Consider the following 144,179-nt stretch of genomic DNA (forward strand, 5'->3'; position numbering starts at 1 on the left):
TGCGACTACTAAAGTCACATAAGCCACATGCTGAAATGCTGGTTTCCGAAATCTCCTGGGCACCAGGCGGTAGGCAGACAGTGACACCCTGGTGAACGCCGAGATGCGTAGCTGGGTTAGGGTGTTGTCACATGTGGGTCACTTTTTAACATCGAACCAATCTGCCTAGGACGTGTCTTTATAGTAAGGATGACAGAAACAATATAATGAAGAAAAAATAGTGTCTAACACACAATTCCGACCAGCATATTCACAACAGTCATAAAAGTATTATTTGGTAAAGTGATATCACTTACTGGAAACTATATATGATATCATGTGCTGTACTTACAATGCAGTAAGTAGTAGTAATAGGTATTCAACCTTATGGCAGGTCTTGTCATGGGTTACGCCTCTTCCACTTTTGTCTGTCCATAGCGAGTCTTTTCATTTCTGAATATTTGTCTCCTTGGATATTGTCCAGCATTTTATATCTTCCTTTTCCTCTTCCCATTCCTCCCTCCACCATTCCTTCTATTCCTTACTTCAATAAACAGTCCCTCCTCAAACAATGTCCAATCCAGTTCCGTTTTCTCATTCTAATGACTTTCAGCATGTTTCTTTCTTCTCCAACTCTTCTTAATACTTCTTTATTCCTTGCCCGGCCTTCCCACTTCACTTTTTCCATTCTTCCCCATATCCACATCTCTAGTGCCTCCAATATTCTTTCATCTTCCTTCCTCAATGTCCAGGTCTCCGAACCATACTGTGCGATGCTCCAGTGGTAACACTTAGCAAGTCTTTTTCCGCGGACCTTTTTGTTGTAAGCAGAACAGAAAAATATTAGTTGCCTCCAGCAAACATCAAGTTAATACCATGTAATCCCGTCTTTATGGTGGGGAAGACACGTCTGATGATGTAATAAAAGAAGATACTGGAGTCGATATAGAAAAGATAGGAGAGCCATCATTGGAATAAGAATTTATAACAGGTTTGGAAGGCTTAAGATCAAATAATGGAAAACATTCCATCACGATTTCTAAAATCATTGAGGTGAAATGGCAACTAGACGACTATTCACGTTGCTGTGTAGAATGTACGTCTGGCGATATACTATCCGACTTCCTGAAAAACAGCATCCACAAGAGCTGACAAGTGTGTCCAAGTTTCTGACAAGAATAGTATACAGAAGCATGGGAAAGAAAATTGAAGATCTATCAGATCACGATCAGCTTGGTTTTAGGAAAGGTAAAAAGCACCAGAGAGGCAGTTCTCGTGTTGTAGTTGATAACTGGAGCAAGACTAAAGAAAAATCAAGACACATTCGTAGGATCTGTCGACCTGGAAAATGCGTTCGACAATGTAAAATGGTACAAGATGTTCGATAATCTAAGAAAAATAGGGATAAGCTATAGGGAAGACGGGTAATTTACAGCAGGTGCAAGAGCCAAGAGGGAAGGAGTGGAAGATTAAGTACGTAGCGCTCGGATTAAAAAGCGTGTAAGAGAGGGGTGTAGTCTTTCGTTCCTGCTGCTTAAATAATGATGAAAATAAAAGAAAGGTTCAAGAGTGGAATTAAAATTCAAGGTCAAAGAATATCAATGACACGATTCACTGATGACATTGCGACCCTGAGCAAAAGTGAACGGAATAAACAGTCTAATGAGTACAGATTATGCACTGAGAGTAAATCGAAGAAAGGCGAAAGTGACAAAAAGCAGATTACAGAGTACCTGACGGCTCAACACAAAATTTTTGTCTCAAGTACAGATAGTGTTGAGGATCAGTGGACAAAGTTCAAAACCATCGTACAATATGCGTTAGATGAGTATGTGTCAAGCAAGATCGTAAGAGATGGAAAAGAGCCACCGTGGTAGAACAGCCGAGTTAGAAAACTGCTGCGGAAGCAAAGGGAACTTCACAGCAAACATAAACATAGCCAAAGCCTTGCAGACAAACAAAAATTACGCGAAGCGAAATGTAGTGTGAGGAGGGCTATGCGAGAGGCTTTCAATGAATTCGAAAGTAAAGTTCTATGTACTGACTTGGCAGAAAATCCTAAGAAATTTTGGTCCTATGTCAAAGCGGTAGGTGGATCAAAACAAAATGTCCAGACACTCTGTGACCAAAATGGTACTGAAACAGAGGATGACAGACTAAAGGCCGAAATACTAAGTGTCTTCTTCCAAAGATGTTTCACAGAGGAAGACTGCACTGTGCTTCCTTCTCTAGATTGTCGCACAGTTGACAAAATGGTAGATATCGAAATAGACGACAGAGGGATAGAGAAACAATTAAAATCGCTCAAAAGAGGAACGGCCGCTGGTCCTGATGGGATACCAGTTCGCTTTTACACAGAGTACGCGAAGGAACTTGCCCCCCTTCTTGCACCGGTGTACCGTAGGTTTCTAGAAGAGCGAAGCGTTCCAAAGGATTGGAAAAGGGCACAGGTCATCCCCGTTTTCAAGAAGGTACGTCGAACAGATGTGCAGAACTATAGACCTATATCTCTAACGTCGATCAGTTGTAGAATTTTGGAACACGTATTATGTTCGAGTATAATGTCTTTTCTGGAGACTAGAAATCTACTCTGTAGGAATCAGCATGGGTTTCGAAAAAGACGGTCGTGTGAAACCCAGCTCGCGCTATTCGTCCACGAGACTCAGAGGGCCTTAGACACGGGTTCACAGGTAGATGCCGTGTTTCTTGACTTCCGCAAGGCGTTTGACACAGTTCCCCACAGTCGTTTAATGAACAAAGTAAGAGCATACGGACTATCAGATCAATTGTGTGATTGGATTGAGGAGTTCCTAGATAACAAAACGCAGCATGTCATTCTCAATGGAAAGAAGTCTTCCGAAGTAAGAGTGATTTCAGGTGTGCCGCAGGGGAGTGTCATAGGAACGTTGCTATTCATAATATACATAAATGACCTGGTGGATGACATCGGAAGTTCACTGAGGCTTTTTGCAGATGATGCTGTGGTGTATCGAGAGGTTGCAACAATGGAAAATTGTACTGAAATGCAGGAGAATCTGTAGCGAATTGACGCATGGTGCACGGAATGGCAATTGAATCTCAATGTAGACAAGTGTAATGTGATGCGAATACATAGAAAGATAGGTCCCTTATCATTTAGCTACATAATAGCAGGTCAGCAACTGGAAGCAGTTAACTCCATAAATTATCTGGGAGTACGCATTAGGAGTTATTTAAAATGGAATGATCATATAAAGTTGATCGTCGGTAAAGCAGATGCCAGACTGAGATTCATTGGAAGAATCCTAAGGAAATGCAATCCGACAACAAAGGAAGTAGATTACATACGCTTGTTCGCCCACTGCTTGAATACTGCTCAGCAGTGTGGGATCCGTACCAGATAGGGTTGATAGAAGAGATAGAGAAGATCCAACGGAGAGCAGCGCGCTTCGTTACAGGATCATTTAGTAATCGCGAAAGCGTTACGGAGATGATAGATAAACTCCAGTGGAAGACTCTGCAGGAGAGACGCTCAGTAGCTCGGTACGGGCTTTTGTTAAAGTTCCGAGAACATACCTTCACCGAAGAGTCAAGCAGTATATTGCTCCCTCCTACGTATATCTCGCGAAGAGGATAAAATCAGAGAGATTAGAGCCCACACAGAAGCATACCGATAATCCTTCTTTCCACGTACAATACGAGACTGGAATAGAAGGGAGAACCGACAGAGGTACTCAGGGTACCCTCCGCCACACACCGTCAGGTGGCTTGCGGAGTATGGCTGTAGATGTAGATGTAGAATAAGAAGTAGCAGAAATGAGAAGAGCGAGACACTTATCAGAATTGCTGATCACGAAGTAGGTGAAGATAAGAAATTCTGCTACCCAGGCAGTAAAATCATCCATGACGGACGGAGCAAGGTGGGCAGACTAGCACTGGAAAAAAGGGCATTCCTGGCCAAGAGAAGTCTACTAGTATCAAACAAAGATCTTAATCTGATAAGAAATTTCTGAGATTGTACGTCTGGGACACAGCATTGTATTTTAATGAAACATGGAATGCTGGAAAATCGCAACAGAATAGAATCTAAGCATTTGAGATGTGGTGCTACAGAAGAATGTTGAAAAACAGGTGGATTGATAAGGTATGCAATGAGGAAGTTCTGCGCTGGATCTGCAAGGAAAGGAATATATGGAAAACACTGACAAGAAGAAGGGACAGGATGGTAAGACATACGCTACGATATCACGGAATAATTTCCACAGTACTAGAGCTGTAGAGGGTAAAAACTGTAGACAACGATTCGTATACATCAGCAAATAATTGAGGATGTAGGTTGCAAATGGTACTCTGAAACAAAGAGATTGACAGGTCGCATCACACCAGTCAGATGGCTGACGACTCTAAAAAGGAAAAAAAAGACTCACTTTGGCGACGAAGAGACTCCACAAATCCGGCAGCCAAACTTGCATTTCTAGAATCGATACTGGAGTGTTTACAAGAGCAACCATAGGCGGTAATGGAAAATCTACTTCGGAATTCGTGTAAACATACCAACACAGTTCCACCATCGCACTCTTTGGTGCAAACATGCAATAAACAGTTCGAATGAAATCAGTCAGCGAAACACGTTTTAAATGCATGTAAAACAATCACTCCTCGCAGCATAACGCTAATGACTCTTTATTCAACTTAACTGCTGAAATTAAACGGCAGCAGGATGTGGCTAATGTACAGCAGTTTCCTCGGGCAGCCCTTGGTGCGTTGTGAGGAAATCTGCTGTCGCTTTTCGCTTTTGTGTGCCCCTCAGGCTGAGGGCAGCGTAGCGTCGCGACCCCAGATTTTCGCCAACGTCATGCGTGTGGCTGCTTGCTTCAGAAGCCACTGTCGGTGAAGAACTTTGTTCGACTGGCCTTTTGCTTTGAGAGAACCCCTTCTACGCCATTTTATTAACAACGAATATGCAAACTAAAGGAAAATATTCACTCGTAGTCCGACGTCTAGAATCAAAAAAGAAATTTCGCACAAAGATCCCTTATTATGGAAGGCATGCTCAAGTGGCTCTAAGCGCTATGGGACTTAACATCTGAGGTCATCAGTCCCCTAGACTTAGAACAACTTAAACCTGTCTAACTTATGGTCATCACATACATCCATGCCCGACGCAGTACTCGAACCTGCGACCGTAGCAACAGAGCGGTTCCGGACTTAAGCGCCTAGAACCGCTCGGTCACAACGACCGGCTTCAAATCGCTCCGTAAGCATACTGCAAGATATTTATTGGATGTAACTGCTCCCAGTGGTTGTTCTGCAGTCGTGTGATCATCCAATAAAGGCCCTTTGTGTGTATTCTCGATACGTTACATTTGTTCACGTCGAGGCTAGCTGCCATTCCCTGCACCAAGCGTCGATCGTCTGCAGATCTTCCTGCATTTCGCTACAATTTTCTTGCGTAGCGACTTCTCTGTATACAACAGAGTCATTCGCAAAACTCTCATGCAACCTCCGATGTTGTCTACTAGGCAGAGGAGGGTACGTAAGGGGGGGGGGGGGGCGCCCCCTGCGGGGCTCCCCGCATTGCCAGCCACGCCGTCGCTACACGCTTTTCGTTGGTTCTTTCCGTCAGTCGACTAGGCTGAATCGAGTTATCGAGTAGTTGTTCTTTCCTAAGTAGCACGCGCGTCCGCGTCGTCGTATTTTGTACATTTCTGTGTGACACATAGATAGCTCACACATACCTAAGAGAAAAGGCGCGGCCATTCTAGTGATCTCGATACGTTATTCTGTCTGGCATTTGTTCGAGAAAAGTGGAGAATATCTTATTGTTTTCTTGTACCTTCGATACGTAGCGTTATAAATATGGACTATTCTCCGAATAGGAAGGCTAGTTTACACTCAGAAGCACAAATATTAAGACTGAAGAACGAATAAGTAAAACGTCCTAGTTGTAGCAATTGCAAGTGTGAAGATTAGTCTAGAGAGTGATCATTTGATTGTGAAGTATTAATAGTAGTAATTCATAGTAACAATATTGTTACTAATAACGTAACAATGGTTTCCCACACCTAACGAGTTAGATATAGGAAACTACACTCCTGGAAATGGAAAAAAGAACACATTGACACCGGTGTGTCAGACCCACCATACTTGCTCCGGACACTGCGAGAGGGCTGTACAAGCAATGATCACACGCACGGCACAGCGGACACACCAGGAACCGCTGTGTTGGCCGTCGAATGGCGCTAGCTGCGCAGCATTTGTACACCGCCGCCGTCAGTGTCAGCCAGTTTGCCATGGCATACGGAGCTCCATCGCAGTCTTTAACACTGCTAGCATGCCGCGACAGCGTGGACGTGAACCGTATGTGCAGTTGACGGACTTTGAGCGAGGGCGTATAGTGGGCATGCGGGAGGCCGGGTGGACGTACCGCCGAATTGCTCAACACGTGGGGCGTGAAGTCTCCACAGTACATCGATGTTGTCGCCAGTGGTCGGCGGAAGGTGCACGTGCCCGTCGACCTGGGACCGGACCGCAGCGACGCACGGATGCACGCCAAGACCGTAGGATCCTACGCAGTGCCGTAGGGGACCGCACCGCCACTTCCCAGCAAATTAGGGACACTGTTGCTCCTGGGGTATCGGCGAGGACCATTCGCAACCGTCTCCATGAAGCTGGGCTACGGTCCCGCACACCGTTAGGCCGTCTTCCGCTCACGCCCCAACATCGTGCAGCCCGCCTCCAGTGGTGTCGCGACAGACGTGAATGGAGGGACGAATGGAGACGTGTCGTCTTCAGCGATGAGAGTCGCTTCTGCCTTGGTGCCAATGATGGTCGTATGCGTGTTTGGCGCCGTGCAGGTGAGCGCCACAATCAGGACTGCATACGACCGAGGCACACAGGGCCAACACCCGGCATCATGGTGTGGGGAGCGATCTCCTACACTGGCCGTACACCTCTGGTGACCGTCGAGGGGACACTGAATAGTGCACGGTACATCCAAACCGTCATCGAACCCATCGTTCTACCATTCCTAGACCGGCAAGGGAACTTGCTGTTCCAACAGGACAATGCACGTCCGCATGTATCCCGTGCCACCCAACGTGCTCTAGAAGGTGTAAGTCAACTACCCTGGCCAGCAAGATCTCCGGATCTGTCCCCCATTGAGCATGTTTGGGAATGGATGAAGCGTTGTCTCACGCGGTCTGCACGTCCAGCACGAACGCTGGTCCAACTTAGGCGCCAGGTGGAAATAGCATGGCAAGCCGTTCCACAGGACTACATCCAGCATCTCTACGATCGTCTCCATGGGAGAATAGCAGCCTGCATTGCTGCGAAAGGTGGATATACACTGTACTAGTGCCGACATTGTGCATGCTCTGTTGCCTGTGTCTATGTGCCTGTGGTTCTGTCAGTGTGATCATGTGATGTATCTGACCCCAGGAATGTGTCAATAAAGTTTCCCCTTCCTGGGACAATTAATTCATGGTGTTCTTATTTCAATTTCCAGGAGTGTATTTTGCTGATATCTCCGGTAATAGCGACTTTCGAAAAGATTCCTAAAAACGCATTGTCACTATAAAGGCCTTCTATTGAATGCACTAGAAAGGAACAGAATCGACAATAAAAGTTCCACAAACATAAATTATCGGATGACGTCATCACTAAAATTCGCCCTTATATTATACGTCGTAAGGTACATATTGGCTTGTCGCTTTCACAGCTGGTATTTGTTTACACTCCATAAAAGTCTGGAACCGAACGTTTTGGCAGCGAATGTTCTCGAAACAACCGAGCCACATATATAAGGGAAGCAGAATCGCTGCCAGGTAGTCAGTTTGAAAGCTATAATCGTCGTGATAACTTGGAAGTGATAAAAAGTGAGCAACTGCGATTATTGGTTATTACCAGGGATGTCAGTCGGTGATGTGCTTAGTGATATCAGAAATACGCGGAGTGTGACCGTGTGTGTTTTTGTGCTAAGTGTACTAGTGTTGCATTTTTCAGTGCGAATGAAGTGTTTATTCGAGAATAATTGGCACCTAATTTACCTACGTCGTAGCAATATAACAAAATGCATCGTTATGTAATAAGAAAAAGCAAAGTAGAAACATCTGAAGATCCCGGGCCGAGCGGTTCTAGGAGCTACAGTCTGGAATCGCGCGACCGCTACGGTCGCAGGTTCGAATCCTGCCTCGGGCATGGATGTGTGTGATGTCCTTAGGTTAGTCAGCTTTAAGTAGTTCTAAGTTCTAGGGGACTGATGACCTCCGAAGTTAAGTCCCATAGTGCTCAGAGCCATTTGAACCATTTGAAGATCCCGGTCACTACTCAGCCGCAGAAACACCACTAGATGTAGAGGCAGAGCCCGGCACTTTGTCGAAACTTCCACAGCAAAGTTCATCGACTGATTCCTTTAATCCCACGGATATTGGCAATTATTTGGATGTATCAGCGTCAGGAAATATTAGTTATCATATGAAACACAAGCTTCTCACAGCTCCAAGGACACCTGATCGAGGTTATATCTTTTGTACCTCCGCCGCGCGGGGTAGTTGCGCGATCTAAGGCGTCATGTCACGGTCCGTGCGGCTATCCCCGTCGGAGGTTCGAGTCCTCCCTCGGGAGGAGTTAGATTAAGTAGTTTGCCGGCTTAGAGACTGATGACCTATGCAACCTAGTCCCATAAGACCTTACCACAAATTTCCATTTTGTTCCTACTTCGGAGCGTAGCAAGAAGGGACGGGTTGAAAACAGACAAGTGCGCGATAATCACTTTGAACAGTATCCACAGCTGGTGTTCTCACATGTTAAAAAGGGACTTCTTTGCATTAACTGTTCAATTTTTATGAATAATAAAATGGTTGGACGGAAGAAATCCATTATCGCGAAGAAACTTGTGACTGAACCACTAACAAAGTTTGCCAAACTTACTGGTAAAGATGGTGACCTTGAGACCCACTCTAAGCTCAAGTACCATGTTGAAGCGTCAACAGATGGAAAATTATTTTTGGCGACACGAGACAACCGCGAACTTGGGGTAATAAACCAGTTGTCAAGACAGAGGACGGAAACGTTAGGGAAAACAGAGACCATCTTGTGCTTATAATAACAACATCATTTCTATGCGGCGGCTTAGAGATGATAGGAGTCTATTAGAAAACGAAAGTGATCGTGAAAGTATAGCAAGTAATGAGGGAAACTTTAGAGCTCTTCTAATTTAGAATTGACGCTGGAGACTTACAACTAAAACATCACCTTGAGACCACTAAAGCGAACGCCCTTACATAAGTAAAACAACGTGTAACGAACTTATTTCATGCTGTGAAACAGTGATGTTATCGAAAATAATGAAGGAAATCAAAGATTCTCGTTATTACAGCCTAATCTTCGATAACTACGGATACAGCGCTCATCGCCCAACTGAGTTTTAGCTGCAACATGTGTTGATGGTGACGGCAAGTTACACGAAAGATTGACTCGAAATGGTTATGTTCCGCTACATGAAGACCATTTGCAGTCATTCAGGGACTTCACGTACCCAGGCAACGATGAAATTTTTATGGATGACAATGTGCCATGTCACCTCGCGACAACTGTTCGACATTCGTTTGAAGAAAATTGTGTGCAGTTCGATCGAACGGTTTGGCCACACAGATCGCCCGACATGAATCCCATCGACCATTTATGGGACATAATATAGAAGTCAGTCCGTGCACTAAATCGAGCACTGGCAACACTTTCGCATTTCCTGATAGCTATAGAGGCACGTTTAGATTAGATTAGATTAGTTTTTCGTTCCATAGATCCGTGCTGAGGAGATCCTCGTGGATGTGGAACATGTCAATTTTTTTTTTTAAAGCTGAAATAACAATACTAATAGTATGAATATATACAATACGTCATTTGTTTCTATTAAAAAATTCGTCAATGGAGTAGAAGGAGTTGGCCATTAGTAAGTCCTTCAGACTCCTTTTAAACTGATCTTTATTTGTTACTAAATTTTTTATGTTTGCTGGCAAATTATTGAAGATGAGTGTTCCTGAGTAGTGGAACCCTTTTTGAACTAAAGTAAGTGCTTTTAAGTCCTTGTGCAGATCATTTTTGTTCCTGGTGCTGTATGTATGAACTGAGCTGTTTGTTGGAAAAATAGATATATTATTTAGTACAAATTTCATTAAGGAGTAAATTTACTGAGAGGCAGTAGGTAGTATACCCAGTTCTTTGAAGAGGTTTCTACATGACGTCCGTGGATTTTCTCCACAAATAATGCGTATTACCCGCTTTTGGACTCTGAAAATTTTTGTTTGACTCGAAGAGTTGGCCCAAAATATTATACCATATGACATTATGGAATGAAAGTAGGCAAAGTATGCAAGCTTTTTCATTTTTATGTCGCCTATGTCAGCTAACACTCGAATTGCAAGTACAGATTTGTTAAGGCGTTTCTGCAGTTCTGTGGTGTGTTCCTCCCAACTGAATTTATTATCAAGTTGTAATCCCAGGAATTTATGACTGTCAACCTATTCTATCTGCTCTTCTTCATACTTTATGCAGATGCTGGGGGGAAACCTCTTACAGGTTCTGAACTTCATATAGGGAGTCTTTTCGAAGTTTATTGTCAGTAAAAGTCGCGTTGCCTTACTATGCCGGGCAAAAGGAGGTCTGACAAGATATTAGGAGCTGTCCCATGACTTTTGTCGTCTCAGTGTGTGTCGAACGAGGAAGCTGCGTCGTAAGTCCGCAGGGAATACTGCAGCGTTTAAATGGCGACCCATTATTATACCAATCCTACCAAAGTAAGGTGGTTACTATTAAATATAACCTAGAGAGGTGGGGACTAATGACATGTTTCTAAAAGTAGGTTAGGATTCTGCTTTCCGGATATCATTGTGAGATTACTTTAAACTAACCTTAAGAACAATTTCACAACATACCTGCCAAAGGTTTGCAGCAGAGAACAAACACCGATTTTCAATACAACCGACGCTGTATCTACACTACGTGAAAGAAAGGTTCCAACTGCTCAAAAATGGTTCAAATGTCTCTGAGCACTATGGGACTTAACTTCTGAGGTCATCAATCCCCTAGAACTTAGAACTACTTAAACCTAACTAACCTAAGGACATCACACACATCCATGCCCGAGGCAGGATTCGAACCTGCGACCGTAGCGTTCGCGCGGTTCCAGACTGTAGCGCCTAGAACCGCTCGGCCACCTCGGCCGGTTTTTTCGTCTCAGTGTGTATCGAACGAGGAAGCTGCATGGAAGTCCGCAGGGAGGTTCGAGTCCTCCCTCGGGCATGTGTGTGTGTGTTTGTCCTTAGGATAATTTGAGTTAAGTGATGTGTAAGCTTAGGGACTGAAGACCTTAGTAGTTAAGTCCCATAAGGTTTCACACACATTTGAACATTTAAAAAAAATGTCCGCGGGGAAAACTGCAGCGTTTAAATGCCAGCCCATTATAATAACAATCCCATGTGAGTAAGGTGGTTATTATTCTGCTTTCTGGATATCATTGTGAGATTACTTTAACCTTAGGAACAATTTCACAACATACCTGCCAAATGTTTGCAGCCCAGAACAAACATCAAGTTTCAATACAACCGACTCTGTATCCACACTACGTGAAAGAAAGGTTCCAACTGCTCATTGCTCTCTTCCCCCAACATGGAACACCGTTTAATGATGATGACGTGGTATTCAGGAATGGGCCTGCAAAATCGAGATGCACTCGTTCCCAAGACTTGGTGGCCGCTGGCCAAGGCAAAAAAACTTGACGTGGGGTTGCCTGCTGTTCTGCAGCTATGTTGCATTGACAGACCCGGCTGTCTATTTCTCGATCAGCGCCCAGCCAATACGTGTGGCTCCGTGCGAGCAGCTTGGTCCTGGCAGCACCTCACTGTTCCTGATGCATCAATTGTACAATCCATTGTCTTAACGCTGGTGAAATCACAACATGCAGCACAGTGTGGTTTGTGGTAAAAGAGTATCACACTGTCAAACACAGGCGAACACTGCTGCAGCCCACAGTAATGCTGAAGACGAGTAGATTGTTCCCTGGCCAATTACTCCAGTCACTCCACCAAGATGAAGGTGCGAACTTGATTTGGGAATTGTGTCTTCCTCTGTGGCACCAGTGATGTGAGCTTCCATAATGGGAAAATTGTCCATGGCTTGATGAGCCTCATCATCCAGATAAAAGTAAAAACGTTCCTCATGATTGAACTTGTATGGCCCCAGGGGTAGGAAGGCAAGAGCGATTGGTACTTGTGGGCTAGAGTGTGCTTCTGAAATGGATTTTATAGGTACGCCCAGTGCTGGAGCCAATGAGCAGTACAATCTGGGACTTGAGCTGTTGAGCTGAACAAAATGGCTCAAATGGTTCAAATGGCTCAGAGCACTGTGGGACTTAACATCTGAGGTCATCAGTCCCCTAGAACTTAGAACTACTTAAACCTAACTAACCTAAGGACATCACACACATTCATGCCAGAGGCAGGGTTCGAACTTGCGTAACAGTCGCGTGGTTCCAGACTGAAGCGCCTAGAACCGCTCATCTACCGCGGCCGGCTGTTTGAGTTGAACAATGAGATCAGTGGTTTATCGTCCATTACCAGACACAAGTGTTCATACGATAGTTTGTGGGGTGCGGGGGAGGGAGGAGTGGCTAGACCTACAGGTACGGAGTGTTTTTAATATTTTGGAAGACGAATCGCGACTTGTAAGTAGTCACAAAAGAAGTTGCAGTTCCCACCCTGTTAAAAATCTGTGTAATATCGACTTTTAAACCATTTTCTGGAAAGAAAGACACCTAACTACACTATATTTTTTCCTTTCCCTGAAATCTTAGGCGGGGGGTACGATGCTCTCTTGTCCCTGGGCATAGGCGCCCTTGCTACCATGTGGAACCTTGTGCCATAAAGAAAGAAAAGCAATTTCTTCAAAGCGAGTATAATTGCCTTTGCTCTTTTCTCAATTTGAGAGTATTTCACTTGTGCAGAGGTGAGGGGCTTTGAAGCACAAGCAGTGTGGTGCTCTGACCCATCAGCCTCTCTGTGAGCGAGGATGGCTTCCACTCCGTGGTCTGATGCGACGATCACAACCACCATCCGCTTTCTGGGTTGGAATATTGCTAAACAAGATGCTGAAGTTACACACTTAGCTCCCTGAATGCCGATTCACAGGTGGCTGATCATGCGAAGACCACTCCCATCTAATGTAAGTGATGTAACGGATGAGCTGTTCTAGATGCCACCAGACTACATTTTCCATATGATTTAGTTTTTCCCAGAAAGTCATGAAGCTTCTTGAGATTCGCAGGCCGAGGCATGGATGCAATTATTCTGATGTGTTTCTGCACTGATGACATACCTTTGCGAGAAAGGTGTACATGCACTGAGATTACACATTATTCCTGCCTCCTGCAAAAAGAAAATAAAAAAAAGGACTTCAGGCTCGCTAGACGCTGCTCCGTGGAACTTACCGTGATGACGATGTCATCCAAACAGTTAACGTGAAGAAGCTTTCTCAGGAACGTCTGAAAGATTACTGGGGCCCTGAAGATCCCAAAAGCCCACCACTTACAGTTATATACATTGTATGGTGTGTTTATCACTATTATATTCTATGAACATACAGATATGTCTAATGGGATCTTGATATAGATTTCAGCAAAATATGAGCTTTGAAATTCTTCGTTTTTCCCAGACCAGGAGAATATACGTTGGGATATTTGGTACACAGCATATCCAGTTGTTGATAAAGAACATTCGCAGAGACCAGATGCACTGTGTAATTGCTGGAAAAACCAAAAGACGTAAATATGTCCCGACCGAACAGATTCTCAGTATCAGCACTGTTTACTGCTAAGAAAGTTATGTCCCTGGTTGCACTTTTATAAATGGCTTCCATGGTAAATTGACCTTTCAACAGAATATGTTACTTGTACCTGATGAACCGTCAAACTGATGCAGTTAGTCCATGTACCCTAATTGTAAATACGAGACTTAAATCTTTGTTTAAAATATTATTTATTGTGCAGAAGTGGTACAAAGCTGTACCACTTTTCAACATAATCTCCCCCACGCTCAGTGCAAGTCCTCCAGCGCTTACAAAGTGCATAAATTCCTTTAGAAAATTTTGGTTGTCCGCACAACCACTCATGCACCACGTGGCGTATCTCTTCATCAGAACGGAACTTCTTTCCTCCCATTGCGTCTTTGAGTAGTCCAAACATATGGAAATCACTTGGGGCAATGTCTGGTGAGTACGGTGGATGAGGAAGACACTCAAAATGCAAGTCTGTGATTGTTGCAACTGTTACACGGGCAGTGTGGGGCCTTGCATTGTCATGTTGCAAAAGAACACCTACTGACAGCATGCCACGTCGCTTTGGTTTGATTGCAGGCCGCAGATGATTTTTTAAGAGATCTGTGTATGATGCATTGGTGACAGTGGTCCCTCTAGGCATGTAATGCTCCAAAATGACGCCTTTTTCGTCCCAAAGGAGAGTCAGCATAACCTTCCCTGCTGATGGTTCTGTTCGAAACTTCTTTGGTTTTGATGATGCGGAATGGCGCCATTCCTTGCTCGCTCTCTTCGTTTCCGGTTGGTGGAAGTGAACCCAGGTTTCGTCCCAAGTAACGATTATTGCAAGAAAGCCATCACCTTCTCGTTCAAAGCGCCGAAGAAGTTCTTCACAAGCATCAACACGTCGTTCTATTTCAAGAGTCAGCTGCCGTGGCACCCATTTTGCAGACACTTTGTGAAACTGTAGCACATCATGCACGATGTGGTGTATAACTAATCTGTAAACATGCTGCAATGTCATTCAGTGTCACTCGGCGATTTTCCTTCACTATGGCTTCAACTGCTGCAATGTTCTGTGGAGTCACAACTCGTTGTGCCTGACCTGGACGAGGAGCATCTTCCACTGAAGTCATATCATTTGCGAACTTCCTACTCCATTCGTAGACTTGCTGCTGTGACCAACATGCATCATCGTACTGAACATTCATCCTTCGATGAATTTCAATAGGTTTCACACCTTCACTACGCAAAAACCGAATAACAAAACACTGTTCTTCCCTGGTGCAAGTCGCAAGTGGGGCGGCCATATTTATAAAGATACTGCGACGGTATGTGTTCACCTGAACTATGGTGCCACCTACAAGCCATTCTGCACGCTGTTTGCAGTACGCTTACCAACTTACAGGATAACGGCGCGAAATTTCGATTTGTTATTACAAATTTAAGGTTTTCATTTGACTCACCCTCGTATGTTTGGAAATTGATGAGACGGTTGGCATCACCCATATCGACTTGTTAGTTGACTGTCTTGCCTACCACCTGAATTATACGATCAGTTTATCAGAGGAACCTCCCTAAGTGGATGGGGTGGAACACATTACATTAACGTCTTGAGACTGGAATGGCCACCTGACATCAAGTGCAAGGTGACCCTGTCATGCACATTTATTGCAGTCTGCCCACTTAAACAGACAGTCATCTAGAGCATGCTTCTGAAAACAGTCCGGGCAGGAAGGGTAAGGGTTTTGCAACCTGAGGCGCCATGAGAACTGCTGTTTACATGCAGAAAACTGCGATAATATTACCACTGATTGCTGGATCTTCCAGGTGTTCGGGTTCACTACTTATTACAGCAGTGTCCCCCAAGGAGCTTAAATGGTGGCCTGCCGCTTAAGTGGCTACATAGGACTATGCTAAATGCAATACCTCAGCTAATGATGGGTCATCGAACAGTAAATCATTTAACTGAAAATCTTTATAGGGTGCTGCGCAGATGATCGAATTTCAGATCATGCCTTCTGCGTAAGATTCTTTTATGGTAGGTGTAAAAGTTTGCACTGGCGACTTAGCCCCTGCAGTTCAGCCACCCAACCTCGATAGCAATGACCCAGTTGCTTGCGACATAGATAAACTCGAGACGAGCAGAGATCACATGACCATGTTGTTGATAGTGAGCACTTAACAAAGAACAAATTTTGTTGAAAGTCAGTTTATCAGATTCCAGGAGGGTCAACTTGCACAATAACTGATAAATTTGTGGTGGAACCACAGCAAGAAAAGGGATTTAACAGTATCATTGGCTTTTCTGTTACAAGCCATAAAGTTCTGTCACAGCCATTTTATGTATGAGTCACAGTCTTCCCATTTTTTGTCGAAAAGGGGGACCGCAAAGGACTGACTGTTAGCTACTGCAGTACTCTGACCAGGAGGTCCCTTCATACGCATTCGATTTTCCAATTATTGAGCCAGCAGCTGTTGCATAATAGCAGCAAGAGATGGTTTGGTCGACCATGATGAGTAGAAAGAAGGAAAAACTGATGGCATTTCAGCATACAAAGTCCACGTGATTCACTGAAAAGTTCACTGTCCTAAAGTACCAGCCAAGTGTCGAAATTCGCAAGCGGGTTTTCACAGTTCAAGTAATAGAACACAAGTTCAGTCCGCAGTCACCAGTTGTGTTGTAGCACTCAACACAAACACCCATTTTAATGTGTTTATTTCGTACAACACATAACAGCACATCATGCAATAACATGAAACTGCCTGGAGGCGATTCAAAGTCAGCAGAACAGCATCCACAGCTTGAGCGTCACACGATAATTAACAATTGATTGAGACTGGGAGGCTCGCGTCGGCCTAGATATAGGCAAGCGCAGATGTCACTGGTGTTGGCAGCGCTTGCTTTGAGCCGCAAAAGCAGCCTGTGTTGTAGACGCACACTGGGAGCCAATGGTAGAGCTTCTAGAGTCGACCCCACGTCCGCAGCGAGCGAGCCTTAGCTCAGTGCGTCGAGTATTATAATAATAATAATAATAATAATAATAATAATAATAATAATGTCGTGTGGCAAGGGCCTCCCGCGGGTAACGTCTGTGGTTTGAAATGTATTGCTGACAAAAGCAATCTACTTACATGACAATGTTTTTCGAATGACGTGAACTCTTCCTCTCACAAAGCACACTTGACTAGCTTCCTCATTCCTGTCACGTGCATCATTCTCAGCTGATGATAATACACTGACCATTGTGTTGTGCCACGTATCAATTGTTTACTTTTCTCAAAAACAACTATTTTATTCACGAATCACACATTGTCTGTTTGGCAAGCCGTAGGTGAGTAACCAGCATCTGGCATGTGCGTATCATTCCAACAAAAGGGTATGCTCGTCACGATTTTAATACTGCTCAGATGAAGAAAATGAATAAATTCCATTGGTAAGTTTCCATTCCAATCGTTCAGTGTTAAAAATGGCTTACTGGGATTCAACCAAAATTCCAACAGAATTGGTGATTTATTTTTGTGTAAATTGTTAAACTTTTCTCATTCGAAAAAGCATCGTCATTTAAGAGTAACGGCCACATTTTTCTTTTTGACAGGTTTAATTATACTTATTTTGCCAAAACACAGTATAATTTGCAGAAACTCATTTTTTGTGCAACTATTGTGACAGTATTCTGAAACACAGTGTCTCATTAAACTAGTAACTGGCGACCAGAGAGCTCCATAGCTGACGAAAAACGTCATTGTGTCCGTTTGCGGTAACCTAAGAGAAGAAATTTCATGTTTACTTTCATACTAGGAATCTCTTGTTCCACTAGCTGTCGATAACTCTTAAAGTATTACATTCACAGGAATGAAAAACTTGAAACTAAAAGTACAACTTCTAATATAGTGCCATTGATAAGAAAATTCAGTATTTACGAACCGGCAAAAAATTCTCCTCCTTGTGTGCCATCATTCGCCAAAATCTCGTTTCGAAGTCTGGAGCGGTTTAGGAGATATGAGGGTTGTGAATATTTCATTCCCACGGGCGTCAGATCGGGAGTGAGCGCGCTACATAGGATCCATTTTCTCGACATCAGAGATAGATAGATACCTCTTCCCAAGTCTAAAGAAAAATTCAACATATTAGCTAAATTTCATCCACAACAACATATGGTGTAATACGCACTAAACGCAAAACCGTAGCGTCCCCAATTTTTCATTGCAAACTTTTCGAATTTTGCGTAGCGTCTTAGTAAAATATGTATATCGCAATAAGTACGACAATTAGCGAGATGATAGGCACTACACCACGAAGATGACATAACGCTACAAGCAAGGCAAAAATCAAATATTGTAACTGAATAGTTTCCGTAAGATTCTTTGAGAAAGATTACAGAGTGCGCGCGCTTCGTTTATGTCAGCGCAGAGCGTCGCCAACAGGCGCGTGCAAAGTCTGTGTACGCATCTCAATATGCGTTGAACCAGCGCGACATGTGGGGAATGTGCGCGTCGCGCTGTACTCCAGCGCACGTAACGACGCGTACACATACCTCGCACGCACCGATTGGCGACGCTCTGACGCGCTTGGTGCGTATTACACCAAATGTTGCTGCATATGAAATTTAGCTAACATATTGAATTTTTGTTTGGGCTTGTCTCTTTCTGCCTCCAATCTCGAGAAAATGGATCCTATGTAGCGCGCTCACTTCCGATCTCGCGACCGCGAGAATTAAATATTCAAAACATCTCCCATATTTCTTAAACTGCTCGAGACATCGAAACGAGATTTTGGCGAATGATAGCATACAAGGAGGAGAGTATTTCGCCAGTTCGTAAACACACGGAACTTTCTTATTGTGTCTGAGGGCCCAGCGAGATCTAGGTTCTCAGCGGACGCGACAATCTCTACCTCATCCTCAAACACAGAGCTTTTTATGTTTCTCTCACTGCTCCTTGGGTTTGTCCGGTTAGGAGGGCTTCACTGATTCAGTCTCAGGGACTGAGAAGGACCGTGAAGCCCTACAACCAGCTACATGTGGTTGCTTCAGCCACTGGCGGGCGTCAGTTTTGCCACTGGTAGGAACCTGAGTGGGGAGTGACCCAAGGGATCCCTTCCTGGTGAGAGGAGCCAAAGAAGACTTACGCTTCTCCGCTTCTCCAGCTGAGAAGTGGGGACTGACATCCTCGATGGTTGGTGTGGGGGGTGGAGAGTGTTGCTCCTCAAGTAGGTTGTGCAGGAGCAACAGGGGGGTAAGTGCCCCCCCCCCCCCCACACCATCAAGGGGGCAGGTGCAGTCTGGCGGCTCTGAGAGCCAACTGTACATTCTGCAACGAAGATGGTAGAACTGTTGTCGTAGCGGCGGCATAGGTTGATGTCATATGCACAGGATGCGCCTCTCATATTTTCTCTTAGCCTCAGTGTACATTAGTTGGTCTAGGGTCTTGATTTCCATTTTTTTCTTTCTTTCTGGACAATCTTGCAGTCTGGAGAGCAAGGCGAATGGTGCTCTCTGCAGTTGACACAGATGAAGGGTGGCCCTGATGCCACCCACTCTGACCAGGGGCCCTCCCCATGTGCGCCATCCAGCTGCAGCAAAGGCCTCCTGGCAGGATAGCCATTGTTGGGAGTCTTGATGCGCCAGGGTGACGGGCATCTACTCCTTGGCATACGTGGGGAGTAGCAGCAGAGCGATCCCTGTGTGGTCAGGGGGCTACAACCAACAGGGTGCATGGCGGCCAACCACAACGGACTGGTTATTGTGCTGGTTATCAGGCGCAAACGAGTCAAGAAGTCCATTATCATCTACAGTGCAGAAAGTGATAATGCATAAAGGATGGAGAAAAATGCACCCAGGAGGATGACCTCGCCTAACAGCTCTAGATTGAAAAATGGAGGTCAAACCATACAAGGGAGCATCACATAAATGCTGAAGCTTGTGACACTCCTTTTAGTCGCCTCTTACGACAGACATGAATACCTCAGGCCTATTCTAACTCCCAGACCAGCAGGGGGAGTTCAAGGATTGAGTCCTCTGACCAGCACACAATATTAGTCAGCCAGGAAGTTTAAAATCAGGGTGCAGGGTGAAAATTCGTTCTAGTTTTTTGCATCTTGTTGCAAGTACTTCACGAATTTTCAGTTCCTCCAAGTTTTTGTCAAACTTGTAGAAGTTATGTGTGTGTGTTCAGAATTGGTGAGAAAATACTGCTGTCGAAAAGGAGTACGGCAGAAAGCCAGATGGGCCGAAACAAATGTACATCTGGAACCCCTAAGCAAACATAATTGGCACGACCAGTAAAAGGAGTGTGAAATGAGTTTACTAATGAATACTGTTCACCAGAAAGGAAGGTAGAATGGTAGTACAGACATACTAACATTTTTGCTGTTTTTTAAAGCTTCTGGCAACATAAATGCACTACACTTGTAATAAAAGTAATAAATACTGCTTGCAAAAATCATAGAGTACTTAGGCAGTCTTTTGGTGGGATAGCTCATCGCATTTTTGTTTCCTATTATCGAATATTTGATTATACAACAGACAAGAGATGTTCGAAATTTGCATACTACATCCTCAGAATGTTTCCCATCTAAGTGAAAGTCAGTGTTTCTTGGTAACATCAATATGTATTCATATAATATTTCTTTCTGTCTCTTTATTTTGTGTTTCATTGCGGTTTTCATTCATTAATAACAATAATGCAGCAACAGTATGTCTGCAACAAGTACCTGAAGCAAGTTTCTGAAATTAACTTGTCCAGCATGTAAGGTGTCAGGCAAATCCAACACCTTCCATGAAAACCCTGACATGATAAGCAAATCCAGTAGTATCTCACATAGGAAAGGGCGCCGAAATTTGTAAAGTTTTTAAGAAGGTGTAAAACAATGTAGGTACTAGACATATGTTAGATGATTATAAGTAAAACTTTTTGTAAGAACCATTGTAAAAACTCCAGCAAGGACGAGATGCAATGACCCACAAGTTGCAACGCGAGAAGTACCAAGAAAGGAAAGGACGTAATTAGCAAGACACGATTCCTACAAGGCACAAGCGTCGAGAGAAGGGAAAGGACAGCGAGACCAACAGAAGGCCAAAGTGGGCAGTAAATGAATCTGCTGCCAAGCTGAACCACAGGGTGGCGGAACCCTGCTGGGACAGAACACGGAACCACACAGTGGCGGAACCCTGCAGAGACACGACAGGACACCGAACGCCAGAAGGGTCTCCGAACGCCCCGACCCAGCGGAGCAAGCAAAAAACGGCCTGACGAGAAGACCGCGTGGGCAAGCCACCACTGGCAAAAAAAAAAATATATGTGTAAAAGTCACACTACTGCTATTAAACAGCACGCTGATGTACGAAACTGAAGAAAACTTCCACAAAGTAAAAATACATGCCCAAACAATTTATCAAACTGTTACTAAGAGGAGGGCTTCAAAGCGACCCGTTATCAATAAATATTTCCATATCCTGCCCAGAGAAGAACCAAGAAGCAAGTAAGAAGCAGAGAAAAAGCAGAAAGAACAGAAGTTGAAGATTCGCAAGATTGAGACCAAGAAAGAAGATAGATGAAGAATAGACGACATACCTTCCCAAATCCCTATCCTATTGTAAACTAGTCGTCTGCGAAGTATTACAACGAAAAACGACCGCTTTCAGAGACACATAACAATGACTTTCACGCATACAAAGCCAGTAAACCATGAGATTCTGCACTCACAGCTCCATTCCATTATGGGACCTCCACAACAGCAACACACACTTGCAAAGCTAACAAGGAACGACGAACGAAGCTGTACACCAAATACTTGCCCATATCCATCTCGATCAAGTCCATCACCTTTGTGCAAAAAAACATTTACCAACCTCATGCTTAAACATTCATAGGATTGTGTGAATGTGTGAAATCAAATTATATGATGTAGGAATAGTGCAAAAGAAACATGTGAAAAACTAAATAAGTTAAGCGCACCAGACAGCTAATAAACTACAAAATAACAGTCACTGACTATGGACTTCAGTAAAAAATAGACTATCGATAAAAATAAGTCATTAGTTCTGAAATGGACAGTATATAAAGAACAAAAGTAAGGCATAATAAACGCTGAAACTATATGCCACTTATTTTCTCCTCATAAAAATAAAAGAATAACTATATTTTACTTATTTAAACAAAGAATAAAAAATTATCTTGTTGGATGTTTTTCCTTTTTTAACATTTATACCAATAGTTAGGATAATATCTCAATACTTGTGTATGTATATTTCTTTGTCAAAGCAATTCTTGGAAATAATTCTTATTTGTTAGTGTAACAATGTTGAAATGAGTGTCTAGAAACAAAAATATTTTACTTGTACATGATATTTAGAAAATGTGTTAGGAATAGATTTTACTTAATTACTACATTTATCAAAACAATATTTCTAAGGAAATCGATGTGAAAGACTCCTCACGCAGTTGGTTTTTATCATCCTGTATTAAAACATTTCCTTTTATCAATAGTGCAATTTATAAACAATGTTTTGTGAGTAGAATAAAATTTCCAATGGTAAACTTAACTACTTTTTTGACGTTATTTTACCAGCTAACTAAAAATAGGAAAGCCTTGAACCCCTTCCACTAAATTTAGTTAGTATTAAAATTCTTTTACAGGGAGCTGACGCTGAAACCATTAAGCATTTGGTTATATCATCGCTAATCTCACTTAACTCTTCTGAACTCTACATGTCATGTGTGGTCTGGCATCTCCTTACCAGCAACAGGTCCCAGGTTCAAACTAGTCAATTCCCCAAAAAAAACTCGCTCAGAGCGTCGTTGCGCGAAAGTGGTAGGGAGATACGATATAGAACAGACAGACACCACGCAGAATGTTAGACGCGACTTAAAGAAATAAATCTTCGTAAGTTTTGTTCTAATGAAAACATCATAGCAAGAGCTTGCTAGTGGACACAAGTCTTTCAATGTGTACATTAATACTTCGCGTCTGTGGGACGATAGACTGGCAGCGCTCAGAGAAAATGAATATCTGTCAACTTGTGCCGATTTTCTCCGCTTCCAGCAGCACTAGCGCAATCGTCAACTATTCGTGACCAAGCGGTAGGTCGCGGTCAACCTGTGATACATCAATACGAGATCGAGCTAGAACCCGTCCATCTGAATTTTTAAGATATTGTAAACATAGTGCGAAAACAGGTGTCATCACTAGTTTTAGTTAAACTATGCAATGGCTGTTGGAAAGGAGCCAAATATGCAAATACTTACACAAGACACAAATGCATACAACATGGTCTCTACTCATTAGTGTGTACCTCATTACCGCGTTTTCCTAGATAACACACTGGTTTTTGGAAGTCCCAGCCACAATTGCACTAAACGCATGTTAAAACAGACCCATTTGAGGGTTCTCCCTTCCTATTAGCATGTTCCAATTGGGTGGTATCGGGAGTTTGAGTTTACATATTGCCATTTGAAGATAGTGGGTAGAGGTGTGGACGGTAGAAGATGAAGAAATCGGAACATTTCCAAAATATTATTCTTTTTGCGTTCAATAGAGGGGTGACAGTAGCGATTTTGATCGAGATAAAGTCACGCCGCAGTGCTCTTCTTCGGCAAGCCAGTGTAGAAGTGTGCACAGAATCAGCTGAGTCAAAAATCTCAGCAATACGCACGTTTATTTTATATAAAAGCCAAGTTAGTTATTTTCCTTTGTGTGAGACCGCGTGTACAATATCGTGTGCATATTTGAAGTTCTCGATCACAATTTCACAGTTCACGTCGTTTCTGCGTAATCTTTCACTGGTTGTATCAATACTTGTTTGTATTGTGATATATTGTGAAATTTCGAACATAAAATTCGTACTATTATTGGTAATTGTACACTTAAACTTAATTGTGCTCTTTTAAAATTTTTGAGACCAGTAGGCGTATCCTCCATCAAAACAATCGTTCTCTAATTTCATTGTACAATTATGCAAGAAATGGGTTGTCTAGAGAATTTTCGAACGCTTACAAAACCATCGGTACTGCTGTTTTGGATATGCAATTTATTTCATACCAAATCAGCGTTTTTGGTTCACATTCCTACCAAAGAATACATCACCCCTGAACTCAATTGTATTGTTGTTGTGGTCTTCAGTCCTGAGACTGGTTTGATGCAGCTCTCCATGCTACTCTATCCTGTGCAAGCTTCTTCATCTCCCAGTACCTACTGCAACCTACATCCTTCTGAATCTGCTTAGTGTATTCATCTCTTGGTCTCCCTCTACGATTTTTACCCTCCACGCTGCCCTCCAATGCAAAATTGGTGATCCCTTGATGCCTCAGAACATGTCCTACCAACCGATCCCTTCTTCTGGTCAAGTTGTGCCACAAACTTCTCTTCTCCCCAATCCTATTCAATACTTCCTCATTACTTATATGATCTACCCATTTAATCTTCAGACTTCTTCTGTAGCACCACATTTCGAAAGCTTCTATTCTCTTCTTGTCCAAACTATTTATCGTCCATGTTTCACTTCCATACATGGCTACACTCCATACAAATACTTTCAGAAACGACTTCCTGACACTTAAATCTATGCTCGATGTTAACAAATTTCTCTTCTTCAGAAACGCTTTCCTTGCCATTGCCAGTCTACATTTTATATCCTCTCTACTTCGACCATCATCAGTTATTTTGCTCCCCAAATAGCAAAACTCCTTTACTACTTTAAGTGTCTCATTTCCTAATCTAATTCCCTCAGCATCACTCGACTTAATTCGACTACATTCCATTATCCTCATTTTGCTTTTGTTGATGTTCATTTTATACCCTACTTTCAATACACTGTCCATTCCGTTCAACTGCTCTTCCAAGTCCTTTGCTGGCTCTGACAGAATTACGATGTCATCGGCAACCTCAAAGTTTTTATTTCTTCTCCATGAATTTTAATACCTACTCCAAATTTTTCTTTTGTTTCCTTTACTGCTTGCTCAATATACAGATCGAATAACATCGGGGAGAGGCTACAACCCTGTCTCACTCCCTTCCCAACCACTGCTTCCCTTTCATGTCCCTCGACTCTTATAACTGCCATCTGGTTTCTGTACAAATTGTAAATAGCCTTTCGCTATCTGTATTTTACCCCTGCCACCTTTAGAATTTGAAAGAGAGTATTCCAGTCAACGATGTCAAAAGCTTTCTCTAAGTCTACAAATGCAAAAACGTAGGTTTGCCCTTCCTTAATCTAGCTTCAAAGATAAGTCGTAGGGTTAGTATCGCCTCATGTGTTCCAACATTTACATGGAATCCAAACTGATCTTCCCCGAGGTCGGCTTCTACTAGTTTTTCCATTTGTCTGTAAAGAATTCGCATTAGTATTTTGCAGCTGTGACTTATTAAACTGATAGTTTGCTAATTTTCACATCTGTCAACACCTGCTTTTCTTTGGGATTGGTACTATTATATTCCTCTTGAAGTCCGAGGGAATTTCGCCCGTCTCATACATCTTGTTCACCAGATGGTAGAGTCTTGTCAGGACTGGCTCTCCCAAGGCTGTCAGTAGTTCCAATGGAATGTTGTCTACTCCGGGGCCTTGTTTCGACTTAAGTCTTTCAGTGCTCTATCAAACTCTTCACGCAGTATCGTATCTCCCATTTCATCTTCACCTACATCCTCTTCCATTTCCATAATAGTGTCCTCAAGTACATCGCCCTTTTATAGACCCTCTATATACTCCTTCCACCTTTCTGCTTTCCCGTATTTGCTTACAACTGGGTTTCCATCTGAGCTCTTGATGTTCATACAAGTGATTCTCTTATCTCCAAAGGTCTCTTTAATTTTCCTGTAGGCAGTATTTATCTTACCCCTAGTGAGATAAGCCTCTACATCCTTACATTTGTCCTCTAGCCATCCCTGCTTAGCCATTTTGCACTTCCTGTCGATCTCATTTTTGAGACGTTTGTATTCCTTTTTGCCTGCTTCATTTACTGCATTTTTATATTTTCTCCTTTCATCAATTAAATTCAATATTTCTTCTGTTACCCACGGATTTCTACTAGCCCTCGTCTTTTTACCTACTTGATCCTCTGCTGCCTTCACTACTTCATCCCTCAAAGCTACCCATTCTTCTTCTACTGTGTTTCTCTCCCCCATTCCTGTCAATTGTTCCCTTATGCTCTTCCTGAAACACTGTACAACCTCTGGTTCTTTCAGTTTATCCAGGTCCCATCTCCTTAAATTCCCACCTTTTTGCAGTTTCCTCAGTTTTAATCTACAGGGCATAACCAATAGATTGTGGTCAGAGTCCACATCTGCTCCTGGAAATGTTTTACAATTTAAAACCTGGTTCCTAAATCTCTGTCTTACCATTATATAATCTATCTGATATCTTCTAGTATCTCCAGGATTCTTCCATGTATACAACCTTCTTTCATGATTTTTGAATCAAGTGTTAGCTATGATTAAGTTATGCTCTGTGCAAAACTCTACCAGGCAGCTTCCTCTTTCATTTCTTAGCCCCAATCCATATTCACCTATTACGTTTCCTTCTCTTCCTTTTCCTACTCTAGAATTCCAATCACGCATGACTATTAAATTTTCGTCTCCCTTCACTACCTGAATAATTTTTTTTATCTCATCATACATTTCATCAATTTCATCATCATCTGCAGAGCTAGTTGGCATGTAAACTTGTACTACTGTAGTAGGCGTGGGCTTCGTGTCTATCTTGGCCACAATAATGCATTCACTAAGCTGTTTGTAGTAGCTTACCCGCGCACTCCTATTTTTTATTCATTATTAAAGCTACTCCTGCATTACCCCTATTTGATTTTGTATTTATCACCCTGTATTCACCTGACCAAAAGTCTTGTTCCTCCTGCCATCAAACTTCACTAATTCCCACTGTAACTAACTTTAACCTATCCATTTCCATTTTTAAATTTTCTAACCTACCTGCCCGATTAAGGGATCTGACATTCCACGCGCCGATCCGTAGAACGCCAGTTTTCTTTCTCCTGATAACAGCATCCTCTGGAGTAGTCCCCGCCTGGAGAGTCGAATGGGGGACTATTTTTCCTCCGGAATAATTTACTCAAGAGGACGCCATCATCATTTAACGATACAGTAAAGATGCATGCCCTCGGGAAAAATTACAGCCGTAGTTTCCCCTTGCTTTCAGCCGTTAGCAGTACCATCACAAAGGCCATTTTGGTTAGTGTTACAAGGCCAGATCAGTCAATCATCCAGACTGTTGCCCCTGCAACTACTGAAAAGGCTGCTGCCCCTCTACAGGAACCACACGTTTGTCTGACCTCTCAACAGAAACCCCTTCCGTTGTGGTTGCACCTACGGTACGGCCATCTGTATCATTGAGGCCTGCAAGCCTCCCCACCAATGGCAGGTCCATGGTTCATGGGGGTGGGGGGGTGGGGGGTGTTACACTTAGTTTTCCCTTAAAGAAGAATGCCCCTTTGTATTATCAGCATTTATTGTAAATTAACTCTGTTTTCGAGTTTGTTAACAACTATAATTACCTTCAAAACGTTTTAGGAAATGAGTAGTTTTTACCAGTCTTTTTTTTTGGCCTTAATAGAAATCTTGTTTTGTGCATTTACTTCAATTCTTATAGAGAATAAGCAACTTGTTAGCTCAACAGATTAAAAGATAAACAGCCAGATTTATTTAAAGTTATTTGTTCACTGCCTTTTAATACACTGCACAAGCCAAAATGCAGCCCCACTGTGAATGCTGTTCCCAAACACATGATGAGTTGGTTGATATTTGTAAGCAAGGAACTCGCCCTGACTACTGTCAAATGATTGGCAGCCACTGCGAACTAGTGTGCTGGAAGAGCCCCCGATAGTCATGTACCTGTGATACCTGTACCAGAGGTACCTAAGGTATTGTCCTCTCCCATGGATCCTGTCTCCTCTGCAAAAAAGTACAGGATCTGTCATTGCTCATCCACTTTATTGTACAGGGTGGATGGACACCAGTGTGAACTTATGGTGTTGAGGTGATCCCTCTAACCAACAAGTCTGAGGTGCTGTATTTCACTGACTGTTTTGTCCAGTGCCAGGAGGTAGCGAATGCAAATGGTTACGGGTCTATTAATCATCAACAGTGCAAATGTATGGCAAATGATGGTACCCCTTAGGGAAATGGCAGCAAGGGACAGGAAAGGACACCAGGTACACTCAGTGTGTATGCCTGGGGCATCATTCAACATAAAGAAGCAATTCCAACAGCCACTGAGGGTACACGACGCAACCAACTACAGATTGTAGCAAACAGAACAAATGATGCCTGTTGACTGGGCTCCGAGATCATCCTGGGGTCATTCCACAGTCTGGCAGAGAAGTTTAAAAAGACCAGCCTTGCAGATAGAGTTCCAAAAAAGCTCACTATTTGCAGCATTGTCCCCAGAACTGACCGTGGCCCTTTGGTTCTGAGTAGGGTGGAAGGACAACTAGAGACTTCGAAGATTCTGTGACAAGCTGGGCTGGGACTTCCTCGACTTGCGCCGCAGGGTTGAGAACTGTAGGGACCCCTAAAACTGGTCAAGTGTGCACTACACATCAGAGGCTGCCGCTCAGGTAGCCAACTGTGTGTGGGTTGCACACAAGGGTTTTTTAGGTTTTGTGACTCTCCACACAAACCAGATAATGATAGCTGTACAAATGCCAGAAGTATCAGTGTGAGATTGAAAGAAATGTCTCCACAGGTGACAGTATTAAAATCCTAATGGTAAACTGTCAAAGCATTCACAACAATGTGCGAGAGTCTGAAGCACTCATGACAAGCAGCCAGTCTCACAAAATACTGGGTACTGAAAGCCGGTTGGAACCCGAAATTGATAGCACAGAGATTTTTGGGGAAAATTTAAGTGTGTATTGAAAGGATAAGCAAAGGCGAAATGGAGGTTGTGTCACAGTAGATGAGAAACTCAAATCCACCAAGATAGAAATTGAAGTTGCATTTGAGATTGCTTGAGCAAAACTCGGTCTAGTGGTGGGCATAAAATAATTGGATACTTGTATCACCCACCAGCCTCATCTCCTGATGTCATCAAAAACTTTAGAGAAGACCTCCGTTCACTATGTATGTAAATTCTCCAATCATACTGCAATCATTGGTGAAGACTTTAATCATCCAACAGTTTATTGGGAAAATTACAGTTTTGTTAGTAGTGGGCATGATAAGGCATCCTGTGAAGCACTACTAAATGCCTTCTCTGCAAACTACCTAGAACACATAGTTAGGAATCCCACTCGTGTTGGAAACATATTGGATCTAATGGCAACAAACAGACCTGCCTCTCTGAGGATGTCCAGATTGACAAAGAACAACTAACTCAAGCAGAAACATATGCATGTTCAGTAAACGAGATAAAAAATCAATAGTGTCATTTCTCTATGAGGAACTTGCAACTTTCAGCACATGGCAGGAGCATGTAGAGGAACTATGGCTCAAGTTAAAAAGAATAGTTGACCATGCACTGGATAGATGTATACCCAGCAGTACAGTTCATAATTAGAGGGAACCAACATAGTATACAGTCACTGTAAAGAAACTTCTAAAGAAACAGAGATTACTGCATAACAGATGCATAACAAAGCATAGGGATACAGAGAGATGTTGAATGAAAAGCATTTGGATGTCAAGAGAGCAATGCGTGATACCTTCAATGACCACCACAGCAGAATATTGTCAAATGATCTTTCACAGAACCCAAAGAAATTCTGATTGCATGTAAAGGCTGTTGGTGGCACCAAAGTTAGTGTCCAATCCCTAGTAAATGGGACAGGAACTGAAATTGATGGTAGCATAGCAAAACCTGAAATGCTTAACTCTGTTTTCAAATGTTCCTTTACAAAGGAAAATCCAATAGAGTTGCCCAAATTTAATCCTCATAACCTTGAGCAGACGAATGAAATAAGTATTAGTGTCAGTGGTGTTGAGAAACAGCTGAAATCATTGAAACTGAACAAACCTCCAGACCCCCTTGAAAATCCTGTCAGATTCTATACTGAATTTGCAGCTGATTTAGCCCCTCTTCTAATGATAATCTATCGTACATCCCTCAGACAAAAAACTGTGGCCAGTTCTTTGAAAAAGACACTAGTCACACCCGCCCACAAGAAGGGTAGTAGAAATGATAAATGAAACTACTGTCCAATATCCTTGACTTTGATTTGTTGTACAACCTTAGAACATATGCACAGCTCAAACATAATAGGGCATCTCGAACAGAATGACCTCCTCAGTGACAACCAGCATGGATTCAAAAAACATAGATCATGTGAAACCCAACTCGCACTTTTCTCACAACATATTGAAAGCTTTTGATCAAGGCAAGCAGGTAGATGCTGTATTCCTTGACTTCCATAAAGGATTTGACTCAGTAAACACCTACACTTATTGTCAAAAGTACGATCATCAAGTGAAATTTGTGACTGGCCTGAGAATTTTTGTTAGGGAAGGAGCAGCATGTTATCCTGGATGGTAAGTCATAATCAGATGTAGAAGTAACCACACCTGTACCCCAGAGAAGTGTGTTGGGACCCTTGCTGTTCGTGTTGTGTATTAATGACCTTGAATACAACAATAGAAGAATCAGGCTTCTTGCAGGTGATGCAGTAATCTAAAATGAAATACTAAATGAAAGAGGCTGCGTAAATATTTAGTCAGAACTTGATAAGATTTCAAAGTGGTGCAGAGATTGGCAACTTGCTTTATGCAGATATGTAAAATTTTGCACTTCACAAAATGAAATGACATAGTATCCAATGATTATAACATCAATGAGTCACTGTTGGAATCGGCCAACTTGGACAAATACCTGAGTGTGACATTTTGTAGGGATATGAAGTGGAATGATGACATAATTTCAGTTGCGGATAAAGCAGGTGGTAGACTTCAGTTTACTGGTAGAATGCTGGGGACATGCAATCAATCTATGAGAGAGGTTGCTTAAAAATAGCTCATGCGACCAATTCTAGAATATTGCCCAAGTGTGTGGGACCCATACCATATAGGACGAACAGGAGATATTGGAAGGTGTACAGAAGGGCAGCACAAATGGTCACATGTTTGTTTAATCCATGGGAGTGAGGCACAGAAATACTGAAGGAAATGAACTGGAATACTCTTGAAGATAGACATAAACTATCCAAGAAAGTCTATTAACAAAGTTTCAAGAACCGGCTTTAAATAATTACTTTAAGAATATACTACAGCCCCCTATGTATTGCTCTCATAGGAATCATGAGTGTAAGATTAGAATAATTACTGCATGCACAGAGGCATTCAAACAATTATTCATTCCACATGTGAATGGGACAGGAAGAGAGCCTAATAACTGGTACAATGGGATATAGCCTCTCTGCCATGCATCTCACAGTGGTTTGAAGAATACAGATATAGATGTAGGAACAATTGCATTATGTATGGGGATAATGCCATTGGACTGAGCATGGCAAGAAAATGGTTTTTGCATTTTAATCAGGATTGTCTTAACATTCGTGACCCTCCACGTTCAGAAAGACCTTTGATATTTCATGAAGATTGATTAAACACATTAATCCACAATAAACCACATCAGTGTAGTCAAGAACTGCCAAATGAGATGAACTGTAATCGTTCCACCATCATGCGACATTTTCATGAAGTGGGAAAGGTTCAAAAATCAAATATTTGGGTACTGCACGCTCTAAGCCAAAAATCACAAAAATCAGTGGATGGCCGTATGTGCATTTCTGCTTGCTCCTCATCAATTGGCTCATGAACAACACCGACCCTTCCTATCCTGTATCACTACTGGTGGCAATAAATGGTGTCTTTATGCTAACTAAAGAAAAGAAAGAAATGGTTAAGCCCAAACAAAGCAACAACTTCCCGTACAAAGACCTGTGCACATCGACGAAAGATAATGTTATGCACCTGTTGGAATAACTGTGGTGCGGTGTACTACGAACTGCTTTCCCGAGGTGTAACCATCACTGCTGGCAATTATTGTCAACAATTGCAATGTCTTGCAGGTGCAATTCAGGAACAATGACCAGGAAGACTGCATCAAATGATGCTACTCCACAATAAAGCCCACCTGCATTCTGCTAAACTGATAAAAAAATATGCATAGCAGTTGGGTTGGTTGGTCATTCCACACACACATTATTCATTTGATGTTGTGCCCTCAGATTTCCACCAATTTTTGCTGTCTACTGAACACCTTCCAAGGAGCTTCCTTTCCAGATGAAAATGTGCTCTGAACATGGCTCAACAAGTTCTTCACTCAAAACCATGATTTTTACAGTTGCAGAATCAAAAAGTTACCGCAGAGTTGGCAGACTGTTGTAAACAGTGAATGAGATTATATTACTGATGACTAAAGTGTTTGTTATGTGTACCTGTTATGCTTATTAAACTTATGGAAAAACACTATGAACTTATGCACCAATCCAATAACTGAAAATGGCGAAGAGTCTATGATGTGTAAAAAAAATTGTGGATATTTCCAAGTCTGAATACATATAATGCAAGCGCTTAGATAACAACTATATTCAAACAATTCTTGCATGCCTGGATTGCGAGATTTGGCATTAGAAATAGGATAAACATTCTGTTTATTGACTAGTGTGCAATGCAACGAAGTGTAGATAACATAAATGTTTTGTTTTTTCTTCACAATTGTACAAGCTGCCTTCCGCCAATTGACTAACAAGAGACTCTCCGGTGAAAGGTCGCAAAAGGCCAATGGTGTTTACGGCAATCAAAACACACATATTGTCCACCATACAACCAACCATGACACTGGCTGCTAATGGCAACAGGAGGTGGGATAGGAGGTACAAAACGATGAGGACAGCATAAGGCTATTGAGCTTAGTTGAACTGCTTGGCCGAGGAATAACTCACAACAATCCTACACTGCTAATGGTGTTGATACAAAACAGATCAATAGTAATGATAAACAAAATGAACATTTCATTACATCTACAACAACTGTTGCCAATGCTGACATTTCATCCGAAAGGAACACAAGAAATTTCATTGAGAGAGACAGAATTGACAGATAAAATATCAGTGTTCCTGCAAGATGAGTCAGTAGAATGTGTCGTGTCGTACTGTGCAGACAATGTACACTGATCAGCCAGGACATTATGATCACCTACCTAATAGCCCATATGTCCACCTCCGGCAAGGACAACAATGGTGATGTGTTGTGGCATGGAAGCAATGAGGCCTGGGTTCATCATCACGGGGAGTTGGGACCACATCTGCACACACAAGTCACCTAATTCCCTAAATTCCAGGGAAGGGGCAACGAGTACTGATGCCACATTAAATCACATCCCAGACGTTTTCGATTAGATTCTGCTTTGGTGGGACAGCACAAGAATTGGTAATCACCACTGTGTTCCTTGAACAATTCTATCACACTCCTGGCTTGTGACATGCTGCATTATCTCCATGAAAAATGCCTCTGCCATCAAGAAATATGATCGTCATGAAGGGGTGTACATTGGCTGCAATCAGTATATGATATTCCTTGGCTGTCATGGTGCCACGTGAACGTTCACAAGAGCATAATGGAGTCGCTGCCAGCTTTTCTCTGTTAGTACAGGCATCAAGGAGCTCTTCCCCTGGAAAACAACAGATTCATCCCCTCTCATCGACAAGATGAAGAAGGCATTGGGACTCATCAGACTATGCAATGGTCTGCCACTGCACCAACATCCAGTGCCCATGATCACGTACTCATTTCAGTCATAGTTACTGACGTCGTGGTGTTAACAATTGCACATGCTTGGACCGTCGGCTGTGAAGGCCCATCATTGGAAGTGTTCAGTGCACTGCGTGTTCAGACACACTTGCGCACAGCCAGCATTAAAGTGTAATGCTAGTTCTGTCACAGTTCACCACCTGTCCTGTTTTATCAGTCTACCCAGCCTACAACGTCCGAAATCTATAATGAGGAGCAATACCTCAACCCCACAACATCTGGATGTGGTATCACCATGGTTTTGCAACACGCTGAAGACACTCATCGCAGCACTCCTCGAACACATGACAAATCATACAGTTTCCGAAATGCTCATGTCAAGCCTCTGGGCCATCACAATCTGCGCTTGGTCACTCGGATACATCATGTGTCTTCCACATTCTACACAAGAACAGCATGCTCACTGATGCTACGTGCACCCTGCATTTGTCTGACTAGCAGTCACTCCTCGCCGATTGTCTATGCTATCACCTGGATGGGTTTATATCAATAGTAGGTTGGTGGTCACAATGCTCTACCTGATCAGTGTACATGAGGAGTACGACGACAACACATGCTTAACACGTGAAAGAGATATAGTAACAAGTGTTGAGTCATGTGGTTTATCATCCTTGTGAGACTGGGAGCCACAAATCTTATCTCCAATGAAACTTAGTAAAATACAATCGTTGTACAAATAGCAGATTCTAAACATAATTATGTACGTGGAAGATCACCCGCAGCATAGTAAAAAAACAATTATGAACAGATTTCAAATAAGTCTACAGCAATATGACCGTGTAGTGTGTAAGAAAAATTACGGATATACTAAGGAGGACAAGGCGCACTTGTTTTCAAAAGCTTGTGTATTTCGAGGATGCTCGATAAAATTTACAGGATGTGGGTGATACTGACCTGCTAAATTATGCATTATTCTTTTGTGTGGTACAGATCATTATGATCTCAGGGAAGCAGTGGATGGTCGCATTAACTTCAAACAGCGCTACAGAATTGGACGATGCCAAACAATGCATTAACTTGGCAATGGACAGCAAAATGCTGAACTGGCATGAAAATTTGTATATGAGATAAACAAACTTATCTCAATGTTCAGTAAGGAATTTGCTCTCAACCGACAAATCGGGATTTGAAGAGAAAACGCAGATGAAATGAACCCTGGAAATTAGAGGTACCAAGAGAGTTGTATTAAAATCAAATAACATCAATGCCTTAATGAATTTGTATACAGTTACGCCGACTGTTAATCTGGATGGTAAATTGGCTGGGAAGTTATTTATTGTGTCCCTATGATCTTGCAAGGGCAGTAGGGAATATTTATATTACAGCAAGCAAAAGTGAAATAATGGGAATAAGAAGACTACAACTATGGTATGAACACTGTTTTTGGCCAATAGCTGGTCAAAACTACTTGCTTTGTCCGATTCAATGACTACATATCAAAACCATATTCCTTTAGAGCAAACTATCCCTCCTGAAAAATGTGTGATATTGCAATTCAACACCACCTGGAACTACTGGACAAATTCAGCCTCTGGATGTTTGTTTTTTCCATACCTATACAACATATTATCACACTATCTGTAGCTATGCCTTAAAGAATAGCCAGTTTCATGAGAAGCTTCACAAGAGACTGTTTCACATTTGGTTGGATGCCACTGCATCTCTTACAGGACTCAATCCAAACGAACAGCTTCACCAAAATTAAACCTAACCATTTCTGACGTATCAGTCAAAGCTTGACCAGTAGCATATCTAATAAATGAATATCAGTGAATACTTTCTTTGAAGTAAAATTCTTCAAATATATTACAACATCCCTACACTTTGTAAACCAACTTGAGAACATCAAGAATGTCTGCATTACCACCAAAACTATCACCAATAGTGACAGCAAAACATTTAGTACACGGACTTTCATACCACTTGGGTGCTGGATTTGCAAGTGCGTTTCAGTGTTGCCAGTGACGTCACCATGTGGCTGGTCACATTGGTCACCCATGGACTCATACAATTCCAATAAGCACAACTCATTAGTACTGTTACCAGGTAATGCATTCTCACATCATTCATTTGAATATGCAAGATCTCCTTCATTATACAGGGTGTGGTAGATAAGTAATGACACTCAGTCTAGAAAAACAAATTTATTGATCCAATTTGTACAAAACGTTAATATTCTTCAAAGTACTCATGTGATTTCCACCTGACCAATGGCTGAAGTGTACATGTCCAATATATTTATTCAATGTTGCCACTGAGCGAAGAGTGGTTAGCACACTGGACTCGCATTCAGGAGGATGACGGTTTGAACCTGTGTCTGGCCATCCTGATTTAGATTTTCTGTGATGTCCATAAATCGCTTCAGGTAAAAGCCAGGATGGTTCCTTTGAAAGGGCATGGCCTATTTCCTTCCCCATCCTTCTCTCAACTGATGGGACCAAAAACCTCGCTGTTTGGTCCCCTTCCCCAAACCAACCAACCATATTTAAACATTTTAGCTTCTTGTATACTAACATATAATTTTTTGTGTTTCTGGGTTTGATTTTCCAAACGTGATCCCACACATGTGCATTTTGAATTATACTTTATTGCTTATAGCATTTAAGGGACCATGTTGTTATGAGATCCCAAATTATCCCAAATATGGTACCTGTAATTACGCATTTTCACCAATGAAAAAATCGAATCACTACCAAAAGAAGGTACTTTTGGTAGCATATTTTCCTACTTATGAAGTCCAAAATCTACTGTCCTTTCAAAAACTTTCTAATGAGATATCACTGTATATCCATTACAGTCCTTTTTGTTTCCCAACCGTAGAACATGTACTCCTCCAAAGATTTCTGTACTAGATTCTTGCTGTACCACATTAGTTTGTTGCTCTTTTTCTTCCGAAACCAAGAGTTATCTATCACTAAACCATTTTTCTTGAAGAATTTGTGCAATCTCTTCTCTTCTTCAGTTCTACTTTACCATTCTTCTGCCCCCACTACATTTTCATGCCCTGATCTTTCACTTCCTATTTGTACATTCAAGTCTCCTATGACTATTACCCATTGTCCATTCAACTGCTTTCGTAGTTCTTCACAAAGTTCTCCTTGTCTTGAGATGTGCAGCCCACTTGTTGGACATATACCTGAACCATCTCCATACTTCCATTTCTCATTATTCTTATCTTCTTTATCCTATCACTTATCTCCTGTAACTCCTATTTTACACCGTCCCTCACACCGTCCTCTCACTCCCTTTAGTCTTTCCTCTTCATAACCTTTCCTCTGTTCCCTACTGCCTTCTCCCTCCCATCTTGTCTCCCCCATTCCTAACGTATCCAGCTTTCTCCTTCCCATCATATCCACTATCTCCTCTATCTTTCCTGTCAGTGTTCCAGAGTTCAAAGTTCCAATTTGTATTCTGGATCGTTTTTTTTTTCTTCTTTTTTTCCATTCTTTCCTAAACTAGTTACCTTGTTGAAAGCTGGTTGTTGATCTCCATCACTAGCTAGCTAGCTAGGCTTATAATAGCTTCACCAGCATCCTGTTAGCCGCCACTTTTAAGAGTTCCTATGGGGCCTTCAAAGGAACGGTATCGTACTCAAAGGTCCCACTGTAATTCACACTTATAGACCTACTGTTACAGATGGTTGAAAATATATGAACTTAGTAAATGTAGATGAACTAACTTTGCATGTACTATTACAATACCTGTAATTTTTCCACACTGATTCTGAACTGCAAATAAAATTCCTTTCTTTAACAAAAAAAATAATAATTTGTACAGACATGGTAGACATCTGATATGTTTACTGCAGAAGCTGAAGACTACCTCCAGCACCTTGTGCCAGCGACCAGCTCATGCCAGAAATGAAGATTCTGAATGTCGCCGATGTGGCCTGGCTCTCACTACCCCATTGTCACCCAGCCACAAGTGCAAACACCAAATGCAAATCAATGGTTTTGACATCCCTGTGCAGCACAGTCTGTTCCGGTACATCTTGGCCCACCACGCAGTGCTGCACCTAGTGTGCAGCAAAACTGAGGGTCCAATGGCTGTCCATATGTGTGTCCCATACATTTAAAAAAAAAATAAAAAAAGGACAATATCTTTTGTTCCGAGGGGTCCGCAGTGCAAAATATGTTTTATAAATCATTCATGATGAGTCCATTTCGGCATACTGCCATCATCAGGGGCTCTGTAAATACTAACATATGCATGTTGTCTTATTATAATGATCTGTAACTATGATCATAAAAGCTATAATACATCATTAGGTGTTAATAGTCTATAACTATGATTAGAAAAGTTATAATACATACGTTAAGTGTTTTTACCTTACTGTTGGAAATTTTTATAGGTTTCTTTAGGTTTATAGGTTTGGTTTTAATCATTTTTTTTTTGTCTGGTATTTGTTTTAATTTTATTTGAGATTTTTGAGCTGTATTTTTATTTTTTCTTAATAATTTGGTTATTGTCTATGATTTACAGTGGTTTCTTGATGTTATGTTTTTGTTTTATACTCTTCACATAGTTATCACTGTTACTATGGATATGTGTTATTTAGTGTCCAATTTACTGCTTTATCCAGTTTCTTGATGTATAATGTCAATCAAGTTTTCTATGTACTTTTGTACTTTAGGTTGGTTTACTCATTCAGTAAATTTGTGGGTTTGCTCCATGTTGTGAATAAATCTGTATTTCCTCAAGGATGTTAATGAATGCTCCCTTTTGCATAATATGGAGGATTTCTAGTGCTCCATTTATGGGGTCTACGTCATGTTTCTTTTTGTTTGTGTATGTTGTAGAAAAGTGGATTGGCTCTGAAAATTTTGTTCACATTCTAAATCAAGAAACGGGTAATGTAATAAATTAGAGACACTAAATAACACATCATAGACAATAACAAAATTATTGCAAAAAAGTAAAAATATAACATAAAAATCTCAAATAAAACTAACACAAATCCCAGACAAAAACCAAACCTACAAAAATAATTAAAAAAACAACAAATTTTCCACACATCACTTATTTATATTGGTAACTTATGTAAACACGTAGTATGGCTGATCCAATGTCTTCTAAACTCTCAAGACAAAAATAGCGTACATAAAAATTAACTAAACTCAGAGACAAGTCTCCAGTGTACATCTAAGGAGAAACTGATAATTTTAAAAAAAATAAAGGACATGGCATCAACGGAATTACATGTACGGTAAAAAACCTAACAATGTATTATATTTTTCCTGATCATAGTTCCAGACCATTGTATTACGACCAGCACTCTCTTCTGTATTTACAGAGCACTGATGATAGCAAAATTCCAAAATAGGCTCATCGTGAATGATTTACAAAATAAAAGCCATTTAAAGAGCTGGCTGCTATTTATAATAATCAACAAAGCAATAATTTCAGGTACCAGCAATAAATAAAAATAACAAAATTAAAGATATGTTTTTAAAATAAACATTCTGTGGATTATGAGCACATATACATTATTTTATTGTGTAATAACAAACTACAAATGACAACAATTTAAATTGACATCAACATAAACAACTTTATATATAAAAACAATTTAGTTTCATCGTAAATACACAAACAAACCTATAGTGTATGATCGTCACTGAGAGAGAAATTGATGGTAAAATTATGGCTCAATCGGCGTACCGCTATAACTATATGATCTTGATACTTGACTCCAAAGACTGAGGCAAGTGAACAAAATGGCAATCAAATAGTTAAAAAATGAACATAAAAGCTCAACTAAACTCTTTACTAAATGAGACTTTGTCTTGCAACATTAAGTCCAGAATGATGCTATTCACTGATTAAAAACATCAAATACAAGATGAAATCCTAGTAATTACCCATAGGTCATACAAAAGATACGTTAAAAGTACTCTCAATAATATTGTTGCTCTTGTTTGGGAAAAAAACAAACACATTTCACAAGAGCAAACAAGTTAGCAACAGCAGCCTATTCAGGTACACAGAGGCTGTAGACTCTCAACAGGGACTCTACAATATTTTAAAACCATTACAGTCAGTAGAAAACTAATAGGAAACGCCAGTCAAATCCTTAGAATATATTTGCATTCACATAAAATGTTGTTAAAATGCTATTACGTTTCTGCATCCATTCCAGAAATATTTCAGTTTGAACATCCTCATTCAGACGTAAGCATTAAAATATTCATGTAAAACACACACTAAACATCTCACACCCATTAAAAAATCTTTGTACTACTCAAAGACACAGTCTAAACAGTTGTTTCCCTCAAACAACTACTCTCGCCATCGGTGACCACACTGATGATTGCAGCATTTATAAAACGTTGTCATAGGCTCATCTGCAGATCGTGTCTGTATCTGCATAAAATAAGCACGAGGATGTGCACATCTCGGACACCGCTCTTCTGTTGAGTCAACATTTTCCCATGCTGCAGCACCTCCAAGCACATCATCAACCTCCTTGAGTCTAGGATAGGTGCGAGAAGAGGTTCTCTTTGTTATCGTGTATACATATGGGCAAGTACTGCATGCCATACGCATGCAATATGAAATCCCTTCTTCCACTCCAAGTATGTTCCCACAAGTTGGGCAGAAAACCAGCATGATTAATTGTTAAAATCCTATACATAAAGCAGAAAAAGAATTGTTACTTAAGACAAAATACAAGCAGCAATTAAAGCAAGAAAAAAAGCAATACCATACAGCAAAGAAAAAAAAATTACACCCTCCATCAATTACAAGCTCCTTCCTTATCTATAGCATGGATGTAGTTTATTGGAGACAGCTGACAACTTAATTTTAGAAAAAAAAAAATTGTATATACTAGGTTCAGACTGGAGAATGTCTCCAACCTGAGTTAGTTTCAGGGAGAGGGGGAGTTGTGTGATCTTTCTGATATGATTAACTAACGAGGCATTAAGTTTCTTGACCTATATTCTGACTGCAACCACTCATTATGGAGTGTATTCCACATTTTTCAAGCAAGACAGGTACACACATCAAAATGTGAGAAAGCTAAGTCAAAGGACCTTGCCAATATGATTCAATGCAGCCCTACAGGGTAGATCCACCCCAGATGATAAACTTTTCTTGTCACAACTTGTATCAAGCCTCAGTTCATTATCAAATGAGAACAATTATACATTAGAATATGCAAAAATTAAAAAAAATGTTGGCATAATACCTAAAAGTTAGGTGTAATGTTATCATGTAAGCAATATAAAATCACAAATAAAAATAAGACCACAAATAGCAACTGATATTGCAAATGCTGTTGAAAATGAAAAATTGGACTCAGTCACATGCAAAAACCAGTTTCCTGTAGAAAATAAGTGCCAATTTTGTTAAACCACATTAATTCTGCTATAATAATTGTGCCTGTAAACTATGGCATCTTGTTCTAACAAGGATCCTCTTGAGTTGAGCCCGAATTCAGAAAAGGCCAATATTGTTTACACATTCAATGCCCCACATATTATCACACTGTAACCACAATACTGGCTGCCAATGGTAATGGGAGGGTGGCGTGGAGGTGGGGGGGGGGGGGGGGGGGGGAAGAGGGGGGGTCGGACTAGAGATATCCAATCATGAGTACAGCATGAGGGTACAGAGCATAGTTGAACTGCTTAGCCAACGAGTAACTCTCACCAGTCCTACACTGCTAGTGGCGTTGTTGCAAAGGAGAGCAATGGCAACAATAAGCAAAGCCAAACATCGTATTATATCTACAATAACCGTTGTCAAAGTTGACATTTTGTCAGAAAGGAACCCAAGGAATTTCACAGAGTGAGAAAGAAATAGCAGATGAAATATTAACATTTCTGCAAGATGAATCAGTGGTCTGTCTAGTGTCAAATACGCTCGACTGTGAGGGCAATATGCATGAGGAGTACAATGATGGTGGTATGTGCTTAACAAGTGAAAGTGTTATTGAAACAGATGTCGTGCCATCTTTGTCAGACAGAGAGTCACAACCCCAGTCTCCAGTGAAAATAGAAAAGGACAACCGTCCATGGAGCAGGTACTAAACATAGTCACATGCGTGGAAGACCATCTGTCACAGTACAAAAACAATTTGGAACAGATTTTGAATAACTCAGCAACAATTGAACTTGTTGTACACAAGAAGAACTGCGGATCTTCAAGGAGGACAAGGCACACTTGTTACAAAAACTGGTTTTTGTGTGTTTCAAGGATGCTTGATATAATTTACAGGATGAACATGATAGTGACCTACTAATGTTATGCACATCAATTTGCACACAACACAGATTACAATCATTTTGAGGAAAGCAGTGGATGGTTGCATAACTTCAAACAGTGCTATAAAATTGGAAGACATAAGACAATGAAATTACAAAGTGTCATCTTGATAATGCACAGCAATCTGCAGAATATGCCCAATAGTTTGTAGATGAGATAAATAATTTTAGCCCATCACTCAGTAAGGAATTTGTTTTCAGCTCCAGCCATGCTTATGAAAGCAGCCATAGGTACCAAAAGAGCCGTATCAAGATCAAATAATATCAGTGCCATAACACACTCATATACAAGTGTGCTAACTCTTAATCTGAATGCTAAATTGGCTAGAAAGTTCTTTATTGTGCTGAAAGAAGTTGGAGGTGCTCTACCCCCTATGATTCTTCCTAAAGTGCATGATCTTGCATGGGCAGTGTGGAATATTTACATCACACTGTGGGAAAGTGGATGTAAGGAAACTAAAACTATGGTATGAGCACTGCTACTGGCCAGCAGCTGCTCAAAATAACTTTCTTTTGCTTGATTCCTGGACTGCATATAAAAATCACGCTCCTTTGCAGCAAACTATCCCTCCTAAAAAGTGTGTGACACTGCAATTCATACCACCTGGCAGCTATGGACAAATTCAGTCTCTGGATGTTTGTTTTTCTGAGCTTGTAAAATGTATTATCGCACTATCTGCAGCTACACCTTCAAGGGCAGACAGTTTCACAATAAGCTCCACAACAGACTGTTTTGCCTTCGGTTGTATGCCACCACATTCCCTCAGCTCTAATCACCCCATTATACCAATATGAATCTAAATGCTTTCTTTAAGAGTGGATACCTAGCCAAATGTCCTGCACAGTTTTTAATTCCAAGGAGTTTGCCTTCAATCTTGATGGTGCAAACCTTTGTGATCACTGTGGAGCACCATTTTTCATTTGGTGTTCATGGTGCAAGTTAATGGTTTATTTGAAAACTTCTTGAATGTCGACAATGTCAATTTTGTGAAGTGTAATACACACAGCCTATAAAAAGTTGATCTCTGCACTTCCCGGACACTCATTTTCTCTCGTGAGTTGTGAGTCACTAGTAGCTAACACTTTTCCTGTCATAATTGTTAACACATCACTTTCAAATGAGCCTTACTAAAGATTGAACTTGCGACCTCGTACTCAAGGGGTTTCTTGTAAGACAACAGCACCTGTTGAAACCGTATAGAAACAGACAATGTAATAGGCTAACTTTTTCCCCAGGTTGGATGACTGCCAAACAGATACCACATTTGAATGGAGATGGAAGATACTTCTACTTCAAGTGTCATTGATTCGTATTAATCACAAATACCTTCAACTCTACAGTTCCAGTTTTTTTAGTTATAAAAATATCTCACAGGATGTGATATATCTTTGTGTGGACGTACCATAACACATAGTGCATTGGCAATATAGGTGCACTGAATGGTAAAAAAAAAAAAGTGCTGTGGTTTTCTTCATAATGGCCTTCAATCTAGGTACTTCTCCCATCCCTTTTCAGGGAGTACCGTATTTACTCGAATGTAAGCCGCACTTTTTTTCCGGTTTTCGTAATCCAAAAAACCGCATGCGACTTAGAATCAAGTGCAAAGTAAGCGGAAGTTCTGAAAAATGTTGGTAGGTGCCGCCACAACTAGCTTCTGCCGTCTAATATATGTAGCACTACACAGGCATGCTTTGCACACACAAAGGCAAATACTCATGGCAAAACCTGTGCGTCAGTAAATAAATTAAAAGAAAAGGTAGAAGACTGTAAACATTTCGCCATGTATTTCGTGTTTGCTGCAATCTCATTTAAATCCTGTCTACCAAATAAACTACGAAACTAGACTGAGACAACAGCAAACGCGGAAGAATATACATATAAGTCATGTTTATATTTGTATTATTCTTATGCTGAATAGTGATACAGTCAGAAATGAAGCACGAATCTATGATGACTCTAATTTCTGTGCAGAATGAAATGTACTAAAGAGGCATCTGCAAAGATTTTCAAACGGAGAAAAATTTTCGCTGAACTCTCGATGCACAAAAGCAAGCCATGCCGCAAGCGGTGACACTCATTATCAGAATGCGACAAACAATGCATGCCACAGTACAATAATGCATTTTCAGCTTAGAGTGACGTAAACACCTATACCAAAGAGAACGGCACTTATCATATCAAAGAAAAATAAGCAATCGCTTCAAACCAGACAAAGAACATGAAAAAGGAAGGGTACCCGTAAAAATACGGATGGAGCGCCTGACACATAGCAATGGCTACTTGGTAAAGCATAACTGTTAAGCTTACGACTCGAACCACACTACTGTAGCTCTATGAAAAAGGAAGGGTACCCGTATAAATACAGACGGAGCACCTGACACATAGCAATGGCTACTTGGTAAAGCTTAACTGTTAAGCTTACGACTCAAACCAGACTACTGTAGCTTCATCCATTTGACCTCAATTGTCTCTCATGTTACCATGGACGAACTTTGTTTCTATTTGGAGTGGCGGTCTATAACTTTTCTCTCCCCTTGAATTTCGTGTCTCAAATTTCAGGTGCAGCTCAGATTCAGAAAAAATTTTTTTCCTTGATTTCGAGTCTCATTTTTCAGGTGTACGGCTTAGATTCGAGTAAATACGGTATATATGGACAAGGATAAAAAAATTTCTGGATTTTTCCTGGATATCCTGGTTAAAAAATATACTTTTTCCTGGGCGAAAATACACTTTTTCCACGCTAAGCGACAGTAGGGTTTTCCGCAGATTTTCCCTCAGGGGTGTAAAACTTACCAATCCATTATATAGTTAATGTTTTATACAGTGACTCAAAACTTCCCCACACTTTAGAGGGGAAGAAGAAAAAGAAAACGAAAAAGAAGGAGTGAAGTTCTGGGAAGACCTTTGATGTGCAACAACATTCGCTGCATATTTTCATACTACGAAAGTATAAATTAGAATTGCACCAGACACAGCATTTAAGTTTCTGGAGCGTTTAAACAGAGATTGCGATGACCCGTTGTAAGCCAATCATATCTCATGCCACATGTTCTCGACAGCCAACGACGTGGTGTAGTCAGCCTATAGCAAGATCACTGTTACGTAGCGCGAACACACAAAGAGGAAAAGTTAATCTTGCATAAAAGGAAATTTACTTTGAAAGTAACACTTTTCAAACCACCATTCGCAATACTATCCCAAGACTGTTAGAAATATGTTCAATTTAGCAGTTGCCAGAGAGCGCCAGAAAATGGGGATTACTGTGTGTGCACAGCTGCAGTGATGTAGGAAGCTCACATGTTCCTATGTATAGAGCATTGAGAGATCTTATATTATGCCATAAAAGAAACAGGGCACCAGAGGATACTTCAAGTGCATTGGAATTTTGTAAACCATACTAAAATGCATAATTCAGCTTAAAGTGCACAATGGTTTGTCCAGATTCACACTGAAGTAGGTCCCACCTGATATAAGCTTTTCAGTGTGGTTTTTGGGATGTAAATTTTCTTGGAGTACCAGTACTGTAAAATCTCATGTTTGGTTCTTTATTATCACATAATGCCACACATGGCAGAAGATGAAAATGTGCACTTGAAATTCAGCGAACAATTGGAACTAGCTAACACTGTGGAATGAAACACTTTGTTTCAAATAAATTGATTGCCTCAGAGGAAAAGACTAATAAAGCCAAATTTCTTTATCAAACTGACAAAAATAACTTCATTGTTCTGCAAGGCGATTAATGCTTGACTGCTGAAAGCTTGAAAACAAAATAAAATCAGAAAACAAACTAATAATATATTTTTGCCCTCCATAATTATGTGAATGCATTTTAATTCACTCGATAGCTCCCAGCCATAGAAATCCCTTTTGTTTCATTTGACATGGGACCTGTAAACGAAGAGGAAATAGCAAAATCACTTAATGCGAACACGGGTCATATGGTGACTACTCCCCCTCCCCACTTCAACTCTGACAACTCTGCGCATGCACATATCTGGCAGCTAGGAAGCGCGAAACAAATTTCTCTCGTTAGCATCTGTCTGCTTGCTGCTATTACAGATAAAGCTAACAGCCACACTTCAAGTAGCTGAAAGCATGAGAAGGTACTGCCCATACGCGAGTAAACTCTGCATGCGCATGAGCCAGCTGGCAACTGGTGGAAACCTAGTGGAAACAGCTGTGACTTCACGCTCATAGAAAGCAGTATATTGTTACAAAGTATTATATAGTCTTTACTGTTTGCAGACCCTTGTGCACACACGGTGTTTTGTTGTTGTAAATGGCGCATTTCCTTTGCAACCAAAGTTTTATTTACTTTTTCCTCATTTGTTTTATTGCTGCAGTTATTCTCCAGCAGCAGGATACAGTAACATTCTTTGCTAGAGTGTCCATTCTTACCAGTCCAAATCACAAAAATTTAACTGAACAATGAAAAATTCCCATAATTCTGAAAAATTCCTGAGTTTCTCCAAGATGAAAAAATTCCCAGGTATTTCCCGGATTTCCCAGTTGTCCCACGTCGTTTATCTAACTATATGTTATTCACCATCTCAATATGCTCCTCAACTAAAAGTTGTATTTGAGGATTTCTATATTCTTGCAATCTGAGAAGTTATGGAAAGAGTCTTCATTCTCTGTAACACGCAATGTTTCACCGTTCCACTTGAAGGTTGTCACCGAAACACATACAAAGTTTATGAATCAGACTAACAACGCTGAAGAGCCCCAGTTTGGGAATCAGAGGTCTGTCATATACAAATCCAGTAAGTGTCAGCTGTATCTGTCTACCATCCATCTATACGCAACTCACCTATCCATACATTCTCCCCTCCCTCCTGTTCTCCACATGTGTGTGTGTGTGTGTGTTAACATTTCTTCAGTGTAACTGATAAAATAGGGAAATAATGCTAAATCCATGACATGGGTATAACACATACGTTGGTTGTTTCTACAAAGGTCCAAAATGAATGGCAATTATTTATTTACACAATCTCTGAAAACTGAAATACAAGCAGAAAGATACAGAACTCAGATGGATAATTATTCAGTGACAAACAGTAGGATAGTCTTGAAAAAACAATTTCTGCTGCTTCCAAGCACATTTGAGCTTATAATTCCTTCAAATAATGTTCAAAAGAGTTATATATCAGAAAATTACGTACTTCTTAATCTGAAATGTAGTATTTTGAGCTCAATGATGTTGGCAAAACAGGCCTGCGGAGGTCAGGAAATTCACGTTGAGTATGGTACCGCCGTTCTATTACTTTGTCAAAGAAACGACTTAGTTTCACAGCTGAGCTGGAACCAGCTGCGAGAGATCTTGTTTGAAGGCAGTCCTGCAAGAGAGTAAAACCCTCATTAATGCCTAAGAGAAGTCTAACAATATTTAGTTACAAGTAACATATTGTAATATTGAGACAAAATCACTTTAAAAACAGAGAAATCCTGTCAATAATTTGCACACTCACAGCAACGGAAACAACTGTCTGCTAAGTGGAAAGCCAAAGCACATGAATAAATATCATTACAGTAAATTGTAACACTACCTGTAAAAGTATGAGGAGAAGTGGTAATGACTGTGTAATCATTCATTACTGATGTTCAATTGAGGAGGAGGGGTGTTGAAAGGAAAGAAGGTTGAAATGAAGCATATCCAAGTCCCCCACTATTTAAACCTACCAACTTAGAAAGAAAATTAGAGCAAATTCCTTGAGAATTGCTCTTCATCAAAAAGCATTATGCAGAGTTTATAATAGTATTCTCTTTCAACTAGTGTTGCATATCTTTACTAGCAGACGTCCTCCTACCGAAATTAACAAAACCCCTTCATAAAAAGTACATAGACATGTATACACAGTTTATCAAAAATATTGAAGCTGAATTATTAAGCAAAAATGAACAATTTATGCTATACCTCCTAGCCATAGATCAATTTCATATTATACATAGCTACTCACTTTCCTCATGTTTCATTGTCTCCCTGAATTTACAAGATGTGTTCCTGTCTGCACTGATGCAAAGAAGGTTTTTTCTAAAAAAAAAACTTCATACAGAAACCAAATCAATGGCATTTTACCAAGCCACCAGAAATAATCATATGTACTGATGTACTGGGACTCGCACCTTTGTGCAGTGATATACTATACTGAGCATTTGCAAAACTGGCAATAGCAATGTGAATTGGTTGGTTGGTTTGTAAATTAGAGGGACTAAACTGCATGGTTATCAGTTACTTTTTCCTTAGTCACATAAGTCTCGGATTAAAATCATACCCCAAAAGAATCCTATCACCTGAAATCAACAGTTGGAATAAAATTCCTAAAACTGTGTGTGTAACCACGCCAAAGAAGAAAGCGACAGTAGCAAGCCAAAACTGAAAACATTAACTCAAAGGAAAAAAGGTAGAAGGTGTTGAAACAACTTAGCAGATGGCCTTGGCTGACTAATCACAAGAATTTTTGAGCCACCCACTCTGCAACACACTACAATCTCCAGCCTAAAAACACAAGGCAAGAGAAACACAAATAATGAAAAGACAACCATCAAGTCAAACAAACAGCACCAGAATGAACAAGGAAGAATAAAAAATGCAGGTAGAGTGACGGTCTGGGAGATAAGGCCAGGTGCCCACCCCTCTCTTGAATAAAACTTAAAACTGTATCAGCTGTTACGGCTTTGGCACCTAACATAATACGAAGTGTGCCACAAAGGTTAAGTGTCCACCTCAAGGCAGCTAGATGTGGACTACCGTCAATCAAGTACCGCACTGACACTGTATTGGGTCCTCACAATGGAGAAGATGAACCAAGTATGGCCAATGCAGAGCCAGCAAAGGAAAAGGGAGTCCCTGCGAGTGGCTCACATGAATGATCTCCACACATCCATTGCCTCCTTTATAGCACGTAATTTATATGGTGTAATTAGGACGTGCCATTTGGTATTCCAAAAACTTTATACAGTGTAAAACCGATTGTAGACCAGTATTCAGTGTGCTGACCTCCAGAGTCATTTTACTGGTAGCCTGTTTGGCCAGCCTCTCAGTAAGTTCATTTCCCGGAATTCCGCTATGTACCGGGGTTCAGATGAAGGCCACTGAACATCCACAGTGTTCAAAGGCATAAACAGACTCCTGGATAGCCATTGCCAAAGGATGGTGAGGGAAGCACTGGTCGAGAGTTTGTAGGCTGCTTAAGGAGTCATTACGGATGAGGAAGGACTCACTGGTGCAGGAACGGATATATTCAAGAGCTCAAAGGATGGCTACCAACTCTGCAGTGAAAACACTACAGGTATCTGGCCGAGAGCGCTGTTCCAGCATGAGCATAAGTGAAACTAACATTACCATCTGCCATCAAGACAACAGTGTGGACTATTTCTGAACCATGGAACTTGCCAAGAAGCCCTTGAGGAAGATGGATTACCCTGGTTGGGAAGAGGAGGCGATAATGCTCTATGGACATGTGTGGCACAATTAACAAGCAGATGTTAGGGCCTGATTCACAATAGAGGGACCCCAGCCTCCACGAGTAGTTCAGAACGCTCCTTTGTCGCAAACCGGACCCCAAAGTGGTGTATTGGGCCAGTATCAACAATGCTGAGGATGATGCCGAACCATAAGCCAGACTCCCATAATCAAGGCAGGACTGTATTAGAACTTTATACAGCTGCAAAAGAGTAGAGCAATCTGCATCCCCAGCTGGTGTTATTTAGGCAGCGAAGGGCATTAACATGCTGTCAGCACTTTTGCTTGCACTGACAAATCTAGGGAAGCTAAGTTAGTCAGTCATCAAAGACCAAACCTAAAAAGCGATAAGTTTCCACTATGTTAAGAAGTTGGTCATTGAGATAAATTCTGGAGGTGGGCGGACAGCACAATGATGACAGAAGTGCACGATTCAAGTCTTGGTGGCTGAAAACTGAAAGTTGTGGGTGAGCAAAAGTGATTCTAAAAATCATCAGAATATATGGAAGGTGATACAGAAGACCCCACAGCTGCTGCTAGACCATTAATGGTCACTAAAAATCGAATAATACTGAATACAGAGCCCTGGAGGACCCCCTTGTCTTCAATATGGGCTAACTGTGGAAAGAACTGACTTGAATCCGGAAGGTATGGAATGACAAAAATTCTGTATGAAGATTGGGAATGTGCCTTGGAGAGCCAACTCATGTAATGTGGTGAGGATTTGATACCTCCATGTCATGTCATAGGCCTTTTTAAAATCAAGAAAGACAGCAATAAGGTGTTGACGTCGGGCAAAGGCTGTACAGATAGCACACTCTAGGTGTACTAAATTATCAGTGGTGAAGCAGCATTGGGAGAAACCACCCTTGGACGTAGCCAAAAGGCCCAGAGACTCAAGGAGCCAACACAGCCGCTGGCTCACCATGCATTTAAGCAGCATACACAAAACATTGGTGAGGCTAATAGGGCAGTAACTGTCCATTCCAGGGGTTCTTACCAGGTTTCAGCACAGCGACAATGACGCCTTCCCAACATTCCAACAGGATCGTGTCCTCGCTCCAGGTGTGGTTGAAGATGACAAGGGGGTGATGCTGGTAATCCGCTGAGAGATGTTTAAGCATTTGGTAGTGACTACAGTCTGGTCCTGGAGCTGTATCAGGGCAATGGGCAAGGGCACCAAAGAATTCCAACTGATTGAATAGAGCATTGTATGACTCAAAGTGGGATGTATTAAAAGATAAGCACATTCGTTACACCACCTGTTTTAGGATGCGAAAGGCAAGGTGATAATTCTCAGGCGCTTAAGTTCGGGCATAATGAGCAGCAAATCATTTGGCAATTGTATCTGCATCAGTATAGATTGCTCCATTCATGGAAATCCCAGGTACAACTGCAGAAGTCTGGAACCCATAAAGGCATCTCATCTTTGTTCAAACCTGACAAAGAGAAGTACAGAATCGAATGGTCGAAACGTATCCCATTGCTTATGACAATGGAGAGCCCGCCTACAGCCTCTAATGGCCTCAGCAATTTCTGGCGACACCAAGGCACTGTCTTCCGCCGGAGAGATTCTCAGGAACAGGGACTGTCAAGTTGGAAGCATAAATAATGGTCACAGATGTGTTTTGGGCCATCACATGGATACTGCCATGCAGTGGAGATCCAACGGAAGCTGCAGAGATGAAAGCAACCCAGTTCAGCCTTGTTAAGAGTGATGAAGGGGGTGGGACAGGAAGATCAGAAAGAGCTTACTACCAAAAAGGTCCTCATGAACTCTCCAGTGAATAGACAGTAGAAGGCCAGGGCTGTGGACTGAAAGACCAATGGCCGAGTAGGTGCCATATGCCACACTGTGGGAGCACCAGTATTTAAAAGACAAAGACTGAGTTCTGACGATTTTCGACATCTCTGGCACAGCCAGTGCTCATGGTTCCACCGCACGATGGGTTATGGGGATTGAAATTGGCCAGAATTAGGAAAGGTGGGGGGAGTGGAGACCCCACTGCAGTCAATACATTTTGAGGTACTTCAACATCAGGGGGAAGATAGACATTGAAGACAGTAAGATCCTGTGTTGTCCTTACACTGACAGTCACAGCCTCCAAAGTTGTCTCCAGAGGCACAGATTCGCTATATACAGAATCAAGGACATATATACATACTACGCCTGACACCCTCTCATAGTCAGTATGGTTCTTGTAATATCCCCACAACTGGGAAGGGCAGGGTTCCGCACTGCTGGAATCTAAGTCCACTGAAGTGCAATGTAGAAAGCAGGCAAAGTGCTTAATAGTTGTCATATCTCAGCCATGTGGTGGAAAAACTGCCGCAATTCCACTAGAGGATTACACTTTCAGTGTACTGGAATGGCATGAAAGGGCTGAGGAGGCAGTTTATGCCATAGGGTCCCCTGCTGTCACCAGATGAGTGCTTGTGGTGGTTGTGTCCATTGATTCTGAGGCTCCGGGATGATCTAGATCTTTGAAAGACACTAGGATCTCCACCTCATTCACATAAATGGAGCCTGCTGGAAGTGGTGGTGTGGGGGACACGGGGTGTCTTTTTTTCTTTATGGGCTAAAACTTCTATGATTTGGTATAAGGCTAAAACTTCTATGATTTGGTATAAGGAACCAATGATGAATGTAAAGCTCTACAATCACCAGCTTATGGCTCCTTCAGCCACTGGCTGGCATTCTGTTTCATGCCACAGAAACATCGGAAGATAAGTGCCCAGAGAGACCTCTTCCTGGTGACAGCAGCTGGAGAATATTGGTGCTTCTCCGGCTGTGGTATGGGGTCTCCGGTTGTGGGATGGGGACTGATGTCCCCGATGGCTAAGGGGCATTTGCTCCCAAAGTACGTGGGAAGGGAGCAACAGGAGGAGAAGAGCCCCAAACATCAACAGGGCACCCATAGTCCGCAGGACTTGATGGCCGACTTTCAGAAGCATTGCTGATCGGGATGCTGTTTTCATAATGGGCAACTTTGTCATAGCCGTAGGTTAGTCATCCATATCGTGTTAAGACAGTCGTACTTCTTTTTGACATCTGTGTATGTCAGTCTGTCCAGGGTCATATATTCCATTATCTTCCGCTACGTGTGATAAATGGTGCAGTCCAGTGAACAGAGGGAATAGTGCCCTCCACAGTTGGTACAAATGGGAGGAGGGGCACAAGAAACATTCATGTGTGACAGACATTCGCAGTCCTGACATGTGGAGCGGGCATGACGACGAGAGGCTATGAGCCCAAATTTCCAACATTTGAAGCACCACATAGGGTAGGGACATAGGGTTAAATGTCACACCAGTATACAACCACCTTGATCTTTTCAGGCAACGAATCATCTTTAATGCCCAGATGAAGACACCATTAGCAATGCTGTTGTCCTTAGGCCCACTATACACACACCTGAGAAAGTGAACACCTTGTTGCTATAGACACGCATGCAACTCGTCATCAGACTGTAAGAGGAGATCTCTATGGAATATAATCCGCTGGCCCATGTTAAACTCTTATGGGGAGGGGGAGGGGGGGTGGGGATGGAAACCGAGGCATCATCCACCTTGTCACAGGCAAACAACAAACAAGACTGGGTAGTGGATGCTGTTTTTATCAATGCTGAACAGTTCTGCATTTTGGACATTTCCGCCACTTCCCCGAACTGGTCCCCTAAGTTCTCTACAAAAAGCAGAGGCTGTGTCATTAAAAAGGGATTCCCATCAGACCTTGCGCAAACTAAGTATTGAGGAGAATACGTCTGTCAATGATCTATAGCCCTGTGTTCCTCACATGGTGTAGCCAAAGAAGGGAATGATTTTGGGTCATGTCTGTCAGCATTGTATTGGCCTTTTCCTCACTTAGAGACTGCTGTGACCATTCGACCACCAGTGTCAGACAACAACATCCACTTCATTGTGGCTCATCTGCCCAGATGCCACCCACTCTTATCAGGGGCTCTCCACTAGGTTACCACCCACCTACAGCAAAGGCCATCTGGCACAATGGCCACTGACAGGAGTCCTGAAGTCCCAGGCAGACTGGCATCTACTTCTTGGCATACTTGGGAAGTTTGCAGCTGAGGCATCACTAACGCATCCCTGTGTTTCCATGTGTTGACAGGGGGGCTACAACCAACAGGGTTTATGATGATTCTCCTCCCCCCCCCCCCCCTCCCCCAATTACAGACTGGCTACCACGCTGGATATTGAATGCGAAAATATCCATTATTATTGTGGGTACAGGAGATGAAAGCATACAATGGATTGAAAGTATGCAACCCATAACACATCCTTGCCCAAAATGCTGGGTGATGGGTGTACTCACATTTCCATAAAAAAAATAGGTGCATAAAGTCTTCACACACGATGCATACGACGTAAAATGGCCTGTATTTCTGTGGAAATTGGAAAGGTGGAGATCAAACCCTAGTAGGGGACCATAACATATTTGGCTGAAACGTAGAAGAATGACAGGCAGGAATACCTCGGGTCTATTCTAACCACCATACCCACAGGGGGAGGGGGAGCAATGTGAATTCTTCCATATGTGCTGAAAAATACTATAATAAAAAGCTAATACTTCCTCTGATAGCCATTATCTCCCTGATATTTTACTTTTGAAATTTACTGTGTACTAACCAACCATATGCAAATCTGTCCTAGAAAGCTGACATGGTAAAAAAAAAGTTAGGATACAAGCAAATTTGTATATATGAAGAAATTTTAACCAGTTAATTACTGAACTTAGTGACACATTGCTCTAATAGTTAAACAAAGAGCTTAAAGTTCTTATAAAGCAGAAAGAAGTTTCTGAAGAGGAGAGAGAGAGAGAGAGAGAGAGAGAGAGAGATTTTACAAGGCACAACGAGGTCTCTTTTGTACTGCATAAAAATCTAATCCCTACTGGTCAGTATAATGTAACAACTTCCTATATAATATAATTATAATTAATGTATTGAATGTAAAATATGTAACATTGGAAAAGCATATTGAACTTATAAGTACAGATTGAAATAACAGTGAATTTTTAATGATTATCACTGAATCAAACTTCACTCTATATATTGCAGGTTCTTTAAACCAAACTGTATAAATGAGAATCTAATTTCTGAAAAAAAAAGTACTTTAATGCACATATTATTGACAGTATTCAGTCCAATAATAACTTTGAAGTCATGTTTAGATTAACTTCACAAGATTATAATACTAAATTATTTCAAGTCATACCACAATACATCTGCAATGGGCCTCTATTATACATCAATCAACCCCTATACCAGCCCATGTACAAGACAACAGTAGGATGAATAATGGTGGATAATTCCTTTTCGTTTTTATGATAAACCAGAAAAGAAGCAGACAAGAGACAAGGATTTTAAAACTTGCACACATTACTCTTTGGAAAGTACCGTTACTGGTGACTCCTATTAAGCAAGTCTCCAATTTATTAATGATGAGATACTACACCAGTTACAGAAATAATACCCCAGATGAGCTAGCTGCTCTAAAGACATTAAAATTTATTTCACTGTACTAGCAGTTTAAAAATGAGGCCTAATCAACCACGAAAACTTACAAATAAATACCATACCTGTTTTATTGTGAAAGGCTAATCAGTAAGTAAGCTGAGTGCTGCTTTCTTGTGACTACATAAAATGGAACCATATGAGAGGCAACATACTAAGACTAGTGTGCTAAAACCACATTTAAAGTCCAGGTGTCAGTAATTGAAGATAAATTTCAAACTATATTCAGCAGATTATGTGCTTTACAAACATTTAGAATCTCACTCTCAGCCACTTTCATCCAGCTAATGCAGAATTTTATTTTAAGAGTGAAACACTATCATGTAGGTTATAACATACTGTTTTACTGATTACTTACTATAGGTCTCCTTGACAGTTACATACGTAAAATTCTTTTTCCTGCCCATTACTTAACAGCTATAAAACAGTAAAGAGAAAAGGTGGCTGTATTCATTTTTTGGGTATGAGCACGGGAAGGGAATCACATCACAGCAGGAATAAAAGTCATATGCTTTATCTTACAGCAGAATTAAACATACACAGACTCTTCAACATGTATAATGCAAGTTTCTGTGGACTTTAAAGTGAAAAAATAAGTTTTCCAGAACATTCTATGTATACGTTTTACGATGGGGTTGGGGCACCACCCATGGATGATTTTGTTACTATGCTTTCAGATTACGACAAAAAAGAACAGGTTACTAGATGAACTGGAAGCAGATAAAGTTTGTGTAAAGGCTAAACACAGACTTTTGAGGGAATGTCCTGCTGACACAATGTCATTTTGCTTTCACTTGCAGCAGATACAAACACTGCCTAAATTATCGAATGTGGAGCATACTACTCATGCCAAATATTCTTTTACACGTAGTATGTTATTCATGTCAGTATCCAGAATCCAAAATTTTATGCTTGGGGTGTGACTGAAGCTGGAAGAGAAGCGAATGAGGTGTCATCTGGAATTACCTCATTTCTAACTGACATATATTTCAACAATGCAATCACCTGCATCATGCTCTTTGCAGACAGTTGCGGACGCCGAAACAAGAACATGCATGTTATCCATGTTCTAGTTTATTGGCTTCAAAACAAAGCACCTGTTAACATTTCTATGATTATTGTATTCTTTCCTATGATGGGACATTCATTTTTACTTGCAAACAGGATTTCTGACATTGTCCAAAAGTCTCTCTTCGTAAGTGCTTGGACATCATTACATCTGTGGAACACTGACAGATTTATCAGGTTGTGGGAACAGTAAAATTTGTAGGGAAAAATGTTTTGTAGGGAATTACATGAGTCTTGGTAAGAATTTAAGAAATTACAGTAGATGGGCTTAAAGAAATGAAAAGAGTAATTATAAAGAAACATGAGCAGTCTCACACCAGAGTAAAGCTGGAGCTGACATACTGGTTCACTGACATCTCAAAGCAATTCACAAACCTTCTCAAGTGAGGCACAAGGATTGCCCATTTACTTGTACTTCCCATAATTGATAAACCGAGAGTATTATGTGACACTAAGAAACTGGAATGGGGTCGATAGTTTGCAGCTTTATGTTTCTACACTAAACATTGATGCGACAGCAGCTGAAACTGGTAGGCAGACTCATAAGGGCAATGACTGTTTACATGAGGAAGAAGGACAAGTGCAAGACTGTAAAAATCAATCTACCATCGACAACGTGTCAATATCTTCATTTTGTTATGTGATGGGCTGTGTCCAACAATAAAATATTGAAATGAATGTTTCAAATCATATTATGTGAAAACATGGTTGGATCAAAACAGATTTTGATCAGTGAATTGGTTCAAAACACACTTCTAGATAAGCTCAAGTACAGTGGTATGAATGGGACAGCACTCAAATGGTTTGAATCATACCTAACTGGAAGAGTGCAAAAAGTTGATATAAGCAGCTCACATAATATGCAAAAAAACTGGTGGTTTCTCAACCTGAAGAACAATCAAGAAAGTGGTGCCACAAGGTTCGGTCTTGGGTCCTCTGCTGTTCTTAATATGCATTAATGTCTTGCTATCCTATATTCACAAAGATGCAAAGCTGACCAATGATACAAGTATAGCTATCACACCCAACAGACAAGAATTAACTGATGTAATTGTAAACGATGTTTTTCAGAAAATTATTAAGTGGTTCTCTGCAAATGGGCTCTCATTACATTTTGAGAAAACACAGTATATACAGTTCCACACAGTAAATGGAATGACACCATTAATAAATAGAGACTTGGATCAGAAATCGGTAGCTAAGGTAGAATATTCAAAATTTCTAGGTGTATGCATAGATGAGGGTTGAAATCGAAAAAATACACCGAAAATCTGTTGAAACGTTTGATTGCAGCTACTTATGTCATTAGGGTCGTGGCAAATTCTGGCGATATACATCTCAGTAAGTTAGCTTACCACACCTATTTTCATTCTCTGCTTTTGTAGGGCATCATATTCTGGGGTAACTCATCATTGAGTAAAAGAGTGTTCATTGCACAAAAGTATGTAATCAGAATAATTGCTGGAGCTCATCCAAGATCATCCTGCAGACACTACACGCAGCAAGCGGCTACACGGGTAGCAGGGGCTGTGTGGCGTGGACTGGGCGGTTTTTTAGGTTAGATGGCCTCGAGCAAGTACAGAAAGGGCAACAGCTTCAAAGGGTGTGCGGCAAAGTCAGGACATGCGGGGACCAAACAGCAATTGGTACTGTAATTGTAAACTGTCGAAGCTGCATTGGTAAAGTACCGGAACTTCAAGCACTGATAGAAAGCACCGAAGCTGAAATCGTTACAGGTACAGAAAGCTGACTGAAGCCAGAGATAAATTCAGCCGAAATTTTTACAAAGGCACAGATGGTGTTTGGAAAGGATAGATTGCATGCAACCGGCAGTGGCGTGTTTGTCGCTGTTAGTAGTAGATTATCCTGTAGTGAAGTAGAAGTGGGTAGTTCCTGCGAAATATTATGGGTGGAGGTTACACTCAACAACCGAGCTAGGTTAATAATTCGCTCCTTTTACCGACCTCCCGACTCAGCAGCATTAGTGGCAGAGCAGCTGTGAGAAAATTTGGTATACATTTCACATAAATTTTCTCAGCATATTATAGTCTTAGGTGGAGATTTCAATTTACCAGATATAGACTGGGATACTCAGATGTTTGGGATGGGTGGTAGGGACAGAGCATCGAGTGACATTATACTGAGTCTACTATCCGAAAATTACCTCGAGCAATTAAACAGAGAACCGACTCGTGGAGATAACATCTTGGACCTACTCATAACAAATAGACCCGAACTTTTCGACTCTGTAAGTGCAGAACAGGGAATCAGTGATCATAAGGCCGTTGCAGCATCCCTGAATATGGAAGTTAATAGGAATATAAAAAAAGGGAGGAAGGTTTATCTGTTTAGCAAGAGTAATAGAAGGCAGATTTCAGACTACCTAACAGATCAAAACGAAAATTTCTGTTCCGACACTGACAATGTTGAGTGTTTATGGAAAAAGTTTAAGGCAATTGTAAAATGCGTTTTAGACAGGTACGTGCCGAGTAAAACTGTGAGGGACGGGAAAAACCCACCGTGGTTCAACAACAAAGTTAGGAAACTACTGGGGAAGCAAAGAGAGCTTCACTCCAAGTTTAAATGCAGCCAAAACCTCTCAGACAAACAGAACCTAAACGATGTCAAAGTTAGTGTAAGGAGGGCTATGCGTGAAGCGTTCAGTGAATTCGAAAGTAAAATTCTATGTACCAACTTGACAGAAAATCCTAGGAAGTTCTGGTCTTACGTTAAATCAGTAAGTGGCTTGAAACAGCATATCCAGACACTCCGGGATGATGATGGCTTTGAAACAGAGGATGACACGCGTAAATCTGAAATACTAAACACCTTTTTCCAAAGCTGTTTCACAGAGGAAGACCGCACTGCAGTTCCTTCTCTAAATCCTCGCACAAACAAAAAAATGGCTGACATCGAAATAAGTGTCCAAGGAATAGAAAAGCAACTGAAATCACTCAACAGAGGAAAGTCCACTGGACCTGACGGAATACCAATTCGATTCTACACAGAGTACGCGAAAGAACTTGCCCGCCTTCTAACAGTCGTGTACCAAAAGTCTCTAGAGGAACGGAAGGTTCCAAATGATTGGAAAAGAGCACAGGTAGTCCCAGTCTTCAAAAAGGGTCGTCGAGCAGATGCGCAAAACTATAGACCTATATCTCTGACGCCGATCTGTTGTAGAATTTTAGAACATGTTTTTTGCTCGAGTATCATGTCATTTTTGGAAACCCAGAATCTACTCTGTAGGAATCAACATGGATTCCGGAAACAGCGATCGTGTGAGACCCAACTCGCTTTATTTGTTCATGAGACCCAGAAATTATTAGATACAGGCTCCCAGGTAGATGCTATTTTCCTTGACTTCCGGAAGGCGTTCGATACAGTCCCGCACTGTCGCCTGATAAACAAAGTAAGATCCTACGGAATATCAGACCAGCTGTGTGGATAGATTGAAGAGTTTTTAGCAAACAGAACACAGCATGTAGTTATCAATGGAGAGACGTCTACAGACGTTAAAGTAACCTCTGGCGTGCCACAGGGGAGCGTTATGGGACCATCGCTTTTCAAAATATATATAAATGACCTAGTAGATAGTGTCGGAAGTTCCATGCGGATTTTTGCGGATGATGCTGTAGTATACAGAGAATTTGCAGCATTAGTAAATTGTAGCGAAATGCAGGAAGATCTGCAGCGGATAGGCACTTGGTGTAGGGAGTGGAAACTGACCCTTAACATAGGCAAATGTAATGTATTGCGAATGCATAGAAAGAAGGATCCTTTATTGTATGATTATATGAGAGCGGAACAAACACTGGTAGCAGTTACTTCTGTTAAATATCTAGGAGTATGCGTGCGGAACGATCTAAAATGGAATGATCATACAAAATTTATTGTTGGTAAGGCGGGTACTGGGTTGAGATTCGTTGGGAGAGTCCTTAGAAAATGTAGTCCATCAACAAAGGAGGTAGCTTACAAAACACTCATTCGACCTATACTTGAGTATTGCTCATCAGTATGGGATCCGTGCCAGATCGGGTTGACGGAGGAGATGGAGAGGATCCAAAGAAGAGCGGCGCGTTTCGTCACAGGGTTATTTGGTAACTGTGATAGCGTTATGGAGATGTTTAGCAAACTCAAGTGGCAGACTCTGCAAGAGAGGCGCTCTGCATCGTGGTGTAGCTTGCTCGCCAAGTTTCGAGAGGGTGCGTTTCTGGATGAGGTATCAAATATACCGCTTCCCCCTACTTATACCTCCCGTGGAGATCACGAATGTAAAATTAGAGAGATTCGAGCGTGCACAGAGGCTTTCAGACAGTCTTTCTTCCCGCGAACCATACACGACTGGAACAGAAAAGGGAGGTAATGACAGTGGCACGTAAAGTGCCCTCTGCCACACAGCGTTGGGTGGTTTGCAGAGTATGAATGTAGATGTAGCTAGGGATCTTCACTGTAGCCTCACAATATATATATTCACTTATGAAGTTTGTTATTAACAATCAGAACGAATTCAAAAGTAATAGCAGTGTATATGGCTACAACACTAGGAGAAAGGATGATCTTCACTACTCAAGGTTAAATCTAACTTTGGCTCAGAAAGGAGTAAATTATGCTGCCACAAAAGTCTTTGGTCACTTGCCTAATAGCATCAAAAAATAGATAGCCATATAGCATTTAAAAGGAAATTAAAAGAATTTCTGAATGGCAACTCCTTCTACTCATTAGATGAATTTTTGGATATAGTAAGTGGGTAATTTCCCCACCCCCAACCCAAACAAATAAGGAAATAAAAATAAAATTATTAAGTGTCATGTAATATTTTGTGTATTGTAATATCTTGTATAGACACCTTTTATTAACCTGACATGTTCCACAGAATAACGAAGTGTCATATTCATGATCTATGGAACAAGTACTAATCTAATCTAGTAAGTGCAATTTAAAAATTAAAATAGCACTTCATGCACTAGGAAACGATTTCAATCATGACTAATTCTGGAACATAATCTAAATACCTAGGTCCTTCCGTCAAGAATTTTGGCATATTTCATTTGATTACGAAGCAAAACTTTTCTTTCGCTGGCTGTATAATTATGATCTAAGCAATTAATGCAATTTGAAGTGATGCTCCTCACATTGTTTACCATTTGCCTATGAAAGATATGTGCATACTTATCTTCGCTGTGTTATGAAGCTTCAGTTCCTTCTTATCTCCACCTTTGATGGAGGTAGGTAGACTAGATGATGTTTCTTTTTCACATATACACTCCTGGAAATGGAAAAAAGAACACATTGACACTGGTGTGTCAGACCCACCATACTTGCTCCGGACACTGCGAGAGGGCTGTACAAGCAATGATCACACGCACGGCACAGCAGACACACCAGGAACCGCGGTGCTGGCCGTCGAATGGCGCTAGCTGCGCAGCATTTGTGCACCGCCGCCGTCAGTGTCAGCCAGTTTGCTGTGGCATACGGAGCTCCATCGCAGTCTTTAACACTGGTAGCATGCCGCGACAGCGTGGACGTGAACCGTATGTGCAGTTGACGGACTTTGAGCGAGGGCGTATAGTGGGCATGCGGGAGGCCGGGTGGACGTACCGCCGAATTGCTCAACACGTGGGGCAAGAGGTTTCCACAGTACATGGATGTTGTCGCCAGTGGTCGGCGGAAGGTGCACGTGCCCGTCAACCTGGGACCGGACTGCAGCGACGCACGGATGCACGCCAAGACCGTAGGATCCTATGCAGTGCCGTAGGGGACCGCACCGCCACTTCCCAGCAAATTAGGGACACTGTTGCTCCTGGAGTATTGGCGAGGACCATTCGCAACCGTCTCCATGAAGCTGGGCTACGGTCCCGCACACCGTTAGGCTGTCTTCCGCTCACGCCCCAACATCGTGCAGCCCACCTCCAGTGGTGTCGCGACAGGCGTGAATGGAGGGACGAATGGAAACGTGTCATCTTCAGCGATGAGAGTCGCTTCAGCCTTGGTGCCAATGATGGTCGTATACGTGTTTGGCGCCGTGCAGGTGAGCGCCACAATCAGGACTGCATACGACCGAGGCACACAGGGCCAACACCCGGCATCATGGTGTGGGGAGCGATCTCCTACACTGGCCGTACACCTCTGATGATCGTCGAGGGGACACTGAATAGTGCACAGTACATCCAAACCTTCATCGAACGCATCATTCTACCATTCATAGACCGGCAAGGGAACTTGCTGTTCCAACAGAACAATGCACGTCCGCATGTATCCCGTGCCACCCAACGTGCTCTAGAAAGTGTAAGTCAACTACCCTGGCCAGCAAGATCTCCGGATCTGTCCCCCATTGAGCATGTTTGGGACTGGATGAAGCGTCGTCTCACGCGGTCTGCACGTCCAGCACAAACGCTGGTCCAACTGAGGCGCCAGGTGGAAATGGCATGGCAAGCCGTTCCACAGGACTACATCCAGCATCTCTACGATCGTCTCCATGGGAGAATAGCAGCCTGCATTGCTGTGAAAGGTGGATATACACTGTACTAGTGCCGACATTGTGCATGCTCTGTTGCCTGTGTCTATGTGCCTGTGGTTCTGTCAGTGTGATCATGTGATGTATCTGACTCCAGGAATGTGTCAATAAAGTTTCCCCTTCCTGGGACAATGAATTCACGGTGTTCTTATTTCAATTTCCAGGAGTGTATTAACATTTATTATGTAGTCATCCGTAAATGGCTGTGAGCTACTAAAGGTCTAGTTGTTCCTGATACCTCCACTTTAAGTTTCCTTATTTTTTTTTTTTCATTTCTGTGAGTAATGTGGAGTAGGTTGTGTAAGTGAAAGCGGTCTTAATACTACTGCTGCAGGACGTTTAGATCTTTAGGAATGGTGTTGTACGTACTTGCCTTGGATTGCATATAACAGGACAGCAGTGTAAGTTAGGTTAGAAATGCATTTTCTCATACAAGAGGTACAGTTTGCTTCGATATAGATATATCTACCTTTGGAAGAAGTGTCTTTGAGACTAACACATTGGTGGCTACAAGGCTTTGTAAACTGTCTTTTTTGTTATTTTCAATTTTTGTTTCCTTTTTAATTTTTCTGTAAATACTTGCCAACCCATATTCTAAAAAGGGCAGTTTTCTTCAGAATGGTTGCACATCTGTATAGATAACCAGCATGCCTCATTCTCTCATAGCCTGGTCTTTGCAGTTTGTTCAGCTGAGGTTTGATATAAGAACAATGGAATGTCCCACTTTATCTGGTTAGTACAATCAACTGAACTTCATATTGTCTAGCCACTGTGAAAAAGTGGAAGAACCATGTTTCTTGCTGTTTTACCTCAATCAGCTGAATGATATATTCATCAACAATGACACTACATTCTAATTAGGGCTACACAGTGTTTAACTGAAAACAAGAAATCTGCAATAGAGACGGAAAGATACTGACTGTTCAAGCACTTCCTCTACATTAACTTATACCTAATGTTCTTCATACAAAAAAAAAGATTATTGCAGAAAAAAGAAAAGAATACAGGATGGAATGTAGCAGATGAGATTGAAATTAAAATATTTGTATCTCACCAAAAAAATTTCATCAGCTCCACATTCTTCAGCTATTGTTGATGATCGTCGGTGTGCATGAGACCTAACTTTCTCTGCCAGATCCAGCTTCGTTCCAATAACTAATATAGGAACCTAGAAACAAATAAATGTTACTATTGCACAGTATGCATACTAACGCTTAACTACAAACAAAATTATGTTTTCACAAACCTGTGTTGCTCCAACAAACTGTTCAGGATCAAAATCATCAAAATTTCCGTGACGATTTTTACAATTTCCTTCACGGTTTACAACTTCAGCCAACCACTTGTGAAGATTTAATTGAGATTTACGATTTGTGAGGTCATGTACCAGAATAATACCTGTAAAAAGAGTATAAATGTTAAATGTGACAGCTAGTACATAGAAATAAATATTCACAATTGGAGTGTCCAGAATCTAGTGGCAATAAAACATTTAACTCTTCATCTGTGTTTATTTCTGACTTAATCTTGCTAAATAAAATAGAAAGAAACTTCCACATGGGAAAAATATATTAAAAACCAAGATTCCAAGACTTACCAAGCGGGAAAGCGCCGGCAGACAGGCACATGAACAAAACACACAAACACACACACAGAATTACTAGCTTTCGCAACCGATGGTTGCTTCTTCAGGAAGGAGAGGGAAAGACGAAAGGATGTGGGTTTTAAGGGAGAGGGTAAGGAGTCATTCCAATCCCGGGAGCGGAAAGACTTCCCTTAGGGGAAAAAAAGGACAGGTGTACACTCACACACACACACACACACACACACACACACACACACACACACACATACATATCCATCCGCACATACACAGACACAAGCAGACATATTTAAAGGCAAAGAGTAAGGGCAGAGATGTCAGTCGAGGCGGAAGTACAGAGGCAAAGAAGTTGTTGAAAGACAGGTGAGGTATGAGCGGCGGCAACTTGAAATTAGCGGAGCTTGAGGCCTGGCGGATATCGAGAAGAGAGGATATACTGAAGGGCGAGTTCCCATCTCCGGAGTTCGGATAGGTTGGTGTTGGTGGGAAGTATCCAGATAACTCGGACGGTGTAACACTGGGCCAAGATGTGCTGGCCGTGCATCAAGGCATGTTTAGCCACAGGGTGATCGTCATTACCAACAAACACTGTCTGCCTGTGTCCATTCACGCGAATGGACAGTTTGTTGCTGGTCATTCCCACATAGAAAGCGTCACAGTGCAGGCAGGTCAGTTGGTAAGTCACGTGGGTGCTTTCACACGTGGCTCTCCCTTTGATCGTGTACACCTTCCGGGTTACAGGACTGGAGTAGGTGGTGGTGGGAGGGTGCATAGGACGTCGACTCGGCCAATGAACACACCCGTCAACTCCTATCCCAAATCAAAGTCCTCAATCTTTCCTCTCCCAAGTCCACACCGGCTGAACATAGCATCCTCCTACAGGCCAACCGCAAATTAGAACAACATGCCACCCTCCACCTCAAAAAACTATCCAATCTCCTGGTTTCCCACCTCCGGAAAGGCAACTCACTCACCCTCCACAACCTTTCCAACAAACCTCAACCTCCTCTCATTGCACACAGACCCAGTCTCTCCCATCTACTCAATCTCCCACTTCCAGCTCCACTCCCCCCAACACCTCAAATTTCTAGTCAACACAATCTGGAACCACAACACCCCAATTCAGTAGTTAACCTTTCCTCCAAACCCCTCTCCCAATCCGAAACCTCTGTCCTATCCAAAGGCCTCACCTTCAGCCCCACTCCCAGGTTCAACCAAACTGCCCTTGTCAAAGATTTACTGTCCTACACTCGTAGTCTCTGCTGGAAATATCACTTTGCCACGAAGAAAAACAATCCTGATCCCACTCCTAATGATCCAACTCCGCAAGACACTATCCAAATTGAACCCTGCCTGCAACAGTTCCGTCCTCCATCACAGCGGGACCCACCTCCTCTTCCTCAATATCACCCTCTCCAAACCTTCCAGGAATTTCTCACTTCCAGCCTTGCCTCTCAATCTTTCTTGAAAAACAATCCTACTCCCAACATCACCACAGCCGAAGCCCAGGCTATCCGTGATCTGAAAGCTGACCAATCCATCATCATTCTTCCGGCTGACAAGGGTTCCACGACTGTGGTACTTGATCGTCGGGAGTATGTGGCTGAGGGACTGCGTCAGCTTTCAGACAACTCTACATACAAAGTTTGCCAAGGTAATCCCATTCCTGATGTCCAGGCGGAGCTTCAAGGAATCCTCAGAACCTTAGGCCCCCTACAAAACCTTTCACCTGACTCCATCAAACTCCTCACCCCACCGACACCTCGCACTCCTACCTTCTACCTACTTCCTAAAATTCACAAACCCAAACATCCTGGCCGCCCCATTGTAGCTGGTTACCAAGCCCCCACAGAACGTATCTCTGCCTACGTAGATCAACACCTTCAACCCATTACATGCAGTCTCCCATCCTTCATCAAAGACACCAACCACTTTCTCGAACGCCTGGAATCCGTACCCAGTCTGTTACCCCCAGAAACCATCCTTGTAACCATTGATGCCACTTCCCTATACACGAATATCCCGCACGTCCAGGGCCTCGCTGCAATGGAGCACTTCCTTTCACGCCGATCACCTGCCACCCTACCTAAAACCTCTTTCCTCGTCACCTTAGCCAGCTTCATCCTGACCCACAACTTCTTCACTTTTGAAGGCCAGACATACCAACAATTAAAGGGAACAGCCATGGGTACCAGGATGGCCCCCTCGTATGCCAACCTATTTATGGGTCACTTAGAGGAAGCCTTCTTGGTTACCCAAGCCTGCCAACCCAAAGTTTGGTACAGATTTATTGATGACATCTTCATGATCTGGACTCACAGTGAAGAACAACTCCAGAATTTCCTCTCCAACCTCAACTCCTTTGGTTCTATCAGATTCACCTGCTCTTACTCCAAATCCCATGCCACTTTCCTAGACGTTGACCTCCATCTGTCCAATGGCGAGCTGCACACATCCATCCACATCAAACCCACCAACAAGCAACAGTACCTCCATTATGACAGCTGCCACCCAGTCCATATCAAACGGTCCCTTCCCTACAGCCTAGGCCTTCATGGCAAACGAATCTGCTCCAGTCCTGAATCCCTCGACCATTACACCAACAACCTGAAAACAGCTTTCGCATCCCGCAACTACCCTCCCAACCTGGTACAGAAGCAGATAACCAGAGCCACTTCCTCATCCCCTCAAACCCAGAACCTCTCACAGAAGAACCCCAAAAGTGCCCCACTTGTGACAGAATACTTCCCGGGACTGGATCAGACCTTGAATGTGGCTCTCCAGCAGGGATACGACTTCCTAAAATCCTGCCCCGAAATGAGATCCATCCTTCATGAAATCCTCCCCACTCCACCAAGAGTGTCTTTCCGCCGTCCACCTAACCTTCGTAACCTCTTGGTTCATCCCTATGAAATCCCCAAACCACCTTCCCTACCCTCCGGCTCCTACCCTTGCAACCGCCCCCAGTGTAAAACCTGTCCTATGCACCCTCCCACCACCACCTACTCCAGTCCTGTAACCCGGAAGGTGTACACGATCAAAGGGAGAGCCACGTGTGAAAGCACCCACGTGATTTACCAACTGACCTGCCTGCACTGTGACACTTTCTATGTGGGAATGACCAGCAACAAACTGTCCATTCGCATGAATGGACACAGGCAGACAGTGTTTGTTGGTAATGAGGATCACCCTGTGGCTAAACATGCCTTGATGCACGGCCAGCACATCTTGGCACAGTGTTACACCGTCTGGGTTATCTGGATACTTCCCACCAACACCAACCTATCCGAACTCCGGAGATGGGAACTCGCCCTTCAGTATATCCTCTCTTCTCGATATCTGCCAGGCCTCAACCTCCGCTAATTTCAAGTTGCCGCCGCTCATACCTCACCTGTCTTTCAACAACTTCTTTGCCTCTCTACTTCCGCCTCGACTGACATCTCTGCCCTTACTCTTTGCCTTTAAATATGTCTGCTTGTGTCTGTGTATGTGCGGATGGATATGTGTGTGTGTGCGCGAGTGTACACCTGTCCTTTTTTCCCCCTAAGGGAAGTCTTTCCGCTCCCGGGATTGGAATGACTCCTTACCCTCTCCCTTAAAACCCACATCCTTTCGTCTTTCCCTCTCCTTCCTGAAGAAGCAACCATCGGTTGCGAAAGCCAGTAATTCTGTGTGTGTGTTTGTGTGTTTTGTTCATGTGCCTGTCTGCCGGCACTTTCCCGCTTGGTAAGTCTTGGAATCTTTGTTTTTAATATATTAATCTTGCTAAAGCTACATATTACATTAGGCTCACAAAGGCTCCAAGAGTAAGCATTCCTTGAGTCCCAGAAAGGCCGAAAAGAACCCACAGCAAGTGATGTGCTCACACAAAAAGAGGTTTAGTTTTATGTGTGTCAGTCGACCTTCAAGGAGCTGTTTACCAATTCCGCAACCAAAAACTGACAGTATCTTCCAAAAAAACATCAAAAGCCGCAGTTATAAAAAGGATGAACTTCTCATATACATACAGGAAAATGAAAGAAAAGATGTAATGCCAGCAGACTTCTTTTGCATATCAGAACATCAGATGTAAATTAATAAAACTGAATAGACTTGTCTTAATTGACACAAACTAGTATCGTACTGTTGTAGAATCAATAAGAAGGAAGGGGGTGGGTGCGGTTATACGTGCAAAATATTTAGTTAAGTCCCATGCCTATCAGGGTAATGAACATAGTGGTAAACAGTTCTTTCAATGTTGTGCCACAACAGTGAATGAAGAAACTCATGACCTTATAGCACTGACAGTTTACGGGCGCCAGCAGGAAGTACATGAGCTTCATAATCCAGATTTAGACACTTTTAATAGATTACACAGACTTAACTGATGAATTACTATTTGCGGGGATTTAATGTTGGTTTTCTATCACTCAGATATGTTGATGTCCAACTTTGAATTATTTGCCATAGTAAAATTTCCTACAGGACTAAAATAAAATACTGCAACAGCCAATGACACACTGTTTCCAGTCCCAAAAACTGTCATCATTTAGCCAGAAAACCATCAATAAATAGTTTATCTGACCATGATGGTAAAATGTTAACACTCAAATATGTTCACCATCAAAAACAGATAACAAAAGAAAAGTTTTGCATTGCACAATCATTAGCAATGTTACAATCTCGATGTTCATACTGGTTCTCATATAGGATGTATTGTGTTATCTTGCATGATAAAACACTGAAGACACAGTGATAGTGTAGATGAATTATTTAACTCTTTCTTAAACATGTTCCAACATACAGGGTGTTTCAAAAATGATCGGTATATTTGAAACGGCAATACAAACTAAACTAGCAGCGATAGAAATACATCGTTTGTTGCAATATGCTTGGGACAACAGTACATTTTCAGGCAGACAAACTTTCGAAATTACAGTAGTTACAATTGTCAACAACAGATGGTGCTGCGGTCTGGGAAACACTATAGTACGATATTTTCCACATATCCACCATGCGTAGCAATAATATGGCGTAGTCTCTGAATGAAATTACCCGAAACCTTTGACAACATGTCTGGCGGAATGGCTTCACATGCAGATGAGATGTACTGCTTCAGCTGTTCAATTGTTTCTGGATTCTGGCGGTACACCTGGTCTTTCAAGTGTCCCCACAGAAAGAAGTCACAGGGGTTCATGTCTGGCGAATAGGGAGGCCAATCCACGCCGCCTCCTGTATGTTTCAGATAGCCCAAAGCAATCACACGATCATCGAAATATTCATTCAGGAAATTAAAGACGTTGGCCGTGCGATGTGGCCGGGCACCATCTTGCATAAACCACGAGGTGTTCGCAGTGTCATCTAAGGCAGTTTGTACCGCCACAAATTCACGAAGAATGTCCAGATAGCGTGATGCAGTAATCATTTCGGATCTGAAAAATGAGCCAATGATTCCCTTGGAAGAAATGGCGGCCCAGACCAGTACTTTTTGAGGATGCAGGGACAATGGGACTGCAACATGGGGCTTTTCGGTTCCCCATATGTGTCAGTTCTGTTTATTGACGAAGCCGTCCAGGTAAAAATTAGCTTCGTCAGTAAACCAAATGCTGCCCACATGCATATCGCCGTCATCAATCCTGTGCGCTATACCATTAGCAAATGTCTCTCGTGCAGCAATGGTAGCGGCGCTGAGGGGTTGCCGCGGTTGAATTTTGTATGGATAGAGGTGTAAACTCTGGCGCACGAGACGATACGTGGATGTTGGCGTCATTTGGACCGCAGCTGCAACATGGCGAACGGAAACCCGATGCCGCTGTTGGATCACCTGCTGCACTAGCTGCGCGTTGCCCTCTGTGGTTGCCGTATGCGGTCGCCCTACCTTTCCAGCACGTTCATCCGTCACGTTCCCAGTCTGTTGAAATTTTTCAAACAGATCCTTTATTGTATCGCTTTTCGGTCCTTTGGTTACATTAAACCTCCGTTGAAAACTTCGTCTTGTTGCAACAACACTGTGTTCTAGGTGGTGGAATTCCAACACCAGAAAAATCCTTTGTTCTAAGGAATAAACCATGTTGTCCACAGCACACTTGCACGTTGTGAACAGCACACGCTTACAGCAGAAAGACAACGTACAGAATGGTGCACCCACAGACAGCGTTGTCTTCTATATCTTTCACATCACTTGCAGCGCCATCTGTTTTTGAAAATTGTAACTACGGTAATTTCGAAAGTTTGTCCGCCTCAAAATGTACTGTTGTCCCAAGCATATTGCAACAAACAGTGTATTTCTATCGCTGCTCGTTTAGTTTTTATTGCCGTTTCAAATATACCGGTCATTTTTGAAACACCCTGTAACATTGAATCTTGTATTCACATACAACAAGCAAAGATCCAACAAAAGCCAGAATCATGAACTGGTAACTTCTGGACTAAAGTACCTTGTGCTAGTGCGACGTTTGTGTGACACTGCAGGTAATGATCTGTCATATCAAATGTTACTGTATTCAATACTGTAAATATGCAACCTGGTAGAGAGAGAGAGGTTACCCACTCCTCAAGTGACAGATTGTCAAGTCATCTGGACCCAGAGCTTGGGAAAGCTTTGTTAGTAGGCTGCACTGTCCTTGAGCAATAGTATAACAAAGGAACACCTGTATCAAATTCGACGTCAAGATGTATAACATCCAGTATTAATATTTAATTTTTGACTGATTAATAAATCAATTTAACACCACTAAAGTCTTCACCCACACCGATGTTGTTATAATTGTAATTTCATTCAATAAAAAATAATCCACAAAAGCTAACAAAAGAACTGGGTCACTATTACGAATCTTGGAAGAAATGACTGACCTATCATGAAAGAGGGTCTTATGCTGGCAGGCAGGAAACAGATACAGTCTATTACTACCCTTGGGAGAGTCATCATTCAGCCTTTATATGTGAACGCATATAAATTAGAAGCAATTATTTTCATTTACTAAAGTGATTCAACATTTTAATTTTGCCTTGGGAAATATTAAACTTGATAGACACAGAAGTAAAAAATATAGTGAACTAAAGTTTAATATTTGTGGTGCCGGAATTGTTATGATCAGACTCCATGATCATCACCGTGATTTATGAGTTTAGACCAGTTCTCACATAACTAATTATGTTATACTGACTGAGTTTGTTCCAAATAAATAAGGTGGCATCACATGTATTTAAAGGCTTGGGACATTACTGTAGCGAGGCAAAAACAATCCCGAATTCATACTGAATTTCATTGGTTAAAACAGCAAGTTAGAAGCCATGAGCTACATAGAAGAATTCTAACGCGGGACAAGGAGACAACTGTAGAAGATATTAAGTAAGCACACCTACAGTCAAACAACTTGCGAAACACTAAAAGCAAACTAATAGGATTTACTCTTGTGTATTTTATCCAAAGCAGCCTTCTAAATACATAAGGGACAACTTACAGTGTTAGCATAGATGCTATAATGTATCGTGACAGAGAGATTCCCTATTTTGACCTATTTCAGGGAAGACTGGTAAGGTGCATTTAATTTTAGGGACGGGAACTGCTACACTAGGAAGAGAGAACTCTTCCTATTTCAGAGAAAAGACTGTTGTCAAGAGCTGAAAGTCCACTACCAACAGTTTTGTAAAATTCTCCAGTCTCTTACTAAAAACATAAAACACATATTATGCTCACAAAAGAAAACAATCCAAGAATAGAAAAACAATTTTGAACTTGATTAAACAAGTATTGTAAAATTCTCCAGTCTCTTACTAAAAACATAAAACACACATATTTTGCTCACAAAAGAAAATGATCCAAGAATAAAGAAAAACAATTTTGAACTTTTATTCAACAAGAAACAAACAAAAAACGCAATCCAAATTAAACTGAGCCTCCAGAAAATAGCTCTGGCACTAACAGTGACATTTCAAATCATTGGTCTTCAAATTCAATCATTACCACATCACAGTGGAAGCAAAAGTTTCACAAGCATACAACTAAATATAGATGATGGTGACAGTGATGATGATGATGATGATGGATGTGGGGCACCAAACAGCTTGGTCATCAGCACCCTTACAAAGTGTCAGCATGTCATTCTTCGCTTGGGAGGAGGGGTGGGTGGGGGGGGGGGGGAGGGGGAGGACAAAGGCTGCTCCCACAAATGGAATTACTTACAATGCATGAAAGTACACCTATCAATTATCAAAAAAACTGTCGTCATGATGCGTAAACTGTCACAACAATAAGTGATTACTAAAACAGTCAAACCACCTGGGAAAGCTATCGATTCAGCAGACACTGACTGCCCCTCCCCATCACATTATGGATGAGACCTGACAGTTCAAAAAATTCTGAAATTCATGTTACACTGGCGTCGGTGTCAGCAAGGATAGTGGGCATATCTCCAGACAAACTAAGGGTTGCCCCTACAACAGTAAATAAGGGTTGTCCTTGTATCAGTAAATGAAACACACAGCCACAACATGCTGAACCAAAAGTGGCACAACACAAACACCACAGAGTGCTGGATTCCCCCTCCCCCCGCACCAGAGAAGGAAGTCATGTGTTAGGGGGCAATGTCCTATGCAAAGTATGGTGAGCAGCACTTCCTTCCATCGATGTGGATAGCATGAAGTCCGCCATGCCTGTGTGTGGTTGGTTTTTGAGTGACCACAGTTAGCTATTCACTACTTCCAATCATTCAGTTTCCTATCGATGCAGGACTCTTCTCTCAGACAATTAGATGAAAGAGAACAGCACATCAATGTACAACACAATCCCTACATGCTTCTTTGGCTGCTTCGCCGGCTGTGGTATTTCCCTGTATGTATCTGGGTACCAAGCAAAAGATCGCCTCCTTGCATCAATATTGGATTTACTGTAAAGTGTCATGGAAAATCTGAATCAACTGGTCCACTGGATGCATTTGGTGGATCTCACTGAGTACAGCGCAGTATCCTGGCTGTTTCAGTGTGTATTTCCTCTGCCCTTTCACAAGCAAGGGTCCGAATGGCTGCTTCGGTGTTGGCAATGATGTCCTCCATAGGTATAGTTCTCGGGATGATAGCGAAATTCCCTCCTTTTTGACATTTCCTCTTCGGTCAATTGTTGTTCAGTGAGGTTGACCACTGTGTGTGGGTCTGCTTCCTGCAGCTTTCAAACTTTTTCTAATGTCGCTCGGTGCAAGGCTCAAATTCGTTCTGCATGCTCCTGTGAGTGATGCTGTCGATCTTGTCCCAGTCGTCTCGATGCATTCTGCTACTTAGTTGATAGAAAACATCCAGAAGTTCCTGATCCGTTCTTGCCAGTTTCTCCGTGTTGTTATGTATTCGCTCACGAAGAAAAGCTCGTTCCACTCTGTCGTAGATACGATGTGCTTGGGCGGTGGTGAATAGGCGCTTACACCTCAAGAACTTCGGTGTAGCACATTCATCTCGGCACCATGACAGAAAGGCAAGAGAGGACATCAGTTGCGCTTTCTTCTTCCGTTGTTGGTCAAGGCGTCGGTACAATCTGCAAATCTCCTCCCCGTAGAGGCGTAATACAAAATTGTTACAGCTTTCGTGGCCACTTGTTGACAAACTGTCTATTGGCTTTTGTCTCAGGTTCTTCGGCCAACGTTTATCTAATGATTTTTCTGACGTGGCTGTCATTGTCAAAGCTTCACCCTCCATTTCCGGTGGTGAACTGGAGCCGAGCTCGCAGCCGCAGACTATATGTACCTGGCGCGCCAACGTCCGAGGGCTTCTCTGTGGTCATTTTGGGTGCGGTTCTCCTCTTGCTTTACGCCATGTTTGTGCAATATACGGCAGATTCTGTCCGTCACTCTGGGAATATTGTGCAAACATGGCGTAAAGATGATTTTCAAACCAACAAGGAAGATCAAAGAGTGTCTTAGATCGGCGAAGAACAAAAGAGACCCACTTGCAATGTCGGGAATATACCACATACCATGCACGTGCGGAAAAGTTTATGTCGGAATGAATGGACAATCAATTAACACCAGGATCAAAGAGCATAAGCGACATTGCAGGTTGGGGCAGGTGGAGAAATCGGCCGTGGCACAGTACAGACTGAATGAGACCAACCACGTAATAAAATTCCCCGACACGGAAGTTCTGGCTGTAGAGACGCACTATCACATGCGCTTGTTCAGAAAAGCTGTAGAAATACAAAAACACGCAAACAGTTTCAACAAGAAAGAGGAAAGCCTTAAGGTTAACGGATGCTGGCTCCCTGTACTGCAGCGAACAACTGTCGCAAGTAGCAAGAGGAGAATCGCACCAGAAATGACCACGGAGAAGCCCTCGGACGTTGGCGGACCAGGTACATAAAGTCTGCGGCCGCGTGCTCGGCTCCAGTTCACCACCAGCAATGGAGGGTGAAGCTTTGACAATGCTAGCCACTCGTGCTGGCGAAATGTCAGAAAAATCATTAGATGAACATCTGCCGAAGAACCCGAGGCAGTAGCCAATAGGCAGTTTGTCAACAAGTGGCCACGAAAGCATTAACAATTTTGTAAGTGGATTACTCCCTCAGAAGTTGAGATACATCTTAAACAAAATCACACAAATGACAACTTCTCCTGCCATTTTCCTTAAAGTCCAGTGGCAATGAAATAAGGGAGGTGGTATCAAGCTTGGGTAAGGCTGGAAGCTGCTAGTCTGGATCTGCACACTGGTGATAAATATGTGATAGTCGCCTTTCTGACACTTTTTCTGACTACTAAGGATCCTGTCCTGCATCTGCAACTAGGCAGACCTATTCCTCATAACCACTGTCCACCGTGAATGGGGTGATCCTTAGAAAAGATTGGTCAAACATCAGCAGTCCCATTTGTACCTGGCTTGGAATCCACACCTAGAAAGTCACTTCTAATCAATGGACAAAAACAAGAAAGGACAATATGATTATGACTTATGGAACATGAAATATCAAGTCTACTGCACTTAAATGGTAGCAGACCAGAAAAAAGTAGTTCTCTCACAACTCACAAGCTAGCTACACTAGATACAGACATTGCTAGCTATCAGGTAAAGAACATATCGCAGTGAGGCTTGTTCAAAGTACACAATCTTCTGGAAAGGAAAGGATATAGGAGAACCATGGCTCAACTGAAGAATGGGATACAATTCATCGGCTTTGACAAATGACATCAAATTTAAGTCATAGATGATAATTTTTGTATTTCCAAGCCATAGATAATAAATGGGGAAACAAAATTCAAATCGTAAATTAAAATAAATAAATAAATACAGCATTAAAATAAAGAAATTGTGTATGCATTTGATTGTTGGTTATGATTTTAAGGAATCTGTGTACAGTTTTTAATTTATTGGTTGTCATTTGATACAATACTCTTTGTAGTCTATTACATAATCCATTATTAGTTTTAAATTTCATTTTGAGCAAATTTTAGATACATGTCGTATAGTTATTTTTTCATCCTGGATAATTCTGAGATATCTGTTGTCGGTTTAGAGATAGAGATTCATTTTTACCAATGAGTAAGGATGAGATGACTGATGTTATGGGTGTAGATATGTTATCTACAATTCTTTTTTTTACAAATATCAAAATTAAATGCTGAATTCGTTCCGTGCCATAAGTGTGGCCAAAACATGTGACTGTCGAGTGTGTTGGTAAGAGATGTAGCAAGGATAGATTTTGGTGTTCCATTAGCAGAGAAATGCAGTCTGAAAAATCTTAGCTGGCTGTATGGAATCTTATGAAGATTACTTACTGCTGATATATGAGATATCCTGTGTGGTTGTGTGTGTATTAATGTTGGGTGTGTGTTGTTGTTGTTGTTGTTGTTGTTGTTTTGTTGTTGTTGTTGTCTTCAGTCCTGAGACTGGTTTGATGCAGCTCTCCATGCTATTCTATCCTGTGCAAGCTTCTTCATCTCCTAGTACTTTCTGCAACCTACATCCTTCTGAATCTGCTTAGTGTATTCATCTCTTGGTCTCCCTCTACGACTTTTACCCTCCACGCTGCCTTCCAGTACTAAATTCGTGATCCCTTGATGTCTCAGAACATGACCTACCAACCGATTCCTTCTTCTAGTCAAGTTGTGCCACAAATTCCTCTTCTCCCCAATTCTATTCAATACCTCCTCACTAGTTATGTGATCTACCCATCTAATCTACAGCATTCTTCTGTAGCACCACATTTCGAAAGCACCTATTCTCTTCTTGTCCAAACTATTTATTGTCAATGTTTCACTTCCATACAAATACTTTCAAAAACGACTTCCTGGCACTTAAATCTATACTCAATGTTAACAAATTTCTCTTTTTCAGAAACGATTTCCCTGCCATTGCCAGCCTTCCTTATATACCCTCTCTACTTCGACCATCATCAGTTATTTTGCTCCCCAAATAGCAAAACTCCTTTACTACTTTAAGTGTCTCATTTCCTAATCTAATTTCCACAGCATCACCCAACTAAATTCGACTACATTCCATTATCCTCATTTTGCTTTTGTTGATGTTCATCTTATATCCTCCTTTCAAGACACTGTCCATTCTGTTCAACTGCTCTTCCAAGTCCTTTGCTGTTTCTGACAGGATTACAATATCATTGGCAAATCTCAAAGTTTTTATTTCTTCTCAATGAATTTTAATACCTACTCCAGATTTTTCTATTGTTTCCTTCACTGCTTGCTCAATATACAGATTGAATAACATCGGGGAGAGGCTACAACCCTGTCTCACTCCCTTCCCAACCACTGCTTCCCTTTCATGTCCCTCAACTCTTATAACTGCCATCTGGTTTCTGTACAAATTGTAAATAGCCTTTCGCTCCCTGTATTTTACCCATGCCACCTTCAGAATTTGAAAGAGTATTCCAGTCAACATTGTCAAAAGCTTTCTCTAAGTCCACAAATGCTGGAAATGTAGGTCTGCCTTTCCTTAATCTTTTTTCTAAGATAAGTCGTAAGGTCAGTATTGCCTCAAGTGTTCCAATATTTCTACGGAATCCAAACTGATCTTCCCCGAGGTTGGCTTCTACCAGTTTTTCCATTCGTCTGTAAAGAATTCATGTTAGTATTTTGCAGCTGTGACTTATTAAACTGACAGTTCGGTAATTTTCACATCTGTCAACACCTGCTTTCTTTGGGATTGGAATTATTATATTCTTCTTGAAGTATGAGGGTATTTGACCTGTTTCATACATCTTGCTCACCAGATGGTAGAGTTTTGTCAGGACTGGCCCTCCCAAGGCTATCAGTAGTTCTAATGAAATGTTGTCTACTCCCTGGGCCTTGTTTCAACTCAGGTCTTTCAGTGCTCTGTCAAACTCATCACGCAGTATCCTATCTCCCATTTCATCTTCATCTACATCCTGTTCCATTTCCATAATATTGTCCTCAAGTACGTCACCCTTGTATAGACCCTCTATATCCTCCTTCCACCTTTCTGCTTTCCCTTCTTTGCTTAGAACTGGGTTTCCATCTGAGTTCTTGATATTCATAAAAGTGGTTCTCTTTTCTCCAAAGGTTTCTTTAATTTTCCTGTAGGCAGTATCTGTCTTACCCCTAGTGAGATATGCCTCTACATCCTTACATTTGTCCTCTAGCCATCCCTGCTTAGCCATTTTGCACTTCCGTCGATCTCATTTTTGAGATGTTTGTATTCCTTTTTGCCTGCTTCATTTACTGTATTTTTATATTTTCTCCTTTCATCAATTAAGCTCAATATTTCATCTGTTACCCAAGAATTTCTACTAGCCCTCGTCTTCTTATCTACTTGATCCTCTGCTGCCTTCACTACTTCATCCCTCAGAGCTATCCATTTTTCTTCTACTGTATTTCTTTCTCCCATTTGTGACAATTGTTCCCTCATGTTCTCTCTGAAACTCTTTACAACCTCCGGTTTAGTCAGTTTATCCAGGTCCCATCTCCTTAAATTCCCACCTTTTTGCAGTTTCTTCAGTTTTCATCTACAGTTCATAACCAATAGATTGTGGTCAGAGTCCACATCTGCCCTGGAAATGTCTTACAATTTAAAACCTGTTTCCTAAATCTCTGTCGTACCATTATATAATCTGATACCTTCTAGTATCTCCAGGATTCTTCCATGTATACAACCTTCTTTTATGATTCTTGAACCAAGTGTTAGCTATGATTAAGTTATGCTCTGTGCAAAATTCTACCAGATGGCTTCCTCTTTCATTTCTTACCCCCAATGCGCATTCACCTACTATGTTCCCTTCTCTCCATTTTCCTATTCTCGAATTCCAGTCACCCATGACTATTAAATTTTCACATCCCTTCACTACTTGAATAATTTCTTTTGTCATCATACATTTCATCAATTTCTTTATCATCTGCAGAGCTAGTTGGCATATAAACTTGTACTACTACTGTAGTAGGCATGGGCTTTATGTCTATCTTGGCCACAACAATTCGTTCACTATGCTGTTTGTAGAGCTTACCCGCACTCCTATTTTTATATTCATTATTAAAACTACTCCCGCATTACACCTATTTGATTTTGTATTTATAATCCTGTATTCACCTGACCAAAAGTCTTGTTCCTCCTGCCCCCGAACTTCACTAATTCCCACTGTATCTAATTTTAACCTATCCATTTCCATTTTTAAATTTTCTAACCTACCTGCCCGATTAAGGAATCTGACATTCCACGCTCTGATCCATAGAACACCAGTTTTCTTTCTGTTGATAACGACGTCCTCTTGAGTAGTCCCCGCCCGGAGATCCGAATGGGGGGACTATTTTACTTCCGGAATATTTTACCCAAGAGTACGCAATCATCATTTAATCATACAGTAAAGCTGCATGCTCTCGGGAAAAATTACGGCTGTAGTTTCTCCTTGCTTTCAGCTGTTCGCAGTAACAGCAGAGCAAGGCCGTTTTAGTTAGTGTTACAAGACCAGATCAGTCAATCATCTAGACTGTTGCCCCTCCAACTACTGAAAAGACTGCTGCCCCTCTTCAGGAACCACACGTTGGTCTGGCCTCTCAACAGATAACCCTTCCGTTGTGATTGCACCTACGGTACGGCCATCTGTATCGCTGAGGCACGCAAGCCTCCCACCAACGGCAAGGTCCATGGTTCATGGGAGGGGAGGGGGGTGAGATTGGTACTCATTTTGTTGAGCTGTTTGTGGAAAGTACTTAAACTATAGGGGATTGGGGGGGAGATAGGTTTCATCATAGAAACTGATGAGTAGGGGGGAGCCTGTGGCGGGATTATGGGTTTGTTATTTTGAGGACAGAAAGTTCTGACGATCAAGTTGGTTTGTAACTGAACAACGAAAGTGTTGGTGAAATTAATCGAAGAGTATGTTGCTGAGGTGTCTATTGTATTATGTCCGATTGCTTTTCATCAAATAGAGATTTGGGGAAAAGGGGGATGCCTCATTTAGTTGTTAACCACAATATTGAATTCGGGAATTATCGTAACTGGGTGAGTACCACGCTACTGAAGGATATTTGGGAAAATAGGAGGAGGGTGTCATAAATGTTGTAGGGAGAAGTAAACAGTGCATTACTGGGGCATTTGGATCAATTTTCTTGGAATCTCAGTGTACCTGATACATACTGCGCATTTAAGTATTTTCTTAAGCATATTGCAGAGATGTACAGAAGAAAAGTGGTTAGTTAAATTGATGTTGAGGAGGGGAGCTAAGGGGGTTAATGTCAATTAGGGAAAGGAAACAGAGGTGTGATTTTTGTGAGAATGGAGAGGTTATGGATTTGGGCCTTTTTGTGTCTGATCTTGTTTTATTATTTTTGTTGGGTAATGTTCAATATGCATTTTCGTCTTTTGTTATTTTGGTTTTGTTGTTTCTTGTGGCTCTGTACAGGTGGAAAGTGGGATAGTCAGCATTGTGTGTTGGTGAATATTATGGTGTGGTATGCTACTCACATTTCTTAAAATTTTTACTTTGTTTGTATGCCATTCTGGGTCTTATATGTTCCTGTGTACATGTTTATTTGTATGTGCGTGTTCATTTGTGTAGTCATTTTTGTTTGTGTGTGTTTACGTATGTGAGGCTTGTTGATGTTTTTCGAGGCTATCTTAGGTGTTTTCTTGATGTCTGTGAATGGTAAGTTTACTGTTTTCTTTTCTGTAATATTAATTTTGCATTTTTTTTTTCATTTTACTTTTATTATTATTATTAGTAGCGAATGTACCCATTGGAAAATGATAAGCAGGTGACTTTCAATCTTTCTCAGGGTTCTTCTTATTTTCCCAGTATTTCTTCATTTTTCTTCCTGAAGGCCTTCTTTCTTTCTTTAGTCCACTTTGATCGGTATGGTTTTGGGTCCATCTCTGGAAATGGTTTTGGGTCCATCTCTGGAATAAACTTACACTTATCAGTTTTCCTCCTGAATGTATCCCTGTCTGAGGCGTTTCTTATGTCAATTTTTGCTTTTTGTCAAATCCTTCATAACTTCAGTTATCCAAGGTATTGATACTTTAAGGGTTGTTTTATATTGTTTTCTGTTGATATTGGTTTGTTGGTGTTCAATGTTTTGGATAATAACAATGTTTCATTATTTAGTTGACCTACATAGGTTAATCATAATAGGATATCCATGTTAGAGTTCTCATTTTACTCATTTTGGATGAAACTGGTAATCTGTTTTTTATTTGACATATATAGGCCAAATAGAGAACAGGCTACCAAGGATTGGTCTGTTGGTGTTCCTATTATGGGTAAAGAATAGGGTATCAATGCCAGGTTTGTCATTATTTTTGTCATGAGTAATATTAGTACCCTAGTGTTCAGTTGACCTACACTATGTGATCAAAACTATCCCGATACCTTGCTAAAAATGACTTACAAGTTCATGGCACCCTCCAATGGTAATGTTGGAATTCAATAGGATGCTGGCCCATCCTTAGCCTTGATGACAGCCTCCACTCTCGAAGGAATATGTTCAATCAGGTGCTGGAAGGTTTCTTGGGGAATGGCAGCCCATTCTTCACAGAGTGCTGCACTGAGGAGAGGTATCAATGTCAATTGGTGAGTCCTGCATGAAGTCTGTGTTCCTAAACATCCCAAAGGTTTTCTATAGGATTCAGGCCAGGGCTCTGTGCAGGCCAATCCATTACAGGGATGTTATCGCCATGTAACCACTCCACCACAGGCCGTGCATTATGAACAGGTGATCGATCATGTGGAAAAATGCAACTGCCATCTCCAAATTGCTCTTCAACAGTGGGAAGCAAGAAGGTGCTTAAAACATCAATGTATGCCTGTGCTGTGATAGTGCCACACAAAACAACACTGGTGCAAACTCCCTCCATGAAAAACACGACCACACCATATCACCACTGCCTCCGAATATTACTGTTGGAACTACACTTGCTGGCAGATGACATTCACTGGGCATTCACCATACCCACACCCTACCATCAGATTGCCACACTGTGTTCCATGATTCATCATTCCACACAACGTTTTTTCACTGCACAGTCATCCAACGTTTATGCTTCTTACACCAAGCAAGGCGTCATTTTGCATTTACCAGTGTGATGTGTGGCTTATGAGCAGCCGCTCCACCATGAAATCCAAGTTCTCTCACCTCCGGCCTAACTGCCATAGCACTTGGAATGGATCCTGATGCAGTTTGAAATTCTTGTGTGATGGTCTGGATAGATATCTGCCTATTACACATTATGATCGTCTTCAACTGACGGCGATCTCTGTCAGTCAACAGACGAGGTCGGTCTGTACTCTTTTGTGCTGTATATATCCCTCCACATTTCCACTTCACTATCACATTGGAAACAGTCAACCTGGGGGTGTTTACAAGTGTGGACATCTCATGTACAGAAGTATGACACAAGTACACCCAGTCACCTGACCACATTCGAAGTCTGTGAGTTCTGCAGAGTGCCCCATTCTGCATCCTCATGATGGCTATTGACTACTGAGGTCTCTGATATGGTATACCTGGCAGTAGGTAGCAGCACAATGCACCTAATATGAAATACGTTTGTTTTTGGCAGATACTTTTGATCATATAGTGTATGTTGGTCAAATGAAGTACAGGATATCGATGTTAATATGTCGTTCTTTTTGCCGTTGGTAATAACAAAGTTTAGTACATCACGCTTTTTCCTTCATGGTTAACATTGTTACCCTCTTCCTCAGTTAAAGAAAAGAATACCAATGCTCGATTTGTTGTATATTTTGTATTTATGTGATATGTTTTCCTGACATCTTTGCTAATATTTTCTTTTGTGGTAATGTTTCTTGTTCTGTTTTTAAGTCATACCTGCCAGAAATCTTGTAATTCCCTCATCTATCCTAATAATTTCATTTATTTTATGGACCTTGATAAACTGTGTTTCCTTATTTTTTCGTAGTGTAAGATTCTTTTACAATTATGGGCTTACTTGATGTACATTTACGACCTATATTCTACTACATTATAAAATTACATTATAAGTATGAGTTTGTGTGACGAATATCTATGATCTCTGTTCCCTATGCTACATTTCTTTGTTTTTGAACACTCATTTACTCATTCAAATGTTTGTCATGTATCATCTGAGGCTTACTTATGGCATCACTGGTCAAAGCGAATGAGTTATCTCAATCTCTGTTAACTGAAACCAGACTATTAGGTGAAGGATACATTGGTGAGGCTAATTCGGGGTACACAATTTTCTGGAAAGGAAAGGATGCAGGAGAACTACATACCCATGGTGTAGGATTTGCAGTAAAAAAAACGTTGTGGAACAATATCGATTAACACCCATTGCTGCCAATGAAAGAATTATGACTCTTTGAATTCTTCTCACTTGAGACAGATTTGTCACCCTAGTCCCTGCCTCTTCTCCCTCTTTAGACTGCAATTAAGATACAGAGAATCAGTTCTACCATCAACTGAACAATGTTCTCATCAAGACAACCACTAAAGACACACTCTTGTTATTTGACAACATCAATGTTAAGAGTGGGAAGAGAGGATTTTTTTTGTGAGGGGGAGGGGGGGGGGGGGTACGACGACAAAGGAGCTGGAAAGTGCAATGCAAATAGGCTCCTACTCCTTGGTGTCTGTGCTGAGAATGAGCCTTTTATCGCAAATATGCAATTCTGCTCATCTATTAAGACTACATGGATGCATCCACATTCCAAATAATGGCTCCGCATTGTCTGTCATCACTCAGCAGCATTACAAGAAAGATATGCTAATCACAACAACAGCTCAAAATATTGACCACTACTGGACTGATCACAAACTGCTGGTTAACAATCTGAGGATTTGCATACATTGTGAATCAAGATACTACTTCTCAAATCCTTCCAGTTGAAAATTCAATGGAAACAGCCTGCAGAATAAAACTGTCTGTGCTTCTTGCAAAACACATTTTTGGATCAACTTAGCAAAATGCCAGCTAATACAATAGTTGTTGAACTGGAACGAACTTCTTAAGAAAAGGCCACAATCTAAATATTAAAGAGGATGTCACTGGTTTTGATGCAAAGAAGAAAAACGACTGGTTTGGTGACAGTAATGAAGCAAATAAAAGCCTAGCAAGTGTCAAGAAGAGGTATGCTTACCTATCTCTTACTCAAGATCCATCCTCCACAGAAAAGAAAACACGACATAAAGCAGAAATTTCAAACTGAAATAAGAACAATCAAGAACAAATAATGGCAATGAAAAGCCAAGGAACTCCAAAGTCTGTCACATGCTAGGGACTTGCCAAGTTTTACATCTGAGTAAAAGAGATGTATAGACCTCCAGTTTCTCGTTAGGACTCCTGAAAGTAACCAAAGAGTATGACAATCTTCACTCTAACTGTCAGGATGACAGTTACATCTTCATTTGCTGCAAAGAGCACATCAGCTCACTGTGGCTGACATTGTTCTCAAACATGTCCCACAACACCCAACACAACCTTGGATGGCAGTTCCATAAAAATTTCATGAATTTAGCAAGACTAGATAGTATGAAACCAAAAAAGGTACCCAGATCTGACAACATACACATGAAGATCATTCAAAGTACTGGCCTTCCTCTAACAAGGCTTTTCGACCTATTCCTCCTAAAGCAAGAAACCCGTAAGATACAAGCTGACATGAAGAACTCCACAATTTCCACCATTCTTTTTAAAAAATGATCGAAGAACCTGCAGTGATTAATATGACATATCCTTGCTCTCTGAGGCTGGCAAAATGATTGCTAAAATTCTGTTAACCACTTCACTCTTTTTCCGAAACTGTACTTCCTGAATCCCAGTGCAATTTCACCCCCTCCAGAGGCCCTATTGATATGATCTTCTTTCCATGACAACTATAGAAGTGCAGGAAACAACAAAAGCCTGATTATCAGTGTCCTGTGACCTAGGAATGGCCTTCGATACAGTGCTTAGAGAAGCTGTGTGGAAGGTCTTAAAGATGTTTTGGCTGTTCTGAATACTTTGTTGGACTGATTACAGCTCTCTATGATGACATGCCATAATAAAACATCGGACAAATTCCTTATTATTAATAGACTCAAACAAGGACGCGTTGAAGCGCCAAAATTGTTTGCCCTGTATCTCTCACCCTTGCTATATGAAACATCTGTAAAGAATACAGGTGTTGAATTTAAGATACAGATTTGATGGGGGACTATTTAATCAGTCCAGACTTCATTCTGGAAAGTACACAAGTTTCACCCACATAACTGAAATGCAATACATAGACAATGTTTCTCATACAACCACAGAGCTACATTTGTGTGTAAATTGTTTCAATAGGGCGTATGAATGGTTTGGCCTGAACATCAACAGCCCAAAAGCAAAAAAACTCACACAGTCATCTCCTGATCAACCTTTCACCTTTCATTATCACTATTTCCAGCACACCTTTGGAACAAGTACATCACTTTCTTTATCTAGGCACTAAACGCTCACCAGAACACGACATGGAGAACAGAATATACGCTGCTCATGTTGCTTTTGGACATCTCACACATCATCTCTTCCTTAATAAAGAACTGACACTTTGAAACAAACTGATGGTGTATCAAGCAGCTGTTGTTTTTACTCTATTCACGGTTGCAAAACTTGTGACGCTGTACTGCCAAGATCTTAAGAAACTAAAACCTTTCAACCAAAAGAAGCTTAAATACATTATGAAGGTCAAACAGGATGACCTCATATCATCAGAAGCTACTAATTGTTCTTGAGATGGCAAACACATACCGTACAGAAGCTACCATCATTATGTCACCAATTCATATAGATTGGGCACCTCCATTGGATGAGAAACGACACTCATTCGATAAATTTTGTACACTTAAGTAACAGGCCTACTTCAGCTGCAGTTTTACATTTTGCGCAGGAATGTCGGAAAATCGAATATAAGAAATACCAGAGATGATGAGCTAAGCCATCATAGGCATCTCCACAACAAAAATGTGATGCCATAAAGGAAATACAAGATAAAAATGGAAACTTGGCTACAAGTATCAGCCGACAATGTAGCATGTATCATGACCACAGCAGCTATGACTCTTTAGGCTGTCAATTACTGATCCAGACTGTGCTCAAAAGTGTGCCCTATAAAGGTGACCACACACAACTGCAAACTTGGAAGGCATGCATGATGGAGCACATTGTGCAATCATACTGACTGCCTAGAGGATAATTTTGCACAAGCACTGAAGCTGCTGGATCAGGTATAAATCATGAAAGCTTGTGCATGCATGCAAAAAAGCACATGCTTGAGTGTGGGCACCATCAGATTTATACTAGCAAAAATGAGTTGCGAGATAATCTTAACAGCGCCAGTACATCATACTATGGGAAGCAAATCGATCATAACTTTTAAAGTTTATTCCACTATACGAAAGGCAGCTTTGCTTCACGAGCACTAAATCACGAAGCCAATTACAGTACACAAAGAGGGACATTGTGTAAGTCATACTTTTAACAAGACAAAGCAATTAAAAAGATATGCTCTTACAGAAAAAATATGGAAGAGAAAAAATGATAGGTATTTATTAATCTGTGGCAGGAAGAGATTAACATTACAGATGTGTATTTGGAGGTTCACAGTGTCTTAATTGTGATTTTGGGGCATTATTTCTGATTACAAATCAACGCGAACTATGTTCCAAGTTATTACACAAACTCCTTAAATTTTGAATAAAAGCTTCTCAGTAACAGCAGTCAAAGACTTGTGCTAAATGGAGTCGCCCTCTTCTGCCAACGATCTCATTAAAGAGGGTAGAGGAACAGACAGATGTTGAGGGGCCACACTTGCTCGTCAGATGGGAAACTGCGACTAAAAGTGCAAAAGAATCAGCAACTCTCAATAGCATGAATATGCAAAAGGCTCCAGAAACCATAACATCAAATATGTATTATGTGTAGCCACACTAAAACATAGACTAATTGAAAAAAGGCATCGTAATGACATCTCCATTCTGGATCAATCCTCCACCTGGATCTCTGGTAGAGGACTGCCGAAGGAGAGATTATCATGAGAAAAATAACCAACAAAAGGGAAACATTCTATAAGTTGTAACATGGGATGTCAGAATATCAATTTAGGAGAGAAGTTACAAAATCTGAAACTGGAAATACAAAGGCTAAACATAGGTGCAGTGGTGGTCAATGAAAACAAATGGAAAGAAGATAAGGATTCTTGTTGAGACAAATATATAGGGTAGCATTAACAGGGGTACAATTCACAGTGACTATAAGACAGGGCAGAGAACAAGATATTGTAAACAGTTCAGTGATAGGATTATTCACATAAAAACAACAACAAATCAAACCAACTATAGTTCAGCTACACATACCGATGTCAGAAGCAGGAGATGAAGAAAGTATGAGAGCACTGATCTATCATCTAAATATGTGAAGGGAGATTAAAACACAATTACATATCATGAGGGATTGCAACATTATAACAGGAGAAGTAACAGCGGACAGAGTTACAGGATAATATAGGCTTGGAACAAGAAATAAGAGAGGGGAAAGACTAATTGAGTCCTGCAATAAATTTCAATAAGCACCTCTACATACTGGTCAACAACATGGCTGGAGAAATGGAAGGTGCCCATGATTATAAGGAAAATCTCGACATGTCCACCTTGGGCTCATCCAGCTGCTCATTGAGAAGTAACAGGAATTTAGCTTTCGGGTATCTTTTATGCCTGTCACAAAGTTTCCTGAAATATGGGAGAATAGACTGCAAAAAACAACGAGTCAGCATTATCAGGTCATGACTCCTTTATAGTAAGTTTCACATTTCCAGCTCGTATCAGCTTCATACGAAAAAGAGAAACATAAGGCACTTCTGCACTCCACATAGCAGGTCATAATGGGTGGCAACAGCTTGATGTGTGGTGCATAGCTGTCAACCTCATTGCAAGCAACTTCCAGTATATCTTACATATTTTCTCAAGAATGCTTCCACCATTACAAACTATTTCATTACATTAGCTATATTCTGAATGCAACATTTATGACCTAAACTGCACCAAACGTAAACTGACCAGTGACTACATTCTTCAATGAAACCTTTTCTAAGTATGTCCAGTGGTTTACTTATTTGCAAAGTATCAGAATAACTACGACAATAGAGAAGACAAATCCAGTTTCAAGTTGGACATGGGACTATAAGATGAGGAACTTTTTTTCCCACGAACAGTTTTCTTAGGCCCATATTACACCGTCAAAGATCTTTGACAAATCTTTCATAAAAGCTATGACCACTATCTAACTTTTATAAACGGTATGATAAAAGTGCTCCAGTACACTGTCAATTTATGTAGCTGTATTACTATATTTCCTGAAATTTTTGTGCCTGTAAGGACCATTGTGACTCGATGCCAGGATCCTTTATTGCACAATCAGTTTTGGTCCACAGACCATCATCAGGTATCATAAAATAGGTACAAAAACTTATAAGGTGATAATAAATAGTGTTGCAAATAATATAAAATCTGTGACTAAACACTGTTGTCAAGCAGTAGTATAAATTACTCATCAGTAGTAAAAATGTGACAGACACCGCTTTGCTTCGTGTTATATTAACAGTCAGCTTAACAACATTATGAGAGCAGTTGTTTGACATTATGCTGACTGCACAGCTATGAATCATGAAGTTTTATAGATATTTATAAGCTCTGGGGCACCACCTTCTTAATTATTTTTTTTACTCCCTTCTTTGGGGGCTCCACCTTCTAAATATAATATATATATATATATATATATATATATATATATATATATATATATATTTTCGATCAACTGAAGTGTTTCTTTTGTTACCCAATATTCCTTTACAGTTACCTTCCTTGTGCCTATTTTTGTCTCTCCAACTTCAGTGGTTGCTATTTTTAGAGATGTCGCACTGATGGAGTCCATAGAAAAGTACTTGAAGTGACATAGCTGTTAACACTCGGATCTCAGCGATACAACACTGACACATCCGTGTCATATTCCCCATTGCTGGTTGCTCCATGCAACTTTATCTGAAGATACAAATTTCAAGTCTGTGATTTTCTGTCAAACATAATTAAAGAACTCAGGTTATGAGCCCAGGCAAACGCATACATACGGTATCTGTTTCATTACTGTGAATTCATTGCTTTTGATCGGAGTTTTATTCGCATGAACTGTGATGCTCTAGTTCTGGAACCGTTGTATTTTGCTGGTCTATTGTGGAAAACCTTCGTTTTTATTTTGATCTGAGTATTTTAAGTTTGACTTACATTCAACCTACACAAAGATGGATAAATTGAAAACATACAGTATCCAGAAATTTGACAGCAAAAATTTCCAACTGTGGAAATATCAGTTGCAAATTATTTTTCGTGCTGAAAAAGTGCTTGATATTGTTGAGGGAAACTGAGGCCAAATGAAGCTGTTGAGAGTCAAACCACTTGGGACAACTTACATGTGAAGGCGATCCTCATTCTATCTACTGCGATGGAATTTGACCAACTGCAATCTTTTAAGACACACACACACAAATGCGGCATAAATGTGAGCCAGACTAAAGACAATTCATGAACAGTGATCTGCAGTTAATAAAGCGGCCTTGAAGCAGAAATTTTTTGACTGCAGAATGTCGCCGACAGACACAATCATACAACATATCAGTCAAGTTGAGTCCCTGATACAAGCATTAGCTGATATTGGGGAACCTGTTACAGAAGTCGACAAAATGGCTAAAATTTTGGGAAAGCTGCCAGCAAAGTTTGCAATTTTTTCAACTACGTGGCATTTGTGTGCTGAAGACCAACAAACATTCGATAATTTGACTTTAATGTTATTGAAGGAACAACAAAAACTTTTACAACGTGATGAAACCTCAACAGCCTTCGCAGCAAATGTGGGCAAAACATGCAAGTTCAGTTCAAACACTGGTAACAACAGTGTGTCTAACATGGACAGCAAAAAAGAAGTTGGCTGTTATTACTGTTACAAAAATGGACATTTTAAATCTGAGTGCAGAAAACTTTTGGCAAAACATAACACGAAAACTGATACGTTTAAGCAGCAAGCTTCGAGTGCATAACACACACGTTTTTGCTCCAGGTTGCGAAAAAATTTGGTTAGCTGACAGTGCTGTGTCAAAATGTATGATGTCTCGCAAGGAGTGGTTCAACACATTTAAGCCAGTTCAGTTAGATGTCTCATTTGTTCAAACTGCAGACAACTTGAAAGTCAAAGCAGAAAGCATTGGTTCATTTGAAGTATTGTCATTAGTTGAGGGCACATGGCAACTTCGCATTTGGAAAAAAAAACATTATATATTCCTCAGTTAAAGAAAAATTTATTTTCAGTGGGAGCAGTCACAAAATGAGGAATGGAAGTTATTCTGATGACAAGAAAATGGGAAGTTCACAGTTCAGGTCTAACTGCAGCAGAAATTAAGATGGACAATCAGTACTATCAAATGTTGTTTAAATGTCCAGATCTACAACAGGCAAATCCTGCTTCCCTGAATTCCATGCTGATATGGCATGAGAGCCTTGGGCACATTCATTTCAGCGGTCTCAAGAAATGCCTGATCTGAGCTTAATACCTGGTTTCAATATGAAGAAAGTTGAAAATCTTCATTGTGAACCATTTAAGTATGGCAAGATGAAAAGAAAATCTTTTAATTCAAATCTGGAATCAAGATCGAAAGTTCCTGGTGAATTTATTCATGTAGATTTGAGTGGATGGATGAGAAAACTGTCTCTTGGAGGTGCACATTTCAACAATGATTGCACTTCATACAGGTTCGTGTATTTTCTTAAAAAGTTAGCATGAAACTTTCCCTGTGTTTTTGGAATTTCAGAAACTGATTGAAAAACAAACTGGAAACAAAATCAAAGTTCTGAGAAGTGACAATGGAACTGAATTCGTAAATAAGCAATTTGAAGATTATTTCATGCAATATGGTATAATACATGACACAACAAGTTCCTATACACCACAGCAGAATGGTTAAACTGAACGAGAAAACAGGTCCACTGTTGAGTGTGCACGCACTATGTTATTAAGTACCAACTTGTCTCACGAATTGTGGGCAGAGGCAATAAATTATGCTGCATGTATCTTAAATCTGTGACCATGTAAAGCAAACGACTATGGTTTGGAAAACCTCCTTCTTTAGGACACATGAGGAAGCTTGGATCAGCAGCATACACACACACATTCCTAATAAATTTAGATCAAAATGAGATAGTAAATCAAAGAAACTGATCATTGTTGGCTATGGTACCAATTATCGCCTCTACAATCCTGAGTCAAAGAAAATTACAATCTCCTAAACTTTTCTTTCAATGAAGAACAAACCCGTAGAGTAAACATAGAGCAAAAATTGTCTTTGTTGTCATCCTGTAGAAGCAGCTCAAGTTAAAATAGTGCAATCGTTTTATCTGGAAGATAAGTGGGATTGCTCTTGGCAGAGCAGCAACAAAAAAGACACTATAACTGTAACAGCTGAAGGTAAAAAAGTTGTGAAAGTGCAGAGGTACATGACTCACAGTATTAAAGAAACTTTTGCAACTATCCAGCTTCACATATTGGAAGATCAAAATTTTATGGACTACAACCTAAGTGGGTAGTTCCACACCCAGCTAGAGATGCCTGTTTATGTGTGTACTGGCTGAATTTTGAACTTTGTGTGGTAACTTTGAAGGACTGACAGGAGCATGTGACACATTGACACCTTGGTTGGGCATGTAAACTTATTAGTAGTCTGTGACATAAAGCAAGAGACTTGTTTCTTTCAAGAATGTGGTGGCTGCCCTGGAATGGGAGGACTGTCTTCACAGGCACTTCACCTGGAAAATGTAGCAGATAACTATGCAAAAATTACATATGCGACATGGGAGGAAAATAATCTAATTAAGAAAACTCGTGCCTTTCAGAGTTTCATTGATGAACTACGTAAATGGTCAGTGAAAGCAGTAACACACCAGCACCTGAAGAGACTGGAACAACAACACATTGCAGAAGAGCAAGGGTGTGTACGGGCTGAAGAACTATATTTAGTGCTTCACCATGATTTTGCTGAGAACTGGTCTGTAATTCTCCAACAGGAGTGACATATTTTCAAAACAAGACCAAATCCTGTGATGACACAGGAGATGACTCAGCACACGCCTTGTTAGCAAATACACAAAATTCTTCAACTGCAACAACTGCAAACAGGGGCAGAGAAGATCATCATTATTTCTTATGGTGCTCATAGTAATTTTATGGATCATTACCAGTTGTTTGAATTGAGTAAGTCTCTTGTGCCAACTAACTGGTTATAGGCTACAGTGCTACTGGTCAAGGAAGTGGCCTTGTGATGATGTAGGAGGCTTGCTGAAGCACCATGCTACAAAACACAATTTCCAGACCAAACACAGCTGTGATTCAGAATTCTGAGGGTTTTATGAGAGTCATGAAATTTTACACAGGCACAGTCCTCATTCTTTTGTCCAAAGAGGAAATCAAAGAATTCATGAGCTGAAAGAAGAGGAGTGGTCCAAACAAACTACTCCTGTGAAAGGAATTCAGAAGACACATTTCTGGACTCAAAGTGATGGGCAAACACAGATTACATGCAATTTAAAGAGCAAGAAAGAAGAAATTTCATTTGTTCAGCCAACAGCAGGATAATATTCAGATTCACAACCTGAGAACTAGGTAATGTAGACAAATGTAATGTATTGCGAATACATAGAAAGAAGGATCCTTTATTGTATGATTATATGATAGCGGAACAAACACTGGTAGTAGTTACTTCTGTTAAATATCTGGGAGTATCCATGTGGAACGATCTGAAATGGAATGACCATATAAAATTAATTGTTGGTAAGGCGGGTACCAGGTTGAGATTCATTGGGAGAGTCCTTAGAAAATGTAGTCCATCAACAAAGGAGGTGGCTTACAAAACACTCGTTCGACCTATACTTGAGTATTGCTCATCAGTGTGGGATCCGTACCAGATCTGGTTGACGGAGGAGATAGAAAAGATCCAAAGAGGAGCGGCGCATTTTGTCACAGGGTTATTTGGTAACCGTGACAGCGTTACGGAGATGTTTAGCAAACTCAAGTGTCATACTCTGCAAGAGAGGCGCTCTGCATCGCGGTGTAGCTTGCTCGCCAGGTTTCGAGAGGGTGCATTTCTGGATGAGGTATCGAATATACTGCATCCCCCTACTTATACCTCCCGTGGAGATCACAAATGTAAAATTAGAGAGATTCGAGCGTGCACGGAGGCTTTCAGACAGTCGTTCTTCACATGAACCATACGCAACTGGAACAGAAAAGGGAGGTAATGACAGTGGCACATATAGTGCCCTCCGCCACACACCGTTGGGTGGCTTGTGGAGTACGAATGTAGATGTAGAAGGGGAATGTTTGTGGCGTGTATGTATGACAGTGACTGGTGGATTGCAGAGATTATAGATATCAGTTATGAGTGAACTGGATATAGGTTTCCAGCTGAAGGACAGCAACAATGCCATCAGTGCTCACTTCCTGTTCACAATATTTTGAAGATTGTAAGTGCTCCAGTTCCTATTGGTTCAACAGGAAGTCATTACTCTATATCAAATGAAGACACTGAAGCAGTGGACACATTTTTAGTTCATTGACTGGCTAATTCAGTACAAAACACAGAGCACAGAAATCGTATAAATTGAAACCTTTAAGTCTTTGGACCTTTCACATACATTTTGGAGTCTCATACTCATTTTTTCAAAACTAAAATTATGTTAAATAAGGCTAGGTTTTGTCTTTATGAGCCTGTTATGTAATAATGTGGTAATAAAACAGGTTTTAATTGTGACAAAAATTTCAGTTGTTTATCAAACCTGTTAACCTAAAGGTGGAAGCTCTCATTTTCATGGAATGTAGCACTATATGGTACTAATCAACAGAAAAACATCCAATTTCCCAAAAAAAAAAAAAAAGATTTCAATAAATTATAAAAAATTTCAGAACGCTATAGTAAAAGAACTTTGACAGGTAAGTCCAATAGAGGATTTCTTTGTAAGGAAATACGGAAGCGTCCGATCCCACCCGTCTGCTTTGACCCATGACGTCACAAATATGGCAGAAACGACCATAAACCATGATTCCAATACGGCGCATATGAAGTCGGTACATACACATTACGAGGACGAAAATACATCGAAAAACAAACACACGTACTTTCCATAAAAAGCCTAATGACACTAAAGGGACAAGCGGAAATGGGGTGTTTTTGGGTAGAGGCAAACTAAATATAAACAAATTTAGACACCTACCCCCATACAAAACCACACACAACAACGAAAAAAACCGACATCACAAAATTCCCCAAATACCACTAAACACAATATCACCTGGAATCGGACACTTCCCTTGACCTGTATAGCTCAACAGCAGCTCCCGATCCCATAAATTAAGATCAAACACTTCCCTTGGCCTATATAGCTCAAAAACATCCACAATACCAATATCAACGTACACAGCCACACATTGGGATCGAACACTTCCCTTGACCTGCGCACTGTTAATTTTATCCGCCATATCCATTCCTGAACAAAAAGAACAACTGATTAATTTTAGTAAAACTACCACACGATGTACAGTGAACAACATTAAATTAACCTTCACACTAAATCGCTAACTCACCGAAACTAATTCCACTGCAAACGCAGCCGACACTCGAACATTTTTGCATAATGAGCAAAAGCAAACTAAGCCCATTACACCACACAAACGAAAACCCTGAACATACCACCAAAGAGCACAACAAACTACAACACGACGACATCTACAAACACGCCACACCCACAAACCAAACTCCGCGCCATATGACGTCACACACGACAACACTCTTATGTCGCAGGTCAAAGCCGACGCGTGGGATCGGACGCTTCTGTCGAGCCCTCTGTACTCATTAAGCAATTAACTTTCAAAAAAAAAAAAAGTATCCAGAACTGTTCCAGAGATACAGCATTTTCAATTTTTTTCCAAAATTCGCATCTACAAAATGGCATGTGCAGTGTCATCTTTGGAGGCCTTTATCTCAGAGCAGAATTTTTTTTGGAGAAAAATAAAAAAAAATGTGTGTACTTACTTCGTCCTTCATTTTAACATACGCTAAATTCATTAACATCTGAGACTATAAAGCTAAGAATTTTTTCTAGCCTGCCTGAATTAATGTGGACTATGCCCAGCAGACTTATTCACAAAACATTTAATTAGCGACACATTCATATCAAACAAAAGAGCTCTGCCAATGATCTCAAAACAAAATCAATAAAACAAGAGTGGGAGTTTTGACAGCAGTGAGTTTGTTGTATTGAGCTTTCTAGTGGCTTCATTATCAGTTTTCATGGAGTGAGTGCGCCAGATATTTATGTTCATTCTGTGTGCTGCCATGTTCCATGACATTATAAAATTATATCTTTGTTTTTTTTGTTACAGTTACGGTGTAACTTTTGGTTGCAATAGAGAAAGGAGCACTAAGTTATTTTTACTCAAATTTACCATATTTCGCTCTGTGATGTTTTGCCAAACATAATTGAAGACATCAATTAGATGACTACCAGTTTGGATAGTGAGATACCCAAGAGGCAGTTGTGAAACTGAACTTGACTTAAGAAAAAACAAGGCACATCCATAGGAATTGCCAGCCTAGAAAAAGTATGGGTAGTAAAACAGAGCACACGATGTTCAAGCATTGCAAAGTCCAGGTTGAATATCAACAACTATGAAATGGATAAGTTGCTAATCACTGTAAAGATGACACACTGAGCTGCAGACAAGCACAATAAAAAGACTGTTACACAATGAGCTTTCAGCCAAAGCCTTTTTCAGAAAAGAAAAGAGAACACATACACCTCACCACACACAACCACTATCTTTAGCACACTTACCAGTGTAATATAAGCCTGATTATACTAGTAACTACTTGCAATGTGGTGGTGCATGTCATTAGCAGACACAGCCACCCACTTTTGGCCCAGTTATCTGATGCTTTTTTGTTTGTTGTTGCCTGTTGTTTTATTGGTTGTGGTCTCCAAAATTATTCACTGGCAATTACAGGTACTAGCATTTGTGGCAGTGTCTATTGCCTCTGTATAACAGTCTGTATTTCATGAAAGTTTCTTGAGGGTAGAGTATGTCGCAAATACTTGGGGCTGAAATGCTTTCAATGCATTCCTTGCTTCTGCATATATTTCTCTGATAACCTTCTGTTCCTAATTTTCTTCTGCTCAGCGAACATAGTGCAGTCCTTGTGCCACAATTGGGAGGGTGTCAAATCATCTGATGCAAAATGGAGGAGAGGGCATAACATATCAGCGTGAAGTGAAACTAATCCATTTTACTGTTAGGTAATTTACTCCCACAAAGAACTGTTACGGATCTTAACTGTGGCCAGTTGTAGCATGAGATAGGATCATCCCTCTAGACAGATCCTGCTTCAAAGTAGGGAGACATTGTTGAACTGTTTTTCTGGTTACTGAGGGTGGGAGCTTAGATTGTGCTGCATACTGGATGTACGTAAGTCTAGTAGAGATATCGGGTGTACTGAAGACTGTAAAATACTTACCGTGCGTTGGGCTATAAAAGACTGATCGAGTATTTCTGTGACTGCTGCTTCCTCCAATGTCCCAAAATTCAATGAAGTACGTCTTCTGGTGTTGTGTTCCTTCCTTATATTCATGCAGCTTGACTTCCACAGAACAACCGACAGTCCATGATGGGTTAGAGATTGGTTGGTTATGGCAAATTAGGTGCACCAATGAAGATTTTCCTACTCCTGCAACAAAAAAACGAGCCAATTAATGAAGTTTAATTTACTTTGAGTGTTCAGTAGGCAAGTCAATACAAAAAAACACACCCGAGTCACCTACTACTATGATTCTGACTTTCTCTACTGATGCCATGCGAATAGTTACCAAACAAATTATAGTTTACCAACACCTCACGCCAATGAACACGCAACACTCTTCGCAAGCTCGCTGCTAAAAATATCTTTCGTTCAGAGATGACCAAATGCCAGAAAGTTAAAACTTCTTTCGTGTCTAATACGTTTGACTGTCATGTATAAAGATTGGATTATATTTGCAATGGATGTTAAGGAAAATATAAACACGTATTATGACGCTATTTTGTTCCTAATAGGAGGGCTTAAGCATTTTTAAACATGACATGTATCCCCTTAACCGCACTACTGGAATGTCTTGCTAGCTAATGTGCTTTGAAAAAACCAGGGAAAGCAGTAAATGAAGATTCCAGCTAAAGTGAACTGCTGTGTGTTGGTGGATACAGAAATTTTTAGTGACTAATTTTTGGATTGGAAGATTTCCCAGTACAGTCTGTCATATTGACGATGGTGGTGAAAGTCTACATATCAGGAATTTCTGGTAATAAGGAGGTGCGTACCCATTTCGCCGTGACTGTTCTCATAGCAAAAAGAGGTGTGCCCATGCACCGTAGCGAAAATGACGACAAACTTTAAGAATGACAGGAGTGAATCTTACCAGTATGGTTTAAAACTTTCAGATTTACGGTCGAAGCATATTCGTTCGTGATGATTATCTGCACGTTACATTTCATGTAGGTTGAAACGAGTTTTGTTTTGACAGGTCAAAAAACGCCAACAGAGGGTTCAAATGATACTGGACAGCAAAAGTATAGAATATGTAACTGTGGATATAACAGAACCGGGAAATGAAAATGAAAAAGAATTTATGCAGCAAAACGGCAAGGCAAGATCGTCTAAATACCCACTGCCGCCTCAATTATTCAACGAAGAAGAGTATTGCGGTGTAAGTTTCCTCGGAAATTGAATCCAGTGTTTTACAAAGATATCTGGCCATTTGCTTACTTTTTTTTTCTTTAAATTACAGGATTACGAAGACTTTGACATGGCAAATGAAATTGATGAATTGGAGAAGTTTCTGAAGATGACACCGGCAGTTTCCAAAGCGGAAATAAATTTAGAAAAATCAGAGACTTCAGCAGACGAAAACGTTGTTGAAAATGGTGAACTGAACGGGAATACAACCAGCCGAGAGGTAAGAAAGTTAACTTATAAAATACAGTTCATTTACAAATATCGATGTTACAGTCCTTACCTTATTATCTAATATATAAATTACGATAATTTTACCATCAGTTTTAAGTAACGTTTTAAAATTCAGAACTCGTCAGAGAAAAATGAAGATAAGGAGGCAGCTGGAAGTGCAGCAGACGAAAGGCGAGAAGAAAAGACTGAGGAAGCAGGTGACCAGCAAAATGAGGAAGAATAAGGTTAGCAATTCTCTTGGTCATGTGTGGTTATTAAACTGATAAATGCCGTTGATCTATTTCGTTTTCTTAAATGACTGGCATCATAAGTGTCTCATGTTTTGCAGTGAACATGTTAAAGCTGCAGCACTGCCAAAGTTCGTCTTAAAAGGCCTAAATCTGTCACCAAATTTCATATCTGAGAGCAGTGAGCAAATTTGACTAATCAGAGGTATTGACGCTGCATCTTTTAAACTGGCAGTTTGTCATAAATTGCTTTCATTTGCTTTCGGACAATAGATAAAGAATAATAATACTAAGCTAGAAACTGATACAGATTTTCAGTTAAATGGATTCATCGAACAACATGTCGTGTAATTTTTTTACACTTTGTATTATTTATTTTAAGAGGCTTATTATAGCAGTTTTACTTTTGTATGATACAGTAATATTTATCTGTATGTTATTTGTACAGTACTGGTGCTGGAAAAAAATGAACAAAGCAATAGATTATATATTTTTTCATGTCCTGTTGATTAGGTACATCTCCGTTGACATTTCACGTTTGCTCTCTTTCTTCGACTGCTCTCTCTATTTTGACAAAAAAAAATATATTTATATGTGGTCTGAGTGGTGCAGAAGTGGCTACATAATCATGTAAATGACATGTTATTCAGAAATCTTAATCTTCAGTGCACATAGATTTTTAATATAGACATTGAAGACATAGTTATTTTGACCATGGATTTATTGTTTTTGGTTTTATTTTAGCATGTAATTGGTCACATTTATCTGTCTAATAAGAAAGACTGCAGAACAGGAAATACCTGAAGCATCACTTAATTGGAGAGCTTCATGGTATGTTGCACTAATTGTGCCAAGTGTTCACACTCCGGAAAGTATGAGTCATGCTCCACATGAGATAGCATCACATCCTCTTCTGCAGGTTGCTGCCATAAGCTGAAAAGCTGGTTTTATTTCTTATTAACAAATATACATTCAGCTATTTCACAACAATGAATATCTTCAGTAACAAGATTGCTGAACTTTATTTTATTGTGACAGTATATGTTTGAGACTTGCTATTTCCAGTTGTTTGTTGTTGATAAATTTGGACCTCGCACCCTTATGCAAAATTAATTATGTGTGATGGTTATGCTACAGAGCAACTCCAATACCTCTTACGTTTTAACTTGTCTATGTATCTAATATTCTTATTACATTCGCTCATATACAAACACAGTTCCACATGATGTCCTTAGTACATGATATGTGAATCACATTGTAATATATATAAAAGAATCAATGTATCTTGATATTTGCATTATACTGAGACATTTACAGTGACAGTTTGTCTTAATAATGCTTAATGAGTATAATGGTGATATGTGTTCCCATGATTATATAAATATATATATATACCCAGATACATTTTGAAGCTCTGTATTAAATAATAAATTTTTTTTTAATAATTCAAGGCATTTTCAATTTATTATATATTTCCTGATCATAGTGAATATCATTTTGAACTCCCAGTCTTAGCAAAGAGGTATCTTCCATAAACATGTTTTCACAATGCTTTCTCGTGATGAGATTTATTTTGCAATCAGGGAATTTATATTACTCACAATGTGTGTTCCTACAATAACAGCAGAGATCAAAAGTATAGATTTAAATGTTAAAAGACTCAAATTACGAAACCACAAGAAGCTGTAAATGGAATCAAGTAGAGAACGAAATTTTGGTAAAACCTACATGACTGGGTAAAAGATAAAATTAAATCAAATGTGCAGAATGAAAGGTAATGCATTATAAGTCCTATATTCTTCTCATAAAATATTAGCTAATTTAAACTTCAAGCATTGTACTTGCATGTCTTGTCAATGTCCTTGTGAATTGACCAAAAGAAACTATACACTATTCATGACAATACAAGCTTAACAAACAATTGATAATGATTGCAGTGCAATAAAAAGTTCTGTAAACAGTAAGAGTCAAAATGTTAATTTCTTTAGACAATTTTGGATAACATCTATAGGAGTCTTCCTAGTTTTTTTATAATCATCCATATTTTTGTCTTGTAAGGGGTGCTTGATATTTTTATGTTTATGTTGTAGTATTGATGAATGAATAGAAATTTCTATTTGTAGATTTCCTTTTGTAAGCAGCAACAAGTGGAGGAGGTGGGGGAATGAGGTTTGTGCCTCTTGCAGGAAATATTGTTTTTGAAAACACAGGGTACTCATTTAACACATCCCTCCTCCACATAACTTTTTTTTTTTTTATTCAGCACAGTTATTTTTGTGCTAGTGGGAAGATATATACTGGATGTAGTAAAATTGTCTTAAAGGTACAAGCTGTGAGGTGGGGCAGTGGTCAAGACACTGGCTTTGTTAGGAGAAAAGGGATACAATTCCCCCATATGGCCATCTAGATTTATATTTTCTGTGGTGTCCTTGATTATTATGAGGCAGCTACTAGGGTAGTCCCTTTGAAAAAGGACAGTCAATTTCCTTCTTCGGTTCAATCTTGTCCTCTACTTCTAATGACCTCATAAATGGGATGTTAAAATTTTTTCCTTAAATCAAATACTTAACTGTCATGTTTTAGCTTTTTCTTTAGCCTCCTGTTAGCCATTTTCAGTTATGATCATTACTGCGACATCACCATAAAGAACAGCTGAACATGGTAAAGCAGAACATATCATTCACATACATTAAAAAAACTTAACGTCCAGCTACAGAACCATCGGACACCTCTTAAAAGTTAGAAATTTGGAGTTGTTATGGGTACGTTTTATCAGTTGTTTTGTAATCTAAAATTTTTATGCAACGATACCACAGTTTACATACATGAACACAAGAACTGGACAATCAAGTGATATACCTTACAGTAGGCTAGCTAAGGTTCATAATAGCATCAAATACCTAGGCCCCTACTTTTCAACAAACTCCCAAATGCTGCCTATTCAGTCCGCCATAGTACATTTAAACAAAGGAGTGGTTTAAAATCAAAGCACGTTATTCCATAAGAGTATGAGGCGTCAGATTTAAGTGACATAAAATCTGACTACCATCATAGTAAGTTGTAATAAATCGCTTGTTAAAAGGTTCCTGCATATATAATTTTTGCGTATGTAACTGTTTTACAGATATATTTTTTAAAAAATTGTGTGCTTCATGTCTCTTAGCTATCTACATAAATAATTACACCAATGACATGTAAAATGTACGAACATGTATACATTCTAAATTTACAGAATTAAATTGGTCAGATCACGATTATTTTATGGTATCTGGTACATAGGAGATAAAAATTTTGCAATACGGGAACTAATTTTATACAAAAAGGAATAAACATTGCCTGTATTTTTTCCCACAACTCTATTGCACTTCTGTATAATTTATAGTTACTGGCATAAGGAGACTACAAACTGTTGTTTCATTTAAAAGAACATATTTATCATGCATGTGATTGAATCAGTTGCCAAGCAAATTATCTCACCATTGCTGGATAGCAAACAGCTCTTTCAGAGATGGAATTTTTCCAGAAAAACAGGCCAGTGTCACTGATGTCAGGTTACTAAAAATCCTGAAACTGCCTTATGTATAATAGATTAGTTGATTATCTAGAAAAATATAACATTCTTACACCATCACAGCATGGTTTCAGAAAGAGTAAAGCTACAGAATCAGCAATTGCCAATCTGACAGAATGTATTATACAGTCTTTTAGATGAACTAGATGCATCTGCAATGTTTCTGTGTCTCTCCAAAGCATTTGACACTATTGTGATATACTGATAAGAAAATTGGAAAACTATCATATTCAAAGGAAAGCAGGTGAGTGGATAGAATCATACTTATGAAATAGGAAACAATATGTATCAACAGGGAGTGCATATCAGTCCGAAACCAGAGCCATAGAATATGGAGTGTGGCAGGGATCAGTAATGGGGCCACTGTTGTTTAATCTGCTTAATGACATAAGGAGGAGAAAATATTTTATGCTGATGACATGACAATATTGAACAATGACCAAAATGCGGTAGAGCTTTAGAAAAGACCATACATATCTGCAAACACCCAGCTCTGTGGCTCCTGGAAAAATGGACTTGTTATAAACCCAAAAAAGACTATGCATGCAGAGTTCTGAAAAAAAAAAGAGAAGGGTGTGCACATGGCTTTAGAGATGGATGAAACGAGACTGGAAGAAGTAAAATCCACTAGATTCTTAGGGATTAATGTGGATAACAAGCCGAAATGGAAGCAACATATTAGTTCTGTATGTAAGAAACTTCATAACATGGGGCAGCTATCACAGTATGGAGAGAAACAGCTTCTGTGCACAGTATACCATTGACTCATGGTCACATTTCAAAAAAAAATGGGGGGGGGGGGGGTGATCAGGATCATATTAAGAAGAAATACTTCTGGAACATGCTTCAAAAGACTAGACATCTTTAACTTTTATATCTTTGTAGATATATAAAACTATAATACCTGTCACAAAAGATAGTGCTGCGTTGACTACAAATGCTGTTGTAAATACCCCCAATACAAGGAGAAAGAATATAATATGAAGCATACCCCACTGACCATCAACCCTTGAAAAAGGACTCCAGTATCGGGAATCAAATTACTAAGAAGTCTACCTAAAAAATGTGTGGCGATGTACATGACACTGTTTTCACAGAACCTCACTGACTATCTGATGGAGAAGGGATTTTACAGTGTTGAAGAGTACTTATCACATTAAATCTGTATATAGTGTTACTTATAAGCAATGATGTTAGAATGTAAGAAAAATGGTTAGTAAGTATGTAATGGTGAATGTTTTCTGTTTTTGTGTGTCCTATATTACACGCACATTCACTGTACACCACATAATCATACAGGATCCAATAAAATTCAATCCAATGATATAAAAAAAAGTTAATTGACTCTAAAGTAGGGAAAAATCTAACTGTACACCATTTACAACTGTTGTATGCACAGTGCTCCCAAAATTCCCTTGGGAACACACTCTTTGTATCAAGCTAACTTGTGGAAGCACTGCCCTTTCCTTCTCATCCCATACGGTAAGTCTCCCCTGACCCAGGATTCTGTGTGACTTTTCCGAACTGTACCCCTATTCCTCAACCTCTTCAGTCATTTTCCTTCACCCCTCTTCCTTCATCTTCACCCCTCTTCCTTCCTCTTCCACTCTTCTGCCAGAAGAAGGAGCCACTGGTGTGTTCTCCTGCTGCCACTTGGTGAGTAGGTTTTCATGTATCCAGTTACATTATCTTTAAGGAATGGGACTTTTACGGTCACAACACGTTAATTCTGCATATAGCAGTTATTTACTACAAATTAATGCACCATATTATCTAATCTACAGCCTCACAATACCAGTTCAGCGAGTTGGTATGTGAGGAATTCCAAAACATACTTCAAAGTAGCATGAAAATTTATTGCTGTAGGAGTTTAAATATGTTTGACTAGTCATATTTTGGTAAATTCAAATATGAACATTAATTCATAAAATTCATTCCATTACTTTGATTGGCTCTTTAAATTTAAGGTTTCTTCTGTTATCAGTAAATGACTGAAAGTAAATTTCTTCCATCTGTTCCTGTGAAATACAAACCTCATCATCTTTCTTTCAGAAAATGAATGTTTAAATTGCATTCATCTAACTTTCTAGCAAAACTTTCATTTATGCAGTCTCTAAATTGATTGCGTGTGCTACAGAATTGCATGTCTGTTTTCTTAAGTGGTTCCATAATTTACAATTTCAAAATCAACGATCTCACAAACAGAATGCAGCTCACTGAAGAGAGTGTTTCTCTGCCCCAGAAAAACTTTGTATAGTGTAAAAAAGCTGAATTTTGTAAAGCTATCATCCTTTAACATCTCTGTTTTCATGTGAGGGCCTGGAAATGTTTGGGAAAAACTTTCTGCCCAATGCCATTTACACCGTCTTTGCTCTGGCACTAAAAATGTTTACAAATTTTATTTACAACTTCAGCAGCAACTTTACCAAATGTGATGGCATTTGTTACATGTCTTCCTTGGAATACATTTAGCCAAACATACTGTTTTATGCCATTTCAAATTCCATCTACTGTATGCTTTCTATGAGCTTTTTTGGAAAAGTTCCATCCATCTGGGAGCTTAAGAAAAGTCCTTTTGAGTGCACAGCAGAAGAATATAACCTAGCTGCAAACTGGATTTGTTCTCAAACTGACCAATAGTGCAGTACCAGTATTGTCGTGTTTCTCTAATGTACTTCTGCAATGGAATATTTATCATGCCTCCGTTAAGTAAACACAACATCACATGAGACTGAAGACAAACCTGCACTGTTAGCTGGACAGTAATATCAGTAATATATCATACCAGTGTACCCTGTCAGAACAAGTTGTGCAGAATATCGTTAGACTATTAGAACTTGCGTGTACTTGATACGATGAATACTGACTACACAAAAACTCCCTCGAACAAGTAATGTTAGCTTTACTGATCACATTACAGATTGCAGCCACAGGAGACCCCCTCCCCTCCCAAAAAAAGGGGGGGGGGGGGGAGGGAAGAAGAAGAAGCTGCTTCAATCATTCTGAGCTTGCAGTTAAATTCACATAATATGCTGGAAACCAAACATCAGCGTTATCTCATAAGTATGCTCAACACCCATTACCTACATGGAAGGTACAAAATATAAAAAGCATAATCAAAGAATGAAAAAACCAAAATATAGCACCTCTGGTGTCTGGTCGAAATGTTACATGGTGCAGTGTTTGTAAACACACGACACAACACTACATATCTGTGCCATGTCACCACATATACTATCATGCTGTTAGTCACCAATGTTGAATTAAGTAATTCTCGGAAAAGTTAATGTACAATACCAATTTTTCCTTGTTTGAGTACTCGGTAGTTTGCTTTTGGCAATCCTATGCCAGAGCAATCGTATGCCCTTGTTCCACATGATAAACTGTAAATTGAACAGACAGTCACAGCAATTATGACGATTAGTTTATCGTGCATAGACAGAGCTACACAAGCAATTTTAGTTACCAGAACTCTGCATTTTTATAATATAAATGGGCAGATATTTATTTTGGGTTCTTGTGAACAAGATGATGGGATGCTTGAGTACATAAAACACTTTGTGTCACATCTTACTATCATGATTTTCTACTTAAAAATGAAATTATATGCCTCTTTCTCGAGGAAGTTGAGAAGTCGTTTTTGTTTATGCACTCGTTCATCTAGAATCTTCACAGGCTTGCAGCAGTTCTTGCCAGGGCACAATTGGCTTACATCAGTCCTATGATGCAATTGCTAGGCTGATATTCACATTTCAGTACTGATAACATTATTGTGTATTTTGCGTACAAGTTTTTCAGAAACTACTTGGATCCTTTTTGTATAAGAGAGACAGCTTACAATATATTCCAATACTTCTGTCTGCTTTCTTGGAGATCTTGCATGTTGCTTTTCATCGTTGGCACTGGCTTGCCCAAAACTTCAGATGACATTGCCACACCTTAAGCTCTGTGACATATTTCAGGTACTCATGTAGACTTATTCTACTTTTCAGTTCACTTTATCTTCCTTTATGGAGCTTGCTTCCTCTGTCTTTCTTCAATAGTGTACCCACAGTTGCAGCTTTAAACACACTTTTCTGAATTATCTCTGTTCCCCCTCCCTGCTCTCCCCAAAAGAAAGCAGCTTTTAAACTTTGGATTTTCTCTAACCTACTTTCTCCATTTTTGCCATCTTGCACTGGTGGTATTTTTTAGCAGTTTCTTATTCTAAAAGTTCAGTCGTATAAGGTGTGATATACAAGTTTTATTTCCTATGCCCAGTTCAAAGGATTGTTGCCACACCCATAAATGTCAAGTCTGTAACAAACTTAACAACATCACAATAAATTTATGCTGAGCTTACCAACTTAGACAAATATTTATTGTGTACGTGCATACTATAAAAAGAAGAGAAAATAAAAATGGTTGTCACAGGATGCTCTTCATAAATATCTGATATAAAATTAACTGAATGCTTCTGAATATTTCCAATATGACAAAGACCAATTAGTAATTCTGCAGTAATTGAAAATTTAAAAGAACATGGCCATTGCTGCCAACTACAAATACAAAACTACCTAGGGCAAGTGTGTTTTTCTTAGTAATTGTATTTTCCTTGTGTATTTTATCTCATCCCCACCCCCACCCCCCATGAACCATGGACCATGCCGTTGGTGGGGAGGCTTGCCTGCCTCAGGGATACAGATAGCCGTACCATAGGTGCAACCACAACTGAGGGGTATCTGTTGAGAGGCCAGACAAACGTATGGTTCCTGAAAATGGGTAGCAGCCTTTTCAGTAGTTGCAGGAGCAACATTCTGGACGATTGACTGATCTGGCCTTGTAACACTATCCAAAGCAGCCTTGCTGTGCTGGTACTGCAAACAGCTGAAAGCAAGGGGAAACTACAGCCGTAATTTTTCCTGAGGGCATACAGTTTACTGTATGGTTAAATGATGATGGCGTCCTCTTGGGAAAAATATTCCGGAGGTAAAATAGTCCCCCATTTGGATCTCTGGGCGGGGATTACTCAAAAAGATGTCATTATCAGGAGAAAGAAAACTGGCGTTCTATGGATCGGAGCGTGGAATGCCCGAACCCTTAATCGGGCAGGTAGGTTAGAAAATTTAAAAATGGAAATGGATAGGTTAAAGTTAGATATAGTGGGAATTTGTGAAGTTCAGTGACAGGAGGAACAACACTTCGGGTCAGGTGAATACAGGGTTATAAATACAAAATCAAATAAGGGTAATACAGGAGTAGGTTTAATAATGAATGGGAAAATAGGAATATGGGTAAGCTACTAAAAACAGCATAGTGAACGCATTATTGTGGCCAAGATAGATACGAAACCCACACCTACCACAGTAGTACAAGTTTATATGCCAAATAGCTCCGCAGAAAACAAAGTGGTTGATGAAATGTTAGATGAGATAAAAGAAATTATTCAGATAGTGAAGGGAGATGAAAATTTAATAGTCATGGATGGCTGGAACTTGATAGTAAGAAAAGGAAAAGGAAGAGAAGGAAACATAGTAGGTGAATATGGAGTGGGACTAAGGAAAGAAAGAGGAAGCCACCTGGTACAATTTTCCACAGAGCATAACTTAATCATAGCTAACACTTGATTCAAGAATCATAAAGGAGGTTGTATACATGGAAGAAGCCTGGAGATACTAGAAGGTTCAGATAGATTATATAATGGTAAGACAGAGATCCAGGAAGCAGGTTTTAAGTTGTAAGACATTTCCAGGGGCAGATGCGAACTCTGGCCACAATCTATTGGTTATGAACTGTAGACTAAAACTGAAGAAACTGCACAAAGGTGGGAATTTGAGGAGATGGGACCTGGATAAACTGAAAGAACCAAAGGTTGTAGAGAGTTTCAGGGAGAGCATTAGAGAACGATTGACAAGAATGGGGGAAAGAAATACAGAAGAAGAATGGGTAGCCTTGGGAGATGAAATAGTGAAGGCAGCAGAGGATCACAAAGGTAGAAAGATGAGGGCTAATAGAAATCCTTGGGTAGCAGACTAGATTGAATTTAATTAATGAAAGGAGAAAAGACAAAAATGCAGTATATGAAGCAGGCAAAAAGGAATACAAACGTCTCAAAAATGAGATCGACAAGAAGTGCAAAATGGCTAAGCAGGGATGGCTAGAGGACAAATGTAAGGATGTAGAGGTGCATATCACTAGGGGTAAGATAGATACTGCCTACAGGAAAATTAAAAAGACCTTTGGAGAAAAGAGAACCACTTGTATAAATATCACGAGCTCAGATGGAAACCCAGTTCTAAGTAAAGAAGGGAAAACAGAAAGGTGGAAGGAGTATATAGAGGGTCAATACAAGGGTGATGTTCTTGAGGTCAGTATTATAGAAACGGAAGAGAATGTAGATGAAGATGAAATGGGAGATATGATTCATGAAGAGTTTGACAGAGCACTGAATGACCTGAGTCGAAACAAGGCCCCAGGAATAGACAACATTCCATTAGAACTACTGACAGCCTTGGGAGAGCAAGGCCTAACAAAATTCTACCATCTAGTGAGCAAGATGTATGAGACAGGCGAAATACCTACAGACTTCAAGAAGAATATAATTATTCCAATCCCAAACAAAGCAGGTGTTGACAGATGTGAATATTACTGAACTATCAGTTTAATAAGCCACGGCTGTAAAATACTAACACGAATTCTTTACAGACGAATGAAAAACTGGTAGAAGCTAACCTCGGGAAGATCAGCTTGGATTCTGTAGAAATCTTGGAACACATGAGGCAATACTGACCCAACGACTTATCTTAGAAAATAGATTAAGGAAAGTCAAACCTACATTTCTATCATTTGTAGACTTAGAGAAAGCATTTGACAATGTTGACTGGAATACTCTCTTTCAAATTCTGAAGGCGGCATGGGTAAAATACAGGGAGTGAAAGGCTATTTACAATTTGTACAGAAACCAGATGGCACTTATAAGAGTCGAGGGACATGAAAGGGAAGCAGTGGTTGGGAAGGGAGTGAGACAGGGTTGTAGCCTCTCCCCGATGTTATTCGATCTGTATATTGAGCAAGCAGTAAAGGAAACAAAAGAAAATTTTGGAGTAGGTATTAAAATCCATGGAGAAGAAATAAAAACTTTGAGGTTGCCAATGACTTTGTAATTATGTCAGAGACAGCAAAGGACCTGAAAGAGCAGTTGAACGGAATGGACAGTGTCTTGAAAGGAGGATATAAGATGAACATCAATAAAAGCAAAATGAGGATAATGGAATGTAGTTGAATTAAATTGGGTGATGCTGTGGAAATTAGATTAGGAAATGAGATGCTTAATGTAGCAAATGAGTTTTGCTATTTGGGGAGCAAAATAACTGATGATGGTCGAAGTAGAGAGGATATAAAATGTAAACTGGCAATGGCAAGGAAAGCGTTTCTCAAGAAGAGAAATTTGTTAACATCGAGTATAGGTTTAAGTGTCAGGAAGTCGTTTCTGAAAGTATTTGTATGGATTGTAGCCATGTATGGAAGTGAAACGTCGATAGTAAATAGTTTAGACAAGAACAGAATAGAAGCTTTCGAAATGTGGTGCTACAGAAGAATGCTGAAGATTAGATGGGTAGATCACATAACTAAAGAGGAGGTATTGAATAGAATTGGAGAGGAGAGAAATTTGTGGCACAACTTGACTAGAAGAAGGGATCGCTTGGTAGGGCATATTCTGAGACATCAAGGGATCACCAATTTGGTATTGGAGGGCAGCATGGAGGGTAAAAATCGTAGAGGGTGACCAAGAGATGAATACACTAAACAGATTCAGAAGGATGTAGGTTGCACTAGGTACTGGGAGATGAAGAAGCTTGCACAGGATAGAGTAGCATGAAGACCACAACAACATTTTATCTTGTATCCTCAACACATTTTTTTATCACAAACAAACTTCTAATGAATAAAAAAAATGGGTGTTTTCTTTTACAATTGCAAAAAAAGGTACAACCCAGAGAGAGGTTTTATTTTGTTGTGGAACACGCCCATTAATCAGCTGAGCATCAACAGGTGACTGTGATTTGAAGACATTCATCAAGTGATTGTGATTTAAATGTATTGATTATTACTGAAATAGTAACTGATAATTCTGATTCAATCTAACTGATTTGAGGAGTAAATGTAACAACCCACCAAATAGTAGGGATGGTCAGCAGTCATAAAGCACATAAATAAGACTGAAAACTTTTCTAGCTTTCAGCCAAATCCTTTTTCATGCCACTTGAGTGGAGAATCCAGGTGCGAAAGCTTTATAGTACACACACTTAGCACATCTTACACCAATACCATCATAGGCCACCTGTGGAATTAGCCCTGTGACCTACCATCTCTGCTTCACTTTCTGCTCAGCATTTTACATAGGCTCGATGACGAATATCCTAGTGACCTAACTTTTACTGATACTGAATGTACACTCTCCTCCTCACAGTCTCTTCTTCCTCTGTTAAATTTTCCACTCCCAGTTCACTGTTTCATCTCATCATGTGCTCCTTGAGTTCACCATTGTTGTAGGTGTCCTCGCAACATTTGTATCCTGTCCACCTGCTGCCTCTCCCTTCCAGCTGTCAGGCACCCTTTCTCAACACTCTCTCTCTCTCTCTCTCTCTCTCTCTCTCTCTCTCTCTCTCTCTCTCTCTCTCTCTAAATCCCTTCTTTTTGTCAAATTGTGCCTTGAGTTATTTTACCTTCCATTCGATTCAGTTCCTCCTGAATAGTTACCCACACTGTCCATCTAAAGGTAAGCATTTTACTATATACCATATTTCAGAACTTCTATTCTTGTTTGGTCCAAACTGTTTATCGGTCACGTTTTACTTCCATATAATACTGTACTCCAGGCTAATACCCCCATAGAAGACCTACTAACATTTAAATTTACATTTAATGTTCACAAATTTCTCTTTTTCAGAAATCCTGCTTTTGCTATTGACAGTCCATGTTTTATATCCTCTGTGCTTCGGCCATCATCACTTATTCTGCTGTTCATATCACAAAACTCATATAGTGTGTCTAGTGCCTCAATTCCTAATTGCCTGGTTCAATATGATTACATTTGTGGCACCGATGAAATCGACACCAACATCGATATGTATACATCTTTGGACTCTAAGCATTATCTTTGGCTGTTCCGCCATGTTCAGTCAAGGTGGTATATAAACTACATAGAGTGGCTATCTGTGAGGTAAAAGCACTCCCAGCAGCAGCAAAAAGCAACACTGGCTGCCATTTTTTGAGACATCTACATGTCAGTATATTTATATTTGGTGTATAGTACTGGAGTTAGAAAATAACTGTTTTCCGGTTGTAATTTGTTTTAAAAGTCTTATTGACCGATCGCGAATCATGCCCAGTTTATGTGCAGTGTACAATTGCGCTAATAGAAGTGATAAAACAATTGGAATAACATATTTCAGGTGAGTATCTAAATGCGTGTGTGCTTAGCATCTTGTGCATCATTTTAGTATTTAAGCTGTATACAAAATGTAAATAAGCTACTGTATACACGTCTCTTTATTTTTACATTTCCTCTGAAAAAGAAAGAGCTGTTAAGTCGGTGGGTAGCCAATATAGGCGAGATAACTGGCAGCCAACTCAATATAGCTACGTATGCTCGTTTCACTTTGAAGGTAGATACATGTATAGTACAAATGAGAAAAGGAGACTTCTGGCAAACGCAGTACCGATAATATTTATGTTTCTTGACCATCTGCAGAAAACAACTATAGTATAGAGACAACCAAGGAACCAGCCTGTCAGTGAAGAATCAGCTTCCTTATCAAATGAACCAGGTAAAATAGTTTGCTGTTATTTATTTGCTATAAGGGTTATGTGTGAATTTTACTATTAATCAATGTATGTTTAAAGAAAAATAAAGCTTAATAATAATACTTCATTTTTGTAGGTGAAAGAGTGAATAAGAATGATCATACAGATCATTCTTATTGTTTGCCTAGCCCCAAAAAATTGAAACAGAATTATGAGGCACTACAGAAAAGGACCGAGAAGCTGAGGAAGTAAGCGAAACATGCAAAGCAAAGTGTTTCAGGAAAGAAGAAACAAAATGTGACATATGAAACAGTGGTTGTAGGCCTAAATAAGAGACTGAGATTCTGAAGTGATAGGATGTGACAAAAATAGTGATATTCTGAAGCAACTTTTTGCAATGCAAAACAAATGTTCAATTCCTGAATATCCTAAAGAAATAAAACAGTTTACCCTTACACTCAATTTTTTACTCCTCCAAATCTTATAATTATTTGAGGAAGTTTGTTAAATTACCCCATCCTCGAACACTATGCAGGTGGACAACTATAGTAAAAGGCAGTCTTAGATTTACAGAAGAAAGCTGAAAAAAATTTGCAGATGAGGTTCGACATAGTTCAGGATCTATTTTAGCTGCACTTACGTTCGATGAGGTTGCTCTTAAAAAAAGACTTAATATGGGATGTTAATAAGGTCTGGGGTTATGTTGACTTAGGGCAAGGATGTGAGGAAAGTGACGATAGCCAAATAGCAAAAGAGGCACTAGTGTTTATGGTCACTGGGATTAATGAGAGTTGGAAAATGCCTGTTGGCTATTGTTTTCTTAATGATTTAACTGCAAGTGTGAAACTTAATTTAGTGCAGCAGTACCTCTGTAAATTGGAGGAAACTGATGGCACACAGGTTTCATTGCAATTAAATGTATCAAAAATAGTTTTTATACTGCTTCAAAGGGTGTATTCAAATTGTTAACAGTGGCAGAAAGAGTTTTCAGGGACTGTCAAACCTTAATATGGAAGAACTTCCTTCTGTAGTTGTATGTGGAAGTGCTCAGAATGTTGGGTGATAGGCCAAATTTATTTACTCGATTTTGAACATCTAATGGTGCCAGCTGAATTTGGAGAAGAATCACATTACTCTTTTCTAGTCAGGATGCTGTTAAAATAGTATTTAAATTGAAGTTACACCATTTGTGCTAAAACCAGGCCAATGGAAGAAAGAGGGAAACATATTCGGCAAATATATACAAACTTATATCGTTTAAGGGACAATGAAAGGTCCTGCATTGTCAATTGATCGTTTTTGGACCTACTGAACTATTTAAAATTGTTTTTGACCTAATCTATATGGCATTGCAGCGAAATGAACAGCAACATTTCGTAATAAACTTTTCAATTAATCAATGTCAGAAGTGTGTTTCATTTCTTTTAGCCTTCATCACTATATGTTATACAGTATTGACATCAGATTATCAGTGCAGATTGGCTTTTTTTTATGCTGTGCTTAGTAAACAATAACAACATTCAGTATTAGCAGACGACGTGTAGGCTGCACCTTGATGTTACAAGACATGGCGGCTCAATTTTCAAGTTGCTTCAAAGATGGCAGTGCCATAGCCAGTCTATGTTGTTTATATAGGTCATTGTGTTCAGTTCAGTTCTTTGAGATCCTTGGATGTGTTAAGTTTAATAAATGAACTATTGCTAAATGGGTGTGATTATTGGTGCAACCAACCCGGTAATCCTCCTCACTGGTGACCACGAGTAGTAACATCTTCCGTTTTCATCATTTTACTGTGTCCGCGACATCTGTGTCGGTTATTTTCACGTGTATTACATCGACACAGCATTCAAACAATGACTTCGGGCTAGCGCTTAACGCCGATTTTGTGATTGACATGCATCGTGTTGTGGGCGATGTACACCTGCCAGGACTGCAAGACGATGCCTCTCACTCGATGATTCCACCAATTTCGCTGGGTGTTTTCGAGCCTGCAACAATAAGTGAGGTTAGGAGTGCTCATGACCCCAACTATCAAACGCCTTTGTTCCCGCTACATGTGCCCTCCCTCATCGACTGTGCAGTTACCTCTTACGGATCTCTGTGCAGTGCCGGACCAATGCCAATTTCTGCCAAGTGGCCGAAACTGCTTCATTCACAGGTCTACCTCCTCAGCATCTGACCACACCCACACCTGCCTCAGTTCAGCATCAGCACATGCCTTCCTACTTCGATACCTCGGCCTGCAACAGGAACTACAACTTGTTATTTGTGCCTGACGTCCACCTCTGTCCCACTGCTACGCCACGACATTCACCTTATCCGTACACTATTTTGAGTGGAGTGACTGTGAACAGTGAACGTTCACACATTCCATCCCACATTCGACATCATTTCCCACACTGTGCTTCTGGACAGCCCGCACCTCCACAGCCTCCCTGCAACACAGGTGGCCCTGGCTCTGACCATACGACGAGCTTTCTGTGGACTAACACGTGTTCTCAAACTTTGAACTTTTTCTCACCTGTCGCTCCCGCGCCAGCTCTAGCCGAGCTTCCGCTACCATTCTCAGCACAGCTCGATGCCTTATCCGCGTCAGTCTTCCGCGACGCATCAATCCGAACACACCTGCAAAGTGTTGAGCTTCCGCAACCGCAGTCGACACATTATGGTGTCTCACCCATGTCGGCCTTCCACGACGTGACAGATCATGCCCAACCACAATGTGTCACCTTCATGCTGCCACCCAAACAGCCGTCGTTGCCACATCCCCTGTAGGCACACTCTCCTGGAATACTACAGCAACAACAGCTAGATTCAGGCAGTGCCCTGACAAACTCAACTCAACCTGTTCTTCCGAACATTCTACAACGCTTACTGATGCTGCCACCATTTAATCCCGACAGAGCAACAACCTGGTTCAGAATTGTGGACGAAGTGTTCGACCATTACAAACTCAATGAGTCAACCAGGTTTCTGTGCCTCATCACCCACCTACACGAGCAGGAGGACTTGACTGCTGACCTGGTCGACACCCCGGACTCATCTATCCGGTACACTACACAGTTCTACATTGGCTTGCATGCTCAACTGAGGCAGCAAAACGGCAAGTGCTCCACATTGAGCAACTAGGCAATGACAAACCTTCCCAGCTCTGGAGACGGCTACGTGCCCTGGTCAGCGCCTATCTACTTACTCTCTGACACAGCTCTACTCGCCATCTGGTCAGATAAACTATCTCCTCACATCCGCTTTGCTCTGGCTCAAAGGTCTCCTGAACATGTCTAGCAAAGAATGACAATTGCTGACGAGCTGCATGATAATATCACTGCTCTATTTCGCCAGCCACTGCCTACCTGACAAGTCTCAGGTTCAGGTTCATCGCCCTGCATCCAGACACGGCAGGGGCCGTACTGTGCTGACCATACCGCTCGCTCCGGGAAGCAGTAAACAAGCAACTGGGACGTCACCAGCTCCGCCCACGATCATGCCCCCTCCTACAACTGAACCTGCTGCAGCCACCGAACCGCGGCCACCACCACGGGCAACAAACCTTCTGCAGGAAATGCAACCACACTACCCATACTGTTACTTCCACACACGGTTTGGTGAGGCGGCAGACCACCCTGCTACTTCCAAACGCCAATCGCAGGTAGGTCCGAGCGCTGCCTCCTGCGCACATGACAGGCACTCCCTGGTGCTCCATTCTGTCTGGGAATGACCAGATAATTGTGGACGACTTTACATTAAAGACATTTCGTTGGGATACCTTTTCCTAGTGGACACAGGCGCCGATGTTTCACTGCTGCCTACGTCCTTAGCATTGTCAAACATCTGCCCTCATCATGCTTCAATGCAAGCTGTGAATTCAACTTAACTAAAATGCTCAGGGTCAACTTCCCACGTTGTCTCACTCTCCGCAAACTGCAAACTCGAGTGGACTTTCTTAGTGTGTGAAATTGACGAACGTATACTAGGCACTGACTTCTTGCGACACCACAAACTCTCACTGGACCTAGTGCAAAACACCGTGTTTAACCATCCATCCAAGACCCACTTCCCCTGTGCTCCGTCGAGCAGCACCCCCCCCCCCTCCCCCCGTGACACATCGGTCCGGGCTCATCTCATCTGTACATGCTCGTCCCTGTCGACGACGTTACCAGAAACCACGTACAAGTGCCTTGTCGAGCTTCAACACGTCGCTCACCTATGCAAGGAAAACTTCAAGCTCTCCCTCCAGCTCCACAAAACACAGCTCCAGCTCTCCGATGCAGCAAAGGAATTACAGACACTACAGCAATGACAAAGTAAGGTCAGGTAAGTGCACCGAATCTGCTTGCAATCCCACCAATTGAGCGTCCATGTGTTTACCTCCCGCTACCCTTTGCAACTGTGCTATCAAGACTGCCATAAAGTGGACTGACAGTTCCGCAGGTCTACACCCTCCTAACACAGCAGTGTTTGACACTCGGCCGCACACAAGTGAGCATGCGCGACGAGCGTCATGTGTTCCCGAACTGACGGCTCCTACCCCACCCCTCGCAGACACCACCTCAAACTATGCAACTTTGGCTCGTACACACTGCCGTGCGACCGCCACTGACAAACTCGACCATGCTGCCACAGGCCGCGCCCTCGGACAATGGACTCACTAATGGCTCAAGAGCTCTACCGAGCTCACCTGACAATGGTGCCACTGCTTCGGACTGGTGGCCATCTTGTCACATTGACTCCTGGTACACTTTGCCCCCTCAGCTCCCGTTGGATCCGCCGAGTGGCTCCGAACACAACAACCATGCCTCGCCTGCCCCGCCTGCCACACATTGTAAACAAACCACCTCCCGTGCTGCTGGCAACATTTCCGTCATCACCAATGGCACGGTTCAAAAGCTTTGCCTCACGCCAGGTCCCCCGATCTCCAGGAAACCACATCAACTTTGTCCCGAGTGCCTCTTTGATCTTAAAAGTCCGATTTCTGAGCTACTAAGCTCCGGCGTCATTGAACCCTCTGCCAGTTGCTGGTCTACACCCATGCATATGACACCCAAGAAAGACGGGTCCTGATGCATGTGCGGAGTGTACCATTGACTAAATGCATGAACAATTGCGGACACCTACCCCATACCCAACATTGCCGACTTTACCAGTTCCCTCACAGGTGCGACCACATTCTCTGTCATTGATTGCAAACAGGCCTACCACCTGATCCCGGTGGCACCTGAAGACATCGAGAAGACAACAATCACCACCCCGATCAGGTTATTTCAGTTTTGATTCATGCCCTTCGGTCTGAAAAACGCAACCCAGACCTGGCAACGCTTCGTCAACGACGTGCTATTCGACCTAAAATTCTGCTTTGCATATCTTGATGACATTCTTGTGCTCAGCTCCTCCATAGAGGACAACATTCAACGTGTGCAAACTGTCATGAACACTCTCGCGGCAGCAGGCATCAAGACCAACCAGGACAAACTACAGCTACATCAACCCACTGTCATCTTCCTTGGTTTTCAGGTCTCTGCCGATGGCATTTAACCACCCCCTGAGAACGTACAAACAGTACTAAACCTACCCAGACCTTCATCATTCAAAGAGCTCCAGCACTTTCTGGGGATGGTTAATTATTATCACCGACATCTACCTCGAGCTGCAGAGATTCAGGCTCCACTGACGGACACCTAGGCAGGCACCAACACAACTGGATCTCGGCCCATTCCCTGGACCTCTGCTATGACTGACTCTTTCACTGCCCTCAAAAATCTTCTTGCTGAGGCCTGCACCATCGCACATCCTCATCCCAATGTGCAGCTTTTCATCACCACAGACGTGAGCAATACTGCCATTGGCGCTGTCCTTAGCCAGACAATCGACCGCGAAACTTTGCCTCTGCAGTTCTTCTCGCGCCGGCTCACAAATGCAAAATGGAAATATTACGCGTTTGACAGAGAGTTGCTCGTGGTCTACGAAGTGATTAAGCATTTTGAGACTGACATTGAGGAGCACCCTTTCTATGTTTTAACGGACCACAAACCCCTTACTGCAGTCATTACAAACCCACTAGCTGACCCGCCTCCTCGCCGCTTCAGATACATGGACTTCATATCTCAGTTCGCCACCGATGTCAGAAACATAAAGGATGCTGACAATATAGTTGCTGATTTCCTTTCACGAGTCGACACCATCCATTCGCTGTTAGACCTCTCTGAATCGCTGTTAGACCTCTCTGAACTGCCTAACCTCCAACCCGCCGACAAGGAAACACAAAACCTGATTTCAGACTCTACTTCTTCACTACACTTCATCCGCTCCGCCTTCCCTAGAATTTCTGGTGAGATCTGGTGCAATGACAGTATGGGCACGTTATCCCCCTCATCACAGCCACGCTTCATCGAGCTGTCTTCAACGCATTGGATAATTTAGCACACCCCAGTGTTCATGCGTCCGCCCACCTCGTAGCGGAGTGCTTTGTGTGAAGAAATGTCAACAAGGACTGCCAGCAATGGGCATGCTCCTGTGTCGCAGGCCAATGCTGCAAAGTACACAAGCACACTTCACCCTCCCCCTCCCCCCCTCAGTGCCTTTTCGATCCCTCCTGTACATTTCCAGCATATTCACATTGACATTGCCGGCCCTCTCTCCCCCTCTAATGGCTTACGTTATGTTTTCTCGTCTATTGACCGAACAACTCGCTGGGTCGAGGCTGTCCCCCTCCCCAATGTCATGGCTGAAACTGTTGCTCGAGCTTTCGTCGAGTAATGGGTATCGTGTTTCGGGTGTCCAGCTGTCATCACGACTTACCAGGGCAGACAATGAGTCGGCTCTGTTCAACGGGATTTGTAACATTTGCAGCATCCGGCGCATCCGTACCACAGCATATCACCCGCAAAGTAACGGGCTTGTTGAGCATTGGCACCGCACCTTCAAGGCAGCTCTTCGATGCCATGACTCTCTATGGATGGAGGCCCTTACCGTTGTGCTACTTGGCATTCGTGCGATCTATAAGGAAAACCTCAAAATCACAATAGCAAAGTTCGTATATGGCCACAACATTGTTCTCCCTGGCTAACTTATGAGCCCGTCTGCCTCTCTCCCTCAGTGTGACTTACCTTCCTTCGTGGACCACGTCAGATGCCACTTCATCAACCTCCATATCCCTCCGCCAGTCAGCCATTCCCCATCTAAGGTTCACATCCCAAAATCTCTGGACAATTGCGAGTACCGCATGCTCTGAGAGGACACTGTCCGTGCTCCCCTCCAACCTCCATATACCGGTCCATACCGATTTCCACGGTGCTTAGCCAACACTTATGACTTCCATATATATATATATATACGAGATGTGGACTCTGACCACAATCTATTGGTTATGACCTGTAGATTAAAACTAAAGAAACTGCAAAAAGGAGGGAACTTAAGAAGATATGACCTGGATAAACTGAAAGAACCAGAGGTTGTACAGAGTTTCAGGGAGAGCGTAAGGGAACAATTGACAGGAATGGGGGAAACAAATACAGTAGAAGAAGAATGGATAGCTCTGAGGGATGAAGTAGTGAAGGCAGCAGATAATCAAGTAGGTAAAAAGACGAGGGCTAGTAGAAATCCTTGGGTAACAGAAGAAATATTGAATTTAATTGATGAAAGGAGAAAATATAAAAATGCAGTAAATGAAGCAGGCAAAAAGGAATACAAATGTCTCAAAAATGAGATCGACAGGAAGTGCAAAATGGCTAAGCAGGGATGGCTAGAGGACAAATGTAAGGATGTAGAGGCTTATCTCACTAGGGGTAAGATAGATACTGCCTACAGGAAAATTAAAGAGACCTTTGGAGAAAAGAGAACCACTTGTATGAACATCAAGAGCTCAGATGGAAACCCACTTCTAAGCAAAGAAGGGAAAGCAGAAAGGTGGAAGGAGTATATAGAGGGTCTATACAAGGGCGATGTACTTGAGGACAATATTATGGAAATGGAAGAGGATGTGGATGAAGATGAAATGGGAGATACGATACTGCGTGAAGAGTTTGACAGAGCACTGAATGACCTGAGCCGAAACAAGGCCCCCGGAGTAGACAACATTCCATTGGAACTACTAACGGCCTTGGGAGAGCCAGTCCTTACAAAACTCTACCATCTGGTGAACAAGATGTATGAGACAGGCGAAATACCCGCAGACTTGAAGAAGAATATAATGATTCCAATCCCAAAGAAAGCAGGTGTTGACAGATGAGAAAATTACCGAACTATCAGTTTAATAAGTCACAGCTGCAAAATACTAATGGGAATTCTTTACAGACGAATGGAAAAACTAGTACAAGCCGACCTCGGGGAAGATCAGTTTGGATTCCGTAGAAATGTTGGAACACGTGAGACAATACTGACCTTACGACTTATCTTAGAAGAAAGATTAAGGAAAGGCAAACCTACGTTTCTAGCATTCGTAGACTTAGAGAAACTAGCATTCGTAGACTTAGAGAAAGCTTTTGACAAAGTTGACTGGAATACTCTTCCAAATTCTAAAGGTGGCAGGGGTAAAATACAGGGAGCGAAAGGCTATTTACAATTTGTACAGAAACCAGATGGCAGTTATAAGAGTTGAGGGACATGAAATAGAAGCAGTGGTTGGGAAGGGAGTGAGACAGGGTTGTAGCCTCTCCCCGATGTTATTCAATCTCTATATAGATCAAGCAGTAAAGGAAACAAAAGAAAAATTCGGGGTAGGTATTAAAATCCATGGAGAAGAAATAAAAACTTTGAGGTTCGCCGATGACATCGTAATTCTGTCAGAGACAGGTGGATATAAGATGAACATCAACAAAAACAAAACGAGGATAATGGAATGTAGTCGAATTAAGTCAGGTGCTGCTGAGGGAATTACATTAGGAAATGAGACACTTAAAGTAGTAAAGGAGTTTTGCTATTTGGGGAGCAAAATAACTGATGATGGTCGAAGTAGAGAGGATATAAAATGTAGACTGGCAATGGCAAGGAAAGCGTTTCTGAAAAAGAGAAATTTGTTAACATGGAGTATAGGTTTAAGTGTCAGGAAGTCATTTCTGAAATAATTTATATGGAGTGTAGCCATGTATGGAAGTGAAACATGGAGGATAAATAGTTTGGACAAGAAGAGAATAGAAGCTTTTGAAATGTGGTGCTACAGAAGAATGCTGAAGATTAGATGGGTAGATCACATAACTAATGAGGAAGTATTGAATAGGATTGGGGAGAAGAGAAGTTTGTGGCACAACTTGACCAGAAGACGGTATCGGTTGGTAGGACATGTTCTGAGGCATCAAGGGATCACCAATTTAGTATTGGAGGGCAGTGTGGGGGGTAAAAATCGTAGAGGGTGACCAAGAGATGAATACACTAAGCAGATTCAGAAGGATGTAGGTTGCACTAGGTACTGGGAGATGAAGAAGCTTGCACAGGATAGAGTAGCATGGAGAGCTGCATCAAACCAGTCTCAGGACTGAAGACCACAACAACAACAAATGACCTCCAGATGAAAGATTCAGCTGTTACAGTCTCTCTCAACAAACTTAAGCCTGCTCATGTCGATCGTTCTTCTACCCCCCTTCAGGCCATGACCACGCCACTCACTCTCATGGCTTACGACACTCCGACCTCTCCCTCCATGTCAGACTTACATGCTCGATTGAGTGACTTCCAGCTCCAATCGTCGAGCTCTCCTCCAACCTCGCCCTCTACTCTGGTCTCACGCAATCCATCGAGTGACCAGTATGTTCCCCACGGCAAGCTTACCTGCAATAACACACTCCCCGCCTGTGCCCTTCGCCGGTCCCTTCGACCTCTCCACCGTCACCTGCCTCGCCCTGTCGAGGTTTCTCACGCCCCCCCCCATTTTGAACGCGCCCTTGCTTGAGGTGTTTGTGCCTGTCCACCCAGACATAATCCACGACATCTCAATAATACTATGCGATTATACACTGTTCGTCATGTGTTTCTTTTCATCCAGTGCTCATGATACAACCTCCGCCATTCCCTGACACCTATTGAAATGCGTTCCCCTCCCACCCAACATCGACCTGGATATGCTTCATATCTTCGCCACGCCCACCGGAAACGTCGCCGTTGCTCAGTTCCACCCGCAAACCGCCAGCCTACCTGTCACCGCATGACCAGCACACCCAGTACGAAGCCCGGCTCACTTAACGACTTCCAGGTTCGGTGTATGGACCTTCCTTCACGACATCTACCCACACAGCTCCCTTATGATGCTGTCGAGCTGACCATGCTCCGGCTCCCGCGTGTCACCCCTGCTGACGCCATAGTCACACCCCCTCCAGCCTCACAAGAGTACTCCGTACTGCATGATGCAATTTCGATGAAATCGAGCCTACATCCTGCTCCAAGATATGGTCACATTACTTGCGGAGACACCAAGAAAATCCATCTAGTAGTTTCAGAGTTCAAATAGACATCACAGTTTTATTGTTTCACTATTAGAAGTAGCTGAGAAATCCGGTGTTGTCCAGAAATTTATTAACTGCTGTGTCCAAGGTTTTGTACATGTGGAATTTATTTTTCACTTAAACAGAGCTTCTTTGTACACAGCCTTCGAATGTAGTGTGACTGGGGACAGGAATAAAGAGCTGGCCATGCAAGAAGAAACTGACACTTGTGACTTGCAGTGTCTGGCCTCATACTTTTCTTATGGTCATGGCATAACATAAGCTCACCTAGAATTGTAGATTTTTTAAGCAAAATGGCAAATTTTTAGAAATAAGTGGGATTAGGGGTTTAAAAACTCGCACACATGCATCAGTTCCCTTGAAAATTTCTGCTTGTATGATGTTATATTGGAGAGAAGTAACTTAAAGTCTCTGTGAGTGATGGGTTCTGAGGAGTGAGATACCGTATTTTATCGCGTAATTCCCACCTTTTTTTCCCCAAAAATTGTTCTTGAAAACACTGGCGAGGGAATTATGCAGGTAGTAGAGTGGAGCTTCTAGGAATCCAGAAAGGACTGAAGATGATGTATTATGTAGATAAAAGTTACATTTACAATAATTTGTGAAAAATGTGGTACCTACTGGTATTTATTTTCAATTAACACAAAAGAAATGGATTCATACCATTATGCCTACAATGAAGATCAGCAATGCATTGTTTTACTGTTTATTTTCTCTCACTATTCTGTGGCATTGCTTTTGTCACTATCATCACTATTTTCAGGCTCAGGTAACACATCATATCCTCATTTTCACTGTTCCACAACATGTCGTCTTCGGAACCGCCAATGACACAAGAAATTCCAGCTTCTTTAAAATTCTTCTTAACAATATTGACACTAATTTTCATGGATTATCCATGCACAGATTGTTGGTATTTATGGCTTCCTTATCTCGCCTTCTGAAGTCAGCTGATGACATCCTGCTGCCATCCATTCTGAATACTGGCATTGAAGGTGTCCTTTGAAAGGTTTGTTGATACTGACATCAAAAGGTTGAGGAATGGCCATTAAACCACTAGGGATGGCGACAGAATGGGACTTCATCCATTTCATTTTCTCCTTTGCAGCTTCCACAAGGTAACCCCAGAAACTGTCTAGGACAAGAACAGACTTCTTTTGTAATAATGCCCCGGTTGTCTTTCCCAGACTTTCTCGAACCAATCCACCACCAAATCTGCTGTCATTCAGCCCTTTTCCTGACCTCATAAGTGAATTCCATGTGAAGTAGTCTCCTTTGGTAATGTCTTCCTTTTACTCATGCCGCATGCTCGAAGTTTATTGACATCCACTGTAATGCACAACATCACTGTTTAGTCAGATGGAGGAACGGTGGTGTTATGCAGCATATCAAAAAATGCTGGCATCTGGTCAGCGTTACCAACCTGGGAGAGCAAATAGTCATATTGATGTCGCACTTGTATTACATAATGATGGAACTCAGTTACCTTATCTGTGTAGTATCAAGGTAAATGCTGGCACAAAGATGTTCTCCTTTGTAGGCTTAGATTTTGGCATCTTATAAAATGACTCACCCAACCAATGCTTGCTTCAAAATCCTTTCTGTCAATGTTGAGCATGGCAGCTATCTCACAAGTTTTGCTCTGAATAATTTCACAAGAGACACTGCAACCATTTTCTGAAGTACTTTGGCAAAAACAATCACACAATTATCAATTTTGGGATATTTATCTGTTACACATCCATGGAAAGATTTGGAGCTTGTCTTTGCAGCCATGAGTTTATCTTCTTGTCTCGCCAATACCGTATTGAATTAGGATTAATGAAGAAATGTCTTTTTTCAGCTTTCACTCCATTTTTATCAATATAATATGACACATTTGATTTAAATTTAGTTGTGTAGTTTGAATATTTTGACATGACAACTTGTAACAAACTGACCTTGAAATACGTCTGCAAATTCACTTTTCAAATTTATGATACATTGTGACAATGGAAATATTTTTATGCCAAGTACCACTGTGTCCATTGTCATCCGTTGTCGAGTCATTTGAAGGCCACTCCAGTAAGAACAAACCAGGAGAGGGAATTATCAGTGATATTAATAAAATAACTTTTTAATGATGAAAAATCATAGGGGCAGGGAATATGCTAGGGGGGCGCTTATGCGATAAAATACAGTAATGCATGATGCTCTAGATTGGAGCTATGTCACACCTCACTTTCAGAAGGAGTTCCTAAAGTCCACAGAGCAAGTTAAGGCCTGACATTCTCGAGACATGCAACTCTCACCTCACACTGTTCATTGGATTCTTGAGACAGCGTAGTCCTCAGTCTTTTAGTCATTCTGAAGTTTCAGAAAGACTGAACCTCTTTCTAGGCATATTTATTTACAACCAAAATTAAAGCAAAATGCAATGAGTAGGCACCCAAATCACAAAGCATAAACTCATTTTTCCTCAATAATACACGAAAACCTCTGGAAAGAAGCAAAGAGGTGTCATTAAGCTTTTTGTCCACAAAACGAAATCAGTAATCTGCATATCCTGGCCAGATAAATTCAATGTTAGTTTGTATTCATAAAGATAAGGTTGCAAGACTTCGTTTTGTTAATAATTCCAGTCAGTATGAGATTTTCACTCTGCAGCGGAGTGTGCGCTGATATGAAACTTCCTGGCAGATTAAAACTGTGTGCCCGACCGAGACTCGAACTCGGGACCTTTGCCTTTCGCGGGCAAATGCTCTACCATCTGAGCTACCGAAGCACGACTCACGCCCGGTACTCACAGCTTTACTTCTGCCAGTATCCGTCTCCTACCTTCCAAACTTTATAGAAGCTCTCCTGCGAACCTTGCAGAACTAGCACTCCTGAAAGAAAGGATATTGCGGAGACATGGCTTAGCCACAGCCTGGGGCGAAAGGCAAAGGTCCCGAGTTCGAGTCTCGGTCGGGCACACAGTTTTAATCTGCCAGGAAGTTTCATTCCAGTCAGTATTTTTAAACATGACTTATGAAACTCACAATTCATTAAAATTCCACACCAGCCAGCACCACAAACTGACCTTGAAATACGTCTGCAAATTCACTTTTCAAATTTATGATACATTGTGACAATGGAAATATTTTTATGCCAAGTACCACTGTGTCCATTCTCTGAAACTGTAATAATTACATTTTTCTTGAAGTCTGACTATTCCATGTGTATCGTATATGGTTTTGTCACCACTGACTTTCCCAAGGATGGTTTTGTTACAGCTGCCTTTCCCAAGGATCTCAGTAACTCTGAAAAAAAGTCATGTAGCCCAAGGGCCCTGTTTCAACTTAGGTCTTTCACTACTCTGCCAAATTCTTTTTTCTTTCCCAAAGTCACGCATGCTACAGCTTTGTATATTGTGATCTTACCTCCAGTCACTAGGACTTAATCTCTCAATGAATGTTTATGGGTATTTAGGAGTCCCACAGAGGTGGTGTTCACTTATACTTTATGCCCACTGGAAAATGAGTAAATTCCTCAATGGTTGGAGCATCAATGCATCTCAACAGACTAAACTGACAGTGATTGTTTCTTAACTAAACAGTTTAATAGTGTAATCTGAATTCATTCATTCCCAAAACACAACAGGACATTGCCAATCACATGTGTCATCTGGGTAGCAATTAATCAAAGCATGAACGTTCAATCAATAAGTATCCCATTTCACATCACATAATCAGAGTCAAAGTCCATCAAATTATTTCCAAGTCCAACACTGTGTACTTAAAATCAAGGTCCTCGTGACCTCAAATGTCAGAAATTTTCTAGGTCCAATCTCATCTGAATATTTCTAAGGCCCAAACCTTATCAGAATTTCTCCAACAGCATGGCAGTTACACTGCTCATCTCCAAACACGTCTTGCTTACTTATACCATACCACTGCTAGCAGAAATCTGCCCAGAGTTCTATCTACTAAAATATCACTCATCGACTGGCTATTTATATTCACATCAACCATTTTTCTGTACCACAAGAACCACATTTTGCTCCACCATTTGACAGGTTTCCATTTAATGTATGAGTTATGCATATCATATGATGTGTCTTCTTAGCACACATCTAGCTTTATGATTACAAATTTTCTGCAGATATTACTTCTCCCACAATCTTTAAAATTCTAAATTTATTCTTAGTAGCATAAATAGTTGCACAAAGACAGCTTGCTTAACATGAGTACAAAGTTACTGCATTCTCACATGCTAAGAAAGACACCAGGTTTTATGTTGGGGGTGTTACTGGGTGCAGCTGCTAATTTTGGTGCTATTTTAGTCAATTGCAACATGATTGCAATTTTTTATACAGGTCAGTGCCAATTTTTCGAGACAGATTGAGATGCACAATAGATTGTGGCACTTCCATTGACTCATCCTAGGACACATGTAGGCACGCAAAACTTAAGAACAAAAGTAACTTTCATGTGATGTGTGACTGCCAAGAACACAGCTCAATGAATCTTGAACCATACGTAAAAGGAACTGCTACAGTATAGTACAGAATGTAACAGAAAGTAATATGTAATGAGTCAAACAGAAATGAAAGTTTTATTCAAAGACAATAATTACACCAAAGTCACTGCAGCTCATGATGGGAAACAGTGGTTAACACGGTGTGTGATCATCATGGACAGCAGTGCATGGTCTCCAACATGCTCCCATGCTGGCAACAATGTTGGCAAGGAGTTCTTGTGCTGAGCATTCCACTGCTCTACCAGCATAACTGAAAACTGCTGGATGGTCACTGGTGCATATGGGCATATTGCAATATGTCTCCTAAATGCATCCCAAAGGTGCTTGATGAGTTTTAAATTAAGGGAATGGGCAGGCCACTCCATTTGCTGAATATCCTCTAGTTCCAAGAGCTATCCTGTTGAATGTGATCACACATTGTCATCCATTAAAATTGAGACACAACTGAATGCACTCCTGAAAAAGTGCAGTATGCCTCATTTTTTGTAATGCTTAGGGGACCATCACAAAGCACATTGGATTCAGTGTAACTATTGTCTTTGAGTAAAAGCATCATTTCTGTTTGTCTCTTTGTTTATTTCTTTCTGTACCTTCTGTAGTACATGGCAGCAATTCTTTCTATGTGGGGTCCAAGTTTCACCAACCTATGTAATTTGGCAGTCACACATCAAGTTAAAGTTGCTTTCATCCTTACATTTTCCACATCAGTGTATTTTCTTTTGCTGCAGGGAGTGTCTTACTTGTAATTTCAGTTCACGATATTATCTCTAAAATTATGTAGAAAATATAGAAAAGTTCTAATAACATAAATAAACATTGACATTTTTTATATTACAGTTATATTCTAGACTGAAATATCTTTCTTTAGAGATATTGTGGTGCATTTTTAGAACCATCGTTCAGCTTTGTTGAGTTAGTACAATAAAGACAATACAAAATACAATAAGCACAATACAATAAAAGATATAATTGATCTAAACTTGTGGTCAGATATTGTTTTTATCACTCTAGCTGCTAAACCAATTACAAATCAGTGTTCAGTGTGGGCTCATTAGTTTTGTCTTGAAGAGAGTTTTAATCTGATATATGCAACTCTTATCCAGCTATAATGTCATGGACTTGTGGAATATGGCCATCTTCTCACCTGTTACTTTAACAGTCAAGTTTGTTGAGAAATCATTCTGGCAAGTCTTGCTTTGCCATTTTGCACTTTCCATCAATAGGCCTATAATATTTTAAACTTCTGTATTTGCTTTTGCCTGCCCCAAAAAAGTAGACCCATTCATGGATTATACTATACCAGTAGCCCTGTTCTGACTGGCCAACTGCTGCCTATGTTGGCAGTCCTTTCAGCTACTGCCAACAGATGAATCCTAATAGTGGCACTGCTTTCTTATTCAAATAGCTTCTAATTTGGCTTCATGATGCTTAGAGGACCCCATTCCAGACATCCACGCCTGAGAAAAACACACCAACCTGACGGTGTGAGTTGGAGGATACTTCTGGTACCACTAACTGATCATTTCATACATGTGGGAAGAGTGATGTTGATAATCCTCCGCCTTCACTTCCAACAGAAATAGCTGTTATGGGGCACTCTGCAGGAATTTTGGTGTTCATTCGTGTTGTCAGCCTTAAAGCAACATATACTAGTAGGCAATATTTATTTGCATGCCTGGATGAAAGAAAGGTCATTAATGACGATTGGTAGCCGTCAGAAATTAATTCGCAACAAACTGTGATGCACTGACAGCCGAACAGTGTCGAAACTTGGCATTTTTTGTAGGGTAGGCTGAGGATTATGAATTTCGAAAAAGAAATCTTAAAACAAACGCTTTTAAAATCGAAACATTGCAAAAGTAAATTAGTTACATATTTCGAATAAGACTGAAATTACTACAGAATCTGTTATAAATCAATGCATAAAAATATTAAACAGGACCAATATCAAAAAGGAACTCACTGTTACATCGTTTTATTAATTAGTTCTATCCTCCTGTCCTTTTATTAGGCGTAAACATTGATAACACGAGATATGAACTCCAGCCGTTTGGTAGAAGATTTCGCAGCTCCCTTCTCTATAGCCAAAATCGCCAGGTTGGTCAGTCTGTCACTGTGTTGCGAAACCAGGTTTTAACGCATTTTAATGGACTCATTCTTTTTTTGACAGACGCCGTGGTTGCTAGAACTGCAAGGGCCAACTACAGTAATTTCAAACATTCAGAGAACACGTTTTCTTAATCCATTGTTTCTAATGGGTTAAAGGATCCTTGAGACTGCAGACGTTTATCGCTTATCGTCACTGCTGTAAATAAACATATGTTCTTGTTCCAGTTTTTCGCTGTCAAAGAAATCATATTTTTAAGTGGTTTTTCAACTTCACATATCGGAAAACTTTTGCTTTACACATGCAAAATTTTAGATTTGTACATTAATAAATTTGGCTATAATGACTTTTTAAATAAATGTCTACATTTTCCGTTACATCCCTCCTAAGTGTACGTTTACACTGCCTGTGATGCGAGACGACGCGACGCGATGCGAGGCATAATGGCCAAAGCCCTGCAATGCGATGGAGCTTTCACATTGCACACAATACAGCGCGCGCGATCTGCAATTGAGCAGTCTCGGGACGATGTCGTTTTTCCTCGACCCAGTAAATTCTTTTTCACTGGAAACAGTGCTCTGAGAATTCAACGCATTCGTGAATGGGTGCATGAAATCAACTAGGAGAGGAGGGCTTTAGGAGAATTTCATCATTTGTACAGAGACTTGAGAAAAGATGAGGATAAATTTTGGAATTATTTCAGAATGAGTACAGAGACATTTGATTATATAGTGTCGTCTGTTTCAAATAGATTATAGAACCAAAACACAAATTTCAGAATGGCTGAAGAGAAAGTTATGATCACCATCAGGTAAGTACACAATATTAAGTTTACAGCAATCATTTTACTACGAAAAATTTACAAATTGTGATAGATTCAAACTTTCTTTTAATAAATTTTGACGTAGTTGATAATGAGAAGTAAAATACATCACAGTTCACTCACTTAAGTATCGAAGTTTTCAGAATCTTGGTGGCTTGAAATAACAATGTCATCAGGTTGAATTTCAGAAATGACTATTTCATTTTGCGGATTTCCAGCAATTACGATTTCAACCGGATTTTCAGGTGCATAGGGTGACATCAACGAATGTGCAATGGAAGTTCTTGATTGTTCCAATTCTTCCAAAAGAACCTGCTGAATTTTTATCCTGGCTGCTAGTAATAGTTTTCGCATTGCTGGCAACAAACTCACTACAAAATGATAGCTGTCATCTTGCGTTTCTGATTTCGACATTTGTTGCTCAATTAGCTTCTGCTTCTCTATATTTAGCAACTCAGAGTTTGTCGATTTCTTGGATCTCTTGTTTTGGTTTGTGTGTAGGGTGGGTGAGGGAGGAGGTATCGAAACCCTACCCTCTGAACTTACAGTCTTGAAGAGCCTGGCTTGGTTGGTTTCATCAGGTGAAACACTCTCTCTCTCTCTCTGTAAGAGCTGGTGAAAATGGTACGTCGTCGTGTGCGTCGCCGTGTTGCGACGCTGTTCTTTTACTGTGATGAACATTAGTCTTCGTCTTCCGTGGCGCCATTATATCAGTCAGGAAGGTCATTAGCTCGTACCACGGCCAATTGGATTGGAAAGGCGGCGCGCCACCTTCGTCTCCTGAACGTTCAGCACGAGTTTTTTTGAGTTCAGAGCGGAAAACACGTAGGTTCCTCCATTTATTCTTCAGTACCTCGCCTGAAAATATAGACGTGAAAATATGCGTAAATAATTAAGTACACTGTATACTTAATACATTTTTTGTCCTTATCACATTAACTACAAATCCTAAGGAGATGCTACACATCCTTCCATTACGCTCATTTCATTCTTTTTCAGATATTTGTCGATTGGGATGTCTTTCTATGCACTATCACAGCCGTTTTGAATGGGTCTAACTACAGTCGCACAATGTGTGCATGAAAAGTGCGCCACAATATGTGAAATTCTGAGCCCTGTACACCTGCCTTCACTGCTTCAAACCGCTGCAAAACACATGTATGCCAACTGGAATTTTCCGAATTGTGTGGGGGCCATTGATGTCCATCGCAAGCAAGCAATTACTCCAGACGCAAGCGCAAACAAACAATCGCTCCGAACACTCGCGCGAAACGCAAACTCGGTTGCGACTACAGCGGAGTCATCGCATCGCACCACATCGCATCGTTTGGCCCAGCCTGCTGCCTAAAAGGGCACCACTCTGTTGCCACTGTTAAACCAAGCCTGCCCATTGTCACGCGATTTCAGCTCCTCATCGCTCCGCTCGGCTCGGCATCGCATCGCATCGCATCGCATCACATCGCATCGCGGGCAGTGTAAATTTAGCCTAAGGAGACAGCTCGCGATAAGCGGGAAATCCGGGTTCGAACTCCAGTCCGGCACACATTTTGTAATAGATCTTTAAAGGGAAAAGAAAAATTCTGTCATAAGAGATAATATCTCAGATTATTTGTAAAACAAAGGCAAAAACTTTCAGCTATTCTGTCTGTTACAGTTTAGAAAGGAACGTCTTAGCGTAATCTACCAGACGCTTTACAGTTACTTAGTTGATAAACGAAGCCATCAAAACTATCGGTGTTTTATTTAAAATGACAGTATACCGAAACTAGTTAGTTCTGTCCTAAACAATTTGTATTTGTGTAGTAATATTTCGCAGCAATCAGTGTGAAGAAAATTGATGAAGCATAATGGCTGTTAATTATCATTTTATTAGTGGTCTTGTAGCATAATATATGCCCTTCCAGACCAGCAACCTGTATTTTTTAAATATCGAAGTGTGATGTTTCCTTGTCCCGCAACTGTAGAAATTCCCTTTGAGAGACCGCAACTCAAACCTATTATAAGAATATTTATGTCATTTTATAAATAAGGCAACCTTTGAAACTTCCTGGCAGATTAAAACTGTGTGCCCGACCGGGACCCGAGTTCAAGTCCCGGTCGGGCACACAGTTTTAATCTGCCAGGAAGTTTCGTATCAGCGCACACTCCGCTGCAGAGTGAAAATCTCATTCTGGAAACATCTCCCAGGCTGTGGATAAGCCATGTCTGCGCAGTATGCTTTCTTTCAGGAGTGCTAGATCTGCAATGTTCGCAGGAGAGTTTCTGTAAAGTTTGGAAGGTGGGAGACGAGATACTGGCAGAAGTAACGCTGTGAGTACCGCGCGTGAGTCGTGCTTCAGTGGTTCAGATGGTAGACCACTTGCCCACGAAAGGCAAAGGTCCCGAGTTCGAGTCCCGGTCAGGCACACAGTTTTAATCTGCCAGGAAGTTTCATATCAGCGCACACTCCGCTGCAGAGTGAAAATCTCATTCTGGAAGGCAACCTTTAATTTTCATATGTCATTAATGCATAGCATAAATACACGTAATAGTGCTAATGCAAGATATTCGCAGTCAGAGAATTTATGTATAATTGACTTAGGTACTGATTTAAATGAAGACAGTAGGGTGCATTAAAATTTAATTTGTACAAATGTTTTGAATTAGGCCCAGCTCTATTAGTTCTCTCTAACATTTTATGTAATATGAACTGTACTACTATTTTCTCCACACTGTAGTTAGGTGGAGCTTTTCTTCCAAAATTAGAAACGATTTCGATATATCTACATTTAGTAAACAGCAACATATCACGCAAAACAACCTGCGATCACATTTTTCACAGCTAACCTTCCAAATTTTATGATGCAGAGTGCGCAACCTGGACAGACATCTAGCACCGGCTCTATACTGCACTTCACGGCATCGTCGTAGTCAAACAGCAGTCGGACACCCGCGCATGTTTTTTTTTTCTTTTTCTTCCATTTAATCGAATTTCTGTGTTCTTCACAAACTGCAACACGTTGTAAGCTTCTCACGCTAATTAAGGCCATATAAACATGACCTTTTCCGAAAGTACTTCTGACCAAAAAGCGATTCTGGTAGCTGGAATCCAAAAATTTTGGTAATCATCCTATGCGTTCTAGTGGAAATATTTCCATAGCAACGTTCATCTCGTAACAAATATTTCTTAATTTCTAACCGAGAAGTAAAATACCAGTTTTCATAAATTTTGCTTTAAAATTTTTTTAATGTAACGAAATATTTTCTTAAGAATTTTCGTCCCCCCATTGCACTACCTTAGGGGCTGAATTTCCAGAAACCCTTAAACACATACCTTTTTATTTCTAACTGTGAAGTCAAACACCATAGATGTAGTGTTAAAAATCCTTTACTAATTCTTTAGTAATTGAAGGATCATGAAAAGAATGAGCTAAGACCATTTATTTCATTTTTTGAGCTTCCATCAGAATACAAAAGCATGGGAGAGACCCAATATTTCTTACTGCGGGCAAATTCAGGCCCAGTCAGACTGTAAATGAGGTTTGACAAAATAGAGTACAGGCCAGTCCATATGAAACAGGGAAATAAAGGGCTTAGTCCTTTAAGTGCCGGTCTTTAAATAATGATATAGGTAGCACCCCTGATAAGCAGTTGCTGTAAATTGTTGTAATTGTGTGCATTGTTGGTACATTAAGCTGTTCTGTCAGGTCTTTGTGTAGTGTTCGTAAGTGCCTGCAATTTAGCGAAAATACGGATATGGAACGCGAGCCAATAAGTGATGCTTGTAGACAACACAAATCTCAGTCCCTGAGCAGAGAAAATCTTTGACCCAGACGGGAATCGAACCCGGGCCCTTAGGATTGACAGTCTGTCGCGCTGACCACTTTTTTTTTTTAATTCTTTGTTGATCTCACTTTGTTCTAGTTTGTTCATTGTATACGTTTGGGGCGGACGTCTCAGGACACCCGCCCAGGTTGTTCGTTGATCCGTTCACTCAGTTTTTTTATTGCAGAGGGTAGGTAATCCTCTGGCTGAACACGCTGACCTACCGTGCCGGCTACTGCAGCCTACATCCTTCTGAATCTGCTTAGTGTAGTCATCTCTTGGTCACCCTCTACGATTTTTACCCTCCACACTGTCCTCCAATACTAAATTGGTGATCCCTTGATGCCTCAGAACATGTCCTACCAACCGATCCCTTCTTCTGGTTAAGTTGTGCCATAAACTTCTCTTCTCCCCAATCCTATTCAATACTTCCTTATTAGTTATGTGATCTACCCATTTAATCATTCTGTAGCACCACATTTCGAAAGCTTCTATTCTCTTCTTGTCCAAACTAGTTATCGTACATGTTTCACTTCCATACATGGCTGCACTCCATACAAATACTTTCAGAAACGACTTCCTGACACTTAAATCTATACTTGATGTTAACAAATTTCTCTTTTTCAGAAACGCTTTCCTTGCCATTGCCAGTCTACATTTTACATGCTCTCTACTTCGACCATCATCAGTTATTTTGCTCCCCAAATAGCAAAACTCCTTTACTGCATTAAGTGTCTCATTTTCTAATCTAATTCCTTCAGCATCACCCGATTTAATTCGACTACATTCCATTATCCTCGTTTTGCTTTTGTTGATGTTCATTTTATATCCTCCTTTCAAGACACTATCCATTCCGTTCAACTGCTCTTCCAAGACCTTTGCTGTCTCTGACAGAATTATGATCAGTGCAATAAGTTCAGAGTTGAAGGACAAATAGGGGATGGGGTGAAAGAAGTTGTAGTTTGTTGTAAGGCATTTATGGCAATTCACAGCCTATCAAAAAGTAAGGTTCAATATTTAGTGTCCAGTCTTGGAACTACTGGGAATGCCCCTCTTGATAAGAGAGGGAAACATGGGAACAGAGCCTGGAAATTAAGTGATGGAACAGTTAACACCATTAAGGAGCATACTGCCTCCTTTCCAAGTAGAAATAGTCATCATGGTTATACAAGTAAAGTATACCTCTCTGAGCTACTATGTATAAGTAAAATTTTCAATATACTCAGACAGGCTTAATCAGCACTTGAGGAATCTTATGAAACATAAAGAACATATTTAATACGAACTTCAATATTTCCTTTGGACATCCCTGCACAGATACATGTAGTACCTGTGATGAATATACAGCCAAATGGAAAAACAAATTTTCACTGAATAGGTAGAAGTAAAAGATATTGAGACTCAATTGAATAACTTGAAAGTTTTATACAATTATCAGAAATTGCAAGACAACACATTTTATGAGTCAAAGGAAAAAACTAAGAAGGAACATCGAAAGACCATTAGAAAGGAAGCCATGTGTACTGATTTTGGAAAGAGCATGCCTCTGCCTCTGCCTGACATTACAACTAATGTTGTGTACTATAAATGGCAATTATCTACGTATGATTGCAACATACATTGCTTATCAAATGCAGAAAGCACATTTTTCTTGTATCCTGAATATGTTGCCAAAAGAGGTGGTGGTGAAGTCTGCTCAATGATTCACACATTTTGTTACGATTACCTTGACATGGCCGCAAAATAGCTGGACATATTTTGTGATTCATGTTCTGGGATAATTAAGAATTACACACTTATCCGATTTTTGTACAATTTAATACAGCAGAGAAAAAAATCTGACACTGTAAAAGCAACATTTCCAATAACAGGACATCCTTATTTGGAATGTAATAAAAACATGGGACTTATAAACAAGAAAGATACTACAGAAGTTCCCCAATGTTGGACAGAGGTATTCATATGTGCTTTGTCAAAGCCTTCATCATTTAATGTTGCTGAAGCTACATCTGGAACTTTTCGACAATGTATTATATTCCTGAAGCCCATTGTACCAGTAGAAGTGTGCTTTTCCTACTCGTCCAGTTAAAGAACTCGTCAGACACAGAACTCATCCAAGGCCTGTAAAATTCAGTACGACTTATAATGGAGCATGGGAGACTGCTGCTCTGAAATCGGTTCATCCAGCTGAAAGATCCAATGGACTAGAGCTTGATTGCCTGAGTTTTCTTATGCTGGTAAGACTTTAACCCTTTCGGGACGCGAGGCTCAAATACGTGGCCTGACGCGGAAGTCGCTATGGGACGCAAGGCCCGTATATGTGGCCCTATTGTCGCGTCAGAAAGCCATCAATGATTTGAGACTAGACGGCAAATATGGGAGCCGTAGACAGAGCCGATCACTATTGCGCGCTGTACCATTTTGCCAGAAAATACCTCCAATGTTGGAGGAACATTTTCTTCTGGTTATTCGAGGTACAATATTCACTTTTCTAATAATAATAATTTAGTAAATTTTTATTTTGACAAAAGGGTAATTGTTCTGGCTAATTTCAGGTGGGGATTGTCAACGCTTACTTGCTATACGCCATTGCTGTTGCTGTTGTGGTCTTCAGTCCTGAGACTGGTTTGATGCAGCTCTCCACGCTACTCTATCCTGTGCAAGCTTCTTCATCTCACAGTATCTACTGCAACCTACATCCTTCTGAATCTGCTTAGTGTATTCATCTCTTGGTCTCCCTCTACGACTTTTACCCTCCACGCTGTCCTCCAATACTAAATTTGTGATCCCTTGATGCCTCAGAACTTGTCCTACCAACCGATCCCTTCTTCTAGTCAAGTTGTGCCACAAATTCCTCTTCTCCCCGATCCTATTCAGTACCTCCTCAATAGTTATGTGATCTACCCATCTAATCTTCAGTATTCTTCTGTAGCACCGCATTTCGAAAGCTTCTATTCTCTTCTTGTCCAAACTAGTTATCGTCCATGTTTCACTTCCATACATGGCTACACTCGATACATATACTCTCAGAAACGACTTCCTGACACTTATATCTATACCTGATGTTAACAAATTTCTCTTCTTTAGAAACGCTTTCCTTGCCATTGCCAGTCTACATTTTATATCCTCTCTACTTCGACCATCATCAGTTATTTTGATCCCCAAATAGCAAAACTCATTTACTACATTAAGCATCTCATTTCCTAATCTAATTCCCACAGCATCACCCGACTTAATTCGAATACATTCCGTTATCCTCGTTTTGCTTTTGTTGATGTTCATCTTATATCCTCCTTTTAAGACACTGTCCATTCTGTTCAACTGCTCTTCCAAGTCCTTTGCCGTTTCTGACAGAATTACAATGTCATCAGCGAACCTTAAGGTTTGTATTTCTTCTCCATGGATTTTAATACCTACTCCGAATTTTTCTTTTGTTTCCTTTACTGCTTGCTCAATATACAGATTGAATAACATCGGGGAGAGGCTACAACCCTGTCTCACTCCCTTCCCAACCACTGCTTCCCTTTCATGCCATTCGACTCTTATAACTGTCATCTGGTTTCTGTACAAATTGTAACTAGCCTTTCGCTCCCTGTATTTTACCCCCGCCACCTTTAGGATTTCTAAGAGAGTATTCCAGTCAACATTGTCAAAAGCTTTCTCTAAATCTACAAGTGCTAGAAACGTAGGTTTGCCTTTTCTTAATCTAGCTTCTAAATAAGTCGTAGGGTCAGTATTGCCTCACGTGTCCCCATATTTCTACGGAATCCAAACTGATCTTCTCCGAGGTCGGCTTCTACCAGTGTTTTCATTCGTCTGTAAATAACTCGCGTGAGAATTTTGCCGCCGTGACTTATTTAACTGATGGTTCGGTAATTTTTACATCTGTCAACGCCTGCTTTCTTTGGGATTGGAATTATTATATTCTTCTTGAAATTAACAATGAAAAGAGACACCAAAGAGTCATTTGCAGCTTCGGAAGAGTCTCGTCAAGGAGCTTGTGGGCGACGCCAGGGCTCAACCAACCCCCTCGAGGAAGAGGCCACGCTCTGAGCATGGTGACCTACACAGCCTGTACTATGCTATCGCAAGAATGGACACCGGACAACAGGGTGACTGTGTCGTTTGCAGTGATCGCTCCAAGCCAGGAGGGCGAAAACGGCCCCCCCTTTTTTTTTTGCGAAACTTGACCGTCCAACCCTTTTCTTCATGTGCCTGAGTGCTTCAACAGGTATCACAGAGTAGCAAAGTACCGAAAGGACTTGTAAAATATAGTTACCTATCGAAAAATCGATATGCGAAAGTTGTAAAGTTTATTGTAAGCAAATTTTATGAAATTTTGTAATTAGATCAAATTTTTCATCCCTCAAAATGGACTTTTTATATTTCTTCACACGGACGTCCCATAAGAGACAAAACTGTATTTTATATGTCATTTTAAGCTGAAACTTTAAAGAATAAATTACAACTAATTTTAATCTGTCTAATTCAGAGCATCACCTCTCAACTAAAAAAAATCAAATTTTTCATTTTTTTTTCTATTTTAACACCACAGGCAAGTCAAAAAGTGCACGATACGGAATAATGAAAATAGTATGGCAATAAAGAGCGTGTTGTAAGCTTTATTTACAAAAAAAATTACGCCGATAAGTCAAAAACTGTAGATTTTATAAGCGACGAAAGAAAACTAATGGATATGGAACCCGCACAGCGCCGCCGAATTGCTCCGCTCTGCAGAAACTCGCCCGGTCTCGAAGGGGTTAAGACAATCTCCAAACCTTGTTAATCTTTTACTGTGATATAGTTTCAAATTAAAAATGTTCTACTTTCCATTTTCAGGCCAACTACCCATCTCTCATGAGAAGTACCTGGGTCTGAAAGTTTTGGAAACATTCTGTGGGACAGAAATGCACGAAAATTATGACAATCTTCCTGTTGCTTGGGGTTCTCATAAACAGAACAGACAATCTTCAACTGCTGTTTAAATACAGTTTCGTTCTAAAGAAACAAGCAATGCTTATGCTACCTTGAATTCATGGACTACATCACTGAAGTTCTTAACATGTAGCAACAAAAGTTTGAATAAATATGTTATAATGTTGTTATATATTTACAGAATATTAATCAAAGTTTGTAATTTTGTAAAGTAAGTGTATATTGTTATATAACTATAAGATCAAGAAAAGATTTCAACAAAAATATTAATGTCCTGTAAAATTTATGAAACTGGACTTAGCTCATTCTTTTCACGGACCATTCAATTATTTGTTATCAAAAATGTTCACACATCACTTTACCCCCTTAGTGATTGACTTTCCAAAAATGCTGCAACGTGTTTTTTATTTTCTGACTGAGAAACCAAATACCAGTTTTCATAGTTTGAACTTCAAAGTTCTCTTAATAGCGACATAGCTTCAAGAAGCCTTTCATAACCTATTTCAACATCTTAGGAGCGGAATTTCAGACAGTTTCTCTTTAGATGTTGCCTATAGTATAAGATCCACATCCTCTCCAAATTGTAAGGTTCCATCCTTAGCGGTTTGTCCTCAACAACAATGATTCAGTGGACCAGTCATGCCTCTTTCAGCCACTTCGGGGTTAAATTCACAAAATCAGTGACATGCATATATTTTATTTCTAACAGTGAAGCCAAATACAAATTTTCGTAGATTTAGCTTCGAAAATGGTTGCACATTGAAATAGTTCCATAAAAACATTAATCCCCCATTTGTCCTATCGTCTTTCAATTTCTGAAAACAGTGAAACACATACTTTTCTGAAACTTCCTGGCAGATTAAAACTGTGTGCCCGACCGAGACTCGAACTCGGGACCTTTGCCTTTCGCGGGCAAGTGCTCTACCACTGAGCTACCGTGCTTCGGTAGCTCAGTTGGTAGAGCACTTGCCCGCGAAAGGCAAAGGTCCCGAGTTCGAGTCTCGGTCGGGCACACAGTTTTAATCTGCCAGGAAGTTTCATATCAGCGCACACTCCGCTGCAGAGTGAAAATCTCATTCTGGACATACTTTTCTAATTGTAACTGAGATACCAATTTAAAGTTTTCGCACATTTAGGTTTAAAAAAGCCTACATAACAAAATTTTTCATAAAAAAATTTATCCCCTATTTCACCCCCTTGGGGGATCAATTTCCAAAAAACTAAAACACGTGTTTTTTTAATTTCAACGCCAATGTTCATTGATGTACCTTTAAAAATACCTTTCGAGTTAAATTCCCAAAAATGCAGAAACAGGTATTTCTTTATTTCTGATCAAGAAACCAAATACCAATTTTCGTATATCTAGCATCAAAATTGCCTTAATAACAACATTTAAAAACGTTCATCCCCTATTTCATCCCATTTAGCTTGGAATTTCAGAAAATCCCTTCTTAAACGATACCCACAATATAAGATCCACACCTTTTCCAAATTTCAAGTTTCTATCCTTAGTAGTTTGGGCTGGGCGATAATGAGTCAGTCAGGACATTGCTTTCTCTATATAAAGATTTGATGACAAGCACAACAGCGACTAAAATTCGTTTGGGATTTGCGACTTTGTTTGTGTCTGCCTTGATATAGTATGGAAAATTTGAATAAAACTCACCAGAGAACTAAGAAATAGGCTTCCTAATAACATTCACACTTCTCAAAGAAGCGATTTCTGAATTAGCTCACATATTTGGTTACACTAAGCCCGATGAATTGAATCCATCATTTGTCAGTGGCAGAATATCAGTTTTATAAAATACCGCAACATTAGTAATGCAGTGGATTTTTGGGGTGAAGTAGGTGCTTATAAAGATTCCACAGACATGAATTCCTTTCAAGAGTTATGGTGTCTCGCAATTAAAGTGTTTAAGTCTCCCCATTCAAGTGCAAAAGTGAAGAGGGTCTTCAGTCGAATGGGCATTGTGAAATTAAAATTGTATAACAGGACGAATATCGATACTCTGAACTCGGTTATTACATTAAGAAGTGGGCTAAGGGTTATAGAAAAGTATTGTCATTCATATGGACCACCTGATTCCCTGTTGAAATTGATAAGTACAATGTCAGGTTACACCAAACAGTCTGCTCCTGACAATGGAGCAGCTGGACCTAGTCGATCATCTTCAAGAATGGAGGAATATGGAGTTAATATAAATGTAAGTTTTAAAAAACCACTTCATTTTAGGTAGTATCATTATCAGTTTCGTTTAAATATAATAATAAATTTTAAGCAAAATGTGATATTTTATTTATTCCTATATTTGTTTTAAATTTGAGGTATTTTGATTAAAAATGGCGACTTTTTAAATAGCTTTTGAGAAGTTTCAGTATCACTGAGTTGGCAACACTTCAGTCTGCCACGGCAGGCAACAGAGCTTTCTGAACGCATGGGCAGCCCTCTCTCTGTTTTACACAGCCTTATTCTCTATGTAGTCTTGTAGCCTATGAGATCTTGCTTGTGACATGTTATTCCGGTCTTCACCTGTTCATGGTTACGTTGCTGTCATACACAACACAACGTTTTTCTTGATTCTCAACTTAAAATGGAGGTACGTAATTCGAGTACTAACTGGTCATAGTGAAGTTGGTTCTGCTGAATTTGCTATAATCAAAGTGCATTGGACTCTCGACTATCTGGCTCGTGACTATCCAGCCTCCAGACTATCTCACCTACTAAAATAATATCACAATAATACACTCCAAAATAAAATGAGTATTAATTTATGGTATGTAATGTACTTTTCCAAAGCTTTTGCAAGCAGGTGCTACAATGCTGTGTGGCCTTTCAAATTCTTTTGTATATTTTTTGTGCCTAACATGTCTGGAGTCACAATTATAATATTGAATAAATTACAGAAACCACTCTTCGAAAAACGATACTTAGAAACGCTCACCAGCAACAATGAAGACACATAGAGAACAGTTCTCTTCGCAGTCCTGTGTTCTTTGTTTCTTTAGATGCATATCAGATGGCCAGCGGTCATTCGCTATTAAATTGTTATTTAGTGCAGTCCTCTGTGTTTTAGTTAAAGAAATCATGCAAACTAATAAAGTATCAGAGTTCTGCCTCCATCAGAGAGTCACACCAAAATCAGCCACCATACGCTCCTTGATTTTTCCATCTAATCCCTTGCATCCATCTTTGGGCATCAATCGAAACTCACCAATCAGCAATTATTGCTACACGGCATGCCTGTATAAGTTATTTACATCCAGGTACATGATGTAACTACACTCCTGGAAATGGAAAAAAGAACACATTGACACCGGTGTGTCAGACCCACCATACTTGTTCCGGACACTACGAGAGGGCTGTACAAGCAATGATCACACGCACGGCACAGCGGACACACCAGGAACCGCGATGTTGGCCGTCGAATGGCGCTAGCTGCGCAGCATTTGTGCACCGCCGCCGTCAGTGTCAGCCAGTTTGCCGTGGCATACGGAGCTCCATCACAGTCTTTAACACTGGTAGCATGCCGCGACAGCGTGGACGTGAACCGTATGTGCAGTTGACGGACTTTGAGCGAGGGCGTATAGTGGGCATGCGGGAGGCCGGGTGGACGTACCGCCGAATTGCTCAACACGTGGGGCGTGAGGTCTCCACAGTACATCGATGTTGTCGCCAGTGGTCGGCGGAAGGTGCACGTGCCCGTCGACCTGGGACCGGACCGCAGCGACGCACGGATGCACGCCAAGACCGTAGGATCCTACACAGTGCCGTAGGGGACCGCACCGGCACTTCCCAGCAAATTAGGGACACTGTTGCTCCTGGGGTATCGGCGAGGACAAGTCGCAACCGTCTCCATGAAGCTGGGCTACGGTCCCGCACACCGTTAGGCCGTCTTCCGCTCACGCCCCAACATCGTGCAGCCCGCCTCCAGTGGTGTCGCGACAGGCGTGAATGGAGGGACGAATGGAGACGTGTCGTCTTCAGCGATGAGAGTCGCTTCTGCCTTGGTGCCAATGATGGTCGTATGCGTGTTTGGCGCCGTGCAGGTGAGCGCCACAATCAGGACTGCATACGACCGAGGCACACAGGGCCAACACCCGGCATCATGGTGTGGGGAACGATCTCCTACACTGGCCGTACACCTCTGGTGATCGTCGAGGGAACACTGAATAGTGCACGGTACATCCAAACCGTCATCGAACCCATCGTTCTACCATTCCTAGACCGGCAAGGGAACTTGCTGTTCCAACAGGACAATGCACGTCCGCATGTATCCCGTGCCACCCAACGTGCTCTAGAAGGTGTAAGTCAACTACCCTGGCCAGCAAGATCTCCGGATGTGTCTCCCATTGAGCATGTTTGGGACTGGATGAAGCGTCGTCTCACGCGGTCTGCACGTCCAGCACGAACGCTGGTCCAACTGAGGCGCCAGGTGGAAATGGAATGGCAAGCCGTTCCACAGGACTACATCCAGCATCTCTACGATCGTCTCCATGGGAGAATAGCAGCCTGCATTGCTGCGAAAGGTGGATATACACTGTACTAGTGCCGACATTGTGCATGCTCTATTGCCTGTGTCTATGTGCCTGTGGTTCTGTCAGTGTGATCATGTGATGTATCTGACCCCAGGAATGTGTCAATAAAGTTTCCCCTTCCTGGGACAACGAATTCACGGTGTTCTTATTTCAATTTCCAGGAGTGTAGAATCAAGGGATGTGTGAACCTATCACCCTTGGTGTCACCATGGACACATTTGCAAATTCCCCTATGGATCCAGCGCTCAAAGAAAAGAAGCATGTCGGCATTGGTCAATAATTCAATGCTTTGCTTTGGTTTCTTGAGCACTGCATACAAACAACCCAGGTGCTGTGTAATAAAAGGCAGGATGCAGAGAAGATGTGCTCAAGCACAAACCTCAAAATTTCTCGAAACTACCCGCAAGCAAGCACAGGTCTGTGTCTGTGTAAAGTTGTGTGTAATCTCCTAAAGTGAAGATGGTGAATTCATGCTAGATATTCATGGCATGCTCATATTCTGCATCCGATATGGTATTTCCTGTAAAGTTGTTGGAAAATGCCATTATCTCGAGAGTAGTATAGCTAGGCCAGTGCCATCCCACTGATGACATCCAAGATGGCGGCTGTGACGTCAACTGATAACGCAAGTACTATTATCTAAGATGGCGGCTTTTGGTTGGAAAGTGCCATGCCCCCTGCCACGCCCCACTGGTGGGAAGTTTGAATTTTTGTGGGAAATTGAATTATGTGCTTCTAGGGGTCCCCCTTTCCGACTTTTTGCATGATGGTGCATCATTCTGCTGGAAAATGGGCAGGAATTTAGAATTTTGGAGGGAATTTTGCTCCTGCATCTGAGGGGAGTTAGTATCGTGTTGCCCCCACTAGATGCTTCTCATGATGTCGTTCAGTTCGAATATAATTTGCTTAAATTTCTATAAATTTGTTTAAATTAGTATAAATTTGTTTAAATTTATTATCTACCTACAGCAGTGGCGGCTTAGTTCGGTGTTACAACCACAGGAGGCTGAGATATCAGTGCTTCTTGAGCTGACAGTGGTCAATTAGCGAGATGTTGGTTTCAATAGCTGTGTTACATGCACTCATACATCCAAGGAGTGTATCCACAGCTCACTGCATGAAGAATGGAAGCGAGCATTAATACTTGAACATATGAAGAGGAAGAACACCGTCCAGTGGCTGTGCGGTTCTAGGCACTTCAGTCTTTAACGGCGTGACCGCTACGGTCGCAGGTTCGAATCCTGCCTCGGGCATGGATGTGTGTGATGTCCTTAGGTTAGTCAGGTTTAAGTAGTTCTAAGTTCTAGGGGACTGATGACCTTAGATGTTAAGTCCCATAGTGCTCAGAGCCATTTTTGAACACCGTCCAGCAAATAAATGCTTTGCATTAAAGATGCATTACACAATGCATAGAAACTTCTGTCTCTGCTGGAATTGTCTGTCATTTCTAAAACCTGTGTATAAGCTGCCGCCACACAAGAGAGAACTGTCTCCGATCCACCAGACCAAAGAACTGACCTATTTCGCGAGTTCACCACTAGAGGGTGCGGCGATAGGTCACGTGATCGTGCAGTTCAGCCCATAGGAGCACAGCATCATGATGACGTCACGTGTTTTTCTCAGCTGCACATCCGGCCCAACCTCCTTCCCCCCCCCCCCCTCCCCTCCGCACCCCATGTGCGGAAAAAGGAATCAGCCTGTCCTAGGCTGCTGGTGAGAGGAATGAGTGTACTTAATTTATTTTTGGAACAATTGATTTAGCGACGGATTTCACCTAGTTTATTTATTACACTGATACAAAACACTCACCCTGATGTACTTGGGGTCACAATATACAGTTTACAGATCTGGAAACTACTCGTAAATAACTCAGTACACTGATGTACAGAACAAGGACAACTCGTAAATTACCGAAATAATCCAGTACACAGCATACAGACTACTCGTAGATCACCAAAATAACGCAAGTAAACAATCTCACAACGCTTA

The 144,179-nt window shown here is 41.0% G+C and overlaps 2 protein-coding genes across 3 annotated transcripts; one reads left to right on the plus strand and one right to left on the minus strand.

The window, feature by feature from the left end:
• Positions 1-38,986: 38,986 nt before the first annotated feature.
• LOC126284174 (rab-like protein 3) lies at positions 38,987-96,541 on the minus strand. 2 transcript variants are annotated; one of them, XM_049982910.1, is made up of 6 exons: positions 96,278-96,541; positions 95,987-96,196; positions 63,610-63,761; positions 63,418-63,531; positions 46,951-47,124; positions 38,987-40,143 (listed from the first exon to the last, which is right to left on the minus strand). In XM_049982910.1, exons 1-5 carry the CDS (start codon positions 96,321-96,323, stop codon positions 46,954-46,956), a joined length of 693 nt encoding a protein of 230 aa, XP_049838867.1. In that variant the 5' UTR covers positions 96,324-96,541; the 3' UTR covers positions 38,987-40,143; positions 46,951-46,953. The 2 variants fall into 2 exon arrangements, with proteins under 2 accessions (XP_049838867.1, XP_049838868.1); XM_049982911.1 differs by having other exon boundaries at positions 96,287-96,513.
• A 52-nt stretch (positions 96,542-96,593) lies between these two features.
• Positions 96,594-99,141, plus strand: LOC126284177 (SH3 domain-binding glutamic acid-rich protein homolog). Its single transcript, XM_049982916.1, has 5 exons — positions 96,594-96,814; positions 97,026-97,208; positions 97,290-97,457; positions 97,584-97,692; positions 97,797-99,141. The coding sequence occupies exons 1-4, from the start codon at positions 96,770-96,772 to the stop codon at positions 97,689-97,691; spliced, it is 504 nt and encodes a 167-aa protein (XP_049838873.1). The 5' UTR covers positions 96,594-96,769; the 3' UTR covers position 97,692; positions 97,797-99,141.
• The last annotated feature ends 45,038 nt before the right edge of the window (positions 99,142-144,179 follow it).

The sequence above is a fragment of the Schistocerca gregaria genome, chromosome 8, assembly GCF_023897955.1.
Source record: "Schistocerca gregaria isolate iqSchGreg1 chromosome 8, iqSchGreg1.2, whole genome shotgun sequence".
NCBI classification, from domain to species: domain Eukaryota; kingdom Metazoa; phylum Arthropoda; class Insecta; order Orthoptera; family Acrididae; genus Schistocerca; species Schistocerca gregaria.

What these genes read in the sequence shown, in the direction of transcription:
- LOC126284174 (XM_049982910.1), bottom strand. Translation starts at nt 96,323, where the DNA reads ATGGCATCAGTAGAGAAAGTCAGAATCATAGTAGTAGGTGACTCGG. An exon ending in CATAGTAGTAGGTGACTCGG is followed by an intron (nt 96,197 to 96,277) that starts GTGTGTTTTTTT and finishes TTTTTGTTGCAG; the next exon opens with GAGTAGGAAAATCTTCATTG. An exon ending in CTTTTATAGCCCAACGCACG is followed by an intron (nt 63,762 to 95,986) that starts GTAAGTATTTTA and finishes CTCTTTTTACAG; the next exon opens with GTATTATTCTGGTACATGAC.
- LOC126284177 (XM_049982916.1), top strand. Translation starts at nt 96,770, where the DNA reads ATGGTGGTGAAAGTCTACATATCAGGAATTTCTGGTAATAAGGAG. An exon ending in GAATTTCTGGTAATAAGGAG is followed by an intron (nt 96,815 to 97,025) that starts GTGCGTACCCAT and finishes TTGTTTTGACAG; the next exon opens with GTCAAAAAACGCCAACAGAG. An exon ending in ACGAAGAAGAGTATTGCGGT is followed by an intron (nt 97,209 to 97,289) that starts GTAAGTTTCCTC and finishes TTTAAATTACAG; the next exon opens with GATTACGAAGACTTTGACAT.